The sequence below is a fragment of the Budorcas taxicolor genome, chromosome 5, assembly GCF_023091745.1.
Source record: "Budorcas taxicolor isolate Tak-1 chromosome 5, Takin1.1, whole genome shotgun sequence".
Classification (NCBI taxonomy): domain Eukaryota; kingdom Metazoa; phylum Chordata; class Mammalia; order Artiodactyla; family Bovidae; genus Budorcas; species Budorcas taxicolor.
Window position 1 is genome coordinate 120277093 of NC_068914.1, and position 144179 is coordinate 120421271.

The following is a 144179-nucleotide window of genomic DNA, read 5'->3' on the forward strand; positions in this document are numbered from 1 at the left end:
TAATGGTTCTGTTCTCATGATTAATCTTGCAGGTGAATATTTACTAATGTTTGGGTTGTGTGGAATCTAATAAATATTACCTCTCTGCTTTGCCTGTGTTATAAACCGATTTCAAGTTAGGCCAAAAAACATTAATAATTAAGTATTTCCCCTTTAGCATGAACTGTGATCAGTGATTTGTTTCCAACAATTACATTATGAAAAGAAGAAGTAGAAAGAGTAACTTAACAGTTTGGCTAAACCTGGAAAACACTACTTGGCCAGGTTATCAAGGTTTATATCAGTGATAAGTCATGTTGATAGCATGTACCCCAATCTAGTGTGATGAAGGAAGCACTTCACTTCTGTGGTATTCTTCTTCAAATCCATAATCCCATTCTAACTGTGACAGAAACATCAGACACACTCAAACCAACCCTTCTACAAAGTACCTGACCATCTCAAAACTCTAAAGGTTATGAAAAACATGTCTGATTGTTCTAGACTAACTGACGATAAAGAAACAAAACCCAAGATAGTGGAGTAGAAAGACGTGCACTCATCTTCTCTGAGAACTCCAAAACTGCAACTTGCTGTTGAACAACCATTAACAGGAGAAACTTGGATCACATCAAAAAGATACCCCACGTCAAAGAGCAAAGGAGAAGACCCAACAAGATGGTAGGAGTGGCTAAATCACATTAGAATCAAACCCCATACTCGCCAGAGACGTTCAGAAGGCTCAAACAAAACTCTATGCAGACAGACACTCTGTGCCCACAGAGACTGAGTCAGACCTGCTTTTGAGTAAAAGTGTCTTCTGTGGAGGCACACGGAGAAGGCAATGGCACCCCACTCCAGTACTCTTGCCTGGAAAATCCCATGGATGGAGGAGCCTGGTGGGCTGCAGTCCATGGGGTTGCTAAGAGTCAGACACGACTGAGCGATTTCACTTTCACTTTTCACTTTCATGCATTGGAGAAAGAAATGACAACCCAGTCCAGTGTTCTTGCCTGGAGAGTCCCAGGGACGGGGGAGCCTGGTGGGTTGCTGCCTATGGGGTTATACAGAGTCGGACATGACTGAAGCGACTTAGCAGCAGCAGCAGCAGTGGAGGCACAGGTCAGCAGTGGCCTGCTGCAGGGACAGGAGCTCTGACTGCAGCAGATTTAGATCACGCAGCATTACCCACCATAGAACCGAGCAGATGACCCATAAACTGCAGAACAATTATACCAAAAAATTTCTTGCACTGTTAAGAAAGTTCTAGGACCCACAACAAATTTCCCAACTCAGAGACCCGCAAAGGGACTGAGAACCACCTGGGAATTTGACTTCGGAGGCCTGTGGGATTTGATTACAGACTTCCACAGGACTTGGAAAACAGACTTTTGGAGGGCACAAACAAAACCTGGTGCACACAGGAACCAGGACAAGGGAGCAGTGTCCCCACAAGAGATTGACTCAGACTTGCCTGTCAGCGTCCAGGAGTCTCTGGTGGAAGCATGAGTTTGGCCCCAGACCAAAAAACAGGGAGGGAACACAGCCCCACACATCAACAGAAAATTGGATTAAAGATTTACTGAGCATGACCCTGCCCATCAGAACAAGAACCAGTTTTCCCCACAGTCTGTCTCTCCCATCAGGAAGCTTCCATAAGCCTCTTATCCTTATTCATCAGAGGGCAGACAGAATGAAAATCACAATCATAGAAAACTAACCAAACTGATCACATGGATCACACCATTGTCTAACTCAATGAAACTATGAGTATACCGTGTAGGGCCACCCAAGATGGACGGGTCATGGTGTAGATTTCTGACAAAATGTGGTCCACTGGAGAAGAGAATGACAAACCACTTCAGTATTCTTGCCTTGAGAATCCCATGAACAGAATGGAAAGTCCAAAAAATAAGACCCTGAAAGATGAATGCCCAAGGTCAGTAGGTGCCCAATAAGCTACTAGAGAAGAGGGAGAAATGAATCCAGAAAGAATGAAGAGACAGAGTCAAAATGAAAACAATGTCCCGTTGTGGATGTGACTTATGGAAGTAAGTCTGATGCTCTAAAGAATAATATTGCATAGGAAGCTGGAATGTTAGGTTCATGAGTCAAGGTAAACTGGAAGTGGTTAAACAGGAGATGGCAAGAGTGAATATCGACATTTTAGGAATCAATGAACTAAAATGGACAGGAATGGGCAAATTTAATTCAGATGACTATGATATCTATTACTTTGGGCAAGAATCCTTTAGAAGAAATGGTAGCCCTCATAGTTCTATGATGACCCACAAGACCTTCTAGAACTAACAGGCTAAAAAGATGTTCTTTTTATCATAGGGGACTGGATTGCAAAAGAAGAAAGTCAAGAGATACCTGGAGTAACTAACAAGTTTGGCCTTTGCATACAAAATGAAAGAATGCAAAGGCTAACAGAGTTTTGCCAAAAGGACCCATTGGTCATAGCAAACACCCTCTTCCAACAACAGGAGACAACTCTGCACATGGACATCACCAGAAGATCAATATTGAAATAAGATTCATTATATTCTTTGCTCTTGAAGATGAAGAAGCTCTATAAAGTCAGCAAAACAAGACCAGCAGCTGACTGTGGCTCAGATCATGAACTCCTTATTGCAAAATTCAGACTTAAATTGAAAAAAGCAGGGAAACCCACTAGACCATTCAGGTATGACCTAAATCAAATCCCTAATGATTATACAGTGGAAGTGACAAATAGATTCAAGGGATTAGATCTGATAGAGAGAGTGCCAGAAGAACTATGGACAGAGATTCATAGCATTGTACAAGAGGCAATGATCAAGACCATCCCGAAGAAAAAGAAATGAAAAAGGCAAAAAGGTTGTCTGAGGAGGCCTTACAAATAGCTGAGGAAAGAAGAGAAGCTAAAGGCAAAGGAGAAAAGGAAATATATACCCACCTGAAAGCAGAATTCCAAGGATTAGCAAGGAGAGATAAGAAAGCCTTCCTCAGTAATCAGGGCAAAAAAATAGGAGAAAACAATAGAATGGAAAAAACTAGAGATCTCTACAAGAAAATTAGAGATACTAAGGGAACATTTCATGTAAAGATGGGCACAATAAAGGACAGAAATGGTATGGACCTAACAGAAGCAGAAGATATTAAGAAGAGTAGGCAAGAATACACAAAAGAACTATACAAAAAAGATCTTCAAGACCCAGATGACCATGATGGTGTCATCACTCACCTAGAGCCAGACATCCTGGAGTTCAAAGTCAAGTGGGTCTTAGGAATCATCACTATGAAAAAAGCTAGTGGAAGTGATGGAATTACAGTGGAGCTATTTCAAATCCTGAAAGGTGATGCTGTAAAAGTGCTGCACTCAATATGCCAGCACATTTGGAAAACTCAGCAGTGGCCACAGGACTGAAAAGGTCAGTTTTCATTCCAGTCCCAAATAAGGGCAATGCCAAGGAATGGCCAAACTACCATACAACTGAACTCATCTCACACTCTATCTAGTAAAGTAATGCTCAAAATTCTCCAAGCCAGGCTTCAGCAATACATGAACCATGAACTTCCTGATGTTCAAGCTGGTTTTAGAAAAGGCAGGGGAACCAGAGATCGAATTGCCAACATCTGCTGGATCATGGAAAAAGCAAGAGAGTTCCAGAAAAACATCTCTTTCTTCTTTATTGACTATGCCAAAGCCTTTGACTGTGTGGATCACAATAAACTGTGGAAAATTCTGAGAGAGATGGGAATACCAGACCACCTGACCCACCTCTTGAGAAATCTGTATGCAGGTCAGGAAGCAGCAGTTAGAACTGGACGTGGAACAGACTGGTTCCAAATAGGAAAAGGAGTACGTCAAGGCTGTATCTTTTCACTCTGCTTATTTAACTTATCTACAGAGTAGTACATCATGAGAAACGCTGGGTTGGAGGAAGCACAAGCTGGAATCAAGATTGCTGGGAGAAAGATCAGTAACCTTAGATATGCAAATGACACCACCATTATGGCAGGAAGTGAAGAAGAACTAAAGAGCCTCTTGAAGAAAGTGAAAGAGGAGAGTGAAAAAGTTGGCTTAAAGCTCAACATTCAGAAAACTAAGATCATGGCATCCGGTTCCATCACTTAATGGCAAATAGATGGAAAAACCGTGGCTGACTTTATTTTGGGAGGCTCCAAAATCACTGCAGATGATGATTGCAGCCATGAAATTAAAAGATGCTTACTCCTTGGAAGGAAAGCTATGACCAACCTAGATAGCACAATAATGCACAGTATGGTGATTATAGACAAAAACATTGTATTATAAACATCAAACTTGCTAAGAGAGTAAATGCTAAACATGCCAAATCCCCAAAGAAATAATAATGTGTGACTGATAGAAAAGAAAAGCTATGACCAACCTAGACAGCATATTAAAAAGCAGACACATTACTTGGCCAACAAAGGTCCATCTTGTCAAAGCTATGGTTTTTCCAATAGTCATGAATGGACATGAGAGTTGGACTATAAAGAAAGCTGAGCACTGAAGAATTGATGCTTTTGAACTGTGATGTTGGAGAAGACTCTTGAGAGTCCCTTTAGACTGCAAGGAGATCCAACTAGTCCATCCTAAAGGAAATCAGTCCTGGATGTTCATTGGAAGGATTGGTGTTGAAGCTGAAACTCCAATACTTTGGCCAGCTGATGTGAAGAGCTGACTCATTGGAAAAGACCCTGATGCTGGGAAAGATTGGGGGCAGGAGGAGAAGGGGATGACAGAGGATGAGATGGTTGGATGGCATCACCGACTCAATGGGCATGGGTTTGGGTAGACTCCAGCAGTTGGTGATGGACAGGGAGGCCTGGCGTGCTGTGATTCATGGGATCGCAAAGAGTCGGTCATGACTGAGTAACTGAACTGACTGAACTGAAGCCTTTGACTGTGTGGATCACTGTGTTGATCGCAGATAACAAAGTTTGGAAAATTCTCCAAGAGGTGGGAATACCAGACCACCTTACCTGCCTCCTGAGAAATCTGTTTGCAGATGAAGAAGCAACAGTTAGAACCGGACATGGAACAATGGGCTGGTTCAAAATTGGGAAAGCGAACATCAAGACTGTATTGTCACCCTGTTTATTTAACTTAATTCAGAGTACATCATGCGAAATGCTGGGCTGGAGGAAGAACAAGCTGGAATCAAGATTGCCAGGAGAAATATCAAGAACCTCAGATATGCAGATGACACCACCCTAATGACAGAAAGTGAAGATTAACTAAAGAGCTTCTTGATGAAGGCAAAAGAGGAGCATGAAAAAGCTATTTAAAACTCAACATTCAAAAACTAAGATTATGGCATCTGGTCCCATCACTTCATGGCAAGTAGATGGGGAAACAGTGGCTGACTTTATTTTTCTGGGCTCCAAAATCACTGCAGATGGTGATTGCAGCCCTGAAATTAAAAGACGCTTCCTCCTTGGAAGAAAAGTTATGACAAACCTAGAGAGCATATTAAAAAGCAGAGACACTACCTTCTCAACAAAGGTCCATCTAGTCAAAACTATGGTCTTTCCAGTAGTCATGTATGGATGGGAGAGTTGGACCATAAAGAAGGCTGAGCACTGAAGGATTGATGCTTTTGAACTGTAGTGTTGGAGATGACTCTTGAGGGTCCCTTGGACAGCAAGGAGATCAAACCAGTCAATCCTAAAGGAAATCAGTCCTGAAAATTCATTGGAAGGACTGAAAGTGAAGCTGAAGCTCCAATACTTTGGCTACCTGATGCGAAGAAGTGATTCAATGTCAAAGATCCTGATGCTGGGAAACATTGAAGGCCGGAGAAGGGAACGACAGAGGATGAGATGGTTGGATGGCATCACCGAGTCAATGAACATGAGTTTGAGTAAGCTCTGGGAGTTGGCGATGGACAGAGAAGCCTGTTGTCCTGCAGTCCGTGGTGTTACAATGAGTCAGGCTCAACTGAGCGAGTGAACTGAACTGAATTTATGATAAATTCATGCTGAAACAATTAAAGGACTTTAGACTGAAAAAAAAACTAATGAAATTTGAAAGATGTCTAGATCACAATTACTAATTATGCACCAATGTTTGTTTCTTAGTTATGACAAATTTACCATGGTAATGTAAGATGTTAAGAATAGGGACAATGTGTTGGTTGTAGAAACTCTGTACTATCTGTTCAAATTTTCTGTAATTCTAAAGCTATTTGGAAATAAAGTCTATTAAAAATAAGTCAGTCAAATGAAAATCAAAATATTCCTGTTATTATTGGTAAAGCCTAGGTTGTATGAGATGGCTTAGGAGTGAAAGGATATAGAATTTTTAATTACAAGACCAAAATTAGGCAGAGTTAGCAGAGGTTCAGAGTTACACGGGACACTGTAGGCTTCACCAGGTGGGGCCTGACTCTTTAAACAATTTAGAAAGGCAGAATAGAATGGGTACGATTTACAGGTAACTGATTTCCAGGAATAGTAAACGGAGTGAGCTATGCATGCCCAGTTCCTCTCCCAAACTCAAGGGTAAATCATTCTTCCAGCTCTAGAGAAGAGTGAGAAAGTGAAGATAGAGAGTATAAATCTAATGGAGCTGCTGGGAAACAGGAATAGTGAATAAATGCCCCTCCTAATATTTCCCCAGTTTTTAATGTCTTAGCCATTTAAATGTAATGATCAAGATGATGGTCCTTCAAGGTATAATATCTCATTTTTAAGGAGAAGATCAGAATTTTCTTTGAATAATCCTGCTTCCACCTTCATGTTGCTACTGCTGATGCAAAAGTTTTGTTAAGATCAACCTGATAGTGTTGATTTCGCCTCAAACTGCTCTGAAATACTTACAAGCAGCACCTTCATTAAAACAAATCTGAGACTACATTTTCCAATATTGAAAATCCTCTCCCCATTTATTTCTCACCTCATACTCATGAGTATCCATGTTACCTATGAAGGCTATCAGAGGGACTTCCTGTTTCAGCTCTAAAGTGTAAAAGATCTTGGAAGCCATCACAACTGTCTTACAACAAGAAAAACCTGAACAATTGGAAATCAATGACTTTTCTGACTAATCTGAGAACTGAGGTCACAAGGAAAATCACCACCTTGAAATCTAGGGACACGAAAGAATCCAAGATTCATAGATGAAATGAGATATGCAAACTAGACCAGAACTATAAAGTAGAAGGTACAGATAATAATTCTGACAGATTGTTGTAAACTGAAGAGCATAGATTACTGTAACAGAAAATCCTGGGGGCTTTACCACCAGGAATCCAGGTACTCATGGTCATGGTGAAGAGTTGAGAAAGATCCTCTGTGAGTCTAGCTAGGAAAGGAAAGATACTCACTATAAAACACATTCAGCCCATTCTCCCTAAGAAAGGACTATTCTCCCGTTAGAAAGATCTTCCCACAATCTTATTTCACTTGGACTTAAGGCATTTAAACCCCTCTAGTCCCCTGTAGCCTTTCTGTCTCACTGAAGAGAGGGAAATGACTATAAAACACTTGAGACCCAGGAACACAGTCCCACTAAAAATGGAGATTTAACTAAAAGATTATAAAATGTTTCTCTTTTCCATAACTTTTCACCACACACTTACAGGACTCCAATGTAATAACAGGGGATTACACCTGAAAGAGCTGCAAGACACAGACTGTCTCTGAGGAAGAGTCTTAGAGAAGCCCAAAGTTAACAGGAAAGATAAACAGAAGGACACATGGGGAATTGGAAGTCTCTGGCAACTAGATTTACAGCAAATATTAAACATAGCCAAACTCCTTGTCAGATTAACATAAAGTCTCACATGCTTGTGGGGTTATGGGCTTCCCTGATAGCTCAGTTGGTAAAGAATCCTCCTGTAATGCAGGAGACCTTGGTTCAATTCCTGGGTTGGAAAGATCTGCTGGACAAAGGACAGGCTACCCACTCCAGCGTTGTTGCCTGGATAATCCCCATGGACAGAGGAGCAAGCCCCTTTTCAGATTAACATAAAGTCTCACATGCTTGTGTTCTCAGTGGTGTTCAACTGTTTGCAACCTCGTGGACTGTAGCCCACCATGCTTCTCGGCAAGAATACTAGAATGGATTGCCATTTCCTCCTCCAGGGGCTCTTTCTGACTCAGGGATTGATCCTGCAACTCCTGCATTTGCAAGCAGATTCTTTACCACTTGAGCCAGCTGGGAAGTCCATAATATCCCCCACTAATGGCCTGTTTACCTGTTTGTGTCACCCAACATATCACGTCTATCTTCCAACAAAAAATTATATGACTTGCTAAAAGGAAAGAAAAAACACAGTCTAAAGAGAAAACAAGCAGTAGAACTAGATTAAGGTATGATACAAATATTAGAATTATTGCTTTCCTTAGTCATTCAGTTGTGTCTGACTCTTTGTGACCTCGTGGACTACAGCCTGCCAGGCTCCTCTGTCCTTGGGATTATCCAGGCAACAATTCTGGAGTGGGTTGCCCTGCCCTTATCTAGGGCATCTTCCCAACCCAGGGATTGAACCTAGGTCTCCTGCATTGCCAGCAGATTCTTTACCATTTGAGCCACCAGGGAAGCCCAAGAACACTGAAGTGGGTAGCCTATTCCTTCTCCAGGGGATCTTAACTGGGGTATCCTGCATTGCTGGCAGATTCTTTACCAGCTGAGCTACCAGGGAAATTAGACTTATTAGAAAGATAATTTAAAATATCTATGATTAAATTTAAAGGGCTTCAATGAAAAAAAGTAGGCAACATACAAGAACAGATGTATAGTTTAAACAAAGAGATGGGGATTCTAATGAAGACTCAAAAGCAAATACTCTAAATCAAAAGCACTGTAATGACAGTTTAAAATGCCTTTGATGGGTTTGCAACACTGAGGCAAAAAATTAGTGTGTTTGAAGATAGTCAATAGGAACTTTCCAAACTGAAATGTAAAGAGACAGAATGAAAAGAAACTGAACACAGCAACAAAGAACTGCAAACAATTTTAAAACGAGTAAAACAGGCATGATTGGAATACCAGAAAATAAGAGAAAGAGAGGAAATATTTGAGGTAATGAGTTTTTTATATTACTGACAGAAAACAAACCACAGATCCAGAAAATTCAGAGAACACCAAGTAACAAAAATATAAAAAACCTACACCTAAGCCATTTCATATTAAAACTACAGAAAACTGAGAAAAAAGTCTTGAGTGAAGCCAGAAGAAAATTATGATTCACAGATCCATGATCCATGAAAGAAATAATTGATAAGCTACACTTTGTTAAAATTAAATGTTTCTGTTCTGTGAAAGACAATAACAAGAAAATGAGAAGACAAGCCATAGATTAGGAGAAAATATTTGCAAAAACATGTGATGAAGAACTTTATATATACAAAATATACAAAGAAATCTTAAAACTCAACAATAAGAAAACAATCTGATTAAAAAGTTGGCAAAAATCTGAAAAGACTCTTCACCCAAGAAGATAAGCAAATGACGAATAAGCATAAGCATATGATAAGATGCTCTACGTCAGGACTTCAGAGGGGTGCAAATTAATATAACAAAGAGATACTACTACATAATTATTAGAATGCCCAAAATCCAAAACACTGACAATACCAAATGCTGACAGGAATGTGGAGCAACAGGAATTCTCATTTGTTGCTGGTGGTAATGGAAAAATGGTATAGCCACTTTGGAAGGCAACATAGTAGTTTCTCATAACTAAGCATTCTCTCACCATACAAGCCAGCAGTCACACTCCTTTGTACTTACCCAAATGAGCTAAAAACTTATGTCCACACAAAAACCTGTACATAGATGTTTATACAGCTTTATTCACAATGGCTGAAACTAGGAAGCAACTAAGACATCCTTCAGTAGGTGAATGGATAAACTATCTCCATGAAATATGACTCAGCACTAAAATAAAATGAGTTATCAGCCGTGAAAAGACCTAGAGGGATTTTAAATGCATATAACTAAGTAAAAATTCCAATTTGAAAAGGCTACATATGTCCAACAAAATGACATTCTGCAAAAGGAAAAACTATGGGAACAATAAAAAGATCAGTAATTGCCAGGGATGAAGGAAAGAGAATGACTAGGTAGAGTGTAGAAGACTTTTAGGGCAGTGAAAGTATTTTACATGATACTGTAATGATATAAACATACGGTTATACATATGTTCAAACCCATAAAATATGCAATACCAAGAGTGAACCTTGATGTAACTGTGGAGTTTGAGTAATTAAGAATGTGTCATTGTAGGTTCATCAGTTGTAGCAAATCTCTTTGATCAAAATGTTGACAATAAGAGAAGCTGTGCATGCATAGGGACAGGGCATATACAGGAAATAAGTGTACCATATCTATTTTTAGGATTTTCTTGTAGCTCAAAGGGTAAAGAATCTGCCTGCAATGCAGGAGATCTGGGTTTGATCCCTGGGTCGAGAAGATCCCCTGGAGAAGGGAATAGCAATCCACTCCAGTATTCTTGCCTGGAGAATCCCATAGACAGAGAAGCCTGGCAGGCTATAGTCCATGGGGTTGCAAAAAGTCAGACACTACCATGGGACTAACAAATCACTAACACTTAATTAATTTTGCTCTGAATCTAAAACTTCTCTGAGAAATAAATTCTATTTTAAATATAAAGATAAATTCTATATATTTCTAAATAAAATATATTGTATTTGTTAGAAAAAAGTATTTGTGTTACCCTTTCAGGTGGCCAACCAGTCTGCCAGATATCTGAAGTCTATAAACACCAGAAAGTTTGAACTATAAACTTAAACTTTCTTTGGATTAAATACCTGCCGTCAACTACAATGCTACATTCATCAAGACAGTATGCTACTGGTACAAAGACAGAAGTATAGATCAATGGAACAAAATAGAAAGCCCAGAGATAAATCCATGCACCTATAGAAACCTTATCTTCAATGAAGAAGGCAAAAATATTTAATGGAGAAAAGACAATCTCTTTAACAAGTGGTGCTGGGAAAACCGGTCAACCACCTGTAAAAGAATGAAACTTCAACACTTTCTAACATCATGCACAAAAATAAACTCAAAATGGATTAAAGATCTAAATGTAAGACCAGAAACTATAAAACTCCTAGAAGAAAACATAGGTGGAACACTCTCTGACATAAATCACAGCAAGATCCTCTATGACCCACCTCGCAAAGTAATGGAAATAAAAACAAAAATAAACAAGTGGGACCTAATTAAACTTAAAAGCTTTTGTACAATGAAGGAAACTATAAGCAAGATGAAAAGACAGCCTTCAGAATGGGAGAAAATAATAGCAAATGAAACAACTGACATAGAACTAATCTCCAAAGATTAGTACAAGCAGCTCATGCAGCTCAATACCAGAAAAATAAATGACCCAATTAAAAAGTGGACCAAAGGAGACTAAACAGACATTTCTCCAAAGAAGACATACAGATGGCTAACAAACACATGAAAAGATGTTCAACATCACTCATTATCCGAGAAATGCAAATCAAAACCACAGTGAGGTACCATTTCACGTTGGTCAGAATGGCTGCCCTCAAAAAGCCTACAAAAAATAAATGCTGGAGAGGGTGTGGAGAAAAGGGAACCCTCTTACACTGTTGATGGGAATGCAAACTAGTATAGCCACTATGGATAACAGTGTAGAGATTCCTTAAAAAACTGGAACTAGAACTGCCATATGACCCAGCAATCCCAACACTGCTAGGTATACACACCGAGGAAACCAGAATTGAAAGAGACACACGTACCCCAATGTTCATTGCAGCACTGTTTACAATAGCTAGGAAAAGGAAGCAACCTAGATGTCCATTAGCAGATGAATGGATAAGGAAGTGTAGTACATATACACAATGGAATTTTACTCAGTCTTAAAAGGGAATGCATTCTAGTCAATTCTAATGAGGTGGATGAAACTGGAGCCTATTTTACAGAGTGAAGCAAGTCAGAAAGAGAAACATCAATACAGTATATTAATACATATATATGGAATTTAGAAAAACAGTAACAATGACCCAGTATGCAAGACAGCAAAAGAGACACAGATGTAAAGAACAGACTTTTGGCCTATGTGGGAGAAAGTGAGGATGGGATGATTTGAGAGAATGGCATTGAAACATGTATATTACCATATGTAAAATAGATGACAAGTGCAAGTTCGATGCATGAAGCAGGGCACTCAAAGCCAGTGCTCTGGGACAACCCAGAGGGATGAGATGGGAAGAGACATGGGAGGGGGATTCAGGATCAGGGGGGCCATATGTACACCCATGGCTGATTCATGTTGATGTATGGCAAAACCCACAATACTGTAAAGTAATTAGCCTCCAATTAAAATAAATTAATTAAAAACAAACGTCTGCCTTTCTTTTACTTTCTCTTTCAATTCTAGCTGGTATTTGTTTTCCTGTGATATCCATCCAAAGTTTGTCTTTCAGATACACCATCTTCAGAAAGATGAAATCAGTAACTTCAAGATCTGTGAAAAGAAACCATTGTTCACAAAATCTTGTCAGCTTTCATTCTCCTGAGATGGATAATACCATCCATCCAGCAAGCTTTTCCCTATCGTCTACCTCTCCCCTGTTACAACCATTTATTTAGGCTGTACCATCTACCTGGATCTATTGAGGCACTCTTGGTGTTCCATGTATGAACCCAGGTAGTTTAAGGTTAAAATGCAACAACCTGCACACTAAGACCCACCGATTGAGCATCTTCTGAGACTTTCACTCTTACTTAAGTGAAAGTGAAAGCGAAAGTCTCTTGGTCATGTCTGACTCTTACTTAAGGTATTTAGTATTGAAAAATCACTACTCAGTCCTCAGTTCAGTTCAGCTCAGTCGCTCAGTCGTGTCCGACTCTTTGTGACCCCATGAATCTCAGCACGCCAGGCCTCCCTGTCCATCACCAACTCCCAGAGTTCACTCAGACTCACGTCCATCGAGTCAGTGATGCCATCCAGCCATCTCATCCTCTGTCGTGCCCTTCTCCTCCTGCACCCAATCCCTCCCAGCATCAAAGTCTTCTCCAATGAGTCAACTTTTTGTGTGAGGTGGCCAAAGTACTGGAGTTTCAGCTTGAGCATCATTCCTTCCAAAGAAATCCCAGGGCTGATCTCCTTCAGAATGGACTGGTAGGATCTCCTTGCAGTCCAAGGGACTCTCAAGAGTCTTCTCCAACACCACAGTTCAAAAGCATCAATTCCTCGGCATTCAGCTGTTTTCTGAATGTTGAGATTTAAGCCAACTTTTTCACTCTTCTCTTTCACTTTCATCAAGAGGCTTTTTAGTTCCTCTTCACTTTCTGTAATCCTCAGTCTATATTTATTTCAACTGGAGAAGTTGGAAAGTTCCACCCACACTCACCAAATTTACATGAAGCTTGCACATTCAGTTCAGTTCAGTTCAGTCGCTCAGTCGTGTCTGGCTCTTTGCGACCCCATGAATCGCAGCACGCCAGGCCTCCCTGTCCATCACCAACTCCTGGAGTTCACTCAGATTCACGTCCATCGAGTCAGTGATGCCATCCAGCCATCTCATCCTCTGTCATCCCCGTCTCCTTCTGCCCCCAATCCCTCCCATTAAGTTCCAACAATTAAATGAACTCTTGAGAGATTGAATAAATGAACATAAGGCAGAAGACAGCTTCTTATGGCTCTAGCCAGTGTTTCTCGGAAAAAAAAAAAAAAGTTTGGAAATGGCAATTTCCTCAGGGAGAATTTCAGTGTCTAGTTTCTAGTCTCCTTAGTATGAAAAAGCAGTGTTAGTGCCAATAGTTTCTTGCTTTAATATGTTTAAGTATAATATCAGTGGTAGTATATTGTCTTATAAATTTTTTCAGGAGACCCAATTGAAAACTTTTACTTATTTTTGAATGTCCAATAATCTTCAAAGCACCTATATATTACATCAATTCTAAAATCTATCTTTTCTTGTTTCAACTTTTTTGAATTTGGGGTACATATACAACCAATGGCATTGCTATAATCACTATTAACCATGTAACATTCATGACATAATTTTTTAAAAGTTCTTCCATTGACAACTTCTTTTAAGATCAAGAAAACACACCTTGGATAATCTCAAATATAAATCTCAACATATTTGAGGTTTGTAGGGTATCCTGTGTCTTCTGCACTAAATCATAATTGGAAAGAGTAGGTGAGACTCATGTGAAAAGTTGTTGCTATATCACAAAAAGACACTGGGATTCTTGGTCTCCAGAGGAGTAGAATCCAATCAGGGCCAGAGACAAGGCTTGATTGCTCAGAGATTTTGTGCAATTAAGTTTTATTAAAGTATAAAGGAGATAAACAAAGTTTCTGACATATGTATCAGAAGGGGGCCGAAAGAGTACCCCCTTGCTAGCGTTAGCAATAGAGTTATATACTCTTTATTTAGTTATTACAGTGAATCAAAAGAATGTCTGGAGGTTATAAAGACCTCACAAGGTCAAACAGGAGACGGCAAGAGTGAACATCGACATTCTAGGAATCAGCAAACTAAAATGAACTGGAATGGGTGAATTTAACTCAGATGACCATTATATCTACTACTGCAGGCAGGAATCCCTTAGAAGAAATGGAGTAGCCATCATGGTCAGCAAAGAGTCTGAAATGCAGTACTTGGATGAAATCTCAAAAACGACAGAATGATCTCCGTTCATTTCCAAGGCAACCCATTCAGTATCACAGTAATCCAAGTCTGTGCCCCAACCAGTAACACTGAAGAAGCTGAAGTTGAATGGTTCTATGAAGACCTACAAGAACTTTTAGAACTAACACTCAAAAAGATATCTTTTTCATTATAGGGGACTGGAATCCAAAAGTAGGAAGTCAAGAAAAACCTGGAGTAACAGGCAAATTTGGCCTTGCAGTATTGAACGAAGCAGGGCAAAGACTAATTTAGTATTGCCAAGAGAACGCACTGGTCATAGCAAACACCCTCTTCCAACAACACAAGAGAAGACTCTATACATGGACATCACCAGATGGTCCACACTGAAATCCGATTGATTATATTCTTCGCAGCCAAAGATGGAGAAGCTCTATACAGTCAACAAAAACTAGACCAGGAGGTGACTGTGGCTCAGATCATGACTCTTTATTACGAAATTCAGAAGGAAATTGAAGAAAGTAGGGAAAACCACTAGACCATTCAGGTATGAGCTAAATCAAATCCCTTATGATTATACAGTGGAAGTGAGAAATAGATTTAAGGGACTAGATCTGATAGATAGAGTGCCTGATGAACTATGGACGGAGGTTCGTGACATTGTACAGGAGACAGGGATCAAGACAATCCCCATGGGAAAGAAATGCAAAAAAGCAAAATGTCTGTCTGAGGAGGCCTTACAAATAGCTGTGAAAAGAAGAGAAGCAAAAAGCAAAGGAGAAAAGAAAAGATATAAGCATCTGAATGCAGAGTTCCAAAGAATAGCAAGCAGAGATAAGAAAGCCTTCCTCAGTGATCTATGTAAAGAAATAGAAGAAAAGTACAGAATGGGAAAGACTAGAGATCTCTAAGAGAAAATTAGAGATACCAAGGGACAATTTCATACAAAGATGGGCTCGATAAAGGACAAAAATGCTATGGAGCTAACAGAAGGAGAAGATATTAAAAAGAGGTGGCAAGAATGCACAGAAGAACAGTACAAAAAAGATCTTCACGACCAAGATAATCATGATGGTGTGATCACTCACCTGCAGCCAGACATCCTGGAATGTGAAGTCAAGTGGGCCTTAGAAAGCATCACTACGAACAAAGCTAGTGGAGGTGATGGAATTCCAGTTGAGCTATTTCAAATCCTGAAAGATGATGCTGTGAAAGTGCTGCACTCAATGGCCAGCAAATTTTGAAAACTCAGCAGTGGCCACAGGACTGGAAAAGGTCAGTTTTCATTCCAATTCCTAAGAAAGGCAATGCCAAAGAATGCTCAAACTACCGCACAATTGCACTCATCTCATACACTAGTAAAGTAATGCTCAAAATTCTCCAAGCCACGCTTCAGCAATACATGAACCGTGAACTCCCTGATGTTCAAGCTGGTTTTAGAAAAGGCAGAGGAACCAGAGATCAAGTTGCCAACATCCGATGGATCATGGAAAAAGCAAGAGAGTTCCAGAAAAACATCTATTTCTGCTTTATTGACTATGCCAAAGCCTTTGACTGTGTGGATCACAATAAACTGCAGAAAATTCTGAAAGAGATGGGAATACCAGACCACCTGACCTGCCTCTTGAGAACCCTATATGCAGGTCAAGAAGCAACAGTTAGAACTGGACATGGAACAACAGACTGGTTCCAAATAGGAAAAGGAGTCCGTCAAGGCTGTATATTGTCACCCTGCTTATTCAACTTATATGCAGAGTACATCATGAGAAAAGCTGGGCTGGAAGAAGCACAAGCTGGAATCAAGACTGCCAGAAGAAATATCAATAACCTGAGATATGCAGATGACACCACCCTTATGGCAGAAAGTGAAGAGGAACTAAAAAGCCTCTTGATGAAAGTGGAAGTGGAGAGTGAAAGAGTTGGCTTAAAGCTCAACATTCAGAAAATGAAGATCATGGCAACTGGTCCCATCACTTCATGGGAAATAGATGGGGAAACAGTGGAAACAGTGTCAGAGTATTTTGGGGGGCTCCAAAATCACTGCAGATTGTGACTGCAGTCATGAAATTAAAAGACGCTTAGTCTTGGAATAAAAGTTATGACCAACCTATATAGCATGTTGAAAAGCAGAGACATTACTTTGCCAACAAAGGTCCGTCTAGTCGAGGCTATGGTTTTTCCAGTGGTCATGCATGGATACGAGAGTTGGGCTGTGAAGAAAGCTGAGTGTGGAAGAATTGATGCTTTTGAACTGTGGTGTTGGAGAAGATTTTTGAGAGTCCCTTGGACTGCAAGGAGATCCAACCAGTCCATTCTGAAGGAGATCAGCCCTGGGATTTCTTTGGAAGGAATGATGCTAAAGCTGAAACTCCAGTACTTTGGCCACCTCATGCAAAGAGTTAACTCATTGGAAAAGACTTATGCTGGGAGGGATTGGGGGCAGGAGGAGAAGGGGAGGACAGATCATGAGATGGCTGGATGGCATCACTGACTCAATGGACGTGAGTCTGAGTGAACTTCAGAAGTCGGTGATGGACAGGGAAGCCTGGCGAGCTGTAATTCATGGGGTCGCAAAGAGTGGGACAGGACTGAGCTACTGAACTGAGACCTACTCCCATAATTTACATTTTAAGATAACAGGATTAGCCGTAAGTTTTTTTCCAGAGACTCTCCTCAAGCAGGATACATTATTGTTATATAATGGGGGAAAAGTTTGTCCTTTCTTCCTCCTGGAGAGTTCCAGATCCCTCTCTCCTTGGGAACCCTTGGATTTCTTATCAATCTGCCTAGGAATTGACTCTCTCACATGGACCACTTGCTCAAGTATTAAGAATATTGGTCTATCTCTATAAGCTGGAAAAGGCTCCTTGTTTGGGGAAAAGTTGGGGGGAAAGTCTTAAGTTGTAGTGTCTTGCCATTGTGAAAATTCAGTATCAGGGCAAAGTTCAAAAACCCAGTTTGAAGAATCAGCATCAAACTAAAAATAACCTAGTGAAGGTTTTTTTTTTTTTAATCAAAATTAGGTTTACCTGACGATATTCTTGACACATTCACTAGAATATGGTGTCTTAAGGGGGCTAATAAATAGCATCTTTTTCTTTGCCCAAGTTTCACATAATTGGAGAAAAAAGACCCAGAAAAAACTTTTAAACAGATACATAAAGATGAAAATATCAATGTCACTGATAGTTTTGCTAAAACATTGCTTAGGCATGTAACAGAAATGGTCTTCCTAGACCATACTAAAACCTAGAATAGACAGATTGACCATTCACTACGGGTAGCACTGAAGAATCCCATTCCTTCACACAAGGTGGGTGCTCCGTGCCTTAAAGAGGTAGTGTGAAATGTCTTTTCTCTAAGCTGAAGCCTCCCAGGAGAAGGGAAGAAAGGTGAAGTGAGTTCACATGCCCATTTTCTCCCCAAATCCCAACAGCATTCACAAAATTAAAAAAGAGGAAAAGTGATAAATAAGAAAAACTTTGCCTACAGTCTCAAAAAGGCTTTGTTCTAGAAACTAATCATAAAGGCAGGGACTTTGTCTTCTTTAATGCTAGTCCTTGGCAGCTAAACCACTTCTTGGCACTTAGTGAAACTCAATATTATTAATTGAATACTTATAGAAGCTAAAAAAAAAGTAGATTTATGTTAGCTTAATTTTCCCTAAAATAAGGCTAAAAATTCAGAATAAATAAGAAAATTGTTTAGTCATGTCATTTTCCTCAAGAAAAATATCACCAGCAAGTAGCATTATTTAACCAGAGATGGTGTACTCAGCTCAGTCCCTTTTTTATGTCCTACCTCTACCTGCTTCAAATAAACATCATTGAGCCCAAGAATATCCAAAGTATACTCTTTCATAAAGCTTTCTTCTAGCTCAAAGGACTCCCAGATGTTTCTACCTGGCCAATAGTCCCAGGTTCACTGCAGATTTAGCCATTACAGAAGTGTAATTAAACAGATTGTTTGATCACAAACAGGAACAAAAACTACAGACAATGAAAAGGAATTAGAAGTAAAGTCTCTCATTGCACAGATTCTAAAGGACCTGAAGAAATTATAATGATAAATCTTTATATATATAAACTACACTACAAATCTCCCATGGTTAGATATGTCCTAAAAGATTGATACTCCCAGAAAAGGTAAAAACTCTAATTCAAAAAGTTGCATGCACCTCAGTCTTCATAGCAGTACTATTTACAATAGCTAAAACGTGGAAGCAATCTAAGTGTCCACCAATAAATGAATGGATAAAAAAGATGTGGTATGCAATAGAATATTACTCAGACATAAAAAGCAATGAAATAATGTAATGTGCAGCAACATGGATGAACTTAGAGATTGTCATACTAAGTGAAGTAAATCAGAGAAAAACAAATATATGATATCACTTATATGTGGAATCTTAAAAAATGATGCAAATGAACTTATTTATGAAACAGAAACAGATTCATAGACATAGAAAACAAACTTATGGTTACTATAGGGGAAAGTGTGATAGCGGCAAATTAGGAGTTTGGGATTAATAGATACACGTACTATATAAAAAATAAACAACGATCTACTGTATAGCACAGGGAACAATATTCAGTATCTTGTAATAATCTGTAATGGAAAGAAAAGAATCTGAACAAAAGGTGTGTGTGTGTGTATATATATATACTGAATCACTTTGCTCTACAATTGAAACTGATACAACATGTGAATCAACTATACTTCAATTTTTTTAATAGTTAGATGATAATCTTCACATTGTTTGCAAAAAATGCCAGGATGTAATTAAACATTAAAGGTCTCTACAAACAGGCCCTGGATAGGGAGTTTGTCTTCTACAGGAACAAACAGTTTAACCTCCTCTCTTTTTGAAACTTATTTTGCCAATTTTCAGCCAAAATTTAGTTTGAAATCTATGATAACTTAATTTAAAAGTTGCTATGACATTTGTCTAGATTTGTTATAGCTTTCCTTTCACAGAGCAAGCATCTTCTAATTTCATGGCTGCAGTCACTGTCTGCAGTGATTTTGGAGCCCAAGAAAATAAAATCTGCACTGCTTCCATTGTTTTCCCTTCTATTTGCCATGAATTGATGGGACCAGATGCCATGATCCTACTCTTTTAAGTGTTAAGTTTCAAGCCAACTTTTTCACTCTCCTCTTTCACCCTCATCGCGAAGTTTTTCCATTTCTCTTTACTTTTTGCCATTAGCATAGTATCATCTGCATATCTGAGGTTGCTGATATTTGTTACAGGTCCTATTGCAAATCCAAAATTTAGTACTTTTAATTTAATTGCATTTAAACCTAAAATGGTAAAACTTTAGTGGACTTTCAAAGGTCATCTAAAGACTTTATAACACTATACTTCGTAGATGACTATTATTTAATATGTTTGGGTTTCCTTCATAGCTCAGTCAGTAAAGAATCTGCCTGCAATGCAGGAGACCCAGGTTTGCTTCCTGGGTCAGGAAGATCCCCTGGAGAAAGAAATGGCAACCCACTTCAATATTCTTGCCTAGAGAATCCCATGGACAGAGGATTACCATGGGGTGGCAAGAGTTAGATACAACTTAACGGCTAAACCACCACCATTATTTAATATGAGGAATAATGAATTCAAGATTTCCACAGTGGTCAATTTAGTATTCTCAAGACATAGAAAAGTCTCCCTAAATATCCAACACAGAAAACCTGCTTGAACTCCAGACCTATATTTGCAACTGCACCCTGAATCTCTCCCCAAACCAACATGCGTACAATGTTTTTGTTTGTTTGTTTGTTTTAAAAAGCCCCTATAACCTGCAAAATCAACCTGGCTACAAGCAACAAGTTTAGGACAGAGACACTGAAGATAAAGATACAGGCCTCATATATGTAAAGTTGTGTGTGTCTATGTGTGCTCAGTTATGTCTGACTCTTTGCAACCCCATGGACTATAGCCTGCCAGGCTCCTCTATCTATAGGATTTTCCTAGCAAGAATACCGGAGTAAGTTGTCATTTCCTCCTCCAGATCTTTCTGATCCAGGGAAAGTGATCTACCCTCATATAGCTCACACCCGCTTAGACTTCTCTGGTGGCTCAGATGGTAAAGAATCTTCCTGCAGTGCAGGAGCTGCTGGTGCTAAGTCGCCTCAGTCATGTCCGACTGTGTGCAACCCCATAGACAGCAGCCCACCAGGCTCCGCCATCCCTGGAATTCTCCAGACAAGAACACTGGAGTGGGTTGCCATTTCCTTCTCCAATGCATGAAAGTGAAAAGTAAAGAAGTCGCTCAGTCGTGTCCGACTCTTTGTGACCCCATGGACTGCAGCCTACCAGGCTCCTCCGTCCATGGGATTTTCCAGGCAAGAGTACTGGAGTGGGTGGACATTGCCTTCTCCAGGAGACTCAGGTTCAATCCATCAGTCAGGAAGATCCCCTGGAGAGGGAATGGCAACCCATTCCAGTATTCTTGCCTGAAGAATTCCTTGGACAGGGGAGCCTAGCAAGCTACAGTCCACGGGGTTGCAAAGAGTCAGACAAGATGGAGCGACTAACAATTTCACTTGTGATTATGTTAAGGGTCATAATACAAGATTTTTAACGTTGTCTGACGCTCAATTCAAAACCAACTCACTCATCTCAATTTACTAGAAGCTGGACAGGCCCTTGCACATGCTCAGATCTGTCCATGGACCATGTGGCAAGAATTAATTCATACACATCACAGAATTTATAGTCTTAGCCTCTTTCTAATTCCTTTTTCAAGTTAATTTCCTAAAGTCACATGCAGACTCAGGCTAGCTGGGCAGTAATGATGTAGGGGAAGGAGTCTTCTAGCATTATATTACATGCAATTTACTACATACTATATTTCTGCTGCATCATACCCGATCTGATAAACCTAAATACATCTATTGTTTTGGTAATTCTGAGTTGCTGTAGTATTTTTCCTTAAGCAACACAACAGGTAGAAAATTCAATTCATATTATCTGGAGGCTTAGGAAAGCTTTTGAAAAAAAGGCCTCTCAAAGAGCAGTGGATTAGAACATCCTCCCTCAAAAGTACTCCTCTTCCTGCAGTCCCTAAATTGATAAAAGACGCAGTTTACCAATCTGGAAAGCTGCAAGTCATCTGAAATTGCTACTTCTCTCTTACATATGCATGTGATTAAGGATTAAAATTCATTTAGGGTTGCTTCCTAAATAACAGTAAAATTCATTTCCTCACTACCATCACCAGCATTTCTGCCTCTCAGGTCTGAGTTACTTAGATACTCTGCTAACAGGATAACATCCTTTCCTTCAGCCATTCTAAGCTACTTGCATTTCCTCAAACATACCACACTTATATTTGTTTAGACTGAGCTACCCTACACTCACTGAACTTAAAATTACTTTAATACTTAAACTAGGATTAAACCTTCGAGAAAGACACTCTAAAAATTCTAAGACTCTCCCAACAAAGCCCAATCCTAATTTATGTCATGTATGACTCTCTTCAAGCGTTCCACCAACCTTGCTTCTGGGGACTGGTGCAATGAATCACTCCTCCTGAGTATTTTTTTAAATCTTAATAGAGGGGCATACCTAACTGTTCTTACACAGTAGTTTTAGATGTGTCATAGTGTTTATACAATACTCTTATTTCTCAGACCATGATTTTCAAGGTGCAGAATAGGTTTTGAATATTACTGATTTTTATTTTAACTTAGAAGTACAACTTACTAAGCCAATTGCAAGACTGAAGAAAAATATGAGATGCAGTATGTCGCTATATAAAAGTATGTCTCTCCTGAAAGTTTGGTGCCAATATGATTATTATTTCTGCTACCAATGCTGCTGTTGAGTCCCACCTTCTGCTTTTTCTGCATTCAGTATTCCTGCAACTCCCAGTGGTCTTTGCTACTGACCTCTGACCTCATCCTTAGATAGCAAAGCCAATCTGTGCCTCTCCCATCCAGGACACTGTATACTAGATTTGAGATTTTAAAAACTCTCAAATCTCTGGTCCTCTCCCAGTCTTAAGGACACACACACTTTTTCCTTATATCAGGACATCTTTGCTTCTTCTTTCCTTATTCTTGTCCCTTTTCTCTATTTCTAGAGGTTCTTTTCTCACCAAAAATTTAAATAAAACTCATCTTCTGAGATCCTAGTAAATGCAGAGCAAGGAAAAATTATGTCTGGCTCTTTTGACTCCTCTATAGCAGCTAAAACAAAATATCAAAACACCATAATTTGCTCTTCCACATAGACTTGCAGGATATAGTCATTTATTGAACACATACCATGTTCAAGCAAAGCACTAGACACTTATCCAGTTAAAAAAATATATAGAGAGATCTTTATCCTGGGCACATGAAAGTAATATTGAAAGTTTTCTATCTTTATCTTGCAATTCTTAGAGTTAAAAGGACAAGAATTTTAACCAATTCATCCAAAGTACACCAGACATAATTGTCAGTCTCATTTTATATAAAATTCAGAATTATTGTTATCTCCAATGACATTCTAATGAAATTAAACACATTTGAAATTCTGATTTATTTAGAATTAATAACTCCTTTCAATGGCATGACACATTTATTTCATCCAAAACATCTGTGACAAAAATGAAGCTATCAAGAAGCTTCTCTACCAAGAAGGAGCAAAAACATCCTTAAAGGAGCTGCCAGTGCAGTTAGGATATCTGTCTATCAAAAAGGAGATGACACTTAGGGTGAGCCTCAGGCATAAATACTAAGTAGATGACATGTGCCATCTAGCATTTTTAGCTTTCCTGACTTAGGGCTTTTAACTTTTTCAGTGTCCTAGTCTCCTTCTTCAGGCACCCAAGATACGAAAGCTTTATCCAACCACTCTATATCTCCTGTCAAAACTCTTGGGAAATGTCCTAATTAATTCACCTATACTCAAGTATAAATATGATTGATGCTGTTTAAATTGGAAAATATGGTAGTTTTTATTTCCAGGCCTGACAGATAGTACTGGGTGTATAAGGATTATGTGTGGGCAGAAGGACTATTCAACCCCTGATAATCACACTGATGTATCCATGCCAAAAGCACTTCAAGTGAAATGTTTATTTGTACACGTTTTTGAAAAGGCCCAACATCAGTTCAGTTCAGTTCAGTTCAGTTGCTCAGTCATGTCCAACTCTAGTATCCTTTAAAATCTCACCTAGGAAAACTATGGTCAGAGCCAAATGAGATTATATATGCAAAAGCATTTTTAAGTCAATATTAATAGGGTGTGTACTGATACTAAACCCTATTCTATTAGCTTTATCTGAATACTTTTTATTTATTCTTTACAATAGTCTTAGGGGATAAGTACTATCATTCTTATTTCACAAAGGAAAAAAATAGAAACAATGAGAAGCTAAATAGTTTTCCTAAGGTCAAAAATCCATAAAGTGGTCCTGCTTGTAAACTATAACCTTTCATTATAATCATTATCAATGTTATTCTCATACTTCGTGCAGTGAAGGATGGAAAATGAGAGGAAAAAAATAGCTTACTTTTACACTGTGTTACTTATTTTTAGAAAAATATAGACAACACAATTATTGCAGCTAACACTTGGTAAACCTTTTCTATGACCTAAGTAGCCTTTGGCCACCTGATGTGTAGAGCCAATTCGTTAGAAAAGACCCTGATGCTGGGAAAGATTGAAGGTGGTAGGAGAAGGGGATGACAGAGAATGAGATGGTTGGATGTCATCACTGACTCAATGGACATGAGTTTGAGCAGGCTCCAGGAGTTGGCGATGGACAGGGAAGCCTGGCATGCTGCTGTCCATGGGGTCATAAAGAGTCAGACACGACTGAGTGAATGAGCTGAACTGAAGTAACCTTGTGAGAGTTGAGTGCATATCATCTGATTTATTGTTCCCAACAACCCTGGAAACAGGTCCTCTTAGCTCCCATCAATTAACAGATAAGAAAATCATGGTGTACAAGACACACACACAGGGACACAGAGACCCAGCCCTCAGCCTCCTGTGAGCTGCTCCAGCCGTAAATCCTCCCAATGACTGCACAGTCAACTGGGCAGAAAGCCTGTCACAGCAACACAAAGTCTATCACATGCAGCAAAAGTGGTCTTAAGAGGCTTTATATTGATACAAGCCTACTTTGGGGAGCAATAAAATTCTCAAATAAATAACCTAACATTGGACATAAAGAAAAAAAAGAACAAGCAAAACTCAAAGTTAGTTCTGACTATATTATATCCTGGCTTCATGACTGCTCCAGCAAAGCAGAGCCACTGCTCCTGACCTTGGATGCGGGGTATCTCCTCTCGGCCACTTGCCACTCCAGCGCCAGCCAGCTGTTGCTCACCGTTCCAGCACCACACAGCCGCTGCTGAAGCCGTGAAGAGATACCCCACATCCAAGGTTTCTTTGAGAAACCCAAGTAATATGGTAGGCACTGAGAGAGGGGATCAGAGGGCAGACAGACTGAAATTACAACCACAGAACTAGCCAATCTGATCACATGGACCACAGACTTGTGTAACTCAAAGAAACTAAGCCAGGCCATGTAGGGCCACCCAAGACAGACTGGTCATGGTGAAGAGTTCTGACAAAAAGTGGACAACTGGAGAAGGGAATGGCAAACCACTTCAGTATTCTTACCTTGACAACCCCATGGACAGTATGAAAAGGCAAAATGATAGGACACTGAGAGATGAACTCCCCAGGTTAGTAGGTGTCCAATATTCTACTGGAGATCAGTGGAGAAATAACTCCAGAAAGAATGAAGGGATGGAGCCAAAGCAAAAAAAAAAAAAAAAAAACCTGGCTGTGGATGTGACTGGTGATAGAAGCATGGTCTGATGCTGTAAAGAGAAATGTTTCATAGGAACCTGGAATGTTAGGTCCATGAATCAAGGCAAATTGGAAGTGGTCAAACAAGAGATAGCAAGGGTAAACATCGACATTCCAGGAATCAGCGAACTAAGATGGACTGGAATGGGTGAATTTAACTCAGATGACCATTATATCTACTACTGTGGGCAAAAATCCCTTAGAAGAAATGGAGTAGCCAACATAGTCAACAAGAGTCTGAAATGCAGTACTTGGATGCAATCTCAAAAACGAAAGAATGATCTCTGTTCGTTTCCAAGGCAAACCATTCAATATCACAGTAATCCAAGTCTATGTCCCAAACACTAACGCTGAAGAAGCTGAAGTTGAACGGTTCTATGAAGACCTACAAGACCTTTTAGAACTACCATCCCCAAAAAATGTCCTTTCATTATAGGGGACTGGAATCCAAAAGCAGGAAGTCAAGAAACACCTGGAGTAACAGACAAATTTCGTCTTGAACTACAGAATGAAGCAGGGCAAAGGATAATACAATTCTGCCAAGAGAATGCACTGGTCATAGCAAACACCCTCTTCCAACAGCACAAGAGAAGACTCTACACATGGACATCAGCAGATGGTCAACATCAAAATCAGATTGATTATATTCTTTGCAGCCAAAGATGGAGAAGTTCTATACAGTCAGCAAAAACAAGACCAGCAACTGACTGTGGCTCTGATCATGAACTCTTTATTACCAAATTCAGACTTAAAGTGAAGAAAATGGGGAAAACCACTAGACCAATCAGGTATGACCTTAATCAAATCTTTTACAATTATACAGTGGAAGTGAGAAATAGATTCAAGGGACTAGATGTGATACACAGAGTGCCTGAAGAACTATGGACAGAGGTTCGTGATATTGTACAGGAGACAAGGATAGAAACCATCCCCAAGAAATAGAAATGCAAAAAAGCAAAATGTCTGTCCGAGGAGGCCTTACAAATAGCTGTGAAAAGAAGAGACGTGAAAAGCAAAGGAGTAAAGGAAAGATATACCCATTTGAAAGCAGAGTTCCAAAGAATAGCAAGAAGAGATAACAAAGCCTTCCTCAGTGATCAGTGCAAAGATAGAGGAAAATAATAGAATGGGCAAGACTAGAGATCTCTTCAAGAAAATTAGAGATACCAAGGGAATATTTCAGGCAAAGATGGGCTGAATAAAGGAGATAAATTATTTAGATCTAACAGAAGCAGAAGATATTAAGAAGAGGTGGCAAGAATGCACAGAAGAACTGTACAAAAAAGGTCTTCACGACCAAAATAATCGTGATGGTGCATTCACTCACCTAGAGCCAGACATCCTGGAATGTGAAGTCCAGTGGGCCTTAGCAAGCATCAGTACAAACAAAGCTAGTGGAGGTGATGGAATTCCAGTTGAGCTAGTTCAAATCCTGAAAGATGATGCTGTGAAAGTGCTGCACTCAATAGGCCAGCAAATTTGGAAAACTCAGCAGTGGCCACAGGACTGAAAAAAGTCAGTTTTCATTCCAATCCCAAAGAAAGGCAATGCCAAAGAATGCTCAAACTACCACACAATTGCACTCATCTCACATGCTAGTAAAGTAATGCTCAAAATTCTCCAAGCCAGGCTTCAGCAATACATGAACCGTGAACTCCCTGATGTTCAAGCTGGTTTTAGAAAAGGCAGAGGAACCAGAGATCAAATTGCCAACATTTGCTGGATCATGGAAAAAGCAAGAGAGTTCCAGAAAAACATCTATTTCTGCTTTATTGACTATGCCAAAGCCTTTGACTGTGTGGATCACAATAAACTGCAGAAAATTCTGAAAGAGATGGGAATATGAGACCACCTGACCTGCCTCTTGAGAAACCTGTATGCAGGTCAGGAAGCAACAGTTAGAACTGGACATGGAGCAACAGACTGGTTTCAAATAGGAAAAGGAGTATGTCAAGGCTGTATATTGTCACCCTTCTTATTTAACTTATATGCAGACAGAGTATATCATGAGAAACGCTACGCTGGAGGAAGCACAAGCTGGAATCAAGACTGCCAGGAGAAATATCAATAACCTCAGATACGCAAATGACACCACCCTTATGGCAGAAAGTGAAGAAGAATTAAAGAGCCTCTTGACGAAAGTGAAAGAGGAGAGTGAAAAAGTTGACTTAAAGCTCAACATTCAGAAAACTAAGATCACGGCATCTGGTCCCATCACTTCATGGGAAATAAATGGAGAAACAGTGGAAACAGTGGCTGATTTTATTTTGGGGGGCTCCAAAATCACTGCAGATGGTGACTGCAGCCATGAAATTAAAAGATGCTTGCTCCTTGGAAGGAATGCTATGACCAGTCTAGACAGTATATTAGAAACCAGACATATTTTGTCAACAAAGGTCCATCTAGTCAACTCTATGGTTTTCCAGTAGTCATGTATGGATGTGAGAGTTGGACTATGAAGAAGGCTGAGCACTGAAGAATTGATGCTTCTGAACTGTGGTGTTGGAGAAGACTCTTGAGAGTCCCTTGGACTGCAAGGAGATCCAACCAGTCCATCCTAAAGGAGGTCATCCTGTGTATTCATTGGAAGGACTAATGTTGAAGCTGAAGCACCAATCAATATTTTGGCCTCCTTATGTGAAGAACTGACTCATTTGAAAAGAGCCTGATGCTGGGAAAGATTGAGGGCAAGAAGAGAATGGGACGACAGAGGATGAGATGGTATGGCATTGGCATCACTGACTCAATGGAAATGTCTTTGGGTAAACTCTGGGAGTTAGTGATGGACAGGGAGGCCTGCCGTGCTGCGTTCCATGGGGTCACAAAGAGTCGGACATGACCGAGTGACTAAACTGAACTGAACTGATCTTCTCACTTACCAAATTAAGTTTTATTGCAAACATAATTTTATTTAGAAAATTGTGAGAATAACGTTTTGAGGACTAAGATGATGCAATTTTCTTCTAAGAAAGATTTGTGTTTTTCCTTACCAGGCACCTGGGGACACTAGCAAATTGAGGTGACCCTCAATCCAGTTCCCATAAATTTAGATAAATCTAAACTGAGCCAAAAAATTGATGCTTTTGAACTGTGGTGTTGGAGATAACTCTTGAAAGTCCCTTGGACTGCAAGGAGATCCAACCAGTCCATCCTAAAGGAGATCAGTACTGGATGTTCATTGGAAGGACTGATGCTGAAGCTGAAACGCCAATACTTTAGCCACATCATGCAAAGAGTTGACTCATTGGAAACAATCCTGATGCTGGGAGGGATTGAGGACAGGAGGAGAAGGGGACAACAGAGGATGTGATGGTTGGATGGCATCACCGACTTGATGGACATGAGTTTGAGTGAACTCCAGAAGTTGATGATAGACAGGGAGGCCTGGCGTGCTGTGATTCATGGGGTCACAAAGAACTGGACACGTCCGAATGACTGAACTGAACTGAACTGAAACTGAGTCCTCTGAGAGAACCATGGTTACCTTTTGTTCACCTTTTCTGGGGCCACTCAAAGCAAGGACTTTTGCAATTCTTCCCCCCAGGGATCCTAAACACCAGTGGCAATCCACCAACTTTAGTGAGACTGTCACAGTTATGCTCAGCCTATTGGTCTTTCACCACGTGCAGAACCCAGAGGAAAGGAGACCACAAATGCTTACACTTGGGTTTCTGTCCCTCTCTGTTCTATCCTGTTCATTCTATGCAACACTGTTTGTTTTCCAATGCCTTTAAATAGGTTTTTTTTAATTGAAATACATTTATAATATAACATTGGTAAGTTTAAGGTGTACACATGTTGATTTGATACATTTGCTTATTGAAATATGATTGCCATTGTAGTGTTAGTCAGTTCAGTTCAGTCACTCAGTCATGTCCAACTCTTTGTGAACCCATGGACTGCAGCATGCCAGGCTTCATCAGGATCTTTTCAAGGAGTCAGTTCTTCTCATCAGGTAGCCAAAGTACTGAAGTTTCAGCTTCAACATCAGTCCTTCCAATAAATATTCAGACTCAGGACTGATTTTCTTTAGGATGGACTGGTTTGATCTCCTTGCAGTCCAAAGGACTCTCAAGAGTCCTCTCCAACACCACAGTTCAAAAGCATCAGTTCTTCAGTGCTCAGCTTTCTTTATAGTCCAACTCTCATGTCCATTCATGACTATTGGAAAAACAATAGCTTTGACAAGATGGACCTTAGTTGGCAAAGTAATGTGTCTGCTTTTTAATATGCTGTCTAGGTTGGCCATAGCTTTTCTTTTCTATCAGTCACAAATTATTATTTCTTTGGAGATTTGGCATGTTTACCATTTACTCTCTTAGCAAGTTTGATGTTTCTAATACAATGTTTTTGTCTATAATCACTATACTGTGAATTAGATCTCTGGGACTTTTTATCTGCTAGTTACAAATTTGTACCCTTAAACTACTTCTCTCCAGTTCTGCTATATCCTGGTCCCTCAGAACCACAATTCTATTTTCTGTTTTTACAAGTTTGACTTTTTTAGATTCCATGTATAAGCAGTATTATACAGTATTAGTCTTTCTGTGTCTGACATTTCACTTAGCATAATGTTCTCAGGGTCCATTTCTGCTGTCACAAATGACAGGATTTCTTTGTTTATCAGTTTATCATGGTGGTTTAGTCACTAGGTTTTGTCCAACTCTTGTGACACCATGGACTGTAGCCTACCAGGCTCCTCTGTCCATGGGATTCACCAGGCAAGAATACTGGAGTGGGTTGCCATTTCTCCAGGCGATATTCCCAACCCAGGGATCAAACCCAGGTCTCCTGCATTGCAGGCAGACTCTGTCATGGATGAATACTATTCGTGTGTGTGTGTGTGTGTCTGTGTGTGTGTCTGTGTGTGTGTGCGTGCATGTATCTTCTTTATCCATTTATGTCCTGACAGGCATTGATGTTGTTTTCATATCTTTGCTAGTATGAATAATGATGCAATAAACATGGAAGCATGTATTATCTCTTCGATATTATGTTTTCATTACCTTTAGATATATACCCAGAAGTAGAATTGCTGAATCATATGGTAGTTCTATTTTTATTTCTTGAGGAACCTCTATACTGTTTTTTGTAATGGATCTACCAGTTTACATTTCTACCAACAGTGCACAAGGGTTTCCTTTTCCCTATGTCCTTTCCGATATTTATCTCTTGTCTTCTTGATAATAGTCATTCTAACAGTTGTGTGGTTATGTCTCATTGTGGGTTTTTCTAACTGAAGTGTAATTGATTTACATCATTGTATCAGTTTCAGGTGTACTGCTAAGTAGTTATCAGTTCAGTTCAGTCGCTCAGTCGTGTCTGACTCATTGCGACCCCATGAATTGCAATACGCCAGGCCCTCCATGTCCGTCACCAACTCCCGGAGTTCACTCAGACTCACGTCCATCAAGTCACTGATGCCATCCAGCCATCTCATCCTCTGTTGTCCCCTTCTCCTCCTGCCTCCAATCCCTCCCACCATCAGAGTCTTTTCCAATGAGTCAACTCTTCTCATGAGGTGGCCAAAGTACTGGAGTTTCAGCTTTAGCATCATTCCTTCCAAAGAAATCCCAGGGCTGATCTCCTTCAGAATGGACTGGTTGGATCTCCTTGCAGTCCAAGGGACTCTCAAGAGTCTTCTACAACACCACAGTTCAAAAGCATCAATTCTTCGGTGCTCAGCTTTCTTCACAGTCCAACTCTCACATCCATACATGACCACTGGAGAAACCATAGCTTTGACTAGACGGACCTCAGTTGGCAAAGTAATGTCTCTGCTTTTCAATATGCTATCTAGGTTGGTCATAACTTTTCTTCTAAGGAGTAAGCGTCTTTTAATTTCATGGCTGCAGTCACCATCTGCAGTGATTTTGGAGCCCAAAAAAATAAAGTCTGACACTGTTTCCACTGTTTCCCCATCTATTTCCCATGGAGTGATGGGACCAGGTGCCATGATCTTCGTTTTCTGAATGTTGAGCTTTAAGTCAACTTTTTCACTCTCCACTTTCACTTTCATCAAGAGGCTTTTTAGTTCTTCTTCACTTTCTGCCATAAGGGTGGTGTCATCTGCATATCTGAGGTTATTGATATTTCTCCTGGCAATCTTTAGTTATATATTTATATAATTCTTTTTTCAGGTTCTTTCCCCTTATAGATTATTATAAAACACTGAGTATAGTTCTTTGTGCTACATAGTAGGTCCTTGTTGCTATCTATTTTATATAATAATAGTATGTATATGTTAATCCCAAATTCCTAATTGCACTGTGGTTTTGATTTGCATTTCTCTAATAATTAGTGAGCACCTTTTCATGTACTTGTTGGCCATGTACTTGTTTGTCTTCTTTGGGAAAATGTTTATTTAGCTCCTCTGCCCAATTTTTAATTGGATTGCTTGAGGTTTTTATTTTTATTGAATTGTATAACTTCTTTATATATTTTGGATATAAACCCCTTCTTCAGTATGCAGTTTGGAAATATTTTCTCCCGTTCTATAGTTTGCCTTTTCATTTTGTTGATTCTTTCTTTTGCTATGCAGTGGCTCTTGGGTTTGCTTTAGTCTTGCTTGTTAAATTTGCTTTTTTTGTTTTTTGTCATTTCCGAAAAATCAATGTCAAAACATCAAACAGTTTCTTCTATGATTTTTTTCTAGGCATTTTACAATATCAGGTCTTATGTTTAAGTCTAAGTAGTTTCCAAATAATTATTTTCCCCTGGCTTGTTTCCTTTGGCAGATGAATGGTCTGAATTGTGTAAGCTGCCACTACCAAAGGTAGAATTCAAATTAAGGCTTTAATTTTGGTTTAATTTTAGAGCTGTATGAGTCATTACCTTATAAAATAAAATAATGTTGACAAGGGAAGTCATATAGAACTCATACTAAAATCCAATATAATTCTAATGTAGCACTGATTTGATTATGTCTGGTTATTATTAATGTGTTAAATGTAATTATGGCCAGGACATCTATATTGCTAAAGTTTTAGACCTCTTTTTCTTACAATGCTCTCAAGCTACCAAATAAGTAAAGAATATTCTGCTTTACAGATTTTCTACTATAATTACAGTTAAGGACTAAAGCATTAAGCATAATTAGCATCAAGTGTAATTTTACATAACAGAAAATGGTTTGCATAATTATAGATTTAGGATGTCTGCTACTATAAAATTAAGTTTAAATTTTCAAGCAAATTCTGTATTGTAGTTAATATATATTCATATGCATATAGTATATTGCCCATAAACCCAAATGAGATTGTAAAGTTTACATAGAAGATCTACTTTTATTTCCTCTGATATCAAACTCTTAAATTTTACTTGTTATAAGTCACATTTTGCTTTCCATAATTTGTCATGCATGCATGCACGCTCAGTCACTTCAGTCATGTCTGACTCTGCTACCTCATGGACTGTAGCCCACCAGGCTCCACTGTCCATGGGATTTTTCCAGCAAGAATACTGGAGTGGGTTGCCACGCCCTCCTCCAGGGGATCTTTCTGATCCAGGGATCAAACCCAGACCTCCTGCATTGCAGAAAGCCCCATAATATGTTATCAGTTCAGTTCAGTTCAGTCGCTCAGTCGTGTCTGACTCTTTGTGACCCCATGAATCGCAACACACCAGGCCTCCCTGTCCATCACCATCCCGGAGTTCACTCAGACTCACGTCCATCGAGTCAGTGATGCCATCCAGCCATCTCATCCTCTGTCATCCCCTTCTCCTCCTGCCCCCAATCCCTCCCAGCATCAGAGTCTTTTCCAGTGAATTAACTCTTCACATGAGGTGTCCAAAGTACTGGAGTTTCAGCTTTAGCATCATTCCTTCCAAAGAAATCCCAAGGCTGATCTCCTTCAGAATGGACTGGTTGGATCTCCTTGCAGTCCCAGGGACTCTCAGGAGTCTTCTCCAACACCACAGTTCAAAAGCATCAATTCTTTGGCCCTCAGCTTTCTTCACAGTCCAACTCTCACATCCATACATGACCACTGGAAAAGCTATAGCCTTGACTAGACAGACCTTTGTTGGCAAAGTAATGTCTCTGCTTTTCAATATGCTACCTAGGTTGGTCATAGCTTTCCTTCCATAGATTCCATTAAATTTTAAAAAGATAAGAATACAGAAAATAACAGTTTACCTCCCAAATCATTTTATGTTTACATTGTTGAACAAAGTCATTTTTATTTATCCCTACATCCTTCCACCAAACAATGAAAAATTCACTAAACACAGCAAAAGGAATGAAAGACAAAGAAAATACACTGGTAAATTAACTCTTTTAGTTCCTCTCCTACTTTCATTCCATTCCTCCAGTAAGCAATTCCATTTGAGGACAAGTTATAATCAGAAAGAAACCAATACAAAATATGTCTAAAATCTGCAGTGGGGTGGTGGGGGTGGTTGGGGTGCAGAATGAGAGGAGGCAAATGAGAAACACAAATCAAATGGAAACTTACCCATTATAACATGCAAAAAGTCAGGCTGAGAATTTTTATTCTTGCATACAAATTACAGCTCTGAACTCTTTCTGATTTAAAACAGAGGCCAATTAGCAAGTTCAGAGTTTCAAAGAAGAGGTGAAAAGGAAACTTTGGATCTCAGAACAGAAGAGAAAAAGGAAAAATAGCTCAATAGAGGCAAAAGCTATCAGTTCAGTTCAGTTCAGTTCATTTGCTCAGTCCTGTCCAACTCTTTGTGATTCAATGTATGCAGCAGGCCAGGCTTCCCTGTCCATAAACAACTCCCCAGTCCACCCAAACCCTGTCCATCAAGTTGGTGATACCATCCAACCATCTCATCCTCTGTCATCCCCTTCTTCTCCCACATTCAATCTTTCCCAGCATCAGGGTCTTTTCCAGTGAGTCAGTTAATCACATCAGGTGGCCAAAGTATTGGCACAAATTCAGCATCAGTCCTTCCAATGGCCAAACACACACACGATTGAAAGCACCATCAGGAACTTAGTAAACAGGATTTTGCATTTCACAGAAAACAAAATGTAAAGGAAAATCATTTAAAATTGAGTATAGACATGATAATAGACATGGAACCAAAGTAACAAAATTTAACAAATGTATCTTTGGTATGTTTTCCTTAAGAAAATAACTGAACAAATAAAAAAAAAAAAAAGGAAGGAAAGAGTCTTGAAATGATGGCTTTAGTTTGCAGTTCAAGGAAATATATCATGTTCCAGGAGAAGTCAATGCAATAGTATCAGCACTGAGATATAACCTCAGGAAGTTACTGAACCACAAGGACACAGAAAAAAATCACACAGATATACAGGTAGGAAAACAAGAATTTGCATGCTAGGTTGACTTCAGAATATCTACGAAAGCTCTCTTGCTAGATGATAGTGTAATGATACAGTTAAATTTTAAAAAGAAGAAAGGGTGACCCTGGAATTTAATACCTAGTCAAGTATTAATTAATATGTTTAATCTACAGATTTTATTTGGATATCTTCAGTTCCAATATATTTCTTTTTATTGCAAAAGAAAACCCCAGGTCATGTATTGTACAGTTGCCCCTTGAAGACAGATTTAAATTGCATAAGTCTAGCTAGCTGTGGATTTTTTAAAATAGTAAATTCTACAGTACTGCACAGTTCTCAATTGGTTAAATTCAGTTTTAGAATCATATATACAAAGGAACCATGGGGATACAGAGGAACCATGGGTACTGAGGACCAACTACAAATTACTGGGAAATTTTCAATTGCTTGGAAGGTTGTCACCCCTAGTCCCATGAAGAATCAACTGTATTTCATTGTTATGAACCTTCCATTTTCTTTAATCTAATCAGTGCCACCATTTTTTTAAAAAAACATTTCTTTACATTGCCTTTTTCAAAGAAAAGTTCTCTCAGTTCAGTTCAGTTGCTCAGTTGTGTCCGACTCTTTGTGACCCCATGAATCACAGCACACCAGGCCTCCCTGTCCATCACCAACTCCCGGAGTTCACTCAAATTCATGTCCATCGAGTCGGTGATGCCATCCAGCCATCTCATCCTCTGTCATCCCCTTCTCCTTCTGCCCCCAATCTCTCCCAGCATCAGGGTCTTTTCCGAAGAGTCAACTCTTCGCATGAGGTGGCCAAAGTATTGGAGGTTCAGCTTCAAAAGTTCTCTAAACTTGTTCAAAAACCTACACCCAAGGAGAGGTGGAAGAAAAAGTCAGACCACTCCAGGTTGGCAAAAGTGAAAGTGAAGTCGCTCAGTCGTGTCCGACTCTTTGTGACCCCGTGGACTGTAACCTACCAGGCTCCTCCGTCCATGGGATTCTCCAGGCAAGAATACTGGAGTGGGTTGCCATTTCCTTCTCTAGGGGATATTCCCGACCCAGGGATTGAACCCGGGTCTCCCACCTAGTAGGCAGACGCTTTAACCTCTGAGCCACCAGGTGACAGGTTTAATAGGCAAGAAAACTTACATATGGACAGGTGGAAGACAAGTAGATCTCTGTCCTCACACACCAGAATCTTAAAAGTTTAAATAGAGGCCTTAACTGAGTTCATTCATATATACCATTCAGGTGGTCTCAGCAACACCTTACTCTTTCAAGATCATGTTCTTGAAACAACACCTAGTATGGGAATGATGGATGGAATGTACATTCTAAGGGCAGAGAAGGAAATGAGAGACTTTGATTGCTGGGCCTAGCTCAGGAGTCAACTAGAAGGACCATTTGCTAAATGATTTCCTTCAACAATTGGATATGTCTGATGTTTCCTCATACTTATACACAGGTTATGTATATTTAACAAGAATAGTAGATACACCATCTCAACTAACTGATCAAACGAAAATCAGTAGTAATGGGATAAACTGATACCATGTTTCTCTTCATGTAGCAAATGGAGAATAAACTCAAATTTTGAAGTCTATATCTGATATAAAGTATAAATACATTCTTTGTTATGCTTTTTTAAATAAAGAAGTTTCATAGTAAAAGTAAACTTCCTGTCATACTATTATCTCAACCCCCAAGTTCATTTTTTCCTCATAGGAAAGTGCTGTTAATAGTTTGTGGACATTTCTAACATCTCTTTCTGTGAGTTTACATATGTATAAAAAGTATAAAGGCAGTCCACGACTTTTGCTTGTCCAACTTATAATTTTTCAGCTTTAAAGTGATGTGAAATGATTTGCATTCAGCAGAAACTGTACTTCAAATTTTGAATTTTAATTTATTTAGCTAGCAATATAAATTACAATAATCTCTCATTATGCTGAGCAGTAACAGCTAGCCAGCCAGCCACAGCTCCCAGTCTGCCACATGATCACAAATGTAAACAAACCTTACGGTTACAACCATTCTGTATCCACACAGTATTCATTAAAACATGGGAAATACTCAACACTTTATAATAATATAGGGTTTATGTTGGATTTTTCCCCATTGTAAGTTAATATATGTGTTCTGGGCACATTTAAGGTAGGCTGGGCTAAGCTATAATGTTCAGTAGATTAGCTATAGTAAATGTATTTTTGACTTATGATAGATTTATCAGGATGGTGGTGCTAGTGGTACAGAACCTGCCTGCCAATGCAGGAGACCTAAGAGATGCAGGTTCGGTACCTGGGTTGGACGGAGGGCAAGGAAACCTACTCCAGTATTCTTGCCTCGAGATCCTATGGACAGAGAAGCCTGTCAGGCTACAGTCCATAGAGTTGCAAAGAGTTGGACATGACTGTAGAAACTTAGTATGCACTCAACTTCATGATAGGGCTTCCCAGATATAGTGGTAAATAATTCTTCTGCCAGTGCAGGAGACCTAAGAGACCTGGGTTCGATCCATGGGTCGGGAAGATAGACTGGAATAGAAAATGACAACCCACTCCAGTATTCCTGTCTGGAAAATTCCATGAATGGTGGAGCAATGTGGGCTACAGTTCATGGGATCCCAAAGAGTTGAACACAACTGAGCAACTGAGGATGCAACCCCAAGTTAAGTCAAGGAAGATCTGTATTCAGGGTGATTTTGAGGGGTGGTGGTTGAAGTTGTCTAAGTAGAATAATACTACATATTTTGTCTCATAGTTCATTTTATTCACTTAATATACTTTTTTTTCCTGTGTTTTTTTTAATTTTTATTTTTACTTTATTTTACTTTACAATACTGTATTGGTTTTGCCATACATTGACATGAATCCATCACAGGTGTACATGAGTTCCCAAACATGAACCCCCTCCCACCTCCCACCCAATATCATCTCTCTGGATCATCCCTGTGCACCAGCCCCAAGCATCCTGTATTCTGTATCAAACCTAGACTGGCGATTCGTTTCTTACATGATAGTATACATGTTTCAATGCCATTCTCCCAAATCATCCCACCCTCTCTCTCAGAGTCCAAAAGTCTGCTCTACACATCTGTGTCTCTTTTGCTGTCTCGCATACAGGATCATCATTACCATCTTTCTAAATTCCATATATATGTGTTAGTATACTGTATTGGTGTTTTTCTTTCTGGCTTACTTCACTCTGTATGATCAGCTCCAGTTTCATCCATCTCATTAGAACTGATTCAAATGTATAGAATGTTTTTCATGAGAGCTCACAGCTCATTCTTTTTTTAATTAATTAATTTTAATTGGAGGCTAATTACTTTACAATACTGTAATGGTTTTTGCTATACATTGACATAAATCATCCATGGGTGTACATGTGTCCCCCATCCTAAAACCCCCTCCCACATTCCTCCCCACCCCATCCCTCAGGGTTGTCCCAGTGCAGCTCATTCTTTATCTGATGATTAATATATTCCATTATATATATGAAGCATCAATTATTTAACAGTTTTTAAGTTAATAAACACTTGGATTGTTTCCAACCTTTTACTATTCCAAACAATTCTGTAAAGGCACTCATACATGTATCTTCATGTATACCTACAAATATTTCCATGAATAGCTACCTAGGAATTAAAAACTTGAAAGATGACATTCTTATTTTTTGTAAATCCTACCAATTTCTCTTTAAGTCAACTGACCATTTCATATTTCATAAGGAAAACCTGTTTCCTCTACATATTTGTCAATAGTTATTATTAGCAAGACAATTTTTAATATTTGTTAATCTGTTGGGAAAATCATTATTGATTGCTAGAGAGTTTGTGTGCTTCTTCATATATTTTTTTATCATTTTTGTAATGCTTCTATGAATTGCCTATTTGTATAATTTACACACTTTCATTGTGCATATTTTTCTTATTTATCTGAAAACTTCTCTTTATATTTCTTTTCACATTCATCGTATATGATTCTTATGTTATCAATATATGTTTACTCAATTACTTTTATTCAAGTGTAGTTTGTAACAGATCACTGGAAGAAACTTAAAAAAATCAAAAGTCCCATTGTCATTATTTTACCCAAGGAAAACCTAAGACTACAAACAGAAGCATATTAACTTATTGTAAATCCCATGGGCGGAGGAGCCCGGTAGGCTGCAGTCCATGGGGTCGTGAAGAGTCGGACACGACTGAGCAACTTCACTTTCACTTTTCACTTTCATGCATTGGAGAAGGAAATGGCAACCCACTCCAGTGTTCTTGCCTGGAGAATCCCAGGGACGGGGGAGCCTGGTGGACTGTCGTCTCTGGGGTCGCACAGAGTCAGACACGACTGAAGCGACTCAGCAGCAGCAGCAGCAGCAAGTGTACTCATTACTATTCAGATTCCTCATTTGTAAAATAAGAATACTAGCAGATGTCCTACATATTTCAAATCAGTGAAGAGTTTTATGCCTTAAACTATTATACAAGTAAAGGCAAACCCAGAGTGACTTTTGGTAATACAAGGTAACCTCTTATTTTGCAAATAAACCACTGTCTCTTAGTTACAAGTAAATGAAATAAAGAAAACAATGTTTTATACTATATTCAAATAATAGAGATTTCTGTTGCATAGAGATTCTCATCCTCTGTCATTAATCTTCACAAATCCAACATTAGTTTTTCAGTAGGCCAAACACCCTTCAAGTATTCTAAATTTCTATCATTTCTTATTTCTTTTATATTTAATTTCAACTTAAACTTGATTTGCAATTCAAAATAAAAATGCCCAAATTTATTTCTACTGTCTAAAATAGAAAAAAATGTTAATGGCCATGTTTTATGGCATTGATAATTCAATTTTGAATCCTCTTATGAAAAAAATTTCCTCAAACTATAGAAGTTAATCATTATTTTATGTGAACTATAAGCACAGCTATATGGTTCTCTTGTTTCTTGAGGTAGGATTGAATTGTTATAAACTTTCCTCTTAGAACTGCTTTTGCTTCATCCCATAGGTTCTGGGTCATTGTGCTTTCATTATCATTTGTCTCTAGGAATTTTTTGATTTCCCTTCTTATTTCCTGAGTAACCTGTTCATTAGTAGAAATGTATTGTTTAATCTCCATGTGTGTGTGTTTTTTAATAGGTTTTTCCTGTAAATGATATCTAGTCTCAAATTGTTGTGGTCAGAAAATATGTTTGATATGATTCAATTTTCCTAAACTCACTTAGGTTTTATAAGTGACCCAAGAAGTGGTGTATCCTGGAGAATGTTCCATGTGCACTTGAGAAGAAAGTGTAATCTTCTGCATTTGGATGGAAGGTCCTAAAGATATCAATTAGGTCCATTTGCTCTAATGTTTCATTGAAGGTGTGTGTTTCTTTATTAATTTTCTGTTTTAATGACCTGTCCATTGGTGTAAGTGGGATGTTAAAGTCCCCTACTATTGTTGTGTCACTGTCAACTTCCCCTTTTAGGTCTGTGAGTGTTTCCCTTATGTATTGAGGTGCTCCTATGTTGATTGCATATTTACTATTTTTATATCTTCTTGGATTGATCTGCTGATCATTCTGTAGTGTCCTTCTTGATCACCTATAATATTCTTTATTTTAAGGCCTGTGTTGCCTGCAATGAGGATTGCCACTCCAGCTTTCTTTTTATTTCTATTTTCATGGAATATCTTTTTCTATCCTCTTATTTCCAGTCTGTATGTGTCTCTAGGTCTGAAGTGGGTCTCTTGTAGACAGCATGTATATGGGTCTTGTTTTTGTATCTATTCAGCCAGTTGTTTCTTTAGGTTGGATCATTTAATCCATTTACATTTAAAATAATTATTGATATATATGTTCCTATTCACATTTTCTTAATTGCTTTGGGTTTGTTTTTGTAAGTTTTTTCCTTCTCTTGTGTTTCCTGCCTATAGAAGTCCCTTTAATATTTGTTGCAAAGCTGCTTTTGTGGTGCCCTGCCAGGTAGAATAATCTTGGTTTTAGAATTTTTTTTTTTTCAGTACTCTAAATATATCCTGCCATTCCTTTCTTGCCTGTAGGATTTCTGCTGAAAGATCAGCTGTTAATTGTATGGGTTTTCCCTTGTATGTTACTTGTTGCTTTTCCCTTTCTGTTTTTTAATATTCTTTCTTTGTGTTTACTCTCTGTTAGCTTAATTAGTATGTGTCTCAATGTATTTCTCCTTAAGTTCATCCTGTATGGAACTCTCTGCACTTATTGGATTTGATGGACTATTTCCCTTCTCATGTTGGGCAAGTTTTGTACTTCAAAAATTTTCTCAGACCCTTTCGTTTTTCCTTCTTCCTCTCAGACTCCTATATTCAAACATTGGTGCATTTAATATTGTCTCAGAGGTCTCTGAGGCTATCCTCAATTCTTTTTATTGTTTTCCCTTAATTCTGCTCTTCAGCAGTTATTTCCAACATTCTATCTTCCAACTCACTTATATGTTCTTCTGTCTCATTATTCTACTGTTGGTTCCTTTCAGAGTATGTATAATTTCAGTAATAGTGTTATTCATCCTTTTTTGTATTCTTTATTTATTCTAGGTCCCCATTATTTGTGTTAATTGATTCTCACATTTTCTCCATTCTATTTTTGACCTTTGTAACATTGTTACTATCATTACTCTGAATTCTTTCCCAGGTAGTTTGCCTATTTCCTCTTCGTTTGTTTGATCTTATGAGTTTCTTCCTTGTTCATTCATTTGCACTATATTTCTCTGTCTTTTCTTTTTTTTTTCCCCCTAACTTACTCCATTTCAGGTCACCAGTTCCCAGGCTTTAAGGTCATTTTCCTTCTTCCTTTTGGTTTCTTCCTTCAGTGGGTAAGGTTGGTCTAGTGGTTTGTGTTGGTTTCATGTTGGGGGTGATGTGCCTGTGTTCTAGTGGGAGGAGGTGAGTTATTTTTCCCCTCTGATGGACAGGGCTGTGTGAGGTTCTGTACTTTGGGGTGTCTGTGAGAATTCTGTCTGCTGATAGCTCATTTTCTGTTTTTGTCCTGCTTGTTTGAGTGAAGCACCCTACACTGGGTGCCATCAGGAGATGAAGGATGCCAGGCTTTGTATACAGGTTTTGGCCTTCATGGGCTTCCCTGGTGTCCCAGACAGTAAAGATTCCTCCTGCAATGCAGGATGGAAGTTGTCACTAATTAATACTCCGTGGGATTATAAGTTCTTTGGCAGTCTGGGATCCTGGACTCAGGGCTTCCACTTCAATGACTCCGGCCCAACAACTTGTCAGGAGACTGAGACTCCACAAGTTGTTTGTTATTTGATTAAAATGTATTGAAACAAACACACCAAGATAAAAAGCAAAACATAATAAGAAACAAAAGATGAACCTAAACAAATGGTAAGTAGAAGATCAGACAGGTAATTACAAAAACAATGGGGCATATATATACACACATTTCAGTTCAGTTCAGTCGCTCAGTCATATCTGACTCTTTGTGACCCCATTAATACATACATTTAAGCACACACAAATATAAGCAAAATATTCCAAAGGAAAAATAGTACAAGAGATTGCTTTGGTGAGCAATGGAAACCAAAAGTGATATCAACCAATTAATAACAGAATTAACTAAAACTTAAACTGGAAAGCTGAGCCAAAGCAGAGTGCCCGTTGGGGAATAAAGCAAAGAAAACATAACAAATAACAAGCATGGTGTAAAAAGAAACAGTGAAAGAAAAAAAATAAGAAGGAAAAAAGGGAAGGAAAGGAGAAAAAAGGAAGGGAAGAAAGAAAAGAGAAAAAGAAAAAATAGAAAAGCAAAGTTAAATAGAAATATGTAGAAAAGGTTTATATATATTAGGGAATAACTGCAGCAGGAAATGAACAATAAGAGAAACAGTCAAACAGGAGAAAAACAAAAACAAATTTTAAAAAAATCAAAGAAAAAACATTTTTAATTATTAAAAAGAAAAAGGAAAAATTTGCAGCACCTGAAAAATCCAACATAGAAGTATGGAAGAAAAAAAAGTGTGATTTTTAAAAAAGAGAAAAGTTCTCAAGGTCATAGTTCTTCTTAGTTGCGGTGTCTGCCACCCATGAGTGGGGTTGGACTAGTACCCTGTGATGGTTTCCTGTTGGGGGAAACTTGTTCTGGACTGTGTTCTGGTCAATGGAGCTGGATCTCATCTCTCTGAAGGGCAGCAGCATATCCAGTAGTAGGTTTTGGGGTATCTATGGGTTTGGTATAGCTTTGGGCATCCTGTCTGCTGGTGTGCAATGTTGTGTTTCTGTGTTTGTTGAAGGATTGGCATGGGGTATCTGGGCACTGGTTCTTGCTGACCTTTGGCTGCTCTTCGTTTTGGTGTTGAGATGGAGGTATTTGGGAGGGTTTTGTCTGCTAATATTCCCTGGGGTCAGGAGTTCTCTGGTGATTCAAAGTCTTGGGCTCGGGTCTCTCACCTCAAGGGTTCAGGCTTGATGCCTAATGAAACTGTAAGACCTCGCAAGCCACAGAGCACAAAAGGCAAGTTCCCAATACTCTTGGTGAAGGCAACACTCAACAGCCCAAATCACCCAGAGAAGCTTACACTGGAGTCCCTAATATTTCTAGGAAGGTCTCTGGACCTGTTGTGGGCAGTGAGGGTTCAGCTCAGTCTCAGATCTGACCTTTTTCTAGCTTGTAGTTGCTCCTAATGTTCACAGTTGTCCCTAAAGTCCACAGTATGTTCCCCACCTGAACATGAGGGGGTGAAAGCCAAGGTCATGAGGGCTCACTTGTTCTGTTGGGCGGGGGAGAAGGGAGCATATGTCAGCCCACATACGGGGTAGTGCTTGGGTTGTGCAGGCGGAGTGCTTATGGCAATGGTGACCTGTTGGATGTTGTTATGGTCTGAGGTGGATCATGAGTTCTACCAGAGGAAAAGGTCCAAGTTCGTGGGTCCCTAGAAAGAGCTCAGCTGTTCAAGCTCCCAACAAGGTGTGGGCAGTAACCTGGGCTTGCTCACAGTCTGGTGGCGGCTGTAATCTCTGGGATTGGCACTGCATCGGTGGTGTTTTGTCTACTGTCTCCGGCAACCCTCCCAGCTTTGGCAGTGGCAATCACATCTATTTCTGCAACAGTGTCGAAGTAGCCCTCTCAGCACATCCTAACAACCACCAGCCCCCTACCTCTCCCAGGGGTCTTTGGCAGAGCCTCCACTCCCAGTTCCACCCTCTGCTGCAGGCAGAATCTTGCTAGCCACTCTCTCAGCTCCCTGTCGCCACTCTGCTCTGGTGGAGGCTTCTGTGCTGCTTTTCTTGGCCTCCTGCCCCCTCCTTCTGGTTATGGCTGGGGCTTGCTAGCTGCTTCTCTTGTCTCCCAGCCTTCACCCTCTCATTCGAGCTGAGGCTTGTGAGCTGCTTAAGGGCTGAGAATTGCTGTTCAGCAGCTCTCTCTGTATTTTGCCTTCTGAGTCCCCACTGTTGCACAGCACCCTGAGGTTCTGCGGCTCCCCTTTGGTCCCACCTGTGTGAGGGTTTCCTAGTGCATAAAACTCTTCCTCCTTCACAACTCCCTCCCTCGGAGCACTAGTTCCCATTCTGAAGTCCTCTTGTTTTTCTTTTAACATATTTACTTTTATCCTACTTCATTCCATAGCTTGCCTTTTTGGAGGCCTGGGGTCTTCTGCTGTCATTTAGAAGTTGCTCTGTGGGAGTTGTTCTGTATTTTTGCGTTTTTGATGTATTTGTGGGGAGGCAGCCTATCTCCCATCTTATTCCTCTGCCATCTTCTTCTGCTTTCTCACTATCTCTTAATGGCTGTTTCTCTACTTTCTTTTTTGGAACAACTTTCACTTTTTTAATATCCTTATATGCTATTAGAAAAGCAATACACATACAAACACACAGAAAAAAGTAAAGAACTTACTACCATCCTCATTATGAGTTATATATAGAGCTTGTGCTGAGTCATATACTTGTATGTAGATATATAACATATACCTGTTATACATAAATTGGGACATATCCTTTGTAATTTGCAGAAAAAATATATTTTATGTATTTTACATATATATGTATATATACTCATACATATATATATATACACACACATATATAGTTGAACTTGGTTAACTGAGACAAATACAAGTATTCCAACAAAAAAGGTAAATATTGTTTAAGTCACTTCACTATCACTTTTTAAAATCCTTCAAATAAAATTTCAACAAAGCGTCATTGTCTCTTTTGTGTTTTATTATATTAACATTTTAAACAAATGTTCCTTAGGATAAAACTAACATCAGTGGAAAACATCCCAAAAGAAATTTCAAAACACCTCTTACTGACTCTGAAATGTGAAAAAACTGGTTCATGCTGACCACCAAAGATTAGCACAGAGCCAGTACACAATGTGCAACAGCACATGTAGGTATTAATAATACATAAGTAGGTTCATAATTTTACCAAATATCATGACAGTCTTAAAACTCAAAGAAGTAAATGTAGCACAAAGAGAAAGAAGACACAAAGTCTCTTGGACTCTGGATATAATAGCTGTTATGCTAGGAGCCTAAGGATGAAAGAATAGAAAGGAATCAGTATTACTCAGAGAGTATTCTCCAAATTCTCCCATCTTAAGGGATAGCTACAGACATGATAATATTTGACTGAAGAAGAAATTAAACAAGTGGCTTCATACCAAAAAAAAAAAAAGAAGAAGAAAGAAATTGAGGTGTAATTTCTCTCAGGTTCTGGAGGGGCAGAACCACTGTCAAAATGAGATCCAAAGGCGCTTTCTATAATTCGTTAAAAAAGGAACACCTCTGTGGGAAATAAAGCCCACCAGCCCAAATCCAAAGAATGGACTTGGAGACACAAGGGGTAGCAAGAAGCGAGGCTTTACTGACCATTTTGTAAGAGCGGGTGTCTGGTGGGCAGGCACGCGGAGAGCAGTTACAACAAGCAATTTATCCTCTAGCATGCGAGTCCCACCCCCAGTTCCTCACTGGCTGAGTACTATGGGGTGAACAATCTTCCTGGATGTCACCTAGGTTTATTCTCTCCCTCTTTATGGGCTGGTCCCTCCCTGACACATTGTTTTCTCTTTTCCTGCACACCTATTCCTGATATTATGTTTTGAATTCACCAGTAGAAAGAGCCTGCCTGAATATCCTAAGCATACCACCCTCCCCTTGTTTACCCAGACTTTCCAGTTTTGCTGTTAGGCAAGTTAGGCTGGTAATAATTTTTCCACTCCAAGCCAGCCACCCTCGAAAATGGACCACCTAAAGTTTTTATTCTTTACACCTTCTAGGAGTCTGTTGGGAAATGAGAATTCTGAGGTCCATTTAGAAACTAGAAAAGGCTAGAAACCCAGTTGGTAATTGAGTTTTATCCCAATAAATTACAAGGATATAAGCAATACTCTTGACCACACGTAGGACCTAGATTCTAACAATGAAGCATATAGCTGGTGCAGAATCTAAAAGAGGTTCTTTAATTTAGCATCTGTAACAACTTCCAAGTCCAGGTAAGTTACTTACCCTTACATTTTAATCTAGTTTTTTATATATTTCACATTGTTGTGTACAATAAACATTTTCGTATACATAATGCTTAGATATTGCACACTTACATGAAAAGTTTTATACTTTTAAAACTGACAGTGGTAACAAATGCAACGTCAGGTGTCATGTATGAAATGGGAAAGTTACTATCAAAGCAGAAGGAAATAAATTCTCAAGTATATCCTCCTTAGCCTAACAACAACTTCTAGCCTTCTGTCTGACAACTAAGCTTTTGTTCAAGCCAATAAGTGAATAAACTTCTTCTCTACCACTAATTAGCTGTAATGAGACTTACTTCCTCATCTATAATATGGATAAATTAAGAATATTAATCCCACAGGAACAGTCTACTGTAGAGTTTAAAGGACAATTTGTATAAAGCTTTTATTAGCATGCCCTAGAAACAAGGACTGTCCGATATATGTATAATACTAGCTACAAAACACATATTCCAGTCTTTACACTTTTTAAAAGGTTAAGGGAAAATTAATTTTACATATTTTATAAATCCTATATGTCCAAAATATCATTTTAGCAAGCAATCAATATAAAACTTATTAATATATTTTACATTGTTTCTACAATATATTTTATATATGATGTATCTTTTGTGCTTAGAGTACATCTCAATTTAGTTTAACCCCATGTCAATATTCAATAGCCACATGTGACTAGTGCCAACTGTACTGAACAAGGCAGAGCTAGGATGTGGTTAACACTCAACAAATATGTATTAGTATTAATTGTTACAGCAATACTGGAATTACTATTGCCATTGTAATATTCTGATAATAATCCCAAGTAGTGTTTATTACTATTCATATGTTGGGACTCAGTGCAAATCACTCCAAAATATGCCACAGTGGCATATTGATCATTTGAAATTAAAGTTACTGAAGAAAGAGATGGCACAAGAGGAACACTCTGACCCTCCTTTCTGTCTCCCTGAAAGCAGGAAATTAATCTCCCATGTGAAGACTATACTCCCTGCATCTAGAGGTAGAAGGACATTCTTATCATAAAAGATAAAAAATTCAAGTGGAACATCCTGTATAAAAAATATCCTATTTTAATTTGCTACCCCAAGTTCAAATTCTGTGTAATTTTTTTACTGAGTGCTCCAAAACTAAGTTTCTTTGTTCTGTCCAGTCTTCACAAATTCATTGTTTCTTTGTCTAGAAACTAAAAAAATAACTGCCTGTTTTGTTCATTTTTTAGGTCCCATTTCTGTGGTACCTCAATGTTTTTGAACTAAAATGTACTTCTTTTTCTCCTGTTAATCTACCTTGTGTTAATTTTACAATTAGTCCAACCACAAGAACTCAAGAGAAGTAGAAGGTAAAATTTCCCTCCCCTAGTGTGTCGAATTATAAAATAATTTAAAATCCCTTTCTAATTTACAGAATATAAAGTCTTCCAATGATGAAACAAAAACTAAGAAAAATAAAGGTTGATATGAATTTTAATATGTTAAGAAAAACTACAGAAGAAAATTATCAAAGAGCACAACAAATATTCAAAGGGGAAAAACTGTATGGAGTGAGGAAAATTTCAGATAGATTATATATTTCAAGAAAAAGTTTTTAAAAGGCAAAATATAAGAGTCTAAAACACAGGTTTAAATTTTTGTGTATAGCCAATATAGTGGGAAGTGTTATCTAAAACCTCTGTTTATTTTCCAGAAAATCCAGATAAATATAAAAGTGTTAGTAAGGCAACTTAGATGTACAGTTTTGAATTAAGCAAAATCAGGGTTAACTCTGTATAAGACTTTCTAGAACAAAATTATTTTATAAGTCAGGGAGAAACTTTATTCTTTGAAGAATAAAAATTAGCCTAAAGTTTTAAAGGACTGTGTAGATTTTATTGTCAGATTCCAAGGGAGTGAGCCTTCCTAAGGCTTGCCAACTTGAAGAATAGTCACAACCTAGAAGTTGAGTTATATTTTATTTGGTGGGAATTTTTATGACTTCAAGCCAGGGAGACAGCATGTCAAATGACCTGGAGAGAACTGTTCCCTGAAGTCCTCAAAATTCCCGCCAAATGAAACATAACTCTCAGCTTCTAGGTTGTGACTATTTTTTAAGTTGATAGTTTTGGCAACCATCATGAAGAGAACCAGAGCAGCTTCCTGTCCTCTGCTTGGTCCCTATAAGGAACTGGAGCCTTGGTTCCAGCAGAGGCCACTTATACTCATTTGCCTCCCTGAGGAGTCCAGACAGATTTGAGTGAGTCTCTCCTGGTTCTCAGCTCTCCCATATTGATTGATGATCCTAAGTTTTCTTTGGTGGGGTATGGCAGATGCCTGCCTCTTCTCAGTTGAAAGATATGGGGATGGGGAGAGAGGGGAACAATTGAAAGACAGCAATACGTACCCACCCAGGGTCTGGATGCTGGATGGGGTTTGGTTGAAAGATTCTGAGGAATACACAAGACTCTTGAAAGATAAGAAGGTTGCTCCTTTTTAGGAAGCTAAGTGGTCTGTGCTGAGTAGTTAGGTAAGAGCCTGATCTGATACTTTTCTGCAAGTCAGCTGCCTTAATAGAATTTGTCAGGATAAAAGTGAAGATATTACGTTCACTCCAAAGAAAAGGAACAAGATTCCTCATGGCTGGTTGTAGCTTTCTCAGGTGACTGAGAAATTTACAGGAGTGGTGGAGGCTGAGTCCTCATATTGTTCAGTGGTCCCACAGAGAAACCCATTCATTAATTAAAACTTCAATCACCCAGCTATCACAAATAAGAATTGGCTATTCAGTGATCTGAGCACCCTATGGTGGTCTTTGCTGAAGGGAGAAACCAAGACATGGAAGATGAGCTGAAATGACTCTAGGGTGACTCCTGGAGGAATTAAGCTCACAAGTGGCACACAGTCCCACCACACAGTTTCACTAGTAAATTTTATCCATGACAGACTTAAAATGGGAAGCAGAATCTCTCAAAAAATAAAAACAAGGGGCATCAGAAAGCCAATCTCTGATGAACACGCCAGTCAAATTTAAGCACAATACATAGAGAGTTCATACTTATATTTGCAGTACCTAGTTAATCGGAGAAACTATACTAGAGGAAATCTCTCCATAAAATGAAAACACTCTTTTATTGGGTAACCAATTTAAATTAAGGTTAAAAAAGCTGGCTTGATAAAAATATCTTCAGAAATCTGATTTAAGCAAAGGCATCTAGGGGGTAAATTTGCATTCTCAGTATCTTAGGGGTATATATATTCTACCTGCCCTTCCTAGGTTTTTCTGATTCTATGTTTTGTTTGTTTGCATTTTTGAAAACTTGGCCTTGAGAGTAGGCTTTCTGAATTTAAGTTATATCTTCCTCCACTTTCTTATAGGGAGGCATTTTGTATCTTAATGGTTCAAATCTCTGTTGAGATATATTTTATTGGTGGCCAAAGATGAATCCTTTTAAAATTGGAGTAACTAACAAATTTTCATGGCAAATAGATGGGGAAACAGTGGCTGACTTTATTTTGGGGGGCTCCAAAATTACTACAGATGGTGATTGTAGCCATGAAATTAAAAAACACTTACTCCTTGGAAGTAAAGAGCTCTATTTAATTTTAATAAAAAGTTCTTATATTTCAAGGAAATTGGTGTGAAATGAATATATCTCCTGCCATAGTAATAAACAAGAAATGTCACAGTAATCGGTAATTTCTGGCCTCCAAATGTGAATGAGGCTCCCCAAACTGTGATCCAGCAGATGCTGCCACCACCTACGGATTGCTGAGGAGCTGGGGCAATGCAAGAAGCAAGGAGAACATGGAAACTGGATTGGCCCCAGAGAGCTGAGGTGCATAAGAAAGGGATGAATTCAATGCGCCCAGAGGCTTGCATCTTCCCATGCATAAGATGTTAAATTCTTTAGCTTCATACCTGATCTTCAGTGTTCAGACTCCCTGCTCCCTTTGTTGCAAACTTGTATATAGTCTGACTTCCCCTGCTAGCTCCTTGGAGCAGTTTTCTCAGAGCTACTGAGATGCTGGTGCCAAGGCTTAGAGTCCTAAACACTCCCACCAAATAAAATAACTCTCTAGTTTCAGGTTATGGCTATATTTTTTTAGTCAACACTGGCAAAGATGACTTTCAGGCTCACATGAACTGAGAAATATTCAATATTAAGTTGACACCTGATGTTAATGTTTAAGTCTGTTGATCTAATTAATATGGCATGTTGTTAAATTTATTGTACCTACGTTTAATAAATAAGATCTTACTAGATAACTTGTAGGAAAAACAACTCAACATGATTAAACTTAAAAGTAAATGTAAATGAAATAAGAACTTCAGTATAAAAATCTGGAATGCTTTGAAGAAACACCTCTGAGACATCTCTGAGACAAATGTTAAACTAACTTTGATATTTTAATTCAGAAATGTCAAATGATTGGAGGTAAACTTTAGATTGAAATGTATGTATTAATGTCACTAATATAGATATCCCCTGTCAACTTAAAAATAGTCACAACCTAGAAGTTGAAAGCTATGTTTTATTAGGTGTGAATTTTCAGTACTTTAAGCCCAGGAGGAAGTAAAGTGACCTTGAGAGAACTGTTCTGAGGAGGCAGCGGGGAGAAGGAACTAAGACTCTGAAAAATAAAATCACAAGATGCTGGCCCCAGATAGCTGAGACTCATATGAAAGAATGATTTGAGTGAGTCCATACTCTCCCATCTTCCTATGCATAGAAAAGCACTAAATTCCTTCAATTGAGATATTAAAGATGGTAATGATGACCCTGTATGCGAGACAGCAGAAGAGACACAGATGTATAGAACAGACTTTTGGACTCTGTGGGAGAGGGAGAGGGTGGGATGATTCATGGGAATGGCATTGAAACAGGTATAATATCATGTAAGAAATGAATCACCAGTCTAGGTTCAATGCAAGATACAGGATGCTTGGGGCTGGTGCACTGGGATGACCCAGAGAGATGGTATAGAGAGGGAGGTGTGAGGGGGGTTCAGGATTGGGAACTCACGTACACCCGTGGCGATTCATGTTGATGTATGGCAAAACCAATACAGTATTGTAAAGTAAAATAAATAAATAAATAAATGATTTTAAAAAATTAACAATAGTCTTTTGATGTTCAGAATACCTGCTCCTTGTTGCATGCATGCATTTAAAGTTCCTTCAGTCCTGTCTGACTCTGTGCAACCCTATTGACTGTACCCATCAGGCTCCTCTGTCCATGGGATTCTCCAGGCAAAAATACTGTGGTGAGCTGACATGCCTTCCTGCAGGGGACCGTCCTGACCCAGGGATTTAACGCATGTTTCCTGTATCTCCTGCATTGCAGGAGGATTCTTTACCACTGAGACACTGGGGAAGCCCACTCCTTGTTATAAGCTTGTATATAACCTGACTCCTCCCTTACCTCCTCAGAACAATTCTCTCAGTTCTTTTGAGATGCTGTCTCCTGGGCTTGAAGTCCAAAAAATTCCCACCAAATAAAACATAAATCTCAACTTCAAGGCTATGACAGGCTGGTTGACTCCACTTCCCTAACTCCACTTCCCTGACTCCACAAAGCAATCTTTCACTCACACCAATCTCTTTCTATTGTTGCTGTTTAGTCGCTAAGTCATGTATGACTGCAATCGCATGAACTGCAGCATGACAGGTGTTCCTGTCCTTCACCATCTCCCAGAGTCTGCTCAAAGTCATGTCCATCGAGTCGGTGATGCCATCCAACCATCTCATCTTCTGTTGCCCCCTTCTCCTCTTGTCCTCAATGTTTCCCAGCACCAGGGTCTTTATCAACCAGGCAGATCTTTGTATCAGGTGATCAAACTATTGGAGCTTCAGCTTCAGCATCAGTCCTTCCAATGAATATTCAGAGTTGATTTCATTTAGGATTGACTGATTTAATCTCCTTGCTGTCCAAGGAACTCTCAAGAATCTTCTCCAGCACCACAGCATCAGTTCTTCAGTGCTCAGCCTTCTTTATGGTCCAACTCTCATATCCATACATGACTACTGGAAAAACCACATCTTTGACTATATGGACCTTTGTTGGTAAAGTGATATCTCTGCTTTTTAATATGCTGGATTTGTCAAAACTTTCCTCCCAAGGAGCAAGTTGTCTTTTAATTTCGTGGCTGCAGTCACCATCAGCAGTGATTTTGGAGCCCAAGAAAATAAAGTCTGTCACCCTTTCCACTTTTTCCTCATCTATTTGCCATGACGTGATGGGACTAGATGCCATGATTTTATTGTTTTGAATGTTAAGTTTTAAGCCAGCTTTCTCACTCTCCTCTTTCACCTCATCAAGAGGCTCTTTAGTTCCTCTTCACCTTTGCCATTAGAGTGGTATCATTTGCACATCTGAGGTTGTTGATATTTCTCCCAGCAGTCTTGATTTCAACTTGTGAGTCATCCAGCCTCGCACTTTGCTGATGTACTCTGCATATAAGTTAAAGAAGCAGAGTGATGATATACAGCCTTGACTTACTCCTTTCCCAATTTTGAACCACTCTGTTGTTCCATGTCAGGGTTGTAACTGTTGCTTCTGGACCTGCATACAAGTTTCTCAGGAGGCAGGTAAGGTGGTCTGGTATTCCCATTTCTTTAAGAATTTTCCAAAGTTTGTTGTGATCCACACAGTCAAAGGCTTTACCATGGTCAATAAAGCAGAAGTAGATTTTTTTTTTTTTTTTTTGGAATTTCCTTGCTTTTTCTATCATCCAGTGGATGTTGGGAATTTGATCTATTTCTTTTGCCTTTTCTAAATCCAGCTTGTACATCTGAAAGTACATGATTCATGTACTACTGAAGCTTAACTTTAAGGATTTTGAGCCTAATCTTGTTAGCAAGTGAAATGAGTGCAATTGTATGGTAACTGAAAATTCTTTGGCATTGCCTTTCTTTGGGATTGAAATGGAAAATGACCTTTTCCAGTCCTGTGGCCACTGATGAGTTTTCCAAATTTACTGGCATTTTGAGTGAAGCACTTCAGATATTAACCTAGACTTTGCTTCCTTTGAGAATCTTTACCTGACCCTGAAAGACCCTGATAGATGTCTATGACACCCTCTTATACCATTATAGCTGGTCTCACCACAATGTATTTCATTTTCAGGATATGTGCTTATTCTTTTTCCTTTTTGAAATTCATTGTTTTTTTTAAATTATTTACTTGCTCTCTCTAAAGAGTCTTATAATTTTCTATGCTTTCAACTATCTATGCAGATAGCTTCTAAATCTAAATCTATATCTAAAACTTGCTAGAATTCTCCACATTAAAATATACAAAACTAAACTTGTCATGCTTTCTTTTCAGACCTAGTCCTCCTCCTGACACCTCATTTTTAAAATAGCTTCACTGTCCTCTTGGTTACAAAGGAAATCTTAAATTTACTTTTGTTCTCTCCTTTCCTCTTACCACCCAGATTAAACATAAATCCAGTAGGGAAGCAAAATTTGTCATTCCACAATATCTCTTTGGGATGAGGATTATTTCAAGATGAAAACAAGTTAAGACCCTAAAGACTCAGAAGAAACTGTGACCTTCCCTCTAACTGCCTAAAAAAATTTTAGATAAAAGGCCTGTTTTCAGAACAGAGCTGCAACCAGAGATATCTGCAAACAATATGGGCTAGCTGTGTTGGGCAAAACTCAGCAGAGCATAGAGATCAGAGTGGAATCTGTCCCATTGTCTCTGCATGGCTCTGCAAATATTTGTTTACCAAACATTTGCTTTTCCATCTCATTGTGAATCGTCTTCCTCCCTTTTACAGTCCCATCCCTCTACCCCCAACATCCTCTTTCTTTCCTAACTGAGGTATTTAAAGTGAGGGCTTTGGTCATTTTGATGAGTTAATCCATTTTCCTGGGACTCTCTCATGTATACATGTTATTAAACTTTTTCTTGATCAGCTTCTGTTAATGTTTTATGCTATGGCTTGTTATAAAGTTAAAAATCTAACAACTAATTCTCTCTTTTAAGTTATACATTGAATTACATAATGTACACATGCTTTTTTCTCTGCTAATTATGCCAATAATTTCTGTCCTGTTTACCTAGTTAGTCTTATCTTGATTCACAGGTGACAGGATCAAGCAGTCAGCAGGAAAAGAGTAAGAACATCTTGACCAGATTCACACAACCAAAATGCCCATGAATCACAGAAATATCAAAACTGGCTGTGCCAGCCCAGGAAGGTCTCAGTCACATTAGTCCTGCAACAACCAGTCTCAAAATTCTCCTTATGATAGTTTTCAAGACCTGAGTCTGATACACTCCCCGTTTTCTGGCAAATTAATTCTCTTTCCTTTCAGTTTAGTTCAGTTCAGATGCTCGGTCGTGTCCAACTATTTGAGACCCCATGAATCGCAGCACTTCAGGCCTCCCTGTCCATCACCAACTCCCGGAGTTCACTCAGACTCACGTTCATCGAGGCAGTGATGCCATCCAGCCATCTCATCCTCAGTCGGCCCCTTCTCCTCCTGCCCTCAATCCCTCCCAGCATCAGAGGCTTTTCCAATGAGTCAACTCTTCACATGAGGTGGCCAAAGTACTGGAGTTTCAGCTTTAGCATCATTCCTTCCAAAGAAATCCCAGGGCTGATCTCCTTCAAATGGACTGCTTGGATCTCCTTGCAGTCCAAGGGACTCTCAAGAGTCTTCTCCAACACCACAGTTCAAATGCATCAATTCTTCGGCGCTCAGCTTTCTTCACAGTCCAACTCTCACATCCATACATGACTACTGGAAAAACCATAGCCTTGGCTAGACAGACCTTAGTTGGCAAAGTAATGTCTCTGTTTTTAATATGCTATCTAAGTTGGTCATAACTTTTCTTCCAAGGAGTAAGCGTCTTTTAATTTCATGGCTGCAGTCACCATCTGCAGTGATTTTGGAGCACAAAAAAATAAAGTCTGACACTGTTTCTCCTGTTTCCCCATTTCCCATGAAGTGATGGGACCAGATGCCATGATCTTCATTTTCTGAATGTTGAGATTTAAGCCAACTTTTTCACTCTCCTCTTTCACTTTCATCAAGAGGCATTTTAGTTCCTCTTCACTTTCTGCCATAAGGGTGGTGTCATCTGCATATCTGAGGTTATTGATATTTCTCCCAGCAATCTTGATTCCAGCTACTGATTCTTCCAGCCCAGTGTTTCTCATGATGTACTCTGCATATAAGTTGAATAAGCAGGGTGACAATACACAGCCTTGAAGTACTCCTTTTCCTATTTGGAACCAGTCTGTTGTTCCATGTCCAGTTCTAACTGTTGCTTCCTGGCCTGCATACAGATTTCTCAGGAGGAAGGTCAGGTGGTCTCATATTCCCATCTCTTTCAGAATTTTCTGCAGTTTATTGTGATCCACACAGTCAAAGGCTTTGGCATAGTCAATAAAGCAGAAATAGATGTTTTTCTGGAACTCTCTTGCTTTTTCCATGATCCAGCAAATGTTGGCAATTTGATCTCTGGTTCCTCTGCCTTTTCTAAAACCAGCTTGAACATCAGGGAGTTCACGGTTCATGTATTGCTGAAGCCTGGCTTGGAGAATTTTGAGCATTACTTTACTAGCATGTGAGATGAGTGCAATTGTGTGGTAGTTTGAGCATTCTTTGGCATTGCCTTTCTTTGGGATTGGAATGAAAACTGACCTTTTCCAGTGCTGTGGCCACTGCTGAGTTTTCCAAATTTGCTGGCCTATTGAGTGTAGAACTTTCACAGCATCATCTTTCAGGATTTGAAATAGCTTAATTGGAATTCCATCACCTCCACTAGCTTTGTTCGTAGTGATGCTTTCTAAGGCCCACTGGACTTCACATTCCAGGATGTCTGGCTCTAGATGAGTGATCACACCATCATGATTATCTGGGTCGTGAAGATCTTTTTGTATAGTTCTTCTGTGCATTCTTGCCACCTCTTCTTAATATCTTCTGCTTCTGTTAGATCTAAATAATTTATCTCCTTTATTCAGCCCATCTTTGCCTGAAATATTCCCTTGGTATCTCTAATTTTCTTGAAGAGATCTCTAGTCTTGCCCATTCTATTATTTTCCTCTATCTTTGCACTGATCACTGAGGAAGGCTTTGTTATCTCTTCTTGCTATTCTTTGGAACTCTGCTTTCAAATGGGTATATCTTTCCTTTTCTCCTTTGCTTTTCACTTCCCTTCTTTTCACAGCTATTTTTAAGGCCTCCTCAAACAGACGTTTTGCTTTTTTGCATTTCTATTTCTTGGGGATGGTTTCAATCCCTGTCTCCTGTACAATATCACGAACCTCTGTCCATAGTTCTTCAGGCACTCTGTGCAACACACCTAGTCCCTTGAATCTATTTCTCAGTTCCATTGTATAATTGTAAAGGATTTGATTAAGGTCATACCTGATTTGTCTAGTGGTTTTCCCCACTTTCTTCAATTTAAGTCTGAATTTGGTAATAAAGAGTTCATGATCAGAGCTACAGTCAGCTGCTGGTCTTGTTTTTGCTGACTGTATAGAGCTTCTCCATCTTTGGCTGCAAAGAATATAATCAATCTGATTTCGGTGTTGACCATCTGGTGATGTCCATACGTAGAGTCATCTCTTGTGTTGTTGGAAGAGTGTATTCACTATGACCAGTGCGTTTCTTGGCAAAACTCTATTAGTCTTTGCCCTGCTTCATTCTGTATTCCAAGGCCAAATTTGCCTGTTACTCCAGGTATTTCTTGACTTCGTACTTTTGCATTCCAGTCCCCTATAATGAAAAGGACATCTTTTTGGGGTGTTAGTTCTAAAAGGTCTTGGAGGTCTTCATAGAACCATTCAACTTTAGCTTCTTCAGTGTTACTGGTTGGGGCATAGACTTGGATTACTGTGATACTGAATGGGTTGCCTTGGAAACGAACAGAGATCATTCTGTTGTTTTTGAGATTGCATCCAAGTACTGCATTTCGGACTCTTTTGTTGACCATGATGGCTACTCCATTTCTTCTAAGGGATTCTTGCCCGTGGTAGTATATATAATGGTCATCTGAGTTAAATTCACCCATTCCAGTCCATTTTAGTTCGCTGATTCCTTGAATGTTGATGTTCCCTCTTGCCATCTCCTGTTTGACCACTTCCAATTTGCCTTGATTCATGGACATTCCAGGTTCCTATGCAATATTGCTCTTTACAGCATCGGACCTTGCTTCTATCACCAGTCACATCCACAGCTGTGTATTGTTTTTACTTTGGCTCCATCCCTTCATTCTTTCTGGAGTTATTTCTCACTGATCTAAGTAGCGTTTTGGGCACCTACTGACCTTGGAAGTTCCTCTTTAAGTATCCTATCATTTTGCCTTTTCATACTGTTCATGGGGTTCTCAAGGCAAGAATACTGAAGTGGTTTGCCATTCCCTTCTCCAGTGGACCACATTGTGTCAGACGTCTCCACCATGACCCACCCGGCTTGGGTTGCCCCACAGGCATGACTTAGTTTCATTGAGTTAGACAAGGCTGTGGTCCTAGTGTGATTAGATTGACTAGTTTTCTGTAAGTATGGTTTATTCTCATTTAGCATACAAAATGGAGACCAAATTTTTGCCTACAATGTCAATTTAATTCTTAGAGCAGCCAGAAGGACCTAGAAGGATAGAAAAAAATTTCCTTCCTCTCCAGCACCCCACTAACTACTGTCTCCAGAATGCATTTCCATTATTCTGATTCACAGCTTCACTAGTTCTTACTGACACAGACACCTTCTAGCTGGCCCTTCAATTCAGGAGTCTCTCCTACCCCAGTCAGCAGACACATTGCTGCAACATTTTCTTAATACAGTTATTTGTGCATGCTATTCCTTTACTTGTTAAGTCTTAACTTCTAAGTCTGGCTTTCTAAATTCCCCACAATCTAGCCCCAAACTATCATTCCAGTTCTATTTTCCACCTTCAGTTAGTTAGATATTCAGTTAATTAGATATTCCAGCCAAATTAATTCTGTCTTTGCTAGTGTTGTAGCCACATGTTCTGGGAAACAAACTCACTCAGAAGGACAATGCAGATAGTGGAGTGTAGTTGATTACACTGGCAGACCCAAGGCAGTCTCCTCTTAGCCAAGGACCCTGACCAGTTTTTGTAAAAATCTTATATACCCTAAGTGTACGTGCCCAAACCCACCTCCCCAAATCCCCTGAAACTAGTCTGAACAAAGGGGAAAAAAATGATACAATCAAAGCTAAGCCATAATTCATATGCTTTAAGCCTAGGTAGTTAACAGTGGACAATTATCAATAGGCCTGTGGTCATATCCCAATAAACATAATAGAATTTATGATTCTATTCATTTACGCAAATAATTACGATATTTTTTTTTTAGGCTACAGAGAGTCTAAGTACGAGCCCTGAGGCTCTTCCATCCTGGGGTTTGGTTTTCCAATTGGTATGTCGTTTCCATAGATACTGGGCATATAGCTCAAAGTCCTGATTTCAAGATGGAGCCTTTTCTGTCAGTTTCCTCCTTCACTAGGAGTCCCTATAATTCCTTGATTTTATTAACTTTTCATTTCCAATGCATAGGAAGATGCCACCCACACAATCTATACCTAAAAATCCCATATTTTTCCTGATCCCCTTTTTAAGTGATCTTTTTCTCACTTGAACCACAACCTATATATATTTTTAATTTTATTTGTATTACTCAGCTTCATCTTTACCTGTCTTACAGGTTTCTAGTCAATTTGAAATTCCTTAAAAACGGAACATGGCTTCCCAGGTTGGTGCTAGTGGCAAAAAAAAATCTGCCTGCAATGCAGGAGACGTAAGAGACTTGGGTTCAATCCCTGAGTCAGGAAGATCCCCTGGAGGAGGGCATGGGAACTCACTCCAGTATTCTTGCCTGAAGAATGCCATGGACAGAGGAGTCTGGCAGGCCACAGTCCATTGGGTTGCAGAGTCAGACATGACTGAGTGACTTAGCATACAAAGAAGGAACATGTTTTGATTTTCTTAGTGTTACCTTCAACACACAACCCTAGAAAAAAGCAGTAAAAAATAGGAATAGAAAAAAAACTCCCCAGATGATATCACTACAAATGTCTCATATCAAATTAGAAGTAAATTTGGAGAGTCTGGTTATGTTTTAGGTAAAAATAATTCAGTTTAGGATAGGCTTCTTAAATCTGTGAAAGTTTCTCAGTCATGTTCAATTCTTTGCGACCCCATGGACTATACATTCCATGGAATTCTCCAGGCCAGAATACTGAAGTGAGTAGCCGTTCCCTTCTCAAGGGGATCTTCCCAACTTAGGGATCAAAACCAGGTCTCCCCTACTGCAGGTGGATCCTTTACCATCTGAGCCTCCAGGGAAGCCCATGAGCAGTTTGAAATATGACAGAGAAAGCTAGTAGGTAAATAATAGAAAAATATTTGCGTATGTCAATTATTTAATTACCCAGTATGCTTTAAATGTCTACTGATATCCTCAAATTATTTCAGATGCAGGAAGAAGTTCTGAAAAGGGGGAAATACTTCAGCAAGTATGTTCAGAACCTCATCTTAAGTGACTGTATCATGAAGTTTCCTCCAAGAATAAAAAAGATCAGCAAAACCATCTTCCCATGTTTATAAAGCTGCCTTTTAATTCAGAAGCCTCCTGGAGTTGAAATGTAGTAATACAAAAGCACTGAGAAACTGAACTCAAGTCATCTTGGAATATTTGGGCAAATAAAAAAATATTTTTAGTAGTTTCTTCATCTTAGGGATGTAAAAATGCAAACTACATCTTAGTAGTAGGAAGGAGACTCTAGACTTGCAAATAAAAAATGAGCAATTAGACAATAAGAAGAGAAAAAGGCAAATAAAACAGCAAATGAAATTATAAAACTTTTAAATGTCAGTTATATAAAGAATCATGGTTTTAAATCTTAACAGATGCAAGTGATTTTGATAATCTAAAAAGTAAGATAGATAATTGGAAAGAACACCGAAATAACAAATGCTACCTGGACAAAATAATTACTGTAACTGTTTAAAGTTTTAATAAAATCACTTTAGCTGATCAGAATGTATTCAGGATATATAGTTGTATTCTTCTTTCAAAAAATTACTATACATCTCAAACATTCTGGATTTTTTTTCTTGGAAATGTAATATAACTACCTCTGAATGGCTTAAGTATTTGAAACTGAAATAAAATTTTATGAATCTATACATGAGCTCTCCTTTAGAAGTACAAACTTTTAAAAAATAATAATTAGGGTCAAAATATCCCCATAGCATAAATAAGACATTGTGTGCTTTTTATACATATACCTGGAATACAGTAAGAGGCATACAGTAAGAAATTATTAAGAGAAAATAAATGAGGATGACCCACTCCAATACTCTTGCCTGGAAAATCCCATGGACAGAGAAGACTGGTAGGCTGCAGTCCACGGGGTCGCTGAGTCGGGCACGACTGAGCGACTTCACTTTCACTTTTCACTTTCATGCATTGGAGAAGGAAATGGCAACCCACTCCAGTGTTCTTGCCTGGAGAATCCCAGGGATGGGGGAGCCTGGTGGGCTGCCGTCTCTGGGGTCGCACAGAGTCGGACACGACTGAAGCGACTTAGCAGCAGCAGCAGCAGCAGAAAGCATGATATGAACCCTTCTTTGTACTCCAGCCTCATTATTTACTACTCCTTTAAAATATGCTTACAGTCTACCCACATTTAACCACTCACATTGTTGTAACATTCACATTTTCCTATATAGTTAAGTCTCTGCTCCTACTAATTTGTCTTTCTCATATGATATTTCCAAGTTACCCACATAATAAGCTTTACTCTTCCAAACTGAATTATATGATCAAGAGATCAATCCAAGGTAAAGATATAACAATTGTAAATATATATGCCCCAGCATAGGAGCAGCCCAACATATAAGGCAAATGTTAACAGTCATAAAAGAAGAAATCAACAGTAGCACAATAATAGTAGGGAAATTTAACACTCCACTTACAGTCTCAGAGGGTAAAGAGTATGCCTGCAATGCGGGAGACCTGATTTCAATCCCTGGGTCAGGAAAATCCCCTGGAGAAGAAAATGGCAACCTACTCCAGTATTGCCTGGAAAATCCCATAGACAGAGGAGCTTGGTGGGCTACAGTCCCTAAGATCACAAAGAGTTGGACACAACTAAGCGACTTCACTTTCCCTTACATCAAAGGACGTATCATCCAGAAAAAGTCAATAAGAAACACAGGAATTTAATAATAACATTAGACCAAATGGTCTTATTTATAAAGCATTTTATCTGAAAGCAGCAAGGATACACATTCTTTGTAAGTGCACATGGAACATTCTCTAGGGTAGATCACATGCTAGACCGTAAAACAAGACTAAGAAAATTGAATTCATATTAAACACCCTTTCCGACCAATATGTTAATGAGATTAGAAATCAACTATAAGGGCTTCTCTGGTGCTAAAGAATCTGCCTGCCAATGCAAGAGGAATGGGTTTGATCCCTGATCCAGAAAGTTCCCACATACCATGCAGCAGCTAAGTTCATTGGACTTAAAGGAGACAAAAGCAGTCAATTCTAAATGAAATCAATCCTGAATATTCATTGGAAGGACTGATGGTGAAGCTGAAGCTCCAATACTTTGGCCACCTGATGCAAAAAAAAAAACAAAAACCTGACTCATTGGAAAAGACTCTGATGCTGGGAAAGATTGAAGGTAGGAGGAGAAGGGTATGACAGAGGATGAGATGGTTGGATGGCACCACTAACTCGATGGATGTGAGTGTGAGCAAGCCCTCGGAGTTGGCGATATACAGGGAAGTCTGGCTTGCTGCAGTCCATGGTTTTGCAAAAAGTCAGACATTACCGAACCTCTGAACTGAACTGAAGATATACATAGTGAAACTGAATTTCAATGTTAAAGTGGGAGTCATATAAATATACAAAGAGAAGAAACAGTTCATCAAATAAGGGAAATTAATTTAATTTTATAAATTTCATATGCAAAAGAACAAGAAAACAGTATCTCCAGAGTTTGAAGGAAGAAATAGATTTCAGAAATAGAGGAAACAACCAACTAAATTGTTATTAACATTTCAAGGCAACAGAAAAGTAATCAAAATATACAAAAGCTTGTCAACTATATGTCCTATGTACCTTCGTGAAAAATCTACTTGACTAGATAATCTATCAAGCAAAAGATTGAAACTGTGGGAAGAAAATCCTGGTGGTAAATATTAATTTTGAAAAACATAATTACTCAAAATTCAACATCCATTTATGATAAAAACTCTCCAGAAAGCAGGAATAGGAGGAACATACCTCAACGTAATAAAAACTATATATAACAAACCCACAGCAAACATTATCCTCAATGGTGAAAAATTGAAAGTATTTCCCCTAAAGTCAGGAACAAGACAAGGGTGTCCACTTTCACCACTACTATTCAACATAGTTCTGGAAGTTTTGGCCACAGCAATCAGAGCAGAAAAGAAATAAAAGGAATCCAAATTGGAAAAGAAGTAAAACTCTCACTGTTTGCTGATGACGTGATCCTCGACATAGAAAACCCTAAAGACTCCACCAGAAAATTACTAGAGCTAATCAATGAATATAGTAAAGTTGCAGGATATAAAATCAACACACAGAAATCGCTTGCATTCCTATACACTAATAATGAGAAAGTAGAAAAAGAAATTAAGGAAACAATTCCATTCACCATTGCAATGAAAAGAATAAAATACTTAGGAATATATCTACCTAAAGAAACTAAAGACCTATATATAGAAAACTATAAAACATTGGTGAAAGAAATCAAAGGGGACACTAATAGATGGAGAAATACACCATGTTCATGGATCAGAAGAATCAATATAGTGAAAATGAATATACTGCCCAATGCAATCTACAGATTCAATGCAATCCCTATCAAGCTACCAGCGGTATTTCTCACAGAGCTAGAACAAACAATTTCACAGTTTGTATGGAAATACAAAAAAAACCTCGAATAGCCAAAGCTATTCAAAAAGAAAGAAGAAAAGAACTGGAGGAATCAACCTGCCTGATTCAGGCTCTACTACAAAGCCGCAGTCATCAAGACAGTATGGTACTGGCACAAAGACAGAAATATAGATCAATGGAACGAAATAGAAAGCCCAGATATAAATCCACACACCGATGGACACCTTATATTCGACAAAGGAGGCAAGAATATACAATGGAGTAAAGACAATCTCTTTAACAAGTGGTGCTGGGAAAACTGGTCAACCACTTGTAAAAGAATGAAACTAGATCACTTTCTAACATCATACACAAAAATAAACTCAAAATGGATTAAAGATCTAAATGTAAGACCAGAAACTATACAACTCCTAGAGGAGAACATAGGCAAAACACTCTCTGATATAAATCACAGCAGAATCCTCTATGATCCACCTCCCAGAATACTGGAAAAAAACAGAAAAAATAAACAAATGGGATCTAATTAAAATTAAAAGCTTCTGCACAACAAAGGAAACCATAAGCAAGGTGAAAAGACAGCCTTCAGAATGGGAGAAACTAATAGCAAATGAAGCAACTGACAAACAACTAATCTCAAAAATATACAAGCAACTCCTGCAGCTCAATTCCAGAAAAATAAATGACCCAATCAAAAAATGGGCCAAAGAACTAAATAGACATTTCTCCAAAGAAGACATACGGATGGCTAACAAACACATGAAAAGATGCTCAACATCACTCATTATCAGAGAAATGCAAATCAAGACCACAATGAGGTATCATTTCATACCAGTCAGAATGGCTGTGATCCAAAAGTCTACAAGCAATAAATGCTGGAGAGGGTGTGGAGAAAAGGGAACCCTCTTACACTGTTGGTGGGAACGCAAACTAGTACAGCCACTATGGAGAACAGTGTGGAGATTCCTTAAAAAACTGCAAATTGAACTGCCTTATGACTCAGCAATCCCACTGCTGGGCATACACACCGAGGAAACCAGAATTGAAAGAGACACATGTACCCCAATGTTCATTGCAGCACTGTTTATAATAGCCAGGACATGGAAGCAACCTAGATGTCCATCAGCAGATGAATGGATAAGAAAGCTGTGGTACATATACACAATGGAATATTACTCAGCCATTAAAAAGAATACATTTGAATCAGTTCTAATGAGGTGGATGAAACTGGAGCCGATTATACAGTGAAGTAAGCCAGAAAGAAAAACACCAATACGGCATGCTAACACATATATATGGAATTTAGAAAGATGGTAATGATAACCCTGTATGCAAGACAGCAAAAGAGACACAGATGTATAGAACAGACTCCTGGACTCTGTGGGAGAGGGAGAAGGTGGGATGATTTGGGAGAATGGCATTGAAACATGTATACTATCATGTAAGAAATGAATCGCCAGTCTAGGTTTGATACCGGATACAGGATGCTTGGGGCTGGTGCTCTGGGATGACCCAGAGAGATAATATGGGGAGGGAGATGGGAGGGGTTTCAGGATTGAGAACTCATGTACACCCGTGGTGGATTCATGTCAATGTATGACAAAACCAATACAGTATTGCAAAGTAAAATTTAAAAAAAAATTAAAAAAACCTAATTACTGCTGTTTAAAATTTTAAATCATGTTTACAAACGTTTTTATGATTTTAACTCAACAGCAAAGCCATATAATGAAATAATTGATCATTATTAATAATTTAGTTATAATATACCAAGGAAAATGTCCCAGACTAGTCACCATAACTGAAAGACAAAAAGAAAGAGGGTGGTAAAATTGTACAATTTTTTTCACCATTTTTAGATGACATAAATTACATAGGTGCTAAATATGTTTTTTAAAACTTTAGAAAATAAATCAAAAATATAATTATAATCGTTAATTTTAATACTTCTTTAGTTCTTATCATAATAGATTGAGAAATCTTATCATGATAGATCGAGAAATTTTATCATGATAGATTGAGATTCAAGAAGGATGCAATATTTCTAATTGTAATATTTAATATAATTAATAGAGTTGCTACAAAAACTTATAGAATGTAGAGGCTTTACCATTTTTTAAGTTCCTGTGAACTCACAAAGAAAATCTCAATAAATTCTTGAAAATAGAAAAGCATAATCTCTGAATGCAATTTAGTGAAAACAGATATACCTAACGAAAGTAAAAAATAAAGCAATAACTTTAATTTACCAATTTTCAGATCAAGAAGAAAATTTTTAAAATCTGAACTTATAGAATGTTTGAAAATAAGGTTGATGAAAGGAAAGAAGGAAGAAGATGAATCAAACAAAAGAAGATAAATAATTTAGCATTCAGTAAAGGTTGCTGAACTAATATGTCCTAAGAAAGTGAAAGCAATAAACCAATAAGATAAAAGCACTGATTAACAAATTAGAGAAACAGTAGAATTGATATCACTAGGAGATCTAAGCAATAGTAACAATACCTTTTCTAATAGGTAACTTTCACTTGGCTTGGTCAAGGGGGTAGATGGGAAAAAGTTAAAGCACAAGTAAATAAATTTAAGTGTGAGAACAAGGGATAATCCACCAGGATAGAAATGATAGAGCTACAAGAAAATCGTGTTCAAAATTCTATGCTAGTACATATGAAATGTTCCTTGAATGGATGATTTTTTCAAGACATATGTTCTCCATATTAACTCCTAAAGGGAAAGAAAATATAAATACCCAATAGTCTTAAAGGAAATTAGACGTTTGTCAAAGAATCACTACCTTCATCTCCATCAACGATTTTTAAAAACAAGGACTTTGCATTTCTACAATTTTCTGGCAGCAATATTTATTATCCATAAGATTGAAAAATTACATCCAGTCATCTCATTACTTTGGAATGTATTTTGCCTGGTTTAGATATTTTAATTGGCTTTAAATAATTATTTATTTTTATTAACATCCTCTTTCTATATGGAATTCAATGTCTGGTTTTAAATTGTTTCTAACAATTATAAAATCCACAATCACCTTGCTAGAGAGAATCTTGTAATTCAATTCCTTCCATCTCCAAGTTAGGAAATACATTCAGTTTTCTTTATTATGGTCATCCAGGAAGCTAGTGGTAGAACAAGCACTAGAAAGAAATGGTTACCTGCCCAGAATAGAAAAGCTAAGAAAACTTTCCTTTGCTAGGCGTTGGATGGAGGGAAAATTGCTATTACATGTATTTCCCAGACTTTATTCCTGTTAAGTACTTTAGCCTTAGTTAACAGTGCTTTAAGGAGCTTATCACTTACATATATACTTTGTTTATATCAGAATAAGGAAGCAAATTTGTTAAACTATCTTGAAAACTTGTTGAGTTAATAAAAATGTATTCTGAGGAGACTGCAGTCAACACTAGAGCCTAGGGTAACAGATGTCTCACAAATTGCAATGCTTTTGCAGATGCATAAGATTTTTTAAGTGGTCCCCAAAGATTACCAAGGACCTCACTGTTATGAGAAAAAAATGGAATCATCAGTGCTTAGCCTGGGTGAGAAATAATGTCACATCCTGACATTACCAACCCCATTAAAGCTGTTGAAAAAAAGCAAGCTGGGAGATAACAGCTGTATTTCTAAATGATGAAAATGTTAAAGGTACTGCAGAGGTCTGTGGCGGTTATTTACTTTCATCACAGAGGTGAACTGATCAAGTAGGTTCATTTAATTGCAATTCTACAAAAAATAGGTCCTTTAAGAGAGCACCATGTGAATGAGGACTTATGCTGCTTCTCTTTTCTCTTCTGAAAAGTCTACATTTTAAGGCTGAGTTCAAAGTCTTGTGAAGGTAAGCCTTTGATTACATAATTAAATCAGTATGTATTAATCCACAGATTTGAAAGAGCTTTAACAATGATTTGTATATTCCATGGGGAATTTTTTTCTCTGTTTTGTTTTATTATATTCTTTTGCCCATAATTGTCCCTGCAACATATTGTATGCTTAATAAACATTCATTAAATTCTCTGATGGCACAGTATCACACCTTCTGTTAAATAACCACAAACTGCTGTATTGTTCTTTACATATACTAGAGATTTCTTCTCTTTTGTTCATGTTCTACCTCTGCTTAGTAGGTCCCTATTCCTAAATTGCCTTTAAAGATTCAGTAAATAAGTACTCCTTTTTGGTGTGTGCAGTGCTAAGTCACTTCAGTCGTGTCTGACTCTTTGTGACCCAATTGACTGTAGCCAAGAATACACAGAAGAACTGTACAAAAAAGGTCTTCACGACCCAGATAAACATGATGGTGTGATCACTCACCTAGAGCCAGACATCCTGGAATGTGAAGTCAAGTGGGCCTTAGAAGGCATCACTATGAACAAAGCTAGTGGAGGTGATGGAATCCCGGTGGAGCTATTTCAAATCCTGAAAGATGATGCTGTGAAAGTGGTGCACTCAATATGCCAGCACATTTGGAAAACTCAGCAGTGGCCACAGGACTGGAAAAGGTCAGTTTTCATTGCAGTCCCAAAGAAAGACAATGCCAAAGAATGCTCAAACTACCACACAATTGCATTCATCTCACAAGCTAGTAAATGCATTCTTTGCATATAATTCATGATTATCTTGGTCATGAAGATCTTTTTTGTACACTTCTTCTGTGTATTCTTGGCACCTCTTCGGAATATCTTCTGCTTCTGTTAGGTCCATATCATTTCTGTTCTTTATCGATCCCATCTTTGCATGAAATGTTCCCTTGGTATCTCTAATTTTCTTGAAGAGATCTCTAGTCTTTCCCATTCTGTTGTTTTCCTCTATTTCTTTGCATTGATCCCTGAGGAAGGCTTTCTTATCTCTCCTTGCTATTCTTTGGAACTCTGCATTCAAATGAGTATATCTTTCCTTTTCTCCTTTGCTTTTCACTTCCCTTCTTTTCACAGCTATTTTTAAGGCCTCCTCAGACAGCCATTTTGCTTTTTTGCATTTCTTTTCCATGGGGATGGTCTTGACCCCTGTCTCCTGTACAATGTCACGAACCTTCGTCCATAGTTCATCAGGCACTCTATCTATCAGATCTAGTCCCTTAAATCTATTTCTCACTTCCACTGTATGATCATAAGGGATTTGACTTAGATCACACCTGAATGATCTAGTGGTTTTCCCTACTTTCCTCAATTTAAGTCTGAATTTGACAATAAGGAGTTCTTGATCTGAGCCACAGTCAGCTCCCAGTCTTGTTTTTGTTGACTGTATAGAGCGTCTCCATCTTTGGCTGCAAAGAATATAATCAATCTGATTTGGTGTTGAGCATCTGGTGATGTCCATGTGTAGAGTCTTCTCTTGTGTTGTTGGAAGAGGATGTTTGCTATGACCAGTGCGTTCTCTTGACAAAACTCTATTAGCCTTTGCCCTGCTTCATTTCGTATTCTGAGGCCAAATTTGCCTGTTACTCCAGGTTTTTCTTGACTTCTTACTTTTGCATTTCAGTCCCCTATAATGAAAAGGACATCTTTTTTGATTATTAGTTCTAAAAGGTCTTGGAGGTCTTCAGAGAACTGTTCAACTTCAGCTTCTTCAGTGTTACTGGTGGGGTCACAGACTTGGATTACTGTGATATTGAATGGGTTGCCTTGGAAACGGACAGAGATCATTCTGTCGTTTTTGAGATTGCATCCAAGTAATTCATTTGAGACTCTTTTGTTGACTATGATGGCTACTCAATTTCTTCTAAGGGATTCCTGCCCGCGGTAGTAGATATAATGGTCATCTGAGTTAAATTCACCCATTCCAGTCCATTTTAGTTTGCTGCTTCCTAGAATGTCGACGTTTACTCTTGCCATCTCCTGTTTGACCACTTCCAATTTGCCTTGATTCATAGACCCGACATTCCAGGTTCCTATGCAATATTGCTCTTTACAGCATCGGACCTTGCTTCTATCACCAGTCGCATCCACAGCTGTGTATTGTTTTTGCTTTGGCTCCATCCCTTCATTCTTTCTGGAGTTATTTCTCCACTGATCTCCAGCAGCATATTGGGCACCTACCGAACCAGGGAGTTCCTCTTTCAGTATCCCATCTTTTTGCCTTTTCATACTGTTCATGGGGTTCTCAAGGCAAGAATACTGAAGTGGTTTGCCATTCCCTTCTCCAGTGGGCCACATTCTGTCAGACCTCTCCACCGTGGCCCCACACAGCATGGCTTAGTTTCATTGAGTTAGACAAGTTTGTGGTCCATGTGATTAGATTGACTAGTTTTCTGTGATTGTGGTTTCAGTGTTTCTGCCCTCTGATGCCCTCTTGCAACACCTACCGTCTACTTGGGTTTCTCTTACCTTTTTCTTACCTTGGGTTTCTCTTACCTTGGGTTTCTCTTTCTCTTACCTTGGTATCTCTTCATGGCTGCTCCAGCAAAGTGCAGCTGCTGCTCCTTACCTTGGACGATGGATATCTCCTCACAGCCACCCCTCCTGAACTTGAATGTGGAGTGGCTCCTCTCGGCTCTCCTGCACCCGCACAGCCACCTCTCCTTGGACGTGGGGTTGCTCCTCTCAGCCGCCACCCCTGGCCTCCGGCGGTGGGTGGTCACTCCTCCCAGCTACCGCCCCTGGCCTCCGGCATGGGGTAGTTTCTCTCAGCCACTCCTACTCCGTCGCAACCTGGCACTCTTGGCCACCACCCCTGACCTCATACTGGGGTAGCTCCTCCCAGCCACCGCCCCTGACCTTGGGTAAGGGGTAGCTCCTGTCCACCAGGCTTCTGCGTGGTCCATCACACCCGGTTTACATGACTTTTAATCCATGGTTATAGTCAATGTATTAGGATGGACTACTATCTGGTTCTCAATTCTCAGATTTTGGCATTTGATTTGAAAAGTACTAATTGGCCTTATGAACTAGACCAGGCAGCTTAGACCCATCTGCAGTCTGATCCTGTGAAGTCAGGTATTAAAAGAGGAATAGACACAGAGGTGAAGGCAAAAAGAGAGCTATATCAGGGTTACTGGTTTCCTTGCCAGGTCTCTATCTTTTTATGGAGGCAGGCCTCATCTTCTGCCCCTTGGTTTTATGAGATATTACCTTCCAAATAAATAAATCCCACTATTTATTTATTCTTGTTGGAAGTGGTTTTTTCTTATCTGAAACTGAACATCTTGATTAAGTAACTCCTTGAGAAGTCTCTGAAAAGGATGAAATGAAACAAAAGGTTAAAATTACTGTTAACATGATTGCTACCATGAATATGAGGAAAAGAGGTAGGGGGAGGATGGAAGGAGATAAAAAAACTGAAGAGTAAGGTAGTTCAAGGCCTTAGATTTAATAGAAATCCTGTAACGTGACTCTCTTAAAATGAAATCTCTATACTTTCAGATAATTACATTATCTTCCTTTGAATGTGGATGAAAGAATGGTAGAGATGTGGAAGTATAAGTTTAAGCAAGCAATTGACAATTCTGTCTTGTTCAAATCTGGCTTAAGCAGTAACTGTTATGCCAAGGCCATCAAAATGTAATGAAACTTGGTGACAAATAGAAAACATGATAGGACAATATCTCAGATGACTCTGCTGAATCAAAAATAGAATTTTTGTAAACAATTTGTTATTTTGAAGGAAAAATCACATAGCTCATGCTTCACTGCATGTTTGAAAGAAAAAGAAATGTATCTCCTCAAGTAGTGGACCATATCAGACTAAAATAATCAATGTAAACAATGGATCAGAACATCAAAACTGAGGAGGTAGGTATTTATCAGTCTGCCTCTACTCACTGCTGGTAAAGGTTCAGATTTTTACTTTGTTTGGTAAAAAAAAAAGGCTCTAACAAAACACAAATAAAATAACATTCATGAACAAAACAACCTTGCTAGATACTTAGAACAGTAAAAGAAAGCATGAGCTCATATCATTTTCTTCATAGAATGAAAGGATCACATTGGATAAGGACAGCTGAACAAGGGAGGGAGTTACACAGTTGGTGGTTACCTTCCTTTCTCTTTCCTTTATTCTTTTTTTCCATTTTTCTTAAATTTTCCCCTTCCTTAGCTTTTTTTCTATAATGTAAGTGAAAAATATGAGGCACCATCAATATGATGATATCTTAAACAGTGGCAAACTTTAAGGTTACTTCTTTTCCATATGGAAATCAAATAAGGAGCTTAAAACTTGGGGCATCTTAAGCTATTTGAATCATATAACTAGATAGGTCTTTTAAAGATTCTTTTGTTCATTCTGCCTCATACAATCAGCTCTCAGGTTGTAATAAATAGGTAATGTGGTTTTTATTTTCTTAAGGAATTCTTAATGGATTCAAGGGAAATTTTCTCAAAGAACTTAAGAATCTTCCTTAAAGAAACAAGATTCATAAATTCTTTTTAAAATTCTGGAGAAATTTTCATAATTAGTCATCTTTATAAAGAATTATAGGGGAAATTTTTTAGGTATTTTTATCATTTCATTTTCTCAAAGAAAATAATTAAAGAATTCCAGGGAAATTATTTTCTTTGAGAATGATAAGGAAAGACTTAAAAATCTGCTTAGAAGGGTAGATATTCTGGTCAGAAATATCTTCTTTATAATTAACCCCCATATTTCTTGCTGTCATCAAAGCACATGTTTTTATTTTTTTATTTTTTTTAATTTTATTTTTTTTATTTTTATTTATTTTTTTTATAGTTTTCTATTTTTTTAATTTTAAAATCTTTAATTCTTACATGTGTTCCCAAACATGAACCCCCCTCCCACCTCCCTCCCCATAACATCTCTGTGGGTCATCCCCATGCACCAGCCCCAAGCATGCTGTATCCTGCATCAGACATAGACTGGCGATTCATTTCTTACATGATAGGATACATGATAGAATGCCATTCTCCCAAATCATCCCACCCTCTCCCTCTCCCTCGGAGTCCAAAGTCCGTTATACACAGCTGTGTCTTTTTTCCTGTCTTGCATACAGGGTCGTCATTGCCATCTTTCTAAATTCCATATATATGTGTTAGTATACTGTATTGGTGTTTTTCTTTCTGGCTTACTTCACTCTGTATAATCGGCTCCAGTTTCATCCATCTCATCAGAACTGATTCAAATGAATTCTTTTTAATGGCTGAGTAATACTCCATTGTGTATATGTACCACAGCTTTCTTATCCATTCATCTGCTGATGGACATCTAGGTTGTTTCCATGTCCTGGCTATTATAAACAGTGCTGCGATGAACATTGGGGTACATGTGTCTCTTTCAATTCTGGTTTCCTCGGTGTGTATGCCCAGCAGCGGGATTGCTGGGTCATAAGGGAGTTCTATTTGCAATTTTTTAAGGAATCTCCACACTGTTCTCCATAGTGGCTGTACTAGTTTGCATTCCCACCAACAGTGTAGGAGGGTTCCCTTTTCTCCACACCCTCTCCAGCATTTATTGCTTGCAGGTTTTTGGATCACAGCCATTCTGACTGGTGTAAAGTGGTACCTCATTGTGGTTTTGATGTGCATTTCTCTGATAATGAGTGATGTTGAGCATCTTCTCATGTGTTTGTTAGCCATCCGTATGTCTTCTTTGGAGAAATGTCTATTTAGTTCTTTGGTCCATTTTTTGATTGGGTCATTTATTTTTCTGGAATTGAGCTGCAGGAGTTGCTTGTATATTTTTGAGATTAGTTGTTTGTCAGTTGCTTCATTTGCTATTAGTTTCTCCCATTCTGAAGGCTGTCTTTTCACCTTGCTTATATTTTCCTTTGTTGTGCAGAAGCTTTTAATTTTAATTAGATCCCATTTGTTTATTTTTGCTTTTATTTCCAGAATTCTGGGAGGTGGATCATAGAGGATCCTGCTGTGATTTATGTCTGAGAGTGTTTTGCCTATGTTCTCCTCTAGGAGTTGTATAGTTTCTGGTCTTACATTTAGATCTTTAATCCATTTTGAGTTTATTTTTGTGTATGATGTTAGAAAGTGATCTAGTTTCATTCTTTTACAAGTGGTTGGCCAGTTTTCCCAGCACCACTTGTTAAAGAGATTGTCTTTACTCCATTGTATATTCTTGCCTCCTTTGTCAAAGATAAGGTGTCCATAGGTGTGTGGATTTATCTCTGGGCTTTCTATTTTGTTCCATTGATCTATATTTCTGTCTTTGTGCCAGTACCATACTGTTTTGATGACTGTGGCTTTGTAGTAGAGCCTGAAGTCAGGCAAGTTGATTCCTCCAGTTCCATTCTTATTTCTCAAGATTGTTTTGGCAATTCGAGGTTTTTTGTATTTCCATACAAATCTTGAAATTATTTGTTCTAGTTCTGTGAAAAATATGGCTGGTAGCTTGATAGGGATTGCATTGAATTTGTAAATTGCTTTGGTTAGTATACTCATTTTCACTATATTGATTCTTCCGATCCATGAACATGGTATATTTCTCCATCTATTAGTGTCCTCTTTGATTTCTTTCATCAGCGTTTTATAGTTTTCTATATACAGGTCTTTAGTTTCTTTGGGTAGATATATTCCTAAGTATTTTATTCTTTTCGTTGCAATGGTGAATGGAATTGTTTCCTTAATTTCTTTTTCTACTTTCTCATTATTGGTGTATAGGAATGCAAGGGATTTCTGTGTGTTGATTTTATATCCTGCAACTTTACTATATTCATTGATGAGCTCTAGTAATTTTCTGGTGGAGTCTTTAGGGTTTTCAACATAGTTCTGGAAGTTTTGGCCACAGCAATCAGAGCAGAAAAAGAAATAAAAGGAATCCAAATTGGAAAAGAAGAAGTAAAACTCTCACTGTTTGCAGATGACATGATCCTCTACATGGAAAGCACATGTTTTTAATACTAAGATTGTATTTTAAGTGTAGCAAGTCAGTCTTTAATTGCCAATGCTATTGTGGGGAACCAGAACCTTAGATAACCCCAAATATTAGAAACCCTTGCACCTAAACTCTTGTTTTTGCAATGTTATTTTGCACTGGGTTGACCAGAAAGTTCATTCAGGTTTTCCTGTATCATTTTATAGAAAAATCCAAACAAAATTTTTGGCCTACCCAATATTTCACTTAGATAAAGTTGATACTGATAACTTGTCTAGAATACTTTAGACAAACTATCAAATTCTGCTATGAGAACTCAGCTTAGAGAGTCAGGAATTTTGCTTATATAGCTCTCCAGACCTAGAATCTTCCCTTGTTTCATCCTTTCAGTGGTAGATATAAAAACAGACGTTCCCCCTGAATATTTAGTTACATGTCTTCCTTGGTTGGGAAGAAAAGTTAATACCTTTAGTTTAAAACATCTTGCTCAGCACTTGGAAAACTGGAAGAAAAAATGAATAGAATGAATCTTAATAGATGTACACACAGGAATCAGCAATTTAAAGTCAAAATATCATGGAAAATAGCTACATATTACCTTTACAACATTTGCTTTTTAGGCCATATAATGCCAAATTTTCTTATCTTTATTCATTGTTCCTAAACATGAAAGACTCAAACTGAACATGGCTTTCAAATGAAGACCTTGTCAGTATAAAGGATAAAGGTAATTACTTTTAAACTATAATATGTATAATTCTGCTAAATAAAAAAGCATCTTAAGGCTTTTAGGAATTATTGATCTATATTTTTTACATTTAAGTGAAGAAATCTTTCTAGCATTATTCATCTATATTCAATGTAACATTAAGTTAGGGCATGTATGCATGCTCACTCGTGTCCAGCTCTTTGCAACCCCAAGGACTTTTCATTTTAGAGGACTGGAATGCAAAAGTAGGACGTCAAGAAATACCTGGAATAACAAGCAAATTTGGCCTTGAAGTACAGAATGAGGCAGGGAAAAGGCTAATAGAGTTCTGCCAAGAGAACGCACTGGTCATAGCAAACACCCTCTTCCAACAACACAAGAGAAGACTCTACACATGGACATCACCAGATGGTCAACACTGAAATCAGATTGATTATATCTTTGCAGCCAAAGATGGAGAAGTTCTATACAGTCAGCAAAAACAAGACCAGGAGCTGACTGTGGCTCAGATCATGAACTCCTTGTTGCCAAATTGAGACTGAAATTGAAGAAAGTATAGAAAACCAATGAACCGTTCAGGTATGACCTAAATCAAATTCCTTATGACTATACAGTGGAAATGAAAAATATATTTAAGGGGCTAGATCTGATAGATAGAGTGCCTGATGAACTATGGACGGAGGTATGTGACACTGTACAGGAGACAGGAATCAAGACCATCCCCAAGAAAAAGAAATGGAAAAAAGCAAAATGGCTGTCTGAGGAGGCCTTAAAAATAGCTGTGAAAAGAAGGGAGGTGAAAAGCAAAGGAGAAAAGGAAAGATATACTCATTTGAATGCAGAGTTCCAAAGAATAGCAAGAAGAGATAAGAAAGCCTTCCTCAGGGATCAATGCAAAGAAATAGAGGAAAACAACAGAATGGGAAAGACTAGAGATCTCTTCAAAAAAATTAGAGATACCAAGGGAACATTTCATGTAAGATGGGCTCGATAAAGGACAAAAATGGTATGGACCTAACAGAAGCAGAAGATATTAAAAAGAGGAGGCAAGAATACACAGAAGAACTGTACAAAAAAGATCTTTATGATCAAAATAATCACGATGGTGTGATCACTCACCTAGAGCCAGACATCCTGGAATGTGAAATCAAGTGGGCCTTAGAAAGCATCACTATGAACAAAGCTAGTGGAGGTGATGGAATTCCAGTTGAGCTGTTTCAAATCCTGAAAGACGATGCTGTGAAAGTGCTGCACTCAATAGGCTAGCAAATTTGGAAAACTCAGCAGTGGTTACAGGACAGGAAAATGTCAGTTTTCATTCCAGTCCCAAAGAAAGGCAATGCCAAAGAATGCTCAAACTACCACACAGTTGTACTCATCTCACAGTTTTAAGTAATACTTAAAATTCTCCAAGCCAGGCTTCAGCAATAAGTGAACCGTGAACTTCCAGATGTTCAAGCTGGTTTTAGAAAAGGCAGAGGAACCAGAGATCAAATTGCCAACATTTTCTGGATCATCAAAAAAGCAAGAGAGTTCCAGAAAAACATCTATTTCTGCTTTATTGACTATGCCAAAGCCTTTGACTATGTGGATCACAATAAACTGTAGAAAATTTTGAAAGAGATGGGAATACCAGACCACCTGACCTGCCTCTTGCAAAACCTGTACACAGGTCAGGAAGCAACAGTTAGAACTGAACATGGAAACAACAGACTGGTTCCAAATAGGAAAAGGAGTATATCAAGGCTGTATATTGTCAGCCTGCTTATTTAGTTTCTATGCAGAGTACATCATGAGAAACGCTGGGCTTGAGGAAGCATGAGCTGAAATCAAGGGTGCCGGGAGAAATATCAATAACCTCAGATATGCAGATGACACCACCCTTATGGCAGAAAGTGAAGAAGAACTAAAGAGCCTCTTGATGAAAGTGAAAGAGGAGAGTCAAAACGTTGTCTTAAAGCTCAACATTAAGAAAACTAAGATCATGGCATCCCGTCCCATCACTTCGTGGCAAATAGATGGGGAAACAGTGGAAACAGTGGCTGACTTTATTTTTCTGGTCTTCAAGATTGCTGTAGATGGTGATTGCAGCCATGAAATTAAAAGACGCTTACTCCTTGGACTTCCCTGGTGGCTCAGATGGAAAAGCATCTGTCTACAATGTGAGAGACCTGGGTTCGATCCCTGGATTGGGAAGATTCCCTGGAGAAAGAAATGGCAACCCACTCCAGTACTCTTGCCTTGAAAATCCCATGGACGGAGGAGCTTGGGGCAGGCTACTATCCATGAGATCGCAAAGAGTCGGCACCACTGAGCGACTTCACTTTCACTTTCACTTTACTCCTTGGAAGGAAAGTTATGACCAGCCTAGACAGCATATTAAAAAGCAGAGACAACACTTTGTCAACTATGTCCATCTAGTCAAGGCTATAGTTTTTCCAGTGGTCATGTATGGGTGTGAGAGTTGGACTATAAAGAATGCTGAGCACTGAAGAATTGATACTTTTGAACTGTGGTGTTGGAGAACTCTTGAGAGTCCCTTGGACTGCAAGGAGATCCAACCAGTCCATCCTAAAGGAGATCAGTCCTGTGTATTCATTGGAAGGACTGATGTTGAAGCTGAAACTCCAATACTTTGGAGTGTCTCCTACACTGGCAGGCAGATTCTTTACCTCTCTGTCACCTGGGAAGCCATTAAGTTAAGCATATAGTAGACATTTTAGAAGTTTTGGGCTATTGTACTTTTTCCACAACATCATTTATATTGTAAAGAATATGATTCTCACAAATTGTAATTATTAAAGAGCTGAAAGAAATGAAATGACTTGGAATGGTGGAATGGATGAAAGTGTATTTCATACTATACTGTGTCTTCTTGAGAATTATCTAAGTGCAAATATTATTTATAATAAATATTATAGAATACTGTTACATTTCTAAAAAAATGTTACTGTAGTAAATAGTATTATAGTTTTTAGCATAAGTTTTACAGATCAAAAAAAGACTCAAAAGTGGAGGAACTGCCTTTGTTCATATAATTAATAAGGATTAGGATTAAGATTCAAGACTGGGTCTGTTTAATTCCAAAATCAATGTTGTTTACACTGTGCTTCATGACTTTATGATTTAATTTTTCATTGTCCTTCTACTATATTTTGGGTGAGTTTCCATGTTAGAAGAAAATTGTCATGATATGATGAGCTAAATGGATTCCCAGAGATAGGTTCTAATGGTCAGTGAAAAAAGTGAATACACAGGTTTTTAAGGTCTCTGTCAGGAAATTAGATTCTCTATAGTCACATGATGTGCTGTCTCTCGTTCTCTCTCTCTTTTTATCATCAGTGTGGAATAAAAACTCTTGCCCAAGTTTTCCCAGTTGGGTTCTTCTTTGAAAGGAATTATGCTTATTATTCCAGTTTCCTCCCTTCACTTGTAGTCTATTCAGAGAATTGTAAAGGAGCATGGCTAGTATAGGGCTTCCCTGGTGGCTCAGAGGGTAAAGCATCTGCCTACAATGCAGGAGACCTGGGTTCAATCCCTGGGCCATGAAGATCCCCTGGAGAAGGAAATGGCAACCCACTCCAGTACTCTTGCCTGGAAAATCCCATGGACAGAGAAGCCTAGTAGACTACAGTCCATGGGATCGCAAAGAGTCAGACACGACTGAGCGACTTCACTATGGCTAGTATATGGCCTTCCATGGTGCCTCAGATAGTAAAGACTCTGCCTGCCATGCAAGAGACCCAGGTTCAATCCCTGTATTGGGAAGATCCTCTGGAGAAGGAAATGGTAACCCACTCCAGTATTCTAGCCTGGAAAACTCTATGGACAGAGGAGCCTGGAGGGCTGTACTCACGTGGTCACAAAGAGTCAGACAAGACTGAGCAAATAACACTTTCATTTTCATGACCAGTATTGAAGTAGATAACAACTTTTAGAAATTATTAGAAGCTGACAGAATTAGTTTTCTAAACTTTTATTCAGGATTCTTTTTTTTAAGGGGCTGCAAATCTCATTTCTTAAAATCATTTATTTCATTGTCTCTGGTAGACAGACTGCTGTCTCATGTCTCCCTCGCTCAGTCTACATTCAGTAAAGAATGCCATAGCATGAGTACTAAGTTGCTTCAGTCATGTTCGACTTTGTGTGACCCCATGGACTGTAGCCTGCCAGGTTCCTCTATCCATGAGCTTCCCTAGGCAAGAATACTGGAGTGGGTTGTGATGCCCTTCTTCAGGGCATCTCCCTGACCCAGGGACTGAACCCATGTCTCCTACATCTCTTGCACTGGCAGGTGGGTTCCTTATCCCTATCACCACCTGGAAAGAATAACAAATAACAAATCCATTGTTTTACAGAAAGAAACATGGCATAAAAACCCACAATAGCAAATGACTTCAATACAGTTGGCATTTCAAAATTAAAAGTTTTCAATGAGTTTTATTCAGATTAAAAAGAAAAGAGCCCTTTCTTATTGTCTGTAAAACTTCTCTTTATCTATGGTTCCACATTAGCAGATTCAACCTGTCTTGCTCATCCTGCTCAAAGTGTCAGTTGTCTTACTGTTCACACTCATCGCACTGTTCGCTGAACCCAGGGTAGGCAAGGTGTGAGCTAAGAGGCTGAAAAGAGACTTGAGGAGCCATGGGAACTGCAGGAACATTTATTCTCTCCTGGCTGGCATGGAAGGCTTAACACAGCCTCTCTCCTGGCTGATGCAGCAGCTGTAGCAGCAGCCACAACATAACCATAATGGAGCCATAACATAACCTCTATAACATAATCATGATGTGGCTCCAAAGTAGCGCTGATGCAGCAGCAGCCAGGGCTTTCATAGTGAGGCTCACATAGGAGTGTGGCACAAAGTAGCCCACGACCAAGCCAGTACATGGTGAAGCGCACGTGAAGTGCTATAAGTGATTTCAGCTGTTACATAATCATGGGGGAGGACTGAGAGGCTGTGAGTTGAGAGAGCCTGGCCATGCCATCTTGGCTAATTTTCTCATGCAACTCACTGCATATCATGTAATTCAGTAGTGCACGTTTACCAAAAAAAAATCTGCATATAAGTAAACATGTGTAGTTCAAACCTGTGTTTTTCAAGGGTCAGCTAGGTACATATATCAAAATCATCATATTGTATGTCTTAACTATATAAAATTTTTATTCACTGATTTTATTTCAATAAAGCTGGGGAGGAAGTCTTTAACTAAATCATATCCGCAAAATCTTTTTTGCCATTTAAGGTGACATATTCACAGGTTCAAAGGAAGGATCATTATTTTGCCTACCACATTCTTCCATATAACTCCCCAAATTTATGATCATCTCACATACAAAATAAACTTAACCCATCACAAGTTTCTCCCCAAATCTCAACTATAACACCAACTCAAAGTCTAAAATATCATCAGCTCAAAAGTCCAAAGCTCATTATCTTTATTTTTCTAAATCCAGTATGAGCAAGGTTATTGGTCTAGTCCATACTGGGACATAATTTCTCACCATCTGTGTCCTGTGAAACTTAAGAAGCAGGTTATCTTCTCCTTAATACAATGGTGAGATAGGCACAGAACAACAGCTATAAACATTCCAGTTCAAAAGAGAACAGAAGCTTATCCTTTTATTCTTCCATTTACTCGTCAGAAGTTTTCCAGTCTCTGCCTACTGCTGAGTTCCAAGGCATTTCCATATTTTCAGGTTTTTGTTAGAGCAATAACTTGACAATCCTTCCCTTCTCTTTACCCATTCCTACATAAACTATAGTTTTTATAATCAGTTCAGTTCAGTCTCTCAGTCATATCTGACTCTTTGCAAGCCCATGAACCTCAGCATGCCAGGCCTCCCTGTCCATCACCAACTCCCGGAGTCCACCCAAACCCATGTCCATTGAGTCGGTGGTGCCATCCAACCATCTCATCTTCTGTCGTCCCCTTCTCCTCCTGCCTTCAATCTTTCCCAGCATCAAGGTCTTTTCAAAGGAGTCAGCTCTTTGCATCAGGTGGCCAAAATACCGGAGTTTCACCTTCAACATCAGTCCTTCCAATGAACACCCAGGACTGATCTCCTTTAGGATGGACTGATTGGATCTCCTTGCAGTCAAAGGGACTCTCAAGAGTCTTCTGCAACACCACAGTTCAAAAGCATCAATTCTTCGGCATTCAGTGTTCTTTATAGTCCAACTCTCACATCCATACATGATTACTGGAAAAACCATAGCCTTGGCTAGATGGACTTTGTTGACAAAGTAATGTCTCTGCTCTTTAATATGCTGTCTAGATTGGTCATAACTTTCCTTCCAAGGAATAAGCATCTTTTAATTTCATGGCTGCAGTCACCATCTGCAGTGATTTTGGAGCCCAGAAAAACAAAATCTGACACTGTTTCCACTGTTCCCCCATCTATTTGCCATGAAGCGATGGGACGGGAAAACATGATCTTAGTTTTCTGAATGTTGAGCTTTAAGCCAACTTTTTCACTATCCTCTTTCACTTTCAATATTGCTTTTTCCATTTTAGAATGTTATGTAAATAAAGTCATACAGTAATTAGCTACTCTGGCTTTTTGGTGGAGTCAGCATAATGTTTTGAATTTCCCTTATATTTGGTGTTAGCAGTTAATTTCTTTTTATTCTGAGTAGTATTCTGTTGTATAAATGTGTCACAATAAGTTTATCTTTTTTCTGTTTATGGATATTTGGAATGTTTTCATTTTCATTTCTATGAGCAGTTTTTAATAAGTCAATCTATGGACATGTATTTTGGGGCAAATACAAAATAATGAGATTGGTGTGTCATAGTGTTGATATATAACTTTTTAAGAAGTGGCTTGTATCATTTTACTCTTGTGAAATAGTGTGGTATAAACAGTTTGGTTGCTCTATGTATTCACCAATACTTGGGATGATTAGTCTGCTTGGTTTTATTTACACTTTCAAGTAGGTGTACCTCATTGCAATTTAAATTTACTCTACCGTGATGACTAATGATGTTGAGCAACGTTTTATTTCCCTTCTCTTCCCAAACTACTTTTAGGATTTTCTCATTATCATAGATTTTTATAAATTTGATTATATTGTACCTTGATGTAGTTACTTTTGTTTTTGTTCTTTGGTATATATACTTATCTTCCTTGCAGTACATTGTATTTTCTGGTTGTGTGGGTTTTTTTTGTTTTTTTTTTAAATTTTTTTTATTTGGAAGATAATTACTTTACAGTGTGCTGGTTTCTGCCATACAACAGGGTGAATGAGTCATAATTATATATATATGGCCCCTCCCTCAAGAGCACCCCCCTCCCCTTCCCGTCCCATCCCTGCAGGTCATCACAAAATGCCAGGCTGAACTCCCTGTGTTATCTATTTTACAGCTTCCCACTAGTTATCTATTTTACACATGATAGATTATAATATCTCATTTTAATATTATTAATAGACAATTTCCTTTTCTTTTGGAGATTCTACTTGCACATATGTTAGACCATTTGATATTGCCCTACAAATCTTGAAACTTTATTTTCTTTTAATTATAAAAAGAAAATCATGTATAGCACTACACACAGCACTGCAGCTGAAATCACTTATAGCACCGCATATGTGCTTCTTTTGCTTTTCTTTTCCTTTCAGCTGTATATTTTCTATTGCTTTGTCAAGTTCATTGGTCTTTTCTTCTTCAGTATATAATGCACCATTAATTCCATCTATTAGGTAGTTAGAATAGGAAAAGGGAGTCCAGAATGGCAGTGGCTAAAAGACAAGGAAGGGAAAAGCCCAAGAAAATAGAACAAAAGAAGGTTGGAGGACCGAGTGAGGACCTCAGGTAGAACAAACAGCACTCCTGGCAAGCCTAATTTACATAGGGCAGGCCCAGGGGGAGGAAAAAAACATAAAAAGAGGAGCCACAGGGCTGGGGGTCTCTCTCTCTCTCTCTCTCTCTCTCTCTCTCTCTCTCTCTCTCTCTCTCTCTCCTCTTTGTGTCTTTTGAGTCACATGCCCTCACACCTCGAGGATGTATTTTCCTTTATTTTCTAAATAAAACTGGTCTGTCCAAGAACTATAACATGGACTGTCCGAGAGCGGTGACACGCCCAGGGCTTTAATGTCTGTCACTTCAAATCTTTGTTGTGACGAGACAGAACTGAGATCACACTCCCCTGACACATTTAATAAATTGTTTGGAGTCATATATATTGAAATATAATGTGTACACAGTAGAATTTTTTTGGTATATTTTTGTTCAGTGAATACTTTTATTTCAGATATGCATTTTCCCTCTCAAGAAATTTTAATTGGTCTTATTTTTCTACTTTTTTCTCACTTTATGTTTCTCTTTACATTTTAAACATTTTAATCACCATTTTAAAAAATCCTTTTTTGTTTGTCTGTCATATTTGTTTACTTGTCTAGTTGTTGAGTGCAGATTTTGTATCCATCCTTTAAAAGATCTTTGTTATGCAGTAATTTCTTGATAAACCCTTGATTCTTCTGGGCTTTTCTTTTCTTTTAAAGATTTATTAGAATGCATCCAGAATTATCTTCACATTTGGGGCTGCTGCTGCTGCTGTTACTAAGTCGCTTCAGTCGTGTTCAACTCTGTGAGACCCCATAGACAGAAGCCCACCAGGCTCCCCCATCCCTGGGATTCTCCAGGCAAGAACACTGGTTAGCCTTACTCCTAGGGTATAGTATTTCTAGAGGCCCTCTTGCATGCTTCACGTTTTCAGTGAGGTTTCTCCCTTTGGCTGAATAAAATTTGGATACCTTTCAGTCTTGTGTAAGCTCTAAGGTTTGTTGTTGTTGTTGTTGTTGTTGTTGTTTTCCTTAGTAGTCATTCTTTGCCTCATATATTTCACTTCCAACATATGTGCAGCTTTGCAATCAGTCAAAGATTCAAGAGTTTCTGTGCAGATTTTTGGAATTTTCGTTTGCACTTTTTTTTCCTCTCAGGTACTCTGTTCTCCATATTCTAGTCTTTGTCTCTCAGAACTTTGCTGTCTGTCTCTCGAATTCAATGACATATCCATGGTCTGTTTGTGTTCTTCCTTTATATGCCGCATTCCAGAATGTGTTTCCAGGCAAAAAGTTGAGGCAATTGTAGAGCTTGCCTTATTTGTTCCTTTCTCTCAGAATTATACTCTCATCCTGTCTGTTGTTCTATAGGAGAATATTCATGAAATTTGAAAGCAACTGTTTAATATATTTAGTCTACAATTCTTGTGTTTACAATGAGTGGTCTAATAAAGTACTAGTTAACCCGATTATGGCAAAAGACCATGATTAATCATACATCAAGCTATCAATAAATCATTCAAAAGCCGTAGCATCTATTATGAATTTCTGTTTGTTTGTTTTGAGAATCAGATTTAGGGTCTAAGTAATTTTGTTCATAAAACTCTCCTAAAAGAAAGATATTAAAATTAAGACAATCAAAATAACTACTGCTTTATATGATGCAAGATAACCTTTATACTCATTAATTTCATGATATCTGGGTTTCCCACCTAAACGGAGACATAAAATATTTGGCAGGATTCAAAGACAAGCTATGCAAATTCATGAGATTAAAGGACCTACTTGGCACATATGAAAATAGGTCAGGAGAATTGAGCTTATTTAATAGTTGAACGAGCAACTTAGGAAAGATAACAGTAACCACCAAAATCAGACGGGATCATATATACAGGCTATGACCACTTGTTCTTGCCTTCTACTAAGGATATAAATATATTTAAAGACTAGAGAGGGGATTTATGTAACATGCAAAGCTCAGTGCTCTCCAAAAGCTTCCAAAAAACTTTCAAATTATTTGGGATGCTGTGAAATCTTTTTCCTGCTTTAGAGATGAACAAACATCAGGGCACCTTCTTTGCAAGTTGATTTAGATCTAAGATTAGCAGTAAGTTAAACTACCCAGCTTCATTTTAGGCCTCTGATTCTAATAGTATTTAGGAGGGTTTTTTTTTTTTCTGCTTCCTGACTACTGCTTTCCTAGATTTTATGGAATTGCTCCTCTTATTTTTTTTTTCAGTAGGAAAATGTTTTCTTGACACTGTCTTTTCAGCTGCCTGGGGTCTTTATTAAGATAGCAAAAAAAGTGTTCTTGGTCTCACTGAATCATTTTTTTTTTTAAACAAGATTTATTTTTTACAAAAATAAATACCATTACCTATTTTTGTGCTTGTCAACTTTAAAAAGTAGTCACAACCTAAAATTTGAGAGTTATGTTTTATTTGGTGAGATTTTTTAGGACTTTAAGCCCAGGATACAGTATCTCAAGCAACCCTGAAAGAACTGCTCTGAGGAGTCAGGGGGAGGCATGCTGAGTCATTTCAGTCGTGTCGGACTCTTTGTGACTCCAGGGGGAGGAGTCATGTTATACAGAAATTTGCAGAAGGAGCAGGTAGTCTGAATATCAAGATTAAAACCAGACATCTCAAGTAAAGGAATTTAGTGCTTTCCTATGCTTGAAAATATTCAAGAGCCTGAGCTTACTGAAGTCATTCCTTTCATATGCATCTCAGCTATCTGGGGCAAGCATCCTGCTATTGATTTTTCACATTTTTAGTTCATCACTCACCGTAGTAAGTGGTGGCAGCTCCTGGTGGCAGCTTGATGGCTGCCAGATAGCAGGCATTGTTCTTCCTGGGCTCAGAAATTCACATTTGAAAGGCCAGAATCCCTGATGGCTGTGACGTCCTTGTTTATTGATATGGCAGAAAGTACTCCATTTCACACACTCAAAATCATTTTTATGTGTGTGTGTGTGTGCTTTTCTGACTGTGCCATGTAGCATGCAGGGTCTTAGTTCCCAGATCAGGGATCAAACCCATGCCCTTTGCATTGGGAGTGGCGCGGGTGGCGGGGTGGGGGGGAACCACCACAGAAGTCCTCAAAATCGTTATTCATGGGGTTTATTGTAGCAGGATCCAGAGAATAGCTGTCTCTATATTTTAATTCTCAGGCAAAAATTTCACTTAAAAGGAAAATGATGAATTTATGTAAATTTTAAAAAATATTTAAATGAAAAAACCCCCAACTACTGCAGAGTTGTAATTTCTTTAACTGTTTTAACAAGACATCTGCCTGTGGAAGCCAATCACGTTAGAAGAGAAGCTGTCTTTCATCATTCCATTTGTTTACCTCTTTAGATTTTCTTTCTAAGATGTAACTTCAAAATGTCATTGGTGAATGATGTTTTTTTGTTCACAGAAATAGAACTCAGTAGCTGTTTTTCAGCCAGAGGGAATGGTAATGTTCTTGACAATTGTTCTAAGAGAAGGATCAAGTTTATACCCTTAGAGGATATCTAAAGCAATATTGGATTTACCAAGAAAGGGATTTTAGCTAGGACAAAATGATAGAGCCCTTGACTTATTATTGTCTTTTCTCCAGTTAGTGTTTTTTCCATATTGTTAAATGTTTTATGTACATGCTTATTGGATGCTCTCTTGTATTATATAATATGAATAGATTGTGAACCTCCATGTCCCCTCAAATACACCCTAATTAATTGTTATAGCAACATCATCTCCTATTTAGTTCAAATAGTCCAGTGATTTTTTTAAAAATTTGAAAGTGGGTTAGATAACAGGTGGAATGGATTAGTTAATATTTACCAAGCAAGTTATCTGTAAAACCTGAGCCTAAAATGCTAATCTATGCTTTTAAGTCAGACTTATTTTGGGAGAAGTCCTGACATAATAAATACCTCCTATTGTGCTTCTTTTGTGCCCTGGGGTGTTAGAAAGAAGGGTGCTAGAACCTGGGACCGGGACAGGACTAGTTGAAGAAGGAGTAGCAGAAGGTGAGAGGACCATAAAATTGATTGTCTGGACTAATTTGACAAATCCAATATCTGGCTGACAGCATTAACACTTTCCAATTTTACCACTCTGTGCTTCTCTTTCTTGTATGACCAATCTATATTTGTGCTTATTTACCTTGTATTGTATGGACTTCTGTAAAGAAGAATATTCCCAGACAGAAGGCACAGTGTTAGCTATTATTATTTCAAGAACACAGAGTATACCTAGTAGAATCTCTTCTTCCAGTACTCCTGAAAAAATCCCAAATAACTACTGGCCATGGCACTTAACAAGTATGTGATAGGAGGATATGGAAGTATTTGTCAGCATTTGGTGCATTGGTACACATGAAGGACTAAGGTATTAAAAGCAAACTCAACTAGTTTTGGATGAAGCAGTCTTTCATTTATGGTTAGCCAGCAATCATAAGTGAAGCCCTCAGGACCAAGACCTAGACAAGACATATTTAGGATGGAGAATCCCAGGGACTGGGGAGCCTGGTGGGCAGTCGTCTATGGGATCGCACAGAGTCGGACAGGAATGAAGCGACTTAGCAGTAGCAGTAGCAGTAACATTCTGATGGCAGCACAAATATAACACTTAATCTGAATGCCTGTTGTAGAATTTATGGCATGCTGTCCTGTTACTACAGTTATTTAAAAGCTAGACTGTGAGCTGATGGAAGGCAACAATGGTGTTTTACTAATTACTGCATTCTTGTAATACTCTAGTAATTGCTTTATTACTAGAGGAAGTTCAATCAATGTTTTCTGCATTGAATTGAATATATTATGATATTTTATGACTCTTAGCTCCAAATAACTTTTATAAAATAAATGATAATGGTGTTTGGTGCATCTGTTACAAAAGAATCTAAATCTAACCACAGGGAATGTACAGAATAAAGAGACTGGTTGAGTCTTTCTTAAAGATACAGCAAGTGAGACTAAGAGAAGTTTCTCTTCAAAAGACAAAACAAAACAAGAACTCTCTTCTTTCTCCCTTGTGAATGTAAAAAATGTGTAATTCTCTGGTGAATGGAGAAAAAAATTGGTGTCATCATTTCCCATTATTCCTTTTAATATAAAGCAAGTCAATGAGTAAACTTTATATATTACATTCTGAAACTTTAAAAACAATTTTTTAAAAGCTTTAATTTTTAAGAAAGTCTCTCTTTACCCAACATGCTCCCCAATTTATCCCATTAACTTTTCAAAATGGAGACAGAATTATGCTAGTCACTTCAAAATCAAAACATATTTTGGCTTTTTAATAGTTTTTTGGAGAGCAGAGAAAAGAAATAAGATAATTAAAATAATTATGATTTGGAGTGAAAATGAAATATTTCATAAACAACACAGTATATCCTACACAATCATGTTTCAAGTCTTCAAGCAATTCTCTTCAACAGAGATGAAAGCATGTATTACAAACATAATTATGTTCAAGTGTAAATTTTACAAAAATAGTCTTTATTTCCTTTTACATTGAATAGCTGGAAACATACCAAATAAAAATTTGTTCATTTCTGATAGAGGAGGATTAAGTGTTAATTTACTTGTTTCAATCTATTCATCTCTGAATTCTTTTTTAGAGTCATCAACCATAACTATTCTGCTTTTTTGGGTTCTCCTCCATCAAAAGAGTTCCTATTTTTTTTTTCCCTCTTTCTCCTAATAAAATTGTTGTAGCCATGCATTTTGGGAAACAAACTTACTCAGAAGGACAATGCAGATAGCGGAGTGCAGTTTATTACATCGGTGGGCCCAAGCCAGAGCCTCCTCTTAGCCAAGGACCCTGACCAGTTTTTGTGAAAACCTTATATACCCTAAGTGTACATGCTCAAACCCACTTCCCAAATTCTCTGAAACTAGTCTGTACAAAGGAAAATAAAGATACAAACAAAGTTAACTCATGATTCATATGCCTTAAGCCTTGGCAGTTAACAGTAGACAGTTATCAATAAGCCTGTGGTCATACCCCAATACACATAACAGAATTTGTGATTCTACTCAGTTACATAGATAATTAGGATATTCTTTTAGGCGATGGAGAGTCTGGGTATGAGCCCTGGAGCTCTTCCATCGGGGGATCTGGTTTTCCAGTTGGTAGGTCATTTCCATAGATACTAGACATATAGCTCAAAGTCCACAGCCCAGCCCAAGATGGAGTCCTGATTTCAAGATGGAGCCTTTTCTGTCTGTTTCCTCCTTCAAAATTAGATCACATCATAAGGTAACAGAAGTAGAAATGTAATGTATGCATGAATTTATATGTTATACATCAATGTTATCTCAATAAAAACAAATTAAAACAAAAAAATTAAACATATTTGCTTATAAATAAATGTAACAAGTATATTGCATAAAAGTCTGTAGTTACTAGCTCTGCGGTCTTAGGTAAGTTATTTGACTTCTTTGATCTTCAGTTTCATCAACTGTAACATGAAGCTAATGCTTATTTTGTAATGTAGTTATTTGGATTAAATAATATAATATTAGAAATACTTATCTTAGCAACTAGAAACATAATGATGTTTAATAAATGTTATAGTCCTTCAAATTTTACATTTGACTTATTTAAACTTCTTTATTAGTTTTCTAACATAATTTGGCTTAACCAGATGAAAAACATAATAGCAAATTCAATGTGGCCTACTTTCCTCTCTTAGAAGCATATCTTCAGAATTGAGAGGAATAATTTAGAGCAGCCATTCCATGACATTTCAAGGCACAGCATATTCTATCAAGAGACACAAAGCTCAGGTAAAAATCTATCTGAGCAGAGCAGAGAAAATGGAAGTCAATCTGCAAAATTTGCTCTTGGCTACTTTTCACTTACTGTTCCTCAGCTTCCTTTTCCCCATTATTCTGTTTTATTTTCCTGAATTCTTACATTATGAAAGAATGTTTCTTCAGTATGAGGGTTTTCATGAAAACTACAGAAAAGAAGTGAAGTTACTATGACATAAGAAGAAAGATGGAACTTATCTTTCTAAGATTGGTGGATATGCTAAATATCAAATCAACTCTTCAATACTAGGACTAATATTAGAAAAGAGATGGCATGGATAAAGAAATACTCAGGTATTCTATATTTATAGTTGATAATTTTCATCACCTTCTTTACCAAAGACTTCCCCAAGAATTTGTGGCAAAGTCTCTCCTTTTCCCTGAATTTCTTTTCCAGTAGATGTTATTGCTGTTCTCATCAAAGTCACCAGTGTTCTCCTAATTGTCTGATTTTCCCCTGGCAGCAGAGTTAAAATTCTCTCTCACTGCCTTAGTACTTGGTATATATCTGATATGGATTTGGCTCTTTGTTGGACCATTGTTTATTTATACCTCTCATTAAATTATGAACTCCTTGAGTATAAGAATTATTACATTTTATCCATCTTTGTAATCCTAGAATTATTCCTGGAACATAGTGGGCACTTCCTAAATGAGTAGTAAGTGGTAGGAGTTAAGTCTTGTGTCTGCTTCTTATTCATAACCCATTTTCTAGGCATGACTAAATTGCCTCAGGAAAGTAGAGATGACCTGTTGTAAACAAGATTTTTGTAAGATGAATCTTGAAGGATACAGAACTGAAGCCAAAGAGGAACAGAGACAGTCCATAATCAGTTTGAATCAATTGAATCTTATGTCACATCAAAATTATGCTCAACTACATCTTATTTATCCATTCCTCTGCTGATGGACATTCAGGTTGCTTCCACATCTTGGCTATTGTAAATAATGCTGTAATGAACATTGGAAGTCATTGTCTTTTGGAATTATAGTTTTCTCTGGGTATATGCCCAGAAGTGAGATTGCTGGATCATATGGTAGCTCTGTTTTAGTTTTTCAAAGAACCTCCATACTGTTCTCCATAGTGGCTGTACCAATTTACATTCCAACCAACAGTGTGAGAGATTCCTTTTCTCCACACCCTCTCCAGCATTTATTGTTTATAGATTTTTATTTTTATTTTTATGAAAGCCATTCTGATCAGTGTGAGGTAGTACCACATTGTAGTTTTGGTTTGCAATCCTCTAAAAATTACTGATATTGGACATCTTTTCATGTGCTTTATCTGTATGTCTTCCTTGGAGAAATGTTTATTTAGATCCTCTGCCTGTTTTTGATTGGGTTGTTTGGCTTTTGTGTTTTGTTTTGTTATTTTGGTTTCTAAACTCCATGAGCTGTTTTTTACTCAGCCATAAAAAAGAATAAAATAATGCTGTCTGCAGCAACATGGATGGACCTAGAAATTGTCATACTGAGTGAAGTAAGTCAGAAAGAGGAGGACAAATATCGTATGTCATCACTTATATGCTGTGCTATGCTTAGTCGCTCAGTCATGTTCGACTCTTTGCAACCCCATGTTCCTCTGTCCATGAGATTCTCCAGGCAAGAATAATGGAGTGGATAACCATTTCTTTCTCCAAGGGATCTTTCCAACCCAGGGATCGAACCCAGGTCTCCCGCATTGCAGGTGGATTCTTTACCGTCTGAGCAACCAGGAAAGCCCTTACATGTTGACTCTTAAGCAGCAGTACAAATGGTTTAATTTACAAAACAGAAATAGAGTTACAGATGTAGAAAACAATGTTATGGTTATCAGTGGATAAAGGGGTGGAGGGATAAATTGGGAGGTTGGGATTCACATATGTGCATGTGTGCTAAGTAGCTTCAGTCATGTCTGACTCTTGGTGACCCTATGGACTCTAGCTCACCAGGCTCCTCTGTCAATGGGATTCTCCAGGCAAGAACACTGGACTGGGTTGCCATGCCCTTCTCCAAAGGATCTTCCTGATCTAGGTATCAAATATGTGTCTCCTGAGTTGGCAGGCAGGTTTTTTACCACTAGAGTCACCTAGGAAGCTGCAGGATTGACATATACATGCTACTGTATATGTAATTACCCCACTCCAGTACTCTTGCCTGGAAAATCCCATGGACGGAGCAGCCTGGAAGGCTGCAGTCCATGGGGTCGCTGAGGGTCGGACACGACTGAGAGACTTTACTTTCACTTTTCACTTTCATGCACTGGAGAAGGAAATGGCAACCCACTCCAGTGTTCTTGCCTGGAGAATCCCAGGGATGGGGCAGCCTGGTGGGCTGCCGTCTATGGGGTCGCAAAGAGTCGGACACGACTGAAGCGACTTCAGTTCAGTTCAGTTCAGTTCAATTCAGTCGCTCAGTCGTGTCCGACTCTGCAACCCCATGAATCGCAGCACGCCAGGCCTCCCTGTCCATCACCAACTCCCGGAGTTCACTCAGATTCATGTCCATTGAGTCAGTGATGCCATCCAGCCATCTCATCCTCTGTCAGCCCCTTCTCCTTCTGCCCCCAGTCCCTCCCAGGATCAGAGTCTTTTCCAATGAGTCAGCTCTTCCCATGAGGTGGCCAAAGTACTGAAGTTTCAGTTTTAGCATCATTCCTTCCAAAGAAATCCCAGGGCTGATCTCCTTCAGAATGGACTGGTTGGATCTCCTTGCAGTCCAAGGGACTCTCAAGAGTCTTCTCCAACACCACAGTTCAAAAGCATCAATTCTTTGGTGCTCAGCCTTCTTCACAGTCCAACTCTCACATCCATACATGACTACTAGAAAAACCATAGCCTTGACTAGACGGACCTTAGTCGGCAAAGTAATGTCTCTGCTTAAAAGACAATAATTAAATACAAAGGAGTGAAATTTCTGCATCATATGGCACTTCTATTTTTAATTTCTTGAGGAATCACCATACTGTTATACATTGTGGCTGCACTAATTTACATTCTCATCAAAAGTACATGAAGATCCCCTTTTCTCCACATCCTAAATAATGCTTGTTATTTGTTGTCTTTTTCAGGATAACTATTCTGGCAGGTATGAGGCGGTATCTGATTGTGATTTGCATTTCCCTAATGATTAGTGACATTAGGCATCTTTTCATGTGTCTGTTAGCCATCTCTATGTCTCTTTTGGGAGAATGATTATTCAGGCTCTCTGCTCAATGTTTAATTTTTAATTGTTATTTTTTGATGTTGGGTAGTATGAATATATTGTGTATTAATCCCTTATCAGATATATGATTTGCAAACATCTTCTCCCATGCAGTAATCTTTTTATTTTGTTAATAATTTCCTTAACTTGCAAAAGCATTTTGGTTTGATGTATTACTATTGGTTGCTTTTTGCTTTTTTCCCATTGGTTGAGAAGACAGATCCTATATATATATATATGGATATATATATGGATCCATATATATATCCATATATATATATATGGATCCATATATATATCCATATATATATATGGATAATGTCAAAGAGCAAACTGCATATATTTTCTTCTAGAAATTTTATGGCTTAAATTTAAGTCTCTAAACCATTTTAAATTTATTTTTACATGTAATATGAGACAGTGGACCAGTTTGATTCTTTTGCATGCAGCTATCCAGTTTTCCAAACACCTCTGATGAAAGAGGCTGTCTTCTCCCCATTGTATATTCTTGCCACCTTATCATAGGCTAATGGCCCATAGAAGTGTAGATTTATTTCTGAGTTCTCTATTCTGCTCCTTTGATCTATATGTCTGTTCTTGTGCCAGGACCATACTGCTTTGATCATTGTAGGTTTCTAGTATAGGTTGAACCCAGGGAGCGTGATACCTTTACCTTTGCTCTTCTTCCTCAAAATGTTTGGCTACTCAGGGTATATCGAGTTTCCATAAAAATTTTAGAATTATTTGATTTCAATCACTTCAGTCACTCAGTTGTGCCTGACTCTTTGCAACACCCTGCACTGCAACGTGCCAGGCTTCCCTGTCCATCATCAACTCCTGGAGCTGGCTCAAACTCATGTCCGTTAAGTCAGTGATGCCATCCAACCATTTCATCCTCTATCATCCCCTTCTCCTCCTGCCTTCAATCTTTCCAGCATTAGGATCTTTTCCAATGAGTCAATTCTTTGCATCAGCTGACCAAAGTGTTGGAGCTTCAGCATCAGTCCTTCTAATGAAGCCTTTGCCCTGCTTTATTTTGTACTCCAAGGCCAAACTTGCCTGTTACTCCAGATATCACTTGACTTCCTACTTTTGCATTCCAGTCTGCTATGATGAAAAGAACATCTTTTTTTTTTTTTTTTTTTTTTTTGGTGTTAGCTCTAGAAAGTCTTGTAGATGTTCATAGAAACATTCAACATCAGCTCCTTCGGCCTAGTGGTTGGGCCTAGACTTGGATTACTGTGATATTGTTTGGTTTGCCTTGGAAACGAACAGAGGTCATTCTGTCATTTTTGAGATTGCACACAAGTACTGCATTTCAGACTCTTTGGTTGACTATGAGGGCTACTCCATTTCTTCTTAGGGATTCTTGCCCATAGTAGTAGATATAATGTTCACCTGAATTAAATTCATCCATCCCAGTCCATTTTAGTTGACTGATTTCTAAAATATCAATATGCACTCTTGCCATTTTCTATTTGACCACTTCCAATTTACCTTGATTCATGGACCTAACATTCCAGCTTCCTATGCAATATTGTTCTTTATAGCATCAGACTTTACTTACATCATCAGTCACATCCACAGCTGGGCACTGTTTTTGCTTTGGCTATATCTCTTCATTCTTTCTGAAGTTATTTCTCCACTCTTCTCCAGTATCATATTGGGCGCCTACCGACCTGGGGAGTTCATCTTTCAGTGTCATGACTTTTTGCCTTTTTATACTGTTCATGGGGTTCTCAAGGCAAGAATACTGAAGTGGTTTGCCATTCCCTTCTCCAGTGGACCACGTTTTGTCAGAACTCTCCACCATGACCCCATCAGTCTAGGGTGGCCCTACATGGCATGGCTCATAGTTTCATTTAGTTAGACAAGGCTGTGATCCATGTGATCATCTGATTTATTTTTGTGAAAAACATTTTGGTATTATGATAGGGATTGCATTGAATTTGTAAACTGCCTTGTGTAGAAATGGTCATTTTAGCAATATTAATTCTTCCAATCCATGAGAATCAAATATCTTTCCACTAGTTTGTGTTATGTTATTTCTTTCATCAATGTAATTTAGTTTTCCCAAGTAACATTTTAGGTTTATCCCTAGGTATTTGTATTTTAATCACTCTGATGCACTCAACAGCAGATTATATATATTAATCATTTTTAGAAATGAAATTTATTGAAAGCTTTTTTTGGCCTTCCACTCAGTAAGGGTATCTTAGTTCCTTGGTCATATAGGAAATGCTTTGGCTTTTCATTGTTGAACATGATGTTAACTGTGGGCTTGTCATATATGACCTTTATTATGTTGAAGTATGTTTCATCTATTCCTACTTTGTTAAGAGTTTTTAATCATAAATGGAGGTTGAATTTTTTCAAAAGCTTTTTCTGTATCTATTGAGATGAAAATATAATTTTTGTTCTTCAGTTTGTTAATGTGATGTGTCACATTGTTTGATTGTGAATATATTGAACCATCTTTACATCCATGAAATAAATTGTATCTGATCATAGTATATCATCCTTCTAATGTATTGTTGAATTTAGTTGGCTAATATTTTGTTGAGAGTTTTTTCACCTATGATCATCAGAGATATTGGCCTCTAATCTTCTTTTTTTGTGGTGTCTTTGGTTCTGACATTAGGGTAATACCGGCCTTTAGACAGGTGTTTGGAGAAGGCAATGGCACCCCCCTTCAGTACTCTTGCCTGGAAAACCCCATAGATGGAGGAGCCTGGCGGGCTGCAGTCCATAGGGTCGCACAGAGTCAGACACGACTTAAGTGACTCAGCAGCAGCAGACAGGTGTTACTGGTTGAAAAGGTATTGAAAAGGTTTCTTAACTCTTTAAATTTTTAGTAATAGTTTGAGAAAGGTAGATGTTAACACTCCTTAAATATTTGAAGACGTCATGTCTTAGACTTTTGTTTGTGGAGAGTTTTGCCTCTTGATTAAATTTCATTACTGGTCATCATATTTGTTCCTAATTCAGTTTTGGGAGACTGTATACTTCTAGGAGCTTATCCAATTATTCTACATTGGTCTTTTTATTGGTCTATAATTTTTTTTGAGATTCTTTGTCCTTTTAAGGTGTTGGTTATAACTTCTTCTCTGTCTTTTCTGATTTTATTTATTTGGGCTCTCTCTCATCTTTTATTGATGAGTCGTATTAAAATTGTATACGATTTTTTTTTTCTTTTAAAAGAACCAGCTCTTATTTTCATTGATGTTTTCTATTATCTTTAAGTCTCTAATTTATTTATTTTCACTCTGATATTTATGATTTTTTTTTCTTGTAATTACTTTGGGCTTTGTTCTTCGTTTTCTAATTTCTTTAGGTCTAAAGTCAGCCAGGAGAAATATCAATAACCTCAGATATGCAGATGACACCACCCTTATGGCAGAAAGGAGAAGAACTAAAGAGCCTCTTGATGAAAGTGAAAGAGGAGAGTGAAAAAGCTGGCTTAAAGCTCAACATTCAGAAAATGAAGATCATGGCATCTGGTCCCATCACTTCATGGGAAATAGATGGGGAAACAGTGGAAACAGTGTCAGACTTTATTTTTCAGGGCTCTAAAATCACTGCAGATGGTGATTGCAGCCATGAAATTAAAAGACGCTTACTCCTTGGAAGGAAAGTTATGACCAACCTAGATAGCATATTGAAAAGCAGAGACGTTACTTTGCCGACAAAGGTCCATCTAGTCAAGGCTATGGTTTTTCCAGTAGTCAAGTATGGATGTGAGATTTGGACTGTGAAGAAACCTGAGCGCAGAAGAATTGATGCTTTTGAACTGTGGTGTTGGAGAATACTCTTGAGAGTCCCTTGGAATGCAAGGAGATCCAACTAGTCCATTCTAGAGGAGATCAGCCCTGGGATTTCTTTGGAAGGAATGATGCTAAAACTGAAACTCCAGCACTTCGGCCATGTAATGTGAAGAGTTGACTCATTGGAAAAGATTCTGATGCTGGGAGGGATTGGGGGCAGGAGGAGAAGGGGACAACAGAGGATGAGATGGCTAGATGGCATCACCGACTAGATGGACATGAGTTTGAGTGAACTCCGGGAGTTGGTGATGGACAGGGAGGCCTGGGGTGCTGCAATTCATGGGGTCACAAAGAGTCAGACACAGCTGAGCGACTGAACTGAACTGAACTGAAAGTCAGTCAGTTTTAGATTTTCTTAGATAAGGTTGCATCACAATAAACTTCTCTCTTAGAACAGCTTTTGCAGCACCCCATAGATTTTGGATCATCATGTTTACAGCTTCATTTGTCTTCTATATTTTTAAATACTCTCTTCAGTTTCTTTAGTGACCCACTGACTGTTGAGTAGCATGTTGTTTGACACCATACGTTTGTGTTTTTCACAGTTTTTTCTCTGTAGTTGATTTCTAGTCTCTTATAGTTGTTCTTGAAAAAGATGCTTGTTAAGATTTCAATCTTCTCAAATTTATTGAGACTTGTTTCATGCCTTAGTATTTATATACTCTAGAGTGTGCTTCATGTTCATTTGAAAAAAAAATGTGTATTCTGTTACTTTTGCATGGAATGTTCTGTATATATCTATGACTGGTATCTGATATAATGTGAGATTTAAATACAGTGTTTCCTTATTGATTTTTTTCTGGATGATCTGTCCATTGATGTAAGTTGGGACATTAAAGTCCCCTACTATTATTGTGTTATTGTCAATTTCTCCCTTTATGTTTGTTAATATTTGCTGTACATATTTAGATGCATGTGTATTTATAATTGTTTTATTATCTTGTTAGGTTTATCCTTTATCATTATGTAATGCCCTTTTTTGTCTCTTGCTAAAAATCTTTGTTTTAAAATCTATTTTGTCTGATATGAATGTTACTACCCCAGCCTTCATTCTACTTTCATTTTCATGGAATACCTTTTCTATCCTCTCACTTTCAGTTGGTATGTGTCTTTAAATGTGAAATGAGTGCTTTGTAGGCAACATATATGGGGGACTTGTTTTTTTATCTATTTAGCCACTCTATTCCTTTTGATTATTTAGTCAATTTATATTTGAAGCAATTATGATAGGTGTATGAAGAGAATGGCAGAAGAAGAATAGAGAAGGGAATGGCAACCCACTCCATTATTCTTGCCTGGAGAATTCCATGGACAGAGGAGCTCAGTGGGCTACAGTCAATGGAATCACAAAGAGTCAGACAGAATTGAGTGATTAACAGTATGATAGGTGTGTGAGTGAAAGTTGCTCAGTCGTGTCTGACTCTTTGTGACCCCATGGACTATACAGTCCATGGAATCCTCCAGGCCAGAATACTGGAGTGTGTAGCCGTTCCCTTCTCCAGGGGATCTTCCCAGCCCAGGGATTGAACCCAGGGCTCCCGCATTGCAGATGGATTCTTCACCAGCTAAGCCACCAGGGAAGCCCAAGAATATTGGAGTGGGTAGCCTATCCCATCTCCAGCAGATCTTCCTGACCCAGGAATTGAACTGGGGTCTCCTGCACTGCAGGTGGATCCTTTACCGACTGAGCTACCAGGGAAGCCCCTGGTAGGAGTGTACTCATCGCTATTTTGTTAATTGTTTTCAGACTGTTTTGTACTTTTTTCTTCTTTCTTTTTTTCTCTCTCCCCTTGTGATTTGAGACCTCCTTTAGAGTTATGTTTGGATTTCTTTCTCTCTTTTTGTGTATCTATCATTTTTTGGCTTGTGATTACCATGATGTTCATACATAACAATATATATATGTGTGTGTATATATATATATATGTATATGAAGAAGCCCCAATCATAAATATATGTAAAGGAGGTCATATATATAATTGGTGCTTCCTCAGTGGCTCAGTGGTAAAGAATCTGCCTGCAATGCAGAGATCTGGCAAGAGTTGCTGGTTCTACCCCTTGGTCAGGAAGATCACTTGGAGAAGAAAATAGCGCCCCACTCCAGTATTATTCCCTGGAAAATACCATGGATGGAGAAGCCTGGCAGACTACGGTCCATGGGTTCACAAAAGGGTCAGACATGACCTAGCAATGAAACAACAAAAATATGATTATATAAAAGATAATTTAAGTGATGATCTCTTCATTTTGAGCACATTTGAACAACCCTGCATTTTTACTCCCCTTTCATTTAATATTTTTGACATCATAATTTACATATTTTTTTATTTTGTGTATCCCTTAAATACTTAGTGTGAATATGGATGGGTTTTTTTTTTACTACTTTTAGTAAAAAAGTGGGACAGTTATTTAACTTTCCCACTAGGTTTATAAACAATTGCTCTACTACCTTTTCTGTATATTTTCCTTAACAATGAGAATTTTCCACTCATAATTTTTATATTTTTAATTGTGGTCTTTTCTTTCTGTTTAGACAAGTCTCTTTAGCATTTCTTGTAAAATCAGTCTGTAGGTCATGAACTTCTTTAGCTTTTGTCTGTAAATTTCTTCATCCTTCTTTCAAGTCTTAACAATAACCCTTCCAGGTAGAATATTCTTCACTGTAGTTTTTTCATTTTATTATTTTATAATTTGAGCCACTCCCATATAGCCTTAAAATGTTCTCTGGCAAACTCATAGTCTTATGGAAACTCACTTGTATATAAGCAATTTCTTTTCACTTGTTGCTTTTAAGAGTTTCATTTTATCTTGAAGTTTTACCATTTTAATTATAATGTATCTTGCTTTGGACATCTGTGGATTTATCTTCTTTAGGACTCGGTGCTTCCTGGACCTGAATATCTGTTTTCTTCCCCAGATTAAAAAAGTTGCAGTTCTTAGTTTTTCAAGGAAGTCTCATGTCACTTTCTCTCTCTTCTTTTCTGGGACCACAATAACGTAAATGTTGCTTTGCTTGACATTGCAATGCTGCTGCTGCTGCTGCTAAGTCGCTTCAGTCGTGTCTGACTCTGTATGACCCCATAGATGGCAGCCCACCAGGCTCCCCCGTCCCTGGGATTCTCCAGGCAAGAACACTGGAGTGGGTTGCCATTTCCTTCTCCAATGCTTGAAAGTGAAAAGTGAAAGTGAAATCGCTCAGTTGTGTCCAACTCTTAGCGACCCCATGGACTGCAGCCTACCAGGCTCCTCCGCCCATGAGATTTTCCAGGCAAGAGTACTGGAGTGAGGTGCCATTGCCTTCTCTGGACATTGTAATAGAGGACTCTAAAACTATTTTCACTTTTTAATATTTTTTTCTGTTCTGCTTGGTGATTTACACACCTATTTCAGCTTGCTGATTCACTCCTTTGTAACATCTTTGATACTGATTCACTCCTTTGTATCATCCTTTGTATCAACTTACCGTTGATTCCTCCCAGTGTATTTAAGTTATTACATTCTTCACCCTGCTTGATTGTTCTTAATATTCTCTAACTCTTTGTTGAACTCTCATTGTGTTCATCCATTCTTTTCTCAAGTTTGTTGAGTATATTTGTGATCGCTACCTTGAATTCTTTTGACATGTGGAGTCTAGTTCTCTGATCAGGGTTTGAACCTGGCCCATTTCATTGGGATCACAGAGTACTGGCCACAAGGTCAAGAAAATCCCCAAGAAAAAGAAATGCAAAAAGGCAAAATGGCTGTCTGAAGAAGACTTACAAATAGCTGGGAAAAGAAGAGAAGCTAAAAACAAAGGAGAAAAGGAAAGTTACACCTGTCTGAATGCAGAGCCCCAAAGAAAAGCAAGGAGAGATAACGAAACCTTCTTTAGCAATCAATGCAAAGAAATATAGGAAAAAAATAGAATAGGAAAGACTAGAGATCTCTTCAAGAAAATTAGAGATACCAAGGGAAAATTTCATGCAAGTTCAGTTCAGTTCAGTGTCTCAGCTGTGTTCAACTCTTTGTGACTACACAGATGCCAGGCTTCCCTCTCCATCACCAACACTGGGAACTTGCTCAAACTCATGTACATCGAGTTGGTGATGCCATCCAATCATCTCATCCTCTGTTGTCTGCTTCTCTTCCTGCCTTCAAACTTTCCCAGCATCAGGATCTTTTCCAATGAGTCAGTTCTTCACATCAGGTGGCCAAAATATTGGAGTTTCAATTTCAGCATCAGTCCTTCTTATGAATATTCAGGACTGATGCACTTCAGGACTGACTGATTTGATCTGCTTGCAATCCAAAGAACACTCAAGAGTCTTCTCCAGCACCACAGTTTGAAAGCATTAGCTTTTCAGTGCTCAGCTTTCTTTATGGTCCAACTCTCACATCCATAAATGACTACAGGAAAAACCGTAGCTTTGACTAGTCAGATCTTTATATTAAATTGGATTAAAGATTTACTGAGCATGGCCCCACCTTTCAGAACAAGAACCAGTTTCCCCCACAGTCAGTCCCTTCCATCAGGAAGCTTCCATAAGCCTCTTATTCTCATCCATCACAGGGCAAACAGAATGAAAAACACAATCACAGAAAATTAATCAAACTGATCACATGGACTACAGCCTTGTATAACTCAATGAAACTATAAGCCATGTCATGTAGGGTCATCCAAAAGGGACGGGTCATAGTGGAGAGTTCTGACAAAACATGGTCCACTGGAGAAGGGAATGGCAAACCACTTCAGTATTCTTGCCTTGAGAACCCCATGAACAATATAAAAAGACAAAAAGTCATGACACTGAAAGATGAACTCCCGAGGTCGGTAGGTGCCCAATATGATACTGGAGAAGAGTGGAGAAATAACTTCAGAAAGAATGAAGAGATATAGCCAAAGCGAAAACAGTGCCCAGTTGCAGATGTGACTGATGATGCTATAAAAAACAATATTGCATAGGAAGCTGGAATGTTAGATCCATGAATCAAGGTAAGTTGGAAGTTGTCAAACAAGAGATGACAAGTGTGAACATCAACACTTTAGGAATCAGTGCACTAAAATGGACTGGAATGGGTGAATTTAATTCAGGTGACCATTATATCCACTACTATGGGCAAGAATCCCTTAGAAGAAATGAGGTAGCCCTCATAGTCAACAAAAGAGTCTGAAGTGCCATACTTGTGTGCAGTCTCAAAAATGACAGAATGATCTCTGTTCATTTCCAAGGCAAACCATTCAATGTCACAGTAATCCAAGTCTATGCTAGAATCACTAATGTCAAAGAAGCTGACGTTGAATGTTTCTATGAACACCTACAAGACTTTCTAGAGCTAACATCAACAACAACAAAAAAAATGTCCTTTTCATCATAGGACCTGGAATGCAAAAGTAGGAAGTCAAGAGATACCTGGAGTAACAGGCAAGTTTGGCCTTGGAGTACAAAATGAAGCAAGACAAAGGCTTACAGAGTTTTGCTAAGAGAATGCACTGGTCATAGAAAACACCCTCTTCCAACACACAAGAGACAACTCTATACATGGACATCACCAGACAGTCAATACTGAAATCAGATTCATTACATTCTTTTCAGTCAAAGATCGAGAAGCTCTATACAGTCAGCAAAAACAAGACTGGGAGCTGACTGTGGCTCAGATCATGAACTCCTTATTGTCAAATTCAGGCTTAAATTGAAAAAAGTAGGGGAAACCACTAGACCATTCAGATATGGACTAAATCAAATCCTTAATGATTATACAGTGGAAGTCACAAATTGATTTAAGGGATTAGACTGATAGAGCCTGAAGAACTATGGGCAGAGGTTCATGACATTGTACAAGAGGCAGTGATCAAGATCATCCGTCAGAAAAAGAAATGCAAAATGGCAAAATGGCTGTCCAAGGAGGCGTTATAAATAGCTGAGAAAAGAAGAGATGCTAAAGGCAGAGGAGAAAAGGAAAGACACATGAATCTGAATGCAGAGTTCCAAAGAATAGCAAGGAGAGATAAGAAAGCCTTTTTCAGTGATCAATGCAAATAAATAGAGGAAAACAATAGAAAGGGAAAGACTAGAGTTCTCTACAAGAAAATTAAGGATACAAAGGGAACATTTCATGCAAAGATGGGCACAAAAAGGACAGAAATGGTATGGACCTAACAGAAGCAGAAGATATTAAGAAGGGTGGCAACAATACACAGAAGAACCATGCAAAGAGATTTTCATAACCCAGGTCATCATGATGGTATGATCACTCACCGAGAGCCAGATATCCTGGAACATGAAGTCAAATTGGCCTTAGGAAGCATCATTATGAACAAAGTGGGTGGAGATGATAGAATTCCAGTTGAGTTATTTCAAATCCTAAAAGTTGATGCTGTGAAAGTGCTGCATTCAATATGTCAGCAAATTTGGAGAACTCAGCAGTGGCCACAGGATTGGAAAATTTCAGATTTCAATCCAATCCCAACGAAAGGCAATGCCAAAGAATTTTCAAACCACCACACAGTTGCAGTCACCTCACATGCTAGCAAAGTAACGCTCAAAATTCTCCAAGCTAGGCTTCAACAATATATGAATTGAGAACTTCCAGATGTTCAAGCTGGATTTTAAAAAGACAGAGGTACCAAAGATCAAATTACCAACATTCTTTGGATCATCAGAAAACAATATAGTTCCAGAAAAACAGCTACTTCTGCTTTATTGACTATGCCAAGCCTTTGACTGTGTGGGTCACAAAAATCTGTGGAAAATTCTTCAAGAGATGGGAATACCAGACCACCTTACCTGCCTTCTGAGAAATCTGTATGCAGGTCAAGAAGCAGCAGTTAGAACCAGACCTGAAACAACAGACTGGTTCCAAATTGGGAAAGGAGTACATCAAGGCTGTATATTGTCACCCTGCTTATTTAACTTCTATGCAGAGTACCTTATAGGAAATTCTGAACTGGAAGAAGCACAAGCTGGAATCAAGATTGCTGGGAGAAATATCAATAACCTCAGATACGCAGATGACACCACCTTAATGGCAGAAAGCAAAGAACTGAAGAGCCTCTTGACGAAAGTGAAGAAAAGGAGAGTGAAAAAACTGGCTTAAAACTCAACATTCAGGAAACTAAGATCATGGCTCTGGCCCCATCACTTCATGTCAAATAGATGGGAAAACAGCAGAAACAGTGACAGATTTTATTTTCTTGGATTTCAAAATCATTGCAGCCATGAAATTAAAAGATGCTCACTCCTTGGAAGAAAAGCTATGACAAACCTTGACAGCATATTAAAAAGAGAGACATTACTTTGCCAAGAAAGTCCATCTAGTCAAAGCTATGGTTTTTCCACTAGCCATGTATGCATGTGAGAGTTGGACTACAAAGAAAACTGAGCACCAGATAATTAATGCTTTTGAACTGTGGTTTTGGAGGGGACTCTTGAGAGTCCCTTGGACTGCAAGATCAAATTAGTCAATCCTAAAGAAAATCAGTCCTGAATATTCTTTGAAAGGACTGGTGCCAAAGCTGAAACTCCAATTCTTTAGCCACCTCATGTGAAGAACTGAGTAATTGGAAAAGACCCTGATGCTGGAATGATAGAAGGCAGGAAAAGAAGGGGATGACAGAGGATGAGATGGTTTGATGGCATCACCAACTCAATGAGCATGAGTTTAATCAAGCTTGGGGAGTTAGTGATGGACAGGGAAGCCTTATGTGCTGTAGTCCATGGGGTCACAAAGATTTTGACACAACTGGTCAATTGAACTGAACTGAATTCTTTATTGGATAAATAGCTTATCTCCATTTTTTAAAGTTCTTTTTCTGAGGTTTTGTTTTGTCTCTTGTTTGGAACATATCCCTCTATCTTTGCATTTTGCTTAATCCTCTGTTTTTATTTTATGTATTACTCAAGTTGGTTATGATTCCTAATCTTGGTGAGGTGCCTTTATGTAGCAGATGTTTTATGGAGCCCAGCTGCACACTCATTCATGGTTACCAAAACTGTAATCTCTAGAGATATCTTCTATGTGGACTGCTTTGGCCTTTCTGTTTTCATGGAACTGACTATGCTAGTAATGCTGGCTGGCAGGTCCGGCCCCCAGACTAGTTAGCTGTAAGGCCCTGCCTCATGTGAGAGAGGTTGTAGCTGCTAGTCCATGGTGGGCATGGAGTTAATGCTGACCTGCTGGCAGGAGTGGTCAAGTCCCTATGCAGTTTGCTGAGGGGCCCAGGGTTCCAGTGCTGGTGCTGGCCTAATGGTGAGATGTGCTGGGTCTTGGTCTGGTTAGTTTGGGGTTTCAGTGGACCTTGGACTAATGCCAGTCTGCTTGTGGGTGCATAAGCCCCTTTCACTTAATAAGCTAGAGGGAGGACTCCAAAATAGCACTTGCTAGGACCAGCTTTGCTGTGGTAAAAGATCTCCCCAAAATATGTGCTGCCAATATCTATCTCCCTAGGAGGAGTCCCAGTTGCCTCATATCTCCCTGGGAAGTTGTTCAAGATCACAAGTGAGTCTGGCTCAGTGTCCTTTCAAATTACTTCCTCAACACTGGAACTCAGACTGCATGAGATTTTATCTACCCTAGAAGAGGGGAGTCTCTTTTCTATAGCCCTCTGACTCTTCTGTCCCCAAGCCTGGCAGGTTTTCAGAGTCAGATGCTAAGGGAGCCTGTCTTTCTAGTGCAGGACCTGAAGGCTGGGGAGTCTGACATGGAGTTTGGATTCCTTGTTCCTTGAGGAGAACCTTTGCAATTGTGGCTATCTTCCCATTTATGAGCTGCTTAGCTGGGGTGTGAATCTTACTATACCGACTCTCTGCCCCTCCTACCTGTCTCACTGTCATTCCTTCTTTAGTGAAAAATCATTTCTGATAGACTTCAGCTCATTCTCTTCATGTCATTCTATCTAAACATAATTGCTCTTTCAGTCAGTTCAGTTCAGTCGCTCAGACTTGTCTGACTCTTTGTGACCCCATGAATCTCAGCACTCCAGGCCTCCCTGTCCATCACCAACTCCCGGAGTTCACTCAGACTCACGTCCATCAAGGCAGTGATGCCATCCAGCCATCTCATCCTCTGTCATCCCCTTCTCCTCCTGCTCCCAATCCCTCCCAGCATCAGAGTCTTTTCCAATGAGTCAACTCTTCACATGAGGTGGCCAAAGTACTGGAGTTTCAGCTTTAGCATCATTTCTTCCAAAGAACACCCAGGGCTGATATCCTTTAGAATGGACTGGTTGGATCTCCTTGCAGTCCAAGGGACTCTCAAGAGTCTTCTACAACACCACACTTCAAATGCATCAATTCTTCAGCACTCAGCCTTCTTCACAGTCCAACTCTCACATCCATACATGACCAGTGGAAAAACCATAGCCTTGACTAGACGGACCTTTGTTGGCAAAGTAATGTCTCTGCTTTTCAATATGCTATCTAGGTCGGTCAAAACTTTTCTTTCAAGGAATAAGCGTCTTTTAATTTCATGGCTGCAATCATCATGTGCAATGATTTTGGAGCCCAGAAAATAAAGTCTGATACTGTTTCCACTGTTTCCCCATATATTTCCCATGAAGTGATGGGACCAGATGCCATGGTCTTAGTTTTCTGAATGTTGAGCTTTAAGCCAACATTTCACTCTCCTCTTTCACTTTCATCAAAAAGCTTTTTAGTTGCTCTTTAAATAATTGTAATTTGGGTGTTTCCATAGAAAGGAGGTGGACTCAGGGTCTTCCCACTCCATCTTGTCCACACAGTTACATTTATTTTGATGACATTTCTGAGTCACATGAAATGGACTCAGATGGAGTCTACTTGGACTCCCAAATGAAATTTGGGGTTCTGCATATTTTTTTCTATGTAGGAGAAATTTATGATCATTCAGCTAATCAATAACTGACATATAAAATAGAAAAAGTGATGTATGTTTACTGATTTTGTAAAGATAATGCTCTAAGGGTTTACTTAGTTTGGATATCATTGTAGTAATTACACCTGAGAGGTGAGTCCATGTGATTCAGAGAGCTGTAACAAATAGTTGACATACAATTTTAACTTTGGGCCATTGTCCTGGGACAGCAGTTATACAACAAATGTAGAACTTTTATTATTCTCAGTATTTCATGTACATATGTCACCTACTATAATGATAATTACTTCTTCCTCTTTAAAATATTAAGCTTGTAACTAGAACTGCCAAGGGAAATATCATCCTTATATACAAATAGGTATATTTATAACTTTCTTGAACTTCATTCTAGTGACCCACTTTTTTTTCTACCTCAAGCTACTTTTTCTTTGCACCATAATTATCATTATCTGGGTACTCTGAAATTAGTCTATGTTTACAATTGTTTAAAATTCTATCACAATAAGAAACTTCCTCAACTGTCATTCTATTTCTGTTCCTTTTGGTACAAAAGATACCAGTGTGCTGAGGAAATGATGGTGATAATTATCTTTCACTACTCTTTATTCTTTATTGGATATAGTTGATTTATAATAATACATTAATTTCAAGTGTGCAGCATAATGATTCAGCATTTTTGCAGATGATATTCCATTATAAATTATTGTAAAATAATGGCTATAATTACTTTTGCTATACAATATTTTATTGGTGTTGTTTTTATACACGGTGGTTTGTACCTACTGTTAACAACTGTCCTAATTTGTTCCCCGCGTCTTCCCACTCTCTTCTGGTAATAATTATGTTTGTGCATTGTGAATCTGTTTCTGTTTTGCATATACATTCATTTGTATTATTTTTTTGTTCCATATACATGTGATATCATACAGTGTTTGACTTATTTCACTAGGCATAATATTCTCTAGGTCTATCCATGATGCTGCAAATGACAGAATTTCATTCTTTCTTTTAAAAGCTGAGCAATTTTTTAAGGAATCTCCACACTGTTCTCCATAGCGGCTGTACTAGTTTGCATTCCCATCAACAGTGTCAGAGGGTTCCCTTTTATCCACAACCTCTCCAGCATTCATTGCTTGTAGACTTTTGGATCACAGCCATTCTGACTGGTGTGAAACGGTACCTCATTGTGGTTTTGACTTGCATTTCTCTGGTAATGAATGATGTTGAGCTTCTTTTCTTGTGTTTGTTAGCCATCTGTATGTCTTCTTTGGAGAAATGTCTATTTAGTTCTTTGGCCCATTTTTTGATTGGGTCGTTTATTTTTCTGGAATTGAGCTGCAGGAGTTGCTTGTATATTTTTGAGATTAGTTGTTTTCCAGTTGCTTCATTTGCTATTATTTTCTCCCATTCAGAAGGCTGTCTTCAGCAGATGAATGGATAAGAAAGCTGTGGTACATATACACAATGGAGTATTACTCAGCCATTAAAAGGAATACATTTGAATCAGTTCTAATGAGGTGGATGAAACTGGAGCCTATTATACAGAGTGAAGTAAGCCAGAAAGAAAAACACCAATACAGTATCAGTTCAGTTCAGTTCAGTCGCTCATTCGTGTCTGACTCCTTGTGACCCCATGAATCGCAACACGCCAGGCCTTCCTGTCCATCACCAACTCCCGGAGTTGACTCAGATTCATGTCCATTGAGGCAGTGATGCCATCCAGCCATCTCATCCTCTGTCGGCCCCTTCTCCTCCTGCCCCCAATCCCTCCCAGCATCAGAGTCTTTTCCAATGAGTCAACTCTTCACATGAGGTGGCCAAAGTACTGAAGTTTCAGTTTTAGCATCATTCCTTCCAAAGAAATCCCAGAGCTGATCTCCTTCAGAATGGACTGGTTGGATCTCCTTGCAGTCCAAGGGACTCTCAAGAGTCTTCTCCAACACCACAGTTCAAAAGTATCAATTCTTCAGCGCTCAGCCTTCTTCACAGTCCAACTCTCACATCCATACATGACTACTGGAAAAACCATAGCCTTGACTAGACGGACCTTAGTAGGCAAAGTAATGTCTCTGCTTTTGAATATGCTGTCTAGGTTGGTCATAACTTTTCTTCCAAGGAATAAGTGTCTTTTAATTTCATGGCTGCAGTCACCATCTGCAGCAATTTTGGAGTCCAAAAAAATAAAGTCTGACACTGTTTCCACTGTTTCCCCATCTATTTCCCATGAAGTGATGGGACTGGATGCCATGATCTTCATTTTCTCAATGTTGAGCTTTAAGCCAACTTTTTCACTCTCCTCTTTCACTTTCATCAAGTGGCTTACCAACACATATATATGGAATTTTAAAAGATGGTAATGATAACCCTGTATGCGAGACAGCAAAAGAGACACAGATGTATAAAACAGTCTTTTGGACTCTGTGGGAGAGGGTGATGGTGGGATGATTTGGGAGAATGGCATTGAAACATGAATAATATCATATAAGAAATGAATCACCAGTCTAAGCTCGATGCAGGATACAGGATGCTTGGGGCTGGTGCATTGGGATGACCCAGAGAGATGGTATGGGGAGGCAGGTGGGAGGGGTGTTCAGGATGGGGAACACGTGTACACCCATGGCGGATTCATGTTGATGTATGGCAAAACCAATACAGTATTGTAAAGTAAAATAAAGTAAAACCAAAAAATAAATAAATAATTTTTAAAAATAAATAAAATTAAAGCTGAGCAATGTTCCATTATATATAAGATCTTACTAATCCACTTGTCTGTTGATGGGCATTTGGGTTGCTTTCATGTTTTAATTATTGTAAATAGTGCTGCTATGAATGTTGAGATTCGTGTATCTTTTCAAATTAGTATTTTTGTTTTTTTCAGAATATATGCCCAGTAGTGGAAATGCTGGAGCATATGGTAGTTCTATTTTCAGTTTTTTTTTTTTTTTTTTTTTGAGGATCTTCCATACTGCTTTTCACAGTGGTTGTGCCAATTTATGATGCCACCAGCAGCGTACAAGGGCTTTCTTTTTTCCACATTTTCTCCCACATTTGTTATTTATGGATAGCTATTCTGACAGGTGTGAGGTCATATCTCATTAATATACAAATAACTAACAGGGACATCAAAAGCTGCTCAACACTGCTAATTATTACTGCCGTTTATAAAATGTTTTCTCTTTTGGTGTGGGGTTTGTTTATGATATAATTTATGCTTTAAAAGGTTAAAATCTACTTTTACAGCAGTGGAGATACAATTTTATCAATTCAGATATGAAGAAAATACATAATTTTGTTTTTAAAAGTACAATATATTTTAATTTAGTTCATGCCCCATTCTGACATAAGAAAAAAAATTTAGCCTCCATAAATACACAGTTCTTGTCCTAATAATAAGTGACAGATACGATGGAATGGGAAGGTGGTTCTTCTTATGTCCAACTTTTGATGGCTGGTAGGATGAGTGTGCAGATGGTGACTGCAGCCATGAAATTAAAAGACTCTTACTCCTTGGAAGGAAAGTTATGACCAACCCTGATCACATATTCAAAAGCAGAGACATTACTTTGCCAACAAAGGTCCGTCTAGTCAAGGCTATGGTTTTTCCAGTAGTCATGTATGGATGTGAGAGTTGGACTGTGAAGAAAGCTGAGCACTGAAGAACTGATGCTTTTGAACTGTGGTGTTGGAGAAGACTCTTGAGAGTCCCTTGGACTGCAAGGAGATCCAATCAGTCCATTCTAAAGGAGATCAGCCCTGGGATTTCTTTGGAAGAAATGATGCTAAAGCTGAAACTCCAGTACTTTGGCCACCTCATGTGAAGAGTTGACTCATTGGAAAAGACTCTGATGCTGGGAGGGATTGGGGGCAGGAGGAGAAGGGGATGACAGAGGATGAGATGGCTGGATGGCATCACTGCCTCGATGGACGTGAGTCTGAGTGAACTCCGGGAGTTGGTGATGGACAGGGAGGTCTGGTGTGTTGTGACTCATGGGGTCGCAAAGAGTCATCAAGACTGAGTGACTGAACTGAACTGAACTGCACTGATCTGAACTGAGGATGAGGGTGAAGGAGAATTGTATCTTACTTTCAATAGCAGGTCCCACAAGGATATCTCCTGAGACGAGTGTCATCTCTTCTTATTTTCTGTCATCAATCCATGCACACTCTTCTATTGCCTGACCTCTTCACATTTCATCACTATCACACTTGAGGTCATGGGAGTCTCTGCAAGGCTGTTTTAATTCTTGTTTCTTCAGATGTGATCCTGCCTCTTTGCTGTCAAGGATCTTTCCAGCAAGAGGATGCAGGTCCTCTCTCTCTCCCCCTCTTTTCCACTCTCTGAGATCTATTAATATATATATATATATATATATATATATAAAATAGTTACAGGTATTCTCCCAGGTCTGTCCTCTTACTTCTGGCTCATGGGAAACTTTTCTTCATTTAGGGGGCTCTCTTCTGCTCTATGGATGCTCCCTACAAGCTTAAAAAATACTTAGAGACATTTTCTCTCACACAATGCTGTGAACTTTTTGATTTAAAAGTAAATACCAAGAGGACCCTTGTTAGCCACTTCACCTACCTTGCTTCAATAAAATAAAACACACTTGACTGGTTGGATGTAAGCGAAGCCCACCAGGAGGAAAAAAAGGAGCAATAATCAACTAAGTAAACAACAGCAACAGCACTGAACTGCCGCAATTTATTTTATGGCTATTTCATATCTTTCCCCTTCCACCAATAACCTAAAATCTCCTTGCTGTGATAATTTCCTTCATCTCTCTGTCATTCCTTCCTCATCTTAGCTGCTCTCACTAGTTCTTGCCAATGGACTCAGGACATATACCTTGATGGACGGCTTACTGTCTGTCAAATTTTACTTCAAGTCTTATGTCACATAAAATCATGAAACTGGTTATTTTTTGTGATTTTTAAAAGAGTTTTATTATGTCTGGCTTTTAACTTTGTTTTCTCTGGTTGGCCTGGGGATCAATAAATTGGAACAACATTTTTCTGGCAGGCTGTGAAGTTGTCATTAGTGTAATAAAGTGATGGCCATATTTAGCTTCCTAGATAGATCTGTCAAAATACATCAACTCTTCTAGAGCTTAGCAAAATAGCCATATCGTAACTAGTCCTTCAACAAGCCTATTCTCAAATGGATTGTTGATAGCTGCTCAGAAATAATAATTGTGCTAAGTAATTTTTCTAAGAATCAGAACCTAAAGATTTTAAAGTTCCAATTTCTGTTTGACAAATAAAATGACTAATAGTCCTGCTAAAATAACTTTGAAATCCATGGGATTATTCTTGTTTAAAGCAAAACAAAAATGAGAAGAATGATGCAGACTTACTTTGCAGCCATTTCAGATAAGTGAGGAAAAAGTGTTACAATAAATATTGGGTTTTCTTTTTAAATGTTTCTTTACACAAGATCATTAAGTAATCATTTTTTTCTGTTTATGTTTTCAGACCAGGTGTCAACACTGTTTTAGCCTTAAAATGAATTATTTTTATAGGTTAAGAAATATTTTTATGTTCTGTTTCAATGTTCTTTAAAATAGTATGTTCTGTAAAAATCTGCAATATATTGCAGATGCCATGAGACAAATGAAACTGAAGAAATGTTAATCACTTTTCTAGAGTGAAAAAGCAAAGTAAATAGTAGGAGGAAGTGAGAGAGCTTAAAGCTTTTGGAAAGTCTTAACGGGATGCTTCTGATGACAAAGCCATTTAGGGAGTGGGGACTTTTGGAAGGTAGAGTATTCCATTTCTCTAGAATTTGCTCTTCATGCTAGGATCCCGTTGAGGAAGGATTTAGGAAAACTGAGTGGAAGATTTATATTTTTGCTTATGTGGCACTTTAGGCCCCTAATTGATCCTTTTGCTGAAAAATTCTCAAAAATATGAATAAAATAATTTCAATAATCATAAAAGAATTGGTGATCTTGCAAGGAAGTGAGTAATTTTTTGTATCAGAGAAACTAATGAAAGTAAGATCTAAGAAAGGATAGTGGAGGACAGAAGCTTATTTTTTACCTTGAAAGCATTTGCTGAACATTGCTCAATTGAGTTTTGCTTTTCATGGCCTCACTTGCTGCCTGATAAGTGAGATGAAATAGAGAGCTGAACCAAGCTGGTGAGTTTAATAGAATAATTCCTCTCTTATGATTGAGATTCCACAGATTACAACCTCAGCATAAGGGTGAACTAGAAACAAAATCAAACACTTGTTTCTTCATTTTGTGACAAGAAAAAGTAACTACTTTGAAGCTGGTGCTGAGTAGAAGCCAGGAAAAGAAAAGCACTAAGAATTTATACAAGCCTCATGTTGTATTCAGCCTGAATTAAATTTCTTGAGCAGTCTAAACTCAAAGTTATCCAGGAATGGCACTTGTTGTTAAGTCACTCAGATATGTCCTAACCTTTGTGACCTCATGGACAGCAGCATACCAGGCTTCCCTGTCCCTCACTATTTCCCCTAGTTTGCTCAAACTCATGTCCATTCAGTCAGTGATGCCATCCAACTATCTCATCTTTTGTTGTTCCCTTCTCCTCTTGCCTTCAATCTTTCCCAGAATCATGGTCTCTTCCAATGAGCTGGCTCTTCGAATCAGGTGGCCAAAGTTTTGGAGCTTCAGCTTCAGCATCAATACTTCCAATGAATATTCAAGAATGATTTCCTTTAAGATTCACTGGTTTGTTCTCCTTCCTGTCCAAGCGATTCTCAAGGTCATACCTGAATGGTCTAGTGGTTTTCCCCACTTTCTCAGGTTAAGTCTGAATTTGGTAATAAGGAGTTCATGATCTGAGCCACAATTAACTCCCAGTCTTGTTTTTCCTTAATGTATACAGCTTCTCCATCTTTGGCTGTAAAGAACATAATCAACCTGATTTCAGTGTTGGCCATCTGGTGATGTCCATATATACAGTCTTCTCTTGTGTTGTTGGAAGAGGGTGTTTGCTATGACCAGTGTGTTCTCTTGGCAAAACTCTATTAGCATTTGCTCTGCTTCATTCTGCATTCCAAGGACAAATTTGCCTGTTATTCCAGGTGTTTCTTAACTTCCTGCTTTTGTATTCCAGTCCCCTATAATGAAAAGGACATCTTTTCTGGGTGTTAGTTCTAAAAGGTTTTGTAGGTCTTCAGAGAACTGTTCAACTTCAGCTTCTTCAGTGTTACTGGTTGGGGCATAGACTTGGATTACCGTGATATTGAATGGTTTGCCTTGGAAACGAACAGAGATCATTCTGGTTTTGGGGTATTGCATCCAAGTAATGCATTTGAGACTCTTTTGTTGACTATGATGGCTACTCAATTTCTTCTAAGGGATTCCTGCCTACAGTAGTAGATACAACGATCATCTGAATTAAATTCACCCATTCCAGTCCATTTTAGTTTGCTGATACCTAAAATGTTGACGTTCACTCTTGCCATCACCTATTTGACCACTTCCAATTTGCCTTGATTCATGGACCTAACATTCCAGGTTCCTATGCAATATTGCTCTTTACAGCATCAGACCCTGCTTCTATCACCAGTCACATCCACAACTGGGTGTTGTTTTTGCTTTGGCTCCATCCCTTCATCCTTTCTGGAGTTATTTCTCCACTGATCTCCAGTAGCATATTTGGGCACCTACTGACCTGGGGGGTTCATCTTTCAGTGTCCTATCTTTTTGCCTTTTCATACTGTAAATGGGGTTCTCAAGACAAGAATACTGTAGTGGTTTGCCATTCCCTTCTCCAGTGGACCACATTCTGTCAGACCTCTCCATCATGACCCATTCATCTTGGGTGGCCCCACATGGCATGGCTTAGTTTCATTGAGTTAGACAAGTCTGTGGCCCATGTGATCAGATTGGCTAGTTTTCTGTGATTGTGGTTTCAGTCTGTCTGCCCTCTGATGCCCTCTCTCCATGCCTAATGTCTTACTTGGGTTTCTCTTACCTTGGACATTGGGTATCTCTTCATGGCTGCTCCAGCAAAGCGCAGCTGCTGTTCCTTACCTTGCATGTGGGGTATCTCCTCACAGCCGCAGCTCCTAACCTTGGACATGGAATAACTCCTCTCGGATGCCACTCCTGACATTGGACGTGGGGTAGCTCCTCTCAGCCCCTACTGTGCTTCATATAGCCTGTCATTAATGTAGTCTGCATAGAAGTTAAATAAGCAGGGTGACAATATACAGCCTTGACGTACTCCTTTTCTAATTTGGAACCAGTCCCTTGTTCTATGTTTAGTTCTAACTTTTGCTTCTTGAACAGCATACAGATTTCTCAGGAGGTAGGTATGGTGGTCTGATATTCCCATTTCTTGAAGAATTACCCAAATTTTGTGTGATACACACAGTCAAAGGCTTTGGCATAATCAATGAAGAAGAAGTAGATGTTTTTTCTGGAACTCTCTTGCCTTTTCTATGATCCAAGAGATGTTGGAAATCTGCTCTCTTGTTCCTCTGCCTTTTCTAAATCCATCTGGAACAAGTGGAAGTTCTCAGTTCAAGCCTGTTGAAGCCAAGATTGGAGTATTTTAAGCATTCCTTTGCTAACATGTGAGATGAGTGTACTTTCAGTAGTTTAAACATTCTTTGGCATTGCCTTTCTTTGGGATTGGAATGAAAACTGACCTTTGCAAGTCCTGTGTCCTCTTTTGAGTTTTCCAACTTTGCTGGCATATTGAATGCAGCACTTTCACAGCATGATCTTTTAGGATTTGAAATAGCTCAACTGGAATTCCATCACCTCCACTAGCTTTGACCATAGCGTTGCTTCCTAAGGCCTTCTTGATTTTGCATTCCAGAATGTTTAGCTCTAGGTGAGTGGTCATACTATCATGGTTATCTGTGTCATTAAGCTCTTTTTTATATAGTTCTGTGTATTCTTGCCACCTCTTCTTAGCATCTTCTGTTTCTGTTAGATTCATAAAGTTTCTGTCCTTTATTGTGCTCTTATTTGCATGAAATGGTCCCTTGCTATGTATAATTTTCTTGAAGAGATCTCTAGTCTTTTTCATTATATTATTTTCCTCTTTCCTCACTATTATTTGGAACTCTGCATTCATATGAGTATATCTCTCCTTTTCTCCTTTGCCTTTAGCTTCCCTTCTTTTCTCAGCTATTTGTAAGGCTTTTTCAGACAACCATTTTGACATTTTTCATTTCTTTTTCTGATGGATAGTCTTGATCACTGCTTCCTGTACAATGTCATGAACCTCTGTCCACAGTTCTTCAGGCACTCTATCAGTTCTAATCCCTTGAAACTATTTGTCACTTCCACTGAATAATCATAAGGGATTTGATTTAGATGATACCTGAAAAGTCTTATTCAAATATCTGAATGGCCTTACTGCAAAATACAGACTTAAATTGAAAAAAGTCGTTAAAACTACTAAGCCATTCAGATATGACCTAAGTCAAACCCTTATACAGTAAAAGCAACAAATAGATTCAAAGGAATAGATCTGATAGACAGAGTGCCTGAAGAACTATGGACGGAAGTTCATAACACTGTAGGGTTCAGTTCAGTCACCAGTCATATCTGACTCTTTGCAATGCCATGGACTGCAGCATGCCAGACTTCCCTGTCTATCACCAACTCTGGAGTTTACTCAAACTCATGTCCATTGAGTCGGTGATGTCATCCAACCATCTCATCCTGTGTCATCCCCTTCTCCTCCAACCTTCAATCTTTCCCAGCATTAGGGTCATTTCAAATGATTCTGTTCTTTGCACCAGGTGGCCAAATTATTGGAGTTTAAGCTTCAACATCTGTCTTTCCAATGACTATTCAGGACTGACTGCCTTTAGGATGCACTGGTTGGATCTCTTTGCAGTCCAAGGGACTCTCAAGAGCCACCTCCAATATCACAGTTCAAAAGCATCAGTTCTTCAGAGCTCAGCTTTCTTTATTGTTCAGCTCTCATATCCATACATATCTGCTGGAAAACCCATAGCCTTGACTAGAAGGAGTGTGTTGTCAAATAATGTCTCTGCTTTTTAATATGCTGTCTAGGTTGGTCATAACTTTTCTTCCAAGGAGCAAGTGTCTTTTAATTTCATGGATGCAGTCACCAAATGCAGTCATTTTGGAGCCCCCCAAAATTAAGTCTGACACTGTTTCCATATCTATTTGCCATGAAGTGATTGGACCAGATGCCATGATCCTAGTTGTCTGAATGTTGAGCTTTAAGCCAGCTTTTTCAGTCTCCTCTTTCACTTTCATCAAGAGGCTTTTTAGTTCTTCTTTACTTTCTGCCATAAAGGTGGTGTCATCTGCATATCTGAGGTTATTGATATTTCTCCCAGAATTCTTGATTCCAGCTTGTGCTTCTCCCAGCCCAGCATTTCTCATGATGTTCTGCATGTAAGTTAAATAAGCAGGGTGACAATATACAGCCTTGACATACTCTTTTTCCTATTTGGAACCAGTCTGTTGTTCCATGTCCAGTTCTAACTGTTGCTTCCTGACCTGCATACAGGTTTCTCAAGAGGCAGGTCAGGTGGTCTGGTATTCCCATCTTTTTCGGAATTTTCCACAGTTTTTGGTGATCCATGTAGTCCCTGGTGGCTCAGATGGTAAAGCGTCTGTCTACAATGTGGGAGACCCGGGTTCGATCCCTGGGTCGGGAAGATCCCCTGGAGAAGGAAATGACAATCCACTCCAGTACTATTGCCTGGAAAATCCCATGGACAGAGGAGCTTGGGAGGCTACAGTCCATGGGGTCACAAAGAGTCGGACATGACTGAGCAACTTCACTAGTTCACTATGTAGTCAAAGGCTTTGACATAGTCAATAAAGCAGAAATAGATATTTTTATGGAACTCTCCTGCTTTTTCAATGATCCAACAGATGTTGGCAATTTGATCTCTGGTTGCTCCGCCTTTTTTTAAACCACCTTGACCATCTGGAAGTTCACAGTATATGTATTATTGAAGCCTGGCTTGGAGAATTTTGAGCATTACTTTACTAGCATGTGAGATGAGTGCAACTGTGTGGTAGTTTGAGCATCCTTTGGAATTGCCTTTCTTAGGGATTGGAATGAAAACAGAACTTTTCCAGTCCTGTGGCTACTGCTGAGGTTTCCATATTGAGTGCAGCACTTTCACAGCTTCATCTCTTAGCATTTGAAATAGCTCAACTGGAATTCCACTAGCTTTGTTCATAGTGATGCATCCTAGGGCCCACTTGACTTCACATTCCAGGATGTCTGGCTCTAGGTGAGTAATCACACCCTCATGATTATCTGGGTCATGAAGATCTTTTTTTGTATAGCTTTTCCATGTATGCTTGTCACTTCTTCCTAATATCTTCTGCCTCTGTTAGGTCCATAACATTTCTGTTCTTTATTGAGCACATCTTTGCATGAAATTTTCCCTTGATATCTCTAATTTTCTTGAAGTGCTGTCTAGTCTTTCCCATTCTTGTTTTCCCCTATTATTTTTGAACTGATCACTGAGGAAGGCTTTCTTATCCCTCCTTGCTACTCTTTGGAACTCTGCATTCAAATGGATATATCTTTCCTTTTCTCCTTGCTTTTAACTTCTCTTTTCTTTCACAGCTATTTGTAAGGCCTCCTCAGACAGGCATTTTGCCATTTTGCATTTCTTTTTCTTGGGTATGGTCTTGATTCCTGTTTCCTGTACAATGTCATGACCCTCCATCCACAGTTCATTATACACTTTGTCTATCAAATATAGTCCCTTAAATCTATTTGTCACTTCCACTGTATAACCTTAAGGGGTTTGATTTAGGTCATACCTGAATGGTCTAGTGGGTTTCCCTACTTTTTTCAATTTAAGTCTGAATATAAAATCACTGCAGATGGTGACTGCAGCCATGAAATTAAAAGAAGAATAGAACTGGAGGAATCAACTTGCCTGACTTCAGGCTCTACTACAAAGCCACAGTCATCAAGACAGTATGGTAATGGCACAAAGACAGAAATATAGATCAATGGAACAAAATAGAAAGCCCAGAGATAAATCCACACACATATGGACACCTTATCTTTGACAAAGGAGGAAAGAATATACAATGGATTAAAGACAATCTCTTTAACAAATGGTGCTGGGAAAACTGGTCAACCACTTGTAAAAGAATGAAACTAGATCACTTTCTAACACCACACACAAAAATAAACTCAAAATGGATTAAAGATCTAAATGTAAGACCAGAAACTATAAAACTCCTAGAGGAGAACGTAGGTAAAACACTCTCCAACATAAATCACAGCAGGATCCTCTATGACCCACCTCCCAGAATTCTGGAAATAAAAGCAAAAATAAACAAATGGGATCTAATTAAAATTAAAAGCTTCTGCACAACAAAGGAAAATATAAGCAAGGTGAAAAGACAGCCTTCAGATTGGGAGAAACTAATAGCAAATGAAACAACTGACAAACAACTAATCTCAAAAATATATAAGCAACTTATGCAACTCAATTCCAGAAAAATAAACGACCCAATCAAAAAATGGGCCAAAGAACTAAATAGACATTTCTCCAAAGAAGACATACGGATGGATAACAAACACATGAGAAGATGCTCGACATCACTTATTATTAGAGAAATGCAAATCAAAACCACAATGAGGTACCACTTCACACCAGTCAGAATGGCTGCGATCCAAAACTCTGCAAGCAATAAATGCTGGAGAGGGTGTGGAGAAAAGGGAACCCTCCTACACTGTTGGTGGGACTGCAAACTAGTACAGCCACTATGGAAAACAGTGTGGAGATTCCTTAAAAAATTGCAAATAGAACTGCCATATGGCCCAGCAATCCCACTGCTGGGCATACACACCAAGGACACCAGAATTGAAAGAGACACATGTACCCCAATGTTCATCGCAGCACTGTTTATAATAGCCAGGACATGGAAACAACCTAGATGTCCATCAGCAGATAAATGGATAAGAAAGCTGTGGTACATATACACAATGGAGTATTACTCAGCCATTAAAAAGAATACATTTGAATCAGTTCTGTTGAGATGGATGAAACTGGAGCCGATTATACAGAGTGAAGTAAGCCAGAAAGAAAAACACCAATACAGTATACTAACACATATATATATGGAATTTAGAAAGATGGCAATGATGACCCTGTATGCAAGACAGCAAAAAAGACACAGATGTGTATAGTGGACTTTTGGACTCAGAGGGAGAGGGTGGGATGATTTGGGAGAATGGCATTGAAACATGTATACTATCATGTAAGAATCGAATCACCAGTCTATGTCTGATGCAGGATACAGCATGCTTGGGGCTGGTGCACGGGGATGACCCAGAGGGATATTGTGGGGAGGGAGGTGGGAGGGGGGTTCATGTTTGGGATCGCATGTATACCCGTGGTGGATTCATGTCAATGTATGGCAAAACCAATGCAGTATTGTAAAGTAAAATAAAGTAAAAATAAAAATTAAAAAAAAGATACACTTACTCCTTGGAAGAAAAATTATGACCAACCTAGGTAGCATATTGAAAAGCAGAGACATTACTTTGCTGACTAAAGTCCGTCTAGTCAAGGCTATGGTTTTTCCAGTAGTCATGTCTGAATGTGAGAGTGGACTGTGAAGAAGGCTGAGCGCCAAAGAATTGATGCTTTTGAACTGTGGTGTTGGAGAAGACTCTTGAGAGTCCTTTGGACTGCAAGGAGATCCAAGCAGTCCATTCTGAAGGAGATCAGCCCTGGGATTTCTTTGGAAGGAATGATGCGAAAGCTGAAACTCCAGTACTCTGGCTACCTCATGCGAAGAGTTGACTCATTGGAAAAGATTCTTATGCTGGGAGGGATTGGGGGCAGGAGAAGAAGGGGCCGACAGAGGATGAGATGGCTGGATGGCATCGCCGACTCGATGGACGTGAGTCTGAGTGAACTCTGGGAGTTGGTGATGGACAGGGAGGCCTGGCGTGCTGTGATTAATGGGGTCTCAAAGAGCTGGACACGACTGAGCGACTGGACTGAACTGAACTGAACTGATGGCCATAAGGAGTTCACGATCTGAGCCACAATCAGCACCCAGTCCTTTTTTTTTTTTTTCTGACTGTATAGAGCGTCTCCATCTTTGACTAAAAAGAATATAATCAATCTGATTTCGGTGTTGACCATCTGGTTATGTGCATATGTATAGTCTTCTCATGTGTTTCAGGAAGAGGGTATTTGCTATGACCTGTGTATTCTCTTGGCAAAACTTTGTTAGCCTTTGCCCTGCTTCATTCTGTACTCCAAGGCCAAATTGACCTATTACTACAGGTGTTTCTTGACTTCCTATTTTTGCATTCCAGTCCCCTATAATGAAAAGGACATCTTTTGGGGGTGTTAGTTCTAGAAGGTCTTGTAGGTCTTCATAGAACCATTCAACTTCAGCTTCTTCAGTATTACTGTTTAGGGTATAGACTTGGATTACCATGATATTGAATGATTTGCCTTGGAAATGAACAGAGGCCATTCTGTTGTTTATGAGATTGCATCCAAGTATTGCATTTGAGACTCTTTTTTTGAGTATGATGGCTACTCCATTTCTTCTAAGGGATTCCTGCCCACAGTAGTAGATATAATGGTTATCTGAGTAAATTCACCCATTCCAGTCCTTTTTAGTTCACTGATTTCTAAAATGTCAGTGTTCACTCTTGCCGACTCCTGTTTGACTACTGCCAATTTGCCTTGATTCATGGACCTAACATTCCAGGTTCCTATGCAATACTGCTCTTTACAGTAACAGACCTGGCTTCGGCCAATAGTCACATCCACAACTGGGTGTTGTTTTTGCTCTGGCTCCATCTCTTCATTCTTTCTGGAGTTTTCTCCACTGATCTCCAGGAGCATATTGGGCGCCTACCTATCTGGGGAGTTCATCTTTCAGTGTCCTATCTTTCTGCCTTTTCATACTGTTCATGAGTTTCTCAAGGCAAGAATACTGAAGTGGCTTGCCATTCCCTTCTCCAGTGGACTACGTTTTGTCAGAACTCTCCACCAAGACCTGTCTGTCTTAGATGGCCCTACACTGCATGGCTCATAGTTTCATTCAGTTAGATAAAACTGTGGTCCATGTGATTTGATTGATTAGTTTTCTGTTGTTGTGGTTTTCAGTCTGTCTGCCCTCCACTGGAGAAGAATAAGAGGCTTGTGCAAGCTTCCTGATGGGAGAGACTGACTGAGGAGGAACTGGGTCTTGTTCTGATGGGTAGGGCCATGCTCAGCAAATCTTTAATCCATTTTTCTGTTGATGAGTGGAGGTGTGTTCCCTCCCTGCTATTTACCTGGGGCCAAACTATGGTGGATGTAATGAAGATAATGACGACCTCCTTCAAAAGATCCCATGCATGTACTGTTACTCTCATTGCTCCCAACCCTGCAGCAGACCACCACCGACCCATGCCTCTGCTGGAGACTCCTTGACACTCACAGGCAAGTCTGGATCAGTCCCTTGTGGGGTCACTGCTCCTTTCTCCTGTTTTCTAGTGCACACAACGTTCTCTACAGGTAGCAGTGACCAAAACCTTCCCCAGAAAAGAAATGCAAGGATGCAAAATGGTTATCTGAGGAGGCCTTTCAAATAGCTGAGAAAGAAGAGAAGGAAAAGGCAAAAGAGAAAGGGAAGGATATACCCAGCTGAATGTAGAGTTCCAGAGAATAGCAAGGAGAGATTTTAAAAAAGCTTTCTTAGGTGAACAATGCAAAGAAATAGAGGAAAACAATAGAATGGGAAAGAATAGAGATATCTTCAAGAAAATTGGAGCTACTAAGGTAACATTTCATACAAAGATGGGCACAATAAAGGACAGAAATCACAAGGACTTAACAGAAGCAGAAGAGATTAACAGGTGGCAAGAATACACAGAAATATACAAGAAGGCCTTAATGACCTGGATAACCATGATGATGTGGTCACTCACTTAGAGCCATACATCCTGCAGTATGAAGTCAAGTGGGCCTTAGGAAGCATTGCTATGAGCAAAGCTAGTGGAGGTGATGGAATTCGAGCTAAAAAATTTCAAATCGTGAAAGATGATGCTGTTAAAGTGCTGCATTCAATATGCCAGCACTTTTGGGAAACTCAGCAATGGCCACAGGACTGGAGAAGGTAAGGTTTCATCCCAGTCCCCAAGAAGAGTGATATCAAAGCATATTCAAACTATGGAACAATGCTAAAGTCTTTGTGTGGAACACAGCAGACTGTGGGAAATTCTTAAAGAGATAGGAATATAAGACCGCCTAACCTGCCTCCTGAGAAACCTGTTTGAAGGCCAAGAAGCAACATTTAGAACCAGACATGAAACAATTTACTGGTTCAAAATTGGGAAAAAAGTACAAGGAGGCTGTATATTGTCACCCTGTTTATTTAACTTCTATGCAGAGTACACCATGCACAATGCTGGGCTAGATGAATCACAAGGTGGAATCAAGATTGCTGTTAGAAATATCAATAACCTTAGATATGCAGGTGATACCACTCTAATGACAGAAAGCAAAGAGAAACTAAAGAGCCTCTTGATGAAAGTTAAAGATGAAAGTGAAAAAGCTGGATCAAAATTCAATATTCAAAAAACAAAGATCATGGCATCTGGTCCCATCATCTCAAGGAAAATAGATGGGGGGAAAATGGAAGTTGTGACATATTTTATTTTGGGGAGCTCCAAACTCCAGTACTCTTGCCTGGAAAAATCCCAAGGACGGAGGAGCCTGGTAGGCTGCAGTCCATGGGGTCGCAAAAAGTCAGACACGACTGACCGACTTCACTTTCACTTTTCACTTTCATGCATTGGAGAAAGAAATGGCAACGGATTCCAGTGTTCTTGCCTGGAGAATCCCAGGGATGGGGGAGCCTGGTGGGCTGCCGTCTATGAGGTCGCACAGAGTCGGACACGACTGAAGCGACTTAGCAGCAGCAGCAGCAAAATCACTGAGAATGGTAACTGCAGCCATGAAATTAAAAGACTTCTTGGAAGAAAAGCTATGAAAACCTAGACAGCATATTTAAAAGCAAAGACATCACTTTGCCAACAAGAGTCCGTATAATCAAAGCTATGGTTTTCCCAGTAGTCATTACAGATATGAAAGTTGGACTGAAAATACGAGACGACCGAGTACTGAAGATTGACGCTCTTGAATTGTGGTGCTGGAGAAGACTTCTGAGAGTTCCTTGAACAGCAAGGAGATTAAACCAGTGAATCTTAAAGGAAATCAACTCTGAATATTCATTGCAAAGACTGATGCTGAAGTTGAAGCTCCAGTATTTTAGTCACCTGATACAGAGCTGAGTCATTGGAAAAGACCCTGATGCTGGAAAAGATTGAAGGCAGGAGGAGAAGGGGCAATCAAGGATGAGATTGTTGAATGGCATTATCATCAGGTCAGCGGACATGAATTTGAGCAAACCTCAGGAGACAGTGAAGTACAGGGAAGTCTAACATGCTGCAGTCAATGGGGTTACAAAGAGTCAGATATGACTGAGGAACTGAACAACAGCATGTCTTGGCTGTTATAAATAGTGTTGCTATAAACATTGGAGTGTATTTATATTTTTGATTCAGTTTTCTATGTATATATGCCAAGGAGACTGATTGTTGAATCATAGGTAACTTATTTTTAGTATTTTAAGGAAACTCTGTACTGTTCTCCATAGTGGCTACACCAATTTACATTCCCACCAAAGTGTAAAAGGGTTTCCTTTTCTCCATACCCTCTCAGCATTTTCTTTTGTCGACTTTTATTGATGGTCAGTCTGACTCTTTCAGATGATATCACATTGTAGTTTTCATTTGCATTTGGCTAATAATTAATGATACTAAACATTTTTCATGTGTCTGTTGGCCATCCATATGTCTTCCTCAGAGAAGTGTCTGTTTAGTTCTTCTGCCCATTTTTTTGATTGGGTTGCTTGTTTTTTTTTTGGATATTCAGCTGTATTTATGTTATGGAAATTAATCCCTTTTTGGTTGTATAATTTGCAAATATTTTGTCCTATTCTGTGGGTTGTCTTTTCATTTTGTTTGCAGTTTTCTTTGCTATGAAAAAGCTTTTAAGTTTAATTAGGTCCCATTTGTTTGTTTTGTTTTTATTTCCATTACTGTAGGAGATGGATCCAAAAGTACAGTGCTACAAATTATGTCCAAGGGTGTTCTGCTTATGTTTTCCTCCATGAGTTTTATACTTTCAGGTCTTACCTTTAGGTCTTTAACCAATTTTGAATTTGCTTGTAATATGCTGTTAGAGAATGTTCTAACTTAATCCTTTTCCAAGCAGTCGCCCCGCTTTCCCAGAACCATTTACTGAAGAGACTGCTTTTTCTCCATTGTATGTTCTTACCTAATTTGTCATATATTAGTTGATCATATATGCATGGATTTATTTCTGGACTTGGTATCCTATTCCATTGACCTGTATGTCTATATTTTTGCAAGTACTATACTCTTTATTACTGTAGTTTTGTAGTATAGTCTGAAATTAAGAATACTTATTCCTCCAATTCTTTATCAAGATTGCTTTGCTTATTTGGGGTCTTTTTTGTTCCCAAACAAATTTAAAAATTTTTTGTTCTAGTTCTTTGAAAATGTAATTGGTAGTTTAATAGGGATTGCATTGAATCTGTAGATTGCACTGAGCAGTAGTCATTTTGACAGCATTGATTCTTCCGACTTAGGAACATAGTATATCTTTCCATCTATTTGTTCATCTTCAATTTCTTTTATCAGCATCTTAAAGATTTTGGAGTATAAATCTTTTGTCCCCTTAGGTAGATTTATTCCTAGGTGTTTTTATTCTTTTTGATGCAGTGATAAGTGTGATTGTTTCCTTCATTTATCTTGCTAATGATTCATTGGTAATGTATAATGCCACAGATTTCTGTTTATCAATTTTGTTTCCAGCAATTTTTATCAAATTCATTGCTGAGTTCTAGCAGTTTTCTAGTAAAGGTTTTAGGATTTTCTATGTATAATATCATGTCAGCCACAAACACAGCTTTAACTTTTTTCCAGTTTGGATTCCTTTTGCTTCTGTTCTCTGATTACTGTGTTTAGGACTTTCAAAACTATGCTGATAAAAAAGTGGGGACATTAGACATCCTTGTCTTGTTCCTGCTCTTAAAGGAAATGCTTTCAGCTTTTCACCATTGAGTATGATATTAGCAGTCTGTTTGTAATATACAACCTTTATAATGTTGAGATATGTTCCTTAGTGGCTCAGATGGTAAAAAATTTCCCTGTAATGCAGGAGATCCGGCCTTGATCCCTAGGTCAGGAAGATCCCCTGAGAAGGGAATCACTACCCACGCTAGTATTCTTGCCTGGAGAATTCTATGCTACAGTTCATGGGGTCACAAAAAGTCAGACACAATTGAATGACTAATACTTTCACTTCCACATGTTCCCTCCACTTTCATTTGTTCCTTCTATGACCACATACAGTCAGTAAAAACAAGACCGGGAGCTGACTGTGGCTCAGATCATGAACTCCTTATTACCAAATTCATACTGAAATTGAAGAAAGTACAGAAAACCACTAGATCATTCAGGTATGACCTAAATCAAATCGCTTATGATTATACAGTGGAAGTGAGAAATAGGTTTAAGGGACTAGATTTGATAGATAGAGTGCCTGATGAACTATGGACAAAGGTTCGTGACATTGTACAGGAGACAGGGATCAAGACCATCCCCATGGAAAAGAAATGCAAAAAAGCAAAATGGCTGTCTGGAGAGGCCTTACAAATAGCTGTGAAAAGAAGAGAAGCAAAAAGCAAAGGAGTAAAAGAAAGATACAAGCATCGGAATGCAGAGTTCCAAAGAATAGCAAGAAGAGATAAGAAAGCCTTTTTCAGTGATCAGTGCAAAGAAATAGAGGAAAACAACAGAATGGGAAAGACTAGAGATCTCTTCAAGAAAATGAGAGATACCAAGGGAACATTTCATACAAAGATGGGCTCGATAAAGGACGTAACAGAAGCAGAAGATATTAAGAAGAGGTGGCAAGAATACACAGAACTGTACAAAAAAGAGCTTCATGACCCAGATAATCACAATGATGTGATCACTCACCTAGAGCCAGACATCCTGGAATGTGAAGTCAAGTAGGCCTTAGAAAGCATCACTACGAACAAAGCTAGTGGAGGTGATGGAATTCCAGTAGAGCTATTTCAAATCCTGAAAGACGATGTTGTGAAAGTGCTGCACTCAATATGCCAGCAAATTTGGAAAACTCAGCAGTGGCCACAGGACTGGAAAAGCTCAGTTTTCCTTCCAATCCCAAAGAAAGGCAATGCCAAAGAATGCTCAAACTATTGCACAATTGCACTCATCTCACATGCTAGTAAAGTAATGCTCAAAATTCTCCAAGCCAGACTTCAGTAATACGTGAACCACGAACTTCCAGATGTTCAAGCTGGTTTTAGAAAAGGCAGAGGAACCAGAGATCAAATTGCCAACATCCGCTGGATCATCAAGAAAGCAAGAGAGTTCCAGAAAAACATCTAGTTCTGCTTTATTGACTATACCAAAGCCTCTGACTGTGTGGATCACAATAAACTGTGGAAAATTCTGAAAGAGATGGGCATACCAGACCACCCGACCTGCCTCTTGAGAAACCTATATGCAGGCCAGGAAGCAACAGGACAGGACATGGAACAACAGACTGGTTCCAAATAGGAAAAGGAGTACGTCAAGGCTGTATATTGTCATCCTGCTTAATTAATTTATATGTAGAGTACATCATGATTAATGCTGGGCTGGAAGAAGCACAAGCTGGAATCAAGATTGCTGAGAGAAATATCAATAACTTCAGATATGCATATGACACCACCCTTATGGAAGAAAGTGAAGAGGAACTAAAGAGCCTCTTGATGAAAGTAAAAGAGGAGAGTGAAAAAGTTGGCTTAAAGCTCAACATTCAGAAAACTAAGATGATGGCATCTGGTCCCATCACTTCATGGGAAATAGATGAGGAAACAGTGGAAACAGTGTCAGACTTAATTTTGGGGGGCTCCAAAATCACTACAGATGATGGCTGCAGCCATGCAATTAAAAGACGCTTACTCTTTGGAAGAAAAGTTATGACCAACCTAGATAGCATATTCAAAAGCAGAGACATTACTTTGCCGGCAAATATCTGTCTAGTCAAGGCTATGGTTTTTCCAGTAGTCATGTATGGATGTGAGAGTTGGACTGTGAAGAGGGCTAAGCGCCAAAGAATTGATGCTTTTAAACTGTGGTGTTGGAGAAGACTCTTGGGGGTCCCTTGAACTGCAAGGAGATCCAACCAGTCGATTCTGAAGGAAAACAGCCCTGGGTGTTCTGTGGAAGGACTGAGGCTAAAGCTGAAACTCCAGTACTTTGGCCACCTCATGCAAAGAGTTGACTCATTGGAAAAGACTGATGCTGGGAGGGATTGGGGGCAGGAAGAGAAGGGGACCACAGAGGATGAGATGGCTGGATGGCATCTGATGGATGTGAGTCCGAGTGAACTCCGGGAGCTGGTGATGGACAGGGAGGCCTGGCATGCTGCAATTCATGGGGTCACAAAGAGTTGGACATAACTGAGCAGCTGAACTGAACTGAACTGAACTGATGACCAATTTCCTAAGAGTTTCTTAATCATGAATGGATATTGAATTTTATCAAAAGTTTGCACTGTATCTATTGACATGATCACCTGATTTTTGTTCTTCAATTTGTTAATGTGTATGTCACATGGATTAATTTGCACATATAGAAAATTCCTTACATCCTTGGACCACTTGATCAAGGTTATGATGCTTTAAATATATTGGAGCTGGTTTACTAGTATTTTGTTGAGAATTTTTGGATCTATGTTTATCAATGTTATTGAGCTATAATTTTTTTTTAGAGGTAACTTTCACTTGTTTTGGTATCAAGGTGATGGTGGCCTTATAGGATAAATTCAAAAGTATAACTTCCTCAGCAATTTTTTGGAATAACTTCAGAGAGATAGGTATTAGTTCTTCTCTAAATATTTGATAGACTTCACCTCTGAAACCATCTGGTCCTGGATTTTGTTTGTTGAAAGTTTTTAAATAATGGATTCAGTTACAGTACTGATAATTGATCTGTTCATATATTCCATTTCTTCTTCATTCAGTTGTGGAAGATTGTACCAATTTGTCCATTTCTTTAAAGTTGTCCGTTTTACTGGCATATTTGTTCATAGTATGATCACTTATATTTCTGTGATGTCCATGGTAACTTCTCCTTTTCCATTTCTGATTTTATTGATTTGTGTCCCCTTCCTTTTTTTTCTTGATGAATCTAGTTAAAGGTTTATCAGTTTCATTTATCTGTTTAAAATACCGACTTTTACTTTCATTGATTTTTTTTATCGTTTTCTTCATCTCTATTTCATTTATTTCTTCTCTGATCTTCTTTCCTTCTACTAACTTTATGTTTTGCCTGTTGTTTTTTCTCTAGTTTAGGTATAAGGTTAGATTCTTTGCTTGAGGTTTTTCTTATTTCCTGAGGTAAACTTGTATCACTCTACACAACCCTCTTAGAATTCCTTTTGCTGCATCCCATAGACTTTTAATTGCTGTGTTTTCATTTTCATATGTCTCCAGTTATTTTCTTAATTTCATCTTTCATTTTTTCAGTGATCCATTGATTGTTTAGTAGCATTTTGTTTAGCCTCCACATGCTTGTGTTTTTCAGTTTTTTTCCTTATAATTGATTTCTAGCTTCATAAGCACTATAGTCAAAAAGATGCTTGATATGATTTCAACTTTTAAAAATTTAATTTACCAAGTCTTGTTTTGTGGCCCATCATGTGATCTATCCTGGAGAATATTCCATGTTCACGTGAAAATAATTAGTATTGTGATGCTTTCTAATGGAATAGTGTACAAAAGTAGACTAAGTCCCATCAGGTCTAATATTTAAGGTCTGTGGTGTTTCCTGATTGATTTTTGATCTGAATGACCTGTCCATTGATGTAAGATGGGTGTTAATGCCCCTGCTGTTATTGTATAACTATCGATTTCTCCTTTTATATAGTTATATAGTCTTATACACTGAGGTGTTCCTATGTTGTGCATGTATATTTACAAAGCTATACCTTTTTCTTGGACTTATCATTTGATCATTATGTAGTTTCCTTCTTTGTTCCTTGTAATAGTCTTTCTTTTAAAGTCTATTTTGTTTCATATAAGTATTTCTTTGTTGGGAGCATTTAGTCTGGTTACGTTTAAGGTAATTATTGATATGTATGCTCCTATTGCCATTTTGTTAATTGTTTTAAATTTGCTTTTGTAGATCTTTTTTCCTCTTTTCATCTTCTGTTTCTTTCTCTTATGATTTTGTGCTACCTTTCATGATGTGTTTGGTTTTGTGTGTGTGTGTGTGTGTGTGTGTAATACATCTATTATAGTGGTTACCATGAGGTTTTTACATAGTAGTCTATATATCTGTGTTTGTTTTAAGTTGTTGATATCATAATCTCAAATGCATCTTAGATATCCTGTACTTGTACTCTCCTCCCTCATGATTACTGCTTTTGATATTATATTTTACATCTATTTGTATTGTGTACCCATTAAATACTTATTTTGGATGCAGATGATTTTATGCTTTTGTCTTTTAACCCCCCTACTAGTTGTTCATTTATGTGAATGTTTTCCTATCTTTATTGGATTTTCCCAGTGGACTTTTCCATTTTGTAATCTTGTTTCTAGTTGTGTTTTTTTCTTTTCTGCATAGAGAAATTCCTTTAGTATTTGTTTTAAATCTGGTTTTGTGGTATTGAATTCTTTTAGCTTTTGCTTGTCTGTAAAGCTTTTGATTTCTCCCTCAAATCTAAACAGCAGCCTTATTGAATAGATTATTCTTGGTTTTAGGTTTTCCTATTTCATCCTTTTATGTATATTCTGACATGCCTTTCTGGTTGGCAGAGTTTCTGCTGAAAAATCAGCTGATAGCCTTATAGGAATCCCCTTGTATGTCATCAGTTCCTTTTCCCTTTTAATATTCTATCTCTATAGAATATTAATATTAATACTGCTTTTAATATTCTATCTTTAATATTTGTCATTTTGATTACTATATGGTATTGTTTTCTTCTGTGGGTTAATCCTATATGGGACTCTCCATGACTCCTGGATTTTCCCAGGTCAGGGACATTTTCCACTATTATCTCTTCAAATATTTTCTCAGGTCTATTTTCTCCTTTCTCTCCTTCTGGAACCCCTATAATGTGAATATTATTGTGCTTGATGTTGTCCCAGAGATCTCTTAAGCAGTCCTCATTTCTTTTAATTATGTTTGCTTTTTTTCTATGATTTCCTCTACTCTCTTTCAGCTCACTGATCCTTTATTTCCCCTCATTTAATCTACTATTGATTCCTTCTAGTGTGTTTCTCATTTCAGTTATTGTATTCTTCAATTCTGCTCAATTGGTCTTTATATTTTCTAAATAATTTTTAAAACTTCTCATAAATTCTCATTCTATGCATCCATTATTTTCCTGAGCTCTTTGATCATCTTTATGATCTTTACTCTGAGCTCTTTCTCAGATAGTTTGCCTATTTCCACATCATTTATTTTTTCTTTTGGAGTTTTACATTGTCCTGTCTTATGAAAGATATTCTGCTATCACTTCACTTTGTCTAAATTGCTATTTGCACTTTTATGTATGTGGCATGTTAATTACCTTTCTTGACTTTGGAGAAATGTCCCTGTGTAGGAGACATCCTATGCATCTCAGCATTATACTCCCCTCCTGTCACACAGTGGCCAGGAGCCAGGTCATCCCAGGGTTGTTTCTGGCCTGTGTTTTTGGACTAGATCTGCCAGCTACATGATTGTAGTTTTCTTGCTCTGGTGTCTTCTCCCTGTTGCTTAAGGCTGGTCTAGAGGCTTATACAAATTTCTTGTTGGGAGGGGCCAGTGCCTTCCACTGATGGATGGGGCTCAGTTTTGGCCCTCTGCTAGACATGTGTCTTGGGGCATGTCTAGAGGTGGCTGTAGGCTCAGGAAGTCTTAAGGAAGCCTGTCTGCTTATAGGTGGAACTGTGTCCCTCCTAGTTTTTTGTTTGGCCTGAAACATCCCAGCACTGGAGACAATAGGCTGTTAAGTGGGGCCAAGTCTTCACGCAAAAATGCCATTGGCTTCTTCATTATATTGCATGATCTTTAGTTGTGCAAAATATTTTCCACTAGTTTTCTATCATTCCATTGATAGTTGCTCTGTAAATAGTTGCAGTTTTGGTGTGCCTATGGGCTTCCCCGATGGCTCAGCAGGTAATGAATCTGCCTGCAATGCAGGAGACACAGGCAATGCACATTCAATCCCTGGGTCAGGAAGACCTGCTGGAGAAGGAAATGGCAACCACTTCAGTATTCTTGCCTGAAAAAGTCCCATGGACACAAGTGCTTGGTAGGCTATAGTCCATGGGATCACAAAGAGTCAAAATGACTGAGTATATATTATACCTTAATAAATGGTGCTAGTGGTAAAGAACCCACCTGCTATTGCAGGGGCCATAAGAGATATGAGTTCGATCCCCACATTGGGAAGATCCCCTGGAGGAGGGCATGGCAGCTGACTCCAATATTCTTGCCTGGAGAATTCCATGGACAGAGGAGCCTAGCAGGTTACAGTCCATGCAGTCGCACAGAGTTGGACATGAATGAAGTGACTTAACATGCATGTGAGATGACTTCAGGGTATTCCTACTCTGACACCTTGAACCTCTGATCTATTATTTTAAATTTCACCACAGTAAACTAATTCTATTTAAAAAATTCTTTAAATGAGTATTATGTAATATAAAGAAGTTAAAACCCAAATAAATAGGAATGACTATTATTTATGTATACATGGTACATCAGATAGCAAATAAGATGTTTTTTTAAGCTAGTAATAACGTTGAAATTTTCTTACTATATACTGTTAAATAAATTATAACTAAATAGCCAAATATTGTTATATAGCATGATCAGAAATATGCAAAGCACATTGAAAATACTGAGAGAAATTTACCAAAAGAGTAAAGGTATTTCATCTTTGTGTTGTGAGTTTTTTCCCCACCATTGCCCTAATTTTAAAATTCTGATCATTCACACCTAATTTATGTTAGGTATTATATTGAAATAATTATAATAATAAGTTATTCTTTCCATTTATTTGATCTTAATATGCTATGCCTTTTATCTTAGTCAGCTTGGGATGCTATACCAAATTACTATAAATTGTGTGACTTAAACAATAAGCATTTATTTCTCACAGTTCTAGAGTCTAAATGTCCAAGATGAGAATGAGTGACTAGTAAGGTTCTTGCCCTCTTTCTGAAGGGCCATCTTCTCTCTGTGTTTTCACACAGCAGAATGAGTGAGGGTACTCTCTGATCTCTTCTTATAAGAGCACTTTTCTCATTCATGAGGGCTCCACCTCATGATTTCAGAAAGGCCCCACCTTCAAATATCACCATATTAGGATTAGAGTTTCAACTCATGAATTTTGGAAAGAAACAAACATTCATTCTATTGTACATTTATTTTCCCTTAAGCCTACAGTTTCCCAAAAATCAGTTCAGAGTATGATATGACAGTAAATTTTAGAAAATCCAAGATTGTCTTCAGCCTTTACTGATATTTTTTTTGTTTCTTTAGAATTTTCCATTATACCAGAATTTAAGAATATATGGGACTTTTTTTCTATTAAAAGTATTTCTAGTATCTTTTAAGATGTTTGATGTAGTGCTTTTTGAACTCTGGAGACTAGTAAAAACATGTTTAATACATTTACACTTGGAGTATCCATTGTATGCCAGTACCACATTAGTCATCAAAGATTTATAATACAATTAAGACACAGTACCTGGTCTTAAGGTAATTATATCTAAGGTATGTGGGATAGAGAAATATGATTAATAGTTATTCACCAAGGAGAATAAAATAATTGTAATCATAAACATAAAAATGACCCATTATAACAGTTTTGCAGTGGAAAGTGATGATGGATGAATGCCTGTTCTGTACGACACTGACCTTGAAGTTTTCACAAACATTCATGTACCAGATTTACTTTGAGGTTAAGTGATACCAAGGAAAATGTTCAAGTTTTTATAGGTAATATTTGTTGGAATTGTGATTTAAACTCAGAGATAACTGAGTGGTTCTACCATAAAACTATAGGCTCCCCAGACAAGGTGATATTTAGCTGGGATTTAATGTACAATAGAATTTGATACATAGGAAAAGTCTCAAGGCAATTTCCAACTTCAGGTAAGTTATATCCTTGGTGCTTCTCTCACTTCAATTTTCTATACCCTACTCTAGTATCCATACATTGATGTCTATATTTTAGGATGGCAAAAGTATATAAGTGGCACCCTATAAATACTCTCTAAAGTGAGTCCAGCCATCTCAGGTTATTTTTCCCAACCTGATTATTCTGATCTTTAAAAACCTTATGAATAAAAATAAATTAATATGAGAAAAGCAAAATTCATAAAGATATGTTTTCAAATATTGCAGGGGAGAGTTATGCTCTAAATTGACATTATTCTAGTCTCATACATAGCTAACCAGGTTCCATATACACAATATAAATATTAGATTCAGTTCAGTTCAGTTCAGTCGCTCAGTCGTGTCCAACTCTTTGCAACCCCATGAATCGCAGCACACCAGGCCTCCCTGTCCATCACCATCTCCCAGCATTCACTCAGACTCACGTCCATCAAGGCAGTGATGCCATCCAGCCATCTCATCCTCTGTTGTCCCCTTCTCCTCCTGCCCCCAATCCCTCCCACCATCAGAGTCTTTTCCAATGAGTCAAATCTTCGCATGAGGTGGCCAAAGTACTGGAGTTTCAGCTTCAGCATCATTCCTTCCAAAGAAATCTCAGGGCTGATTTCCTTCAGAATGAACTGGTTGGATCTCCTTGCAGTCCAAGGGACTCTCAAGAGTCTTCTTCAACACCACAGTTCAAAAGCATCAATTCTTCGGCACTCTGCCTTCTTCACAGTCCAACTCTCACATCCATACATGACCACAGGAAAAACCATAGCCTTGACTAGACGGACCTAGTCGGCAAAGTAATGTCTCTGCTTTTGAATATACTATCTCGGTTGGTCAAAACTTTTCTTCCAAGGAGTAAGCATCTTTTAATTTCATGGCTGCAGTCACCATCTGCAGTAGGGTCACAATAAGTTAAGAATTTTAAGAAATCCACAGAAATGTACATCTTTCTAAGCAAATAGCTAGCACAGACTAAGAGTTTTCATTACATGGGAAACATCTCTTTAGCCTTTGTAGATTATGCTATCAATAAAAATTATACAGAAAGCCATGAAAAATGATTCTTTGGAGATATGCCCTTTGCCAGAAATCAACTTTGCCCAGAAGAGTGTCTCTGACTGCCATAATAAAACATAAAATCTTAGGTAGGAAGGGAATTTAGGAGTTCATCTATTCTAATAATCTGTCTCCTTATAGGACCACACCTAATCCTGTTTTGAAATATGACATTGTTTTGTTTTGTAAGACTCCTAGGAAAATAGGTAATAAAACTTTTTCAGGTTCCCAGTTAATGTCAAGTTGTCTGCTAGGTAGGGAACTTTTCATTCTAGTTTCAATTGTCTCTTAGCAGAAATTCAGTGCCTTGCTTTCCTCCTCCTTTCCTCAATCATACCCATTAGATGCCCTTTACATCTTTGAAGTTGATTGTTAATCCCTAAACTTTAATTTTCAGCCTAAATAATTCCAGTTTTTCTAATATTTCTATAGAGACAATATTTTTCTGCTTTTAAAACATCTTTTCCAATTAAAAATAAATCATTAAAAAATTTCACGCATCTTTCATTAGACATGATGCCAAAGTATACTCCAAGATTATATGTATAAGTTGGGGGCTTTTGGACCTTTGCAGAGGAAGACAAAAAGGAAAATTTATAATTTTCCTGGCATCACTAAAGTTTTATGTGTTGAAGTCATATTAGAAAGGATGACAAAAAACAGTCACAAGAGGCAACAACAAGGTGAAATGTCACAAATAAACAGTTTCATGAAGAAGAGTGTACAAAAAAATGGGCTGAGAAAAAGAGACCTAAGAAGTTTCACAAGCCTTGTCTTGTGTAAGCATGATCACTGGGTACTAAATGTGCTTCACTCAGTTGGGTGTGTTTAGTAGAGAAAGTGAAGAAAACTCCTCCTCCAAGAAACCCTCCTGTCACCTATCAGAATGATTATAATCTAATTAATTCTGGTATAATGAGAAATGTATGTCAAGGCCCTTACACTACACTTCATGTTATGTACTATTATGTGCTTGTTTATAAACTTGATTATCTTTCAGTTTAAGGGTCATTCTATCATGTATAGCCATGCTTACAGTTCACCTAACCTCTTCCATACAGGGTTTGTGGTTGGGGCTTTTCCTGTATGTGTGTGCCACTGTAACTCACATTGGTGAGGATAATAGTTAATTTACACTAAATTTTCCCACACTGATAAATTTTACATAACAAATGAATATGGGCACAGAGTAATAATTTCTGAACAAATGGGTGAATCAGAATGGGACAATGTTGCTGCCAGAGTGGGGATAAGTTGAGAGAAATGTTGGAAGTAATCACAGGTAACATGTAATTAATGAGAGAAAAGGAAGGGGGAAAGGACTATTAATAAATACCGAATTAAGAATTCCAAAGTTAAGAGTAAAAAAAAAGTATTGTGAAAGGATAGTATTTGAAAAAATTATTAACAGATTTTCACTCTTCACTTACCCTTATTTTGTCTTCTTTGGGTTTCTTAAGTTTAAAGGTGTTCTTCACTCTGTTGAAGGAAAATAAATGGAATAAACTTGGGGTAGTTTAAATAAGTGGAGTAAACTTGGGGAAATAAGTGCAGTGGTTCTGCTTCTGCATCTAGAAGCAGCATCAGCACCTGGAAACCTGTCCAGATGCTCCATTCTCAATCCAGATCTAATAAATCAGACTCTGGGGTTACCCCTAGCAATCTGTGTTTTAACAACCACCTCCAAGTGATTTGGGAAGATTACCCTGGAGAAGAGAATGGCTACCCACTCCAGTATTCTTGCCTGGAGAATTCCAGGGACAGAGGAGACTGGCAGGCTACAGTCCATCGGATTGCAAAGAGTTGGACATGACTGAGAGACTAACACTTTCACTTATACTTTTTCCAAGTGATTCTGATGCAGCTGAAGTTTGAGAATCTCAGACCTCAGTGAATGAAGCAAACTCTCCACCTTAAGACTGAGATCTTTTTTCCTTCAGGTGCTAGGAGTATAGCTTACCTATGACTCCAGGAGTTGCCATGACTAAAAAGAGCAGCTTTATCCAAGGCTATGTTCCTTTCTGGGGCAGCACTTGTCCAGTGATTTATTGGTGAAGGGACATGAAGTTCAGCCTTTGCTTCAATTTGAGCCACCTTTGAAGAGTTGTACCTGCTTCTCCAGACTATCTACCAGATTTGTACTGCCTCTGTCACATCCTGTTGAATTTCCTGATTTACTCAACCCTGCTCACCTCTGTCCCTTACAGGCACTGTTTTCAAGAGCATTCCTCACATCTCCATCTTAGCATCTGTGCCCTGAGGAACCTGAAGCCTCTTGGTTTTCATGTCATTGGAGGAGGTTATTAAGAGGAAATTATTGAGAGCTCACAAGCTGACCTATAAACAGGTCAATCGGAGGCTCCTTATACCCTGTCCTGTATTGGAATGTACATTTTGCCTACTATTCCCATACTAGCAGCTATATCAAGGATGCAGCCTTGAGAGGATAGGTGTTGTTGAAACTATTTGGACTATATGTGTAACTGAACCCCACTAAGACCTGTACATAAACATTTAAGATTCTGGCAGGGAGGTGTGGAAAACTATTCCTCTTGTGGCATCCAAGATAAGCCTCATAGGGTAACTTCCCTTGCTTATTAAACCTGCCACTTATCAATTTGAAGTAGTCTGCCTCTTTGGTCTCTCATTGCCCTCCATATATGGGGACCAGTTTCAGTTATCACCTAGGAAACTCCTGAGGTTGCAAACAAATATATGTTCCAAAAGTTCACACACCTGTGTGGGAGTGGGAAGGAGTTCAACAATTTTTTTTTTTAAAAAAAGCACAAATATTTCTGAAGAGCAACTTAGGACAGATGAGTTTCTGCTAAGCTAGCAGAAAGAAGAGTGACCAAGAAGTGATGTGTGTATTGATAATGGTAGACCTGATAGAGAGGGACACTACACTCATCTTGCTGGAAAGAGCCCTGGGGACAGAGGTAGCAGAGTAATCTCTGGGGAAATTGTGAGCCTTGCAGAGATTCCAGGAGCTCAGGTATGTCACTGATGAAATAGAGAAATCAAAATTCCTGAAAGGACCAAACAGAATCAAGGGTTGTGGAGAGGTAATATAAATTGATTGAATATCAAGGATGAGATGGTATAACATATGTCAATATACATATCATTGGGGTCATGTGACATGTAAAATCAGATACAGACCCTTTTCCCTCCAACAGGCATCAAAGATTGGATGCCATAAACACGCTCTTCTCACTGGATATTATATTAAGTCACTGGAGAGAAGAAAACTTCTAATTTCTGGGGACTATGTTTCTCTTCCAATATCAGAATATAACACAAAATATTAAATGAATTCTAAAAAAAATACAGTAATAACTTTTTTATATTTGATCATGAATTAAGATTTCTATCCCACAACAAAAAAGAAAGGGGTTTTGTTGTTACATAAGTATATCTTTAAAAACAAACAAAAATTCCATTTTCAAAGACTCAGAGAAAAGCTGTTTGTAATGGGAAGAGAAACGAAAAAAAAGGAAAAAAGGAAAGATATATCCATTTGAATGCAGAGTTGCAAAGAATAGCAAGGAGAGATAAGAAAGCCTTCCTCGGTGATCAATGCAAAGAAATCGAGGAAAATAATAGAATGGGAAAGACTAGAGATCTCTTCAAGAAAATTAGAGCTACCAAGGGAACATTTCATGCAAAGATGGGCTCAATAAAGCACAGAAATGCTATGGACCTAACAGAAGCAGAAGATATTAAGAAGAGGTGGCAAGAATAAACAAAAGAACTGTACAAAAAAGAGCTTCACGACCCAGATAAATCATGATGGTGTGATCACTCACCTAGACCAGACATCCTGGAATGTGAAGTCAAGTGGACCTTCAGTTCAGTTCAGTCGCTCAGTCATGTCTGACTCTCTGCGACCCCATGAATTGCAGCACGCCAGGCCTCCCTGTCCATCACCAACTTCCGGAGTTCACTCAAACTCACGTCCATCGAGTCGGTGATGCCATCCATCCATCTCATCCACTGTCGTCCCCTTCTCCTCCTGCCCCCAATCCCTCCCAGCATCAGAGTCTTTTCCAATGAGTCAAGTCTTCGCATGAGGTGGCCAAAGTAGTGGAGTTTCAGCTTTAGCTTCCCTGGTGGCTCAGAGGTTAAAGCGTCTGCCTGTAATGTGGGAGTCCCGGGTTCGATCCCTGGGTTGGGAAGATCCCCTGGAGAAGGAAATGACAACCCACTCCAGTACTCTTGCCTGGAGAATCCCATGGAGGGAGGAGCCTTGTAGGCCACAGTCTATGGGGTCGCAAAGAGTCGGACACGACTAAGCGACTTCACTTTCACTTTTCTTTCGTTTTCCAAAGAACACCCAGGACTGATCTCCTTTAGAATGGACTGGTTAGATCTCCTTGCAGTCCAACAGACTCTCAAGAGTCTTCTCCAACACCACAGTTCAAAAGCATCAATTCTTCGGCGCTCAGCCTTCTTCACAGTCCAACTCTCGCATCCATACATGGCCACTGGAAAAACCGTAGCCTTGACTAGACGGACCTTTGTTGGCAAAGTACTGTCTGCTTTTGAATATGCTATCTAGGTTGGTCATAACTTTCCTTCCAAGAAGTAAGTGTCTTTTAATTTAATGGCTGCAGTCACCATCTGCAGTGATTTTGGAGCCCCCCAAAATAAAGTCTGACACTGTTTCCCCATCTATTTCCCATGAAATGATGGGACCAGATGCCATGATCTTAGTTTTCTGAATGCTGAGTTTTAAGCCAACTTTTTCACTCTCCACTTTCACTTTCATCAAGAGGCTTTTTAGTTCCTCTTAACCTTCTACCATTAGGGTGGTGTTACATGGTTACGTGGCATCATGAGTTTGGGTAAACTCTGGGTGCTGTTGATGGACAGGGAGGCCTGGCAAGCTGTGGTTCATGGGGTCACAAAGTCGGACAGTACTGAGCAACTGAACTGAACTGAACTAAATGGGCAGCAACAGAGTAATCAATTTCATTTGATCATTGTTGAGATATGCACAGTAGTCAAAAGGTTCAGAAATAGGAAGATTGTTGTAGAAGACTGTTCTCATAACTTGGAGCAATTGTGAACATAGACTACTTTCAGAGTACTGAGACAATTGCATTGTTTTCTTTTTTTACAGAGACCGGTCCACGATGGACTGAAGTGACTGTGAAAATGGTAAATGCCCCTGATCTGATCTACAAAATATATTGCCTTGTTACAGTCATTGGAAGGACTGATATTGAAGCTGAAACTCCAATACTTTGGCCACCTGATGCGAAGAGCTGACTCATTTGAAAAGATCCCGGTGCTAGGAAAGATTGAGGGCCGGAGGAGAAGGAGACGACAGAGGATGAGATGGTTGGATGGCATCACCGACTCGATGGACATGGGTTTGGGTGGAATCCAGGAGTTGGTGATGGACAGGGAGGCCTCATGTGCTGCGATTCATGGGGTCACAAAGAGTAAGACACCACTGAGCAACTGAACTGAACTGAACTGAATGGGCATGACAAATATTTTAGTGAAATGAGATCAGTTATTATCACTAGAGCATGTTCTCTTGATGAAGGTATATGATTTATACTGAGAATAGTATAGGGCTTCTCTGGTGGCTCAGATGGTAAACAATCTGCCTGCAAATATTTAAAGCTATTTTTATTGAGTACCTGTCTTGTGCTGGGCACTGGTCCCAAGTTTAAAGTGTGTAGCAAACATTTTTTTCATTATACCTCAATAAATTTAACAAACATCTATCATCTCATATAGATACAAAATTAAAGAGAACTCAGAATTTTCTCTCCTAACAGCTTTCATATATAACATACAATAGTGTTAATTATATTATCATGTTATAACAGGAAGTTTATACCTTTAAAATATATATTCCTTATTTTATTTTTCTTCCAGTATTATTGAGACACAATTCACATATATCATTATATAAGTTTAAGATGTTTAGCATAAATATTTGACTAATATACATCATGAAATTTTTACTACAATAACTAGTGAACATCCATCAATCCATACAGATTCAAAATTAAAGAAATAGAAAAAAATTTTTCTTCGTGATGATAAATTTTAGGACTCTCTTATGCTTTTGAACTGTGGTGTTGGAGAAGACTCTTGAGAGTCCCTTGGACTGCAAGGAGATCCAACTAGTCCATTCTGAAGGAGATCAGCCCTGGGATTTCTTTGGAAGGAATGATGCTAAAGCTGAAATTCCAGTACTGTGGCCACCTCATGCGAAGAGTTGACTCATTGGAAAAGACTCTGATGCTGGGAGGGATTGGGGGCAGGAGGAGAAGGGGACGACAGAGGATGAGGTGGCTGGATGGCATCACTGACTCGATGGACGTGAATCTGGGTGAACTCGGGGAGCTGGTGATGGACAGGGAGGCCTGGCGTGCTGCGATTCATGGGGTCGCAAAGATTCGGACACGACTGAGCGACTGAACTGAACTGAAATAACAACTCTCACATGTAACACACAGCAGTGTTAATTGTATTTATGGTCTTGTACAATACATCCTTAGTACTTATTCTCATGTAACTGGACATTTGTATTTTTTATTGTCTTTATCCGATTCCGTCTTCTCCAACCTCTCATCTCTGGTAAAAATCTGATCTCTTTTTCTAGGAGATTGTTTCATTTTGAATTATAATTGAACTATATTAATTTGGTACACAACGTAGTCACTTGACTTTTCTATACATTTCAAAATGATCACTATATAAGTCTGGTTATCATCTCTCAGCCTACAAATATATTAAATATTGAACATATTCCCCAAAATATACATTTCATATTCATTTATTTTTGTGACTTGAACACTTGTACCGCTTAATCTCCCTCTTCTATTTCTCTCATCCTCTTACCTCCCCTTTGGCAGCCACCTCTTTGTCCTCTGTATTAATGACACTGTTTCTCTTTCATTTTTTAGATTCCACACTATAAGAGGAATTGTATGGTATTAGTTTTTCCTGTCAAGCTAATTTCACATCTTGATAAGTCTGGCTATAATGTTATCAATTGTATTTTTCTCTTCAAAGAATCAGCTCTTAGTTTCAGTGATCTTTTCATTTTTTTCAAAGTCTTTATTTCACATATTTCTGCTTTGACCTTTATGATTTATTTCCTTATGCTAACTTTGGGTTTTGTTTTGCTTTTTCTAGTTTCTTTAGGCGTAAGGTGAGATTGCCTGATCCAGTGTTGTCTATTCTACATATTTCTTGTTTCTTCGGTAGGTTTGTATTACTATTAGTTTTACACATAGAATGGATTTTTGTGTCCCTTAGTTTTTGGATCAATGTGTTTTCATTTTCATTTGTTTTAGGTATGTTTTGATTTCCTTTTTGATTTATTCAGTGACCCACTGGTTGTTTAGTAGGGTGTTGTTTAGTTTTCACATGTTTTGTTTTCTTTTTTTAATATAAATTTATTTATTTTAATTGGAGGCTAATTACTTTACAATATTGTATTAGTTTTGCCATGCATCAACATGAATCTGCCACAGTTATACACGTGTTCCCCATCCTGAATCCCCCCTCAATCCTCCCTCCCGGTACCATCCCTCTGGGTCATCTCAGTGCACCAGCCCATTTTGTTTTCTTAAAGTATTTTTTTTTTTTTGTAGTTGATTTCAGATGTCTATTATTATGATTGAAAAAGAAGGTTGATATGATTTCAGTTGACTTAAATTTACAAAGACTTGTTTTGTGGCATAGCATGTGATCTATTCTGGAGAAATTTTCATATACACTTCAAAAAGCACATATTTTGTATTTTACTTTTTTGATGGTCAATAAGAGTCAATGATAATGCCTTATTATTTTAAATACCCCTTAGTTCCTTATTGTTTTTATTGATTAATTAATATTTTCCCTCTGTTTTGGTGTTCATTTTTTAAAACAACTTACAGTTAGGAATTCTAAGCAAAAGTGGATTCTAAAAGAAGATATTTTCCATTAATGGTCCTCTTATCCAATTTTTAGTAGGTTTTATATAAGGTTAAAGTGAAAGTGAAAGTCACTCAGTCATGTCTGACTCTTTGGGACCCCATGGACTACACAGCCCATGGAATTCTTCAGACCAGAATACTGGAATTGGTAGCCATTCCCTTCTACAGGGGATCTTTCAAATCCAGGGACTGAACCCAGGTCTCCCACATTGCAGGCAGATTCTTTACCAGCTGAGCCACCAGGGAAGCCCTAATATAAGTTTAAGTCAAATAGTATCCTTTATTATTTTATTCTGTTTGACTAAAGAGATTCTTGTAGCTTCTTTTTTCACCTATAAAGTAAATGTCCACTGACTATTGACTATATCATATATGATTTGAACAAATTATAGTTTGGGGATGTATAAAAATTGTGCATAGGGACATTGACTTCTCTGCCTTTCTCATCTACAAAGGTATTGTTTTAACTATATTTTACCTATAAATTAATCTATATTAATTATTTGAGACCAGAGAGTACTTTCTGCTGTAATTAAATTTGCTACTTATCTACAAAAATCTTTTTTTCTCTTGCTTTTCATTTCCCCTGGCAGCAAGATATAGCCACACAACTTAAGATTTTGCCAAGAAGAAATAATGTGATAATTACTGGGGCTATCCCCTCTTCACAGTAATGCTGTTTTTCAACCTCTACCAATCATATGAGGACATTGTCTTAGGGGACCCAAAGAACCAAGATAGAATTTGGCCCCTGAATAACAGCCTTAAGCTAAGCCACCAGCCTGATCTTTCTGAAATATAATAAAGAAATGAATTTATTCATTTTTTTCCTTGCCATGAAATTTTTGGATCTTCTTGACACAGTTTTCGCTTACTCCTTGGAAGAAAAGTTATGACCAACCTAGATAGTATATTCAAAAGCAGAGACATTACTTTGCCGACTAAGGTCCGTCTAGTCAAGGCTATGGTTTTTCCTGTGGTCATGTATGGATGAGAGAGTTGGACTGTGAAGAAGGCTGAGCGCCAAAGAATTGATGCTTTTGAACTGTGGTGTTGGAGAAGACTCTTGAGAGTCCCTTGGACTGCAAGGAGATCCAACCAGTCCATTCTGAAGGAGATCAACCCTGGGATTTCTTTGGAAGGAATGATGCCAAAGCTGAAACTCCAGTACTTTGGCCACCTCATGTGAAGAGTTGACTCATTGGAAAAGACTCTGATGCTGGGAGGGATAGGGGGAAGAAGGAGAAGGGGCCAACAGAGGATGAGATGGCTGGATGGCATCACGGACTCTATGGTCATGGGTCTGAGTGAACTCTGGGTGATGGTGATCAACAGGGAGGCCTGGCATGCTGTGATTCATGGGGTCACAAAGAGTCGGACACGACTGAGCGACTGAACTGAACTGAACTGACACAGTTTTCACCTAATATCTTTCCATTGTTCCATACCTGGAAATATGTTTCCAGAATATTATCATGGAGCCTGACAAACAACAGTCCATAGGGTCGCAAAGAGTCAGACACAACTGAGCAACTAAGCACACACACTGTGATTTTTAAAACTTGATTTTCTTACTGTATCTATAAGACATATTAGACATTATCAAAGTTCCTCACTTTAGGAGTCATGTGCATGTATGTGTGTGCTCTGCCACTCAGTTATGTCCAACTGTAACTAACCAGGCTCCTCTGTCCATGGAATTTTCCAGGCAAAAATACTAGAAAGGTTTGACATTTTCTACTTCAGGGGTTGTTCCCAACAGCGGGATTGAATCCACATTTCTTCTGTCTCCTGCATTGACAGGTGGACTCTTTACCACTACACCACCTGGGAAACTCTTAGGAGCCATAAGTAACCAGTTAAATTTATTGGGATAGAATAAATCAATCACTCCACAAATATTCACTACTCTG